Here is a 127,586-nt window from a genome sequence, read left to right as displayed (position 1 = left end):
TTTTAGGGATTTGAAGTATTTATTTTTTAAAGTGTTTGCGCTAAGGATATAAATAATGACTCAAATTATGTGCCGTGATGTATTATTGAGCCATGCTATTATGTTTTCTAAGTAAACAGACTTTAATTTTTTGTCTGACACATGATAAAATTGCCTAAAGTTCCACAAACTTGCATTTAAGAGTTGCATTTGAAGGTAAGCAATGTAATAACGCTGCTCCGATCACCTTAATGGCTGCATAGCAAACACCCAGTACAGCTTTCCAAACTTTTGCACAGGTAAAAACAGATATTTTCTTTGGAAAATCGATATTTAATCTTTAGCACGGTTGTTTCGGTTTGCACCATTGATTGGCGACTTGCCCCCTCTCGCATTCTGTGAAAGAGCTGAAAGGGGCACATCAAAGAAACTTTTAATCATTTCGATTTGGCTGGATATTTAAGATCAGATCTCGATCATGAATATTTTACTTCCATGTGTCACAAAGCTAGCCACCCTACTTGACAGGCTAAGCTAGCTTCAAGCTTAGCCAGGCTAGTAAAAATTCCTGGGTGCAGGTGTGCGGCAATAAAGTAAAAGGGCAAAGACTGTTTTCCACCACTGCTTTTCCACTACGGCAAACCCAGCCGTCACTCTCACCAGTAACCATGACTCACACGACGTTCGCAGACAACACTGTAACTTTTCAGCGTTGAGTTGCAGAAACAGGTGTCATAGTAGCCGATGATAAATGGCGTATGTAATTCCAATCGCTAACCACAATGATTGCAACATACTGTGACAAAATAATAGTAGCTCGTGGCAAGATATCCAGGCTGTTTGCCCACCAAACACCTGATAGCCATTTCTGAAGAAAAACATTTTTCCAAACAGGGTTTCATAGACTTCGGGGTTTATAGAGAAGCCTAAAGTGTACTAAACAAATCAAATTGAACTAAAACAGTTGGTGTGTGGATTTAGCCTGAATAGAAATTAGCAAATACTACCATGGAGCGCTGGTAGCCATGTTTTGATTACGGAAACGTTGATCGTTGTTGTTGTAGGCATGCCGTTTGGAGCAACAGGCGCCAAGTAATTGTAACGTGCTTTGTCTCTGTGCCATGCTCAGTAAAAGCTGCTTTTGTGCTTCTGATTTCTCACAATCAATATTTGTCTTTTTAGCACTCTGATAAGACCACCGCTGGAATTCCCAACACTGATAAAGTGTTACAGGCACAAACGTGACTCTTAGCAGCTCGCTAATGAACAGATTTCAAAGTTCATTGCTGGTGTTTTAATTATAATCACTCTCTTGTTGAAAACCCTCGTGTATACACATTTCACTGTGACGCCTTTTTGTAAACGCTCTTTAATGGATACCACAACGTCTTCCTCGTGCTCTATTTCCGAACAAAAACATTTGTGGTGCCATTTGATGAAAAGACATGCTAATTTGGTCAACAAAGTGAGCGGAAGTAGTGTTAGCAAAAACTATTCATCTTATCAAGGGCTAAACAGTGCATACTAGCACCTCAAGGATAAATATTGCACCTAGACCACATATTAGTACCTTAGGATATGTATTAGTACCTTAAGGTAGGAATATGCATCTTTAGAGGCAGGTACAACAATGCAGTGTTTTCCAGACATGTACAATTTCTGTACATTTTACAAATGGTATAACAGTAGTACAGTACATAATTTGCTTGAGATCTCGAGAGAAGACAGTCAGCAAAAATGTGAAAATCTTTACCTGACTAGGGTAGTACCCTCAAAAGTACCCTTGTGTAGCTTATTAACTCTTAACGGGTGCATATGAGTACCCATTATGTACGTTTAAGGTACTAATATACCCCTTTGTTTTACAAGGGGATGCCACTGGGGAGTACTGCCCCAGTGACATGATAATGTTTTTCATACAGGTGCAAATATTGTATATTTCTTCAGCTCAAGAGAAGGCTGTCGGCAAAAAAGGTGTAAAATCTTTACTTGACTGGGGAAGTACACCCTTTTGTACCATATCTGCTGCTAAAGGGTGCATTTTAGTACCTTAAGGATATGTATTAGTAACTAGAGTGCACATTGGTACCTCAAGGACACATATTAGTACCTATTATGTCCCCTTAAGTCACTAATATACACCTTTTAGGGATAGATAAGGTACAGTCTTGCATTTTTGAGGCAACTACCCCAGTGACACTATGGCGTTTCCAGTAAAGGGTACAACTTTTGTATTTTTTTGGATGGTGTACTAGTAGTACATCTCTTGCATGAGATCTTGAGAGAGGACTGTGACCAAAAATGTGTACAAACTTTGCCTGACTGGGGCTGTACGCTCAAAATACCCTTGCATTGCTATTCTACCCTAAAGGGGATAATGTAATATCTTTTAGGATAGTTATTAGTACCTAGAGTACATATTGGATAGTGCCTACTATGCATATTAGTAGCATATTAATATATATTATGTGTCCTTAAGGTACTAATATACACTATTTAGAAGTATATAGAGTACAGTCTTGCGGCTTTGAGGCTGCTGCCTCAGTGACACTATGGTGTTTCCCATAAAGGTACACATTTTTTCACAAGCAGTAATCCTCTACATTTTTTTTGCTTTTTTTTTGATGAGAAAAGCCCATATTTAGCAAGCAAGTCATGAGCAATGAAAGGTCTTGGGCAACAGTAACGATATGACTGATTTGTGGCCTGTAAGCTTTCAAAAAAATCCCTTTGCATTACTCAGTTCCCAGTTCACTAGGAAACCTCTACTACCAACTACCTCATCCATGCTCTGGCGCTCGGCCTTTTCCCGAGTCCGCTTATATAGCCTCTCCCAAAATAGCTGCGCTCTCATTGGTTGAAAAAGCAGTTCTCACTGAATCACTTTGGGCCAATTAGAGAGTAGCACTTCCTGTTCTGCGAAAGATGTTTCCTGTTGATAGCCAGTCGCTGAGGGAAAAGATATTGCGAAGCTGGCCATGTTTTGCTGACCTTTGTGAGGTCTGTAGAAACACTGTTGGTGATAGCGGTGTGCCGTGTGCAGGAACACATGGCCCCGTCAGCTGCGTGAGAGCCAATGTTTTGGTCCGGGTGTAAACACGTGCTGATGAGGTGCCTTGACTGTAAGCACATGTGTCTACGCTGGCTTCCCGGTGGCTCGCTATGACACTAATGATACATCAAGGGCTTTTCTGTTTGAGCTAGTAATGCATTAGCAAAGAATTAAAAGGACTAAACAGTGTGTGGTTGTATACAGTGGAGCGTTTGGTCAAATTATTTGTCTTTAACAGCGTTGAGTCTTGATTCCCAAACTTGCTCAAATTTTCCAAAGAGTCTCCTTTTGACTACACAAGGCTGTAACCGTAAAAACTGATGCTTTTACACATGTTGTTTATGTAAAGTTGATTTCTTAACATTCTCAATTTATTACCAAGAAACTAAGAAGTGTTTAGAAGCCTAGGCTTGTTGATCAAAAACGAATGGGATCTTCAAAAATGGATCGATTTCGAAATGAGTTTTCCAGTCCGACAGCACCAGACCCCTGGCGTCCCCCTGGGTCGCGGTTTGCACTCAGCTGTTTTGTTTAAAGTTTAAATATGAAAGATATTTCAGTGTGAGCCAGAGCCAAGCTCAAGACGTGCAGGATTCAGGAAACAGCGTTGTATCCTGAGATCTCTCAGGCAAAGGCCTGTGTTCTCCGTTGTGTAAACAGTGCATTTCCTTGTTCCTAAAAAAGACAAATGAATGGCTAAAGCTAACAATGCAACTTTCGCAGCACGTTTAAAGGGGAACTGCTACTTACAAACTGTACATTGAGGTATTACGCAAATTAGTGCATTTATAGGCCTGGAACAAGCCTGCTGATGTGATTACTGAACCTATCTTTTTTATTTTTTACTTTTTACTTATTTAAATCTAAACATAGGTTGGCATGTCCAGTTCCTTTCCATATAATATTTTTTAATTACTTCTGAGCTGCATTTAGTTTTTAGTGTAAAGCATGTCAGTTTCAGCATCTGTTGACTGTTAAAATATGATTTTCGGTATCTTAGCACTATACACCACATCGTACCCTGACTGGTCCTGCAGAGTTTTATTGATAGTAATAACATGTGTTCATGCCATGACATTGTTTAGTTTTTTATTTCTTATTGACTGACAAACAATGCAATGTGTTGATTAATCTCCAATTTTGCATTATAGTTCCTTATTATTTTCTGTGGTGAATATTGTGCTCATGAAACCAAACAAAAACTTGTTTATTCTTGCTATGTTGGGGAAAAAATGCTGTTGTTATTGTTATGAAATATTAGTAAGGAATCATTTATTTGTGGGGCTATTTAATTCACTAACCTCACATTCTTTTCATGTTTACTCATGACTTTCTTTAAATTATGTTTCCAAAACCTCACACTGACACACATATGCACGTAGCTGCACACTAAACTTTCACTTATATTCTAAGCATGCATGCAATGTGCTTGTGGCTTTAACTTACATTTCTAATGTGAGAACATGAATGCTTTAATAACGTTGTCTTGTATTTTGGATTGCAAAATTACAAACTATGTTGGGAACTGTTTTTCTTACGTTAAGAAGTGTTTTTGTTGCAATATCTATCAATTTCCATCCATCCATTCCAAACTGAATTGTGATCTATCTATTAGATTGCACTGTCATGAATGTACAAGGTCAGTGCAAATGTTTAGTTTTTGCTTTTATTTATGGCATTAAGTATTAAGACAATTCTTTCCATGTGGCTTTCTGGTTGGTTTACCTCCAAATGAGGGGAACATGACTGAAACGGTCTCCTTTTTATTTTCACGCCGCAGGTTGACGTGGGTTTGTGGGATGATGACCTTTCTTTGTGTGCCAAGAACTGTTAGGATATAAAGCCAAACTAGTGTTAGTCAATAAAGAAGGCAAAGTAATCACAAAAATGTTACGGGAAGCACAATGGGCCTTCCTTTTTTTTTTATTTTTTTATCATGTTCACAGGAATTACACACAGAGGCCTTTTCTTTTTTCTCAAACAATGGCTGATTACTACCATGGCCTTGGCTTGACGTTCTCACATTGTGTCGATGTTTGAGTGTGTATTGAACTCTGGCGGTGAGGTAATATCCTCAGCACAGCAGCACGTTTGATGTTTGTCGCACTGAAACCGAGAATGAACCTTGACATCATGGACAACTTTGGCTTGCGGTACAGGGCTTCTTGGTTTTCTAGAGAGGTTTTGTGCTGTAATATCAGATTCTTGGCAGTAACGGTGGCATCCCTGTGCAAATTAACCTTTGATGGTGCTAACAAATGACTGTACACAAACCCACAGCACTATTAAAAGTGACAGATGGTAAGTGCAGTATCAAGTAGGCCTTTGAGAGGGAAGGATTGCTGTATTGTAAACATACCTGTACTGTTGACCCACACTACATAAAGGCACTTTGGACGAGTACATTTGTCATAAAAGAGTCCTTTGTGTCAAAAACAAAAGCTTTTACACCTTTCTTGCACCTTTACCTACAGCTGCACAGTTATTTTGTAAGATTAATGACTTAAGAAATAAAGGGTTGTGTTTACTCTAGTTGTGTCCTGCTAAATGGCAGAGATAAAGAAAATGCACACTACCAGTCAAAAGTTTGGGGTTGGTAAGATTTTTGACAGTCCTATGTATCTACAGTACAGACCAAAGGTTTGGACACACCTTCTCATTCAAAGAGTTTTCTTTATTGTCATGACTATGAAAATTGTAGATTCACACTGAAGGCATCAAGGCTATGAATTAACACATGTGGAATTATATACATAACAAAAAAGTGTGAAACAACTGAAAATATGTCATATTGTAGGTTCTTCAGAGTAGCCACCTTTTGCTTTGATTACTGCTTTGCACACTCTTGGCATTCTCTTGATGAGCTTCAAGAGCTAGTCACCTGAAATGGTCTTCAACAGTCTTGAAGGAGTTCCCAGAGAGACGCTTAGCACTTGTTGGCCCTTTTGCCTTCTGTCTGCGGTCCAGCTTACCCCTAAACCATCTCGACTGGGTTCAGGTCCGGTGACTGTGGAGGCCAGGTCATCTGCAGCACCCCATCACTCTCCTTCTTGGTCAAATAGCCCTTGATGCCTTCAGTGTGACTCTACAATTTTGCATCCAAACTTTTGGTCTGTACTGTATGTAACCTGTATGTAGCCTAGTGCCACTTAAACGCCTGAGCGATGGATTGGAATATTTGTCCTGGTTCTCTGAAATGGACGTTAGAAGCATGCTCTTTTTATATATATATATATATTTGCATTGGTATATTTGCAGGTTTGGCGTGGTTTCAGACATTCCAGGTTATCACAGAGTACAGGATCAGAAAGTGTCTGTGCTTTGGCACTCTTGCAGTACAGTTGTGTTTGTTAAAATGTTGATGTTTTTATAGACGGTTTCATCGGGCGCACGCGCCTGGACCTAAGTTAACTTCCGGTCTGTGTTATATCGGTCTGGCTGCAGTGCCTTCTACAAACGCAGTTAAAGTTAAGGTGATGAGTAGACTGAAGTTGGGCTCAGGTGGTTGTGCTGCGGGATGTGTTTCCCATACATTTATTTATTTTTGGAGACTCGCCACAATTTTAAAACTGATCGATTTTCAAAAAGGCTTCGTTAAATAAACACGAGTAACGTAACATTACGTAACGTACTGCACGTTTAATAATAATAATAATAATTCCTTACATTTATGTTTAAATATCAAAACGAGGCACAGTTGTTTTTATATCGCTGTATTTCTGAAGGAGGACTTGCATGTTATATGCCTGATAAAGCAGCTTGTGAGCGTAGCTCTGCTTTATTTACAGCTGTTACTGGGGAAACCTCTATTTCTTGCGCTTTATGTCTATGCTTTAAAACATCTCCTGCTGGCAAAGATTGAATTTGCATTTTCATTAAGTCCGCCTGATCCACGCAGCTAACATATTTTGTTTGTTATCAAAAAATATCTACTCTAGAGGGATTTGACTGTTGTTATTGATTCTATTTGGAGTCTACCGGAAGTTAAGTTAGGTCCACAAAAGCGCTCACGCGCATTAACGTTTGTTTATGTTGATGCCGTTGAAACCGTTTATAGAATTGTCAGTCCAACGGAATCCAAACTCACGCCCCAAACTCAATGCCACTGGTTGGTCTGCTTCCTCAAACACTTGTACATTTATGCTTTAAAAATGGCTTAAACCAGTCTTAAATGTTTTATTGCATAAAAAAATCTCTAAAACCAGTAATTAATACCAGAATGCAAGATAAACTAAGACCTGAAAACTGTCTTAGCTCATGCTTGGAACTTTATGGCCAGTACATTTAGCTTGTGCTTGTCACCATGTTACTATCTTGTGTCTTTCAACCTTAAATAACCGGAATACATACTGTTCTGTACATAACACCAGGTTTGGCATGGTTCCAGGAATAGCAGGCAATCACAGGGTACAGGATCAGCAAGTGTTCGTGCTTTGGCTCATCTTTTGCTGAAATTACCTTGCAGGACGATTGTTGTGTGGACATTTGTTCTCAAAATCTTAATGCTTTCGGAGTATTGTAAATCCAGCAGATTGTCTTGCCCCAAATTCATTAATTACTCCTCTTCTGCTAATGTGTGTCAGCTATGCTAAACAACAAACCAAACCAGACCAGACTGCAAGATCAACCAGACCAGAAAACTATATTCTAGCAGGTTGCAAGCTTTTTTTTGGACCTTTCTTCTTTAAATAATGTACATTGCATGTTGTCTCTCATGCATCTTTCAACTTCAACAACCTAAAGACATACAGTCCTGTATATTGGAACAGGGTTTTGCATGGAATTGCAGGTAATCACAGAGGACAGGATCAGAATATATACATCCTTTGAGCTACAGCACGTCAGTGGACCAAATTCATGAATTATTCCACTTCCACTAATGTGTGTGTGCTATGCTAAAAATTCAGACTGTCTTCTGTCTTTCAACCTTAAATAACCTAAAGACATACTGTTCTGTACATTACAACAGGTTTGGTGGATGCAGTTCCAGGCATTTCAGGTACTTGCATGAGTACAGGATCAGAATGTATCTGTACTATGGCTCGGCTGTGTTACTGTGAGCTAAGACCATCTTGTACTTTTTGAAACAGATTTTTCCCCTGCAGGACAATTATTTTGTGGCATAAATATAAACAATATATCACAAATATTCTCCAAGACGCTTAATAGCACTGTCAGTCCAACAGTCAAAAACAAACCAGACCAGACTGCAGAGTCAACTAAGACCAGAAATCCATCTCAAGCTCTGTTCAGACTACACAATTTTAGCCCCGATTTTGACACGATTGGCTTGTTTTGGGGATTAGTAAATGACAATGGGCGTTGGGACGCATGATTCAATCGTTTCATCGCGTGTAGTGTGTCATAGTGCACAATAACCAATGCCATGTTTGCGATGCTTCATAACGTCAACACAGAAAGCCTAGCATATTTAACTTTTTCCCCATTGTTCACGACAAGTCAATGACACAGGCCAAAAGTAACAGTGAAGTGCCTTCATACATGCTTTCAATCATGCCGAAATAAAATCGAGACAACAGTATTGGTCCTGCTAGGTGTACTTTTACAATGGAGGAAATGTTCGTTGAGCTATGAAGTACTCTTGTATTGATGATGTAATCTTAAAAACATCGAAAGTGAAAAAGGTCAGTTAAAAACTATTTTGATTAAGTTATCTTTGACAGTCCTCTTCATGCAATCCAGATTTGTTTACACTGTCAGGTTTTCTTTCTTTTTGGGCTTTTCTAATGACAAGAGAGCAAAACTCACTGTTTGCTAGCCATTGTTTGTTTATGCTCATGTCACCACCTGACTAGTCCCGCGCTATCGATGACAGTACGCACGTCGTTAAAGACAGCGAGCGAAGAATGTTTAAGTAGAAACGTGTAGTCTGACACGTTTGTTTCTTGTTCAAGACACGACAAGATTTTAGGAGTCAGAATTGTTTAATCTGGCACAGTTACTCTCAAACCGACAAAAACAAACAAAAGAGTAGTCTGAACTGGGCTTTAGGCAATTTTAAGCTACTTTTTGGACCTTTATTTTCACGAATGCTGACATTTTGCACATGCACATGCCTATGCACATTAAATTGTGTCTTTAGTTCTTAAATACCAAACCAGACCAGGTTGCAAGATCAGCGAAGACCAAAAAATTCGTCCCTTTTTTCTTAGTTCAGTTAGTTAGCTCTTTTGGGATGTGTATTTTGCAAAACACTGAAATTTCCCTGCATTGTCAACCTGTGCACATTGTCTGTGTTGTCTTTAGACCTCAGATAACCTCACCTAAATAAGACACATTGTATTGTACGATGTGAAGATTTGGTAAATGCGGTTTCAGGTATTCTAGGTCATGACAACCTACAGGATCAGAGTGTATCCGTGCTTTGAACTGTTTGTTCTAATAATGTATAATTGGCTGATTTGTGTTACGCGCCCCGGGCGCTGGCTGCTTCTGCTATGTGTGAAGATACTTTGATGAGAGTCCCTGAACATGAAATGTTATGTTCTACGACTGCAGTATGACTTCATTATTATTAAAAAAACACATCTGTCAATAAAACGATCAAAACTCAATCAGTGCCGCCAAAGCCATATCAAGTTTTTAATATCTAACTTGTTTCTTGGCGACCGTGTGTTTGTTTGGGGTTTGATCTAAAGCACAATCAATAAGGGAAAAAAAAGAGCAATGAACTGCGAGCTTTGAGCTTGGAAATGTATTTCACCATCCCTGCCACATTCCTTCAGATCGTTTGATGAGAAGCATTCACTGGGAGAAAAAAACGCTCTTACTTGCGAGTGTTTGCTGAATGAGTCATTTGCGGTGTGGGTACATATTTGTAAAAGGCCTCATAATGAGAGTGCGAGTGACAGGCTGAACAGGAAGTCCAGCAGGAACCTTTGCACGTTGGGAGCTCTGACACAAACCGCTGACCTTTATATGTTGACATGAAGCTAGGTGGGAAGTAAACAGTTTTTGTTCATTTTTAAATGTAAAAATTGTGGTGAAACGTTATAGGTCATGCTGTGAAATACGTTAGACATATTTAAGATGTTGTACTATTTCTAGGTCAGATTGCGAAATTAGATCACTGATTTGAATGCTATTTTTTTTCAACATTTTTAATTAATTTATCTTAATGTTTACCCTCTCTGGAAAAATACAACATGATGTATCTGGATTTTTGATCTTAGAATTTATCTGTTTATTTATTTATTTTAGCATTTTTCATAGGTTTATATTAGATGTAGATTAGATGCCTTTGTTTTATTGTTCCACTTTAGCTATTAAAAAATATCCAAGTGTGTAAATGGGAATTAAAAAATAACTCTTACTTCATTTGCGACAGCATTGTAGTATGGCTAGATTTGTAAATCAATAAGTTGCTTAAGTTGATGTTTTCCCAATTTTATTTAAATTAATTTAATTTATGTATTTAAATATATGAATTATATTAAAATTTCTTTAATTAAAGGGTTGTGGTACACAATTGCCTTATGGCAGTTTCTACCAAAATTATACAAATAAATGTATTAATTATTAAATATATTTATTCATGACTAAATCTACATTTTCATTGGAGCTATTTTGTGTAAAAAAATTTTTTATATATATATAAAAAAAAAAATAGGGATACTATTACATTATATTCCAGAACATTTTCACTACCATATTTTCAATTCGAATACAATTTTTTTTTATTAGATGCAGATAAATAAATATGTATGTAAAATAATGATAATAATATCAATAATGGCAGAAGAGCTAAATAGAAGTGTTTCCACTTGTTCTCAGATATTCACCTCCCAGTACAAGCTAGCATGTAAAGACAAAGTTGTATTCACTCATGTCTTCAAGTGAAGAACAACATTCCTTGCTGTCAAATGTCCTTCAAACGTCCAATTCACCTCGAGGCTAGGAGCCTGGTGGGCCACATGCGCTTACCTTCTCATCAACAACAAAAGGCGACCGTTTCGAGCTTAACCAAGCATGCTAGTTTAATGAAGTATGCGAAGGATACACTTTTGTCTGGCTACAGCCGTCATCAACTGTAAACGCTGTTTTCGCCCTAAATTACAGTGGTAGGCCTGTGCCAAGTCAACAATTTTCGAGACGGTCGCCACGCAGAGCCTTTGAGGTATAGTTATAGGCCATAAAACAAAAGACCCAGCGAGGTTTATTGTGTTGGAGCCGAAATGCTTATTCCTTTTGCGCATTAACATGAAACTAGGGTGTGTTCGGACTGAATTTGTTCCTCAAGTGAAACCTGCATCTTAGTTTATCTGATCCCCCATCCCCCGCCGCTGTTTTCGTAGGTGGTTATATTTATAAGCACCGGGGAAAGCCTTCTAAAAGCACTAATGGAATGAACATGTTTACGTTGTCATAATACATCAGTAAATGGGCCATTCATGTGCGCTTTGCCCACGTCTAGTGTGAGTTACCTGTTTTGTCTCAGATAAAGTGATAGTAGATCAACTGAATGGATGACGTAGGAGGTCTTATCACCTCGATGCACGTCAAGGGCACAAAGTCAATGAATATTTATGGACGAAGCCTCTGCAACTTGTCTTTTGAGTGTCTACGGAGCAGTTAATCTTTGTTCAAACCCCTCAGACTGAGTTTCAACCATCTACTTATAAAAACTAACTTTGCCCCGGCAGTTTATTAGCACTTTTGGGTGCTGTGGAAAATCTGTGATGTACCTGTAAATTTGATAGCCCACAGGATGAAAAGAATTTATTGGAAATTAGCCTAAAGTTAAAGTTAGTTTTACCATAAAAGACTACTCTTAAGTGTTTTATGGTTTTACGCTGTAAAATATGGCTCTCGGTTCTTCCAGGAGTCCGTTGTGCGCTTGTATTTGCTGTGTAAATAACTGAATGCTCTGTGAAACATTTTTAGATCCTCGAATGAGGGATTGAGCTGGAACTGGACTATGGCCGTGGATATATACGACACGCCGATGCAGTTGCAATTGCATCTAACAAGGTTTGCATGGTGCGTAAATCCAAAAGGAATGGCTGTACTGCTTCAGATTGAAACCTATTCGATTACAAGGTCCTCGCGCCAACGCTTTCAGACGCTTCAGACCACCAGGACTTTACTAGATTCCCCCTTCAGACACACATGACAAGTCTTCACGTTCTGGTAAACCCCTTTGCTTTAATCATCCTACTACGCTTAACCGCACTTAAGGATTTAACGTTCTGTAGAAAATCTCAAGAGCAGCTTTGGATGTTGCATTTGGTGTTTTGATCTCAAGTATTGCTTCGCGAGAGGAAACCCAACTCACAAAGACGATTGATTTTCTTCTGTCTGCTTGTTCTCATTGAGTTTTGATAACAGAAGCTTTTTTCGCACTCCGTCCATCGTGCAGCCGAGGTAGAGTAAACATGAAAATGTGTTAGAGGCCGTGTGAGTAAACAAGATTATTCTAATGTCAAAAAAGGTCCAACACCCTGTTAGATAGTGAGCTCTGTTAGTTTACCCTCCTTTGTTTGCGTTTTAAGAAAGATATCGCATTGAGCAAATACAGCTCAGCTAATTACAGTTTCACGACCACTTGATGAAAACTGTCAAAAAGAGTTCACCGAGTTGAATTACTTTTAGTATTCAGCTAAATATTTGTGCAAGCTGCCTGTTACTTGTTACTTCATGTCATTCTAAACCTGTATGACTTTCTTTCTTTTGTGGAACAGTAAAGAAGATATTTTGAAGAATGTTCTGGCTGCTCTTTTCCATGCAATTATACGATGGATGAAGACTGGGAGAAGTGTTTGCACACAGTCCGAAATTTTCATCCGAAATGTATAAATATGACCTCACATTGTGTCAATCATGTTTACACACTGCCTCAGAAACTTTCGTCCGTCATAAAAAAATTCAGGTCAGGTTAGATTTTCTGCGTTTTTGCATCCGTAGCATGCATTTTGATAGGAAAGGATGGTAAATATGAGAAAGAAAAAACAATTGAAAAACGCTAGTGAAAATTTTCGGACTCAGTTCTGTGGCCAAACAATAGCTTTGCACGAGAGACAGACATAAAATGAAGTTGTTTTCATCAAAAATATTAACATTCTCTTTACACTGCTAAATTATTTTCATCGTATTTTTGACTTGTTTTCTTAAGTATCTTATGCCATTTTGGGTTTCAAGATAATTTATTTGGATATAATTTTAGATTTTATATTTTTACTGGAAAACTAGACAAAAATACTAAGGAAGAAAATTCTTTATTTACTTGTTTATTTTGCAGTTTAGAAATACTAGGTGTGTTCATGAGAGAAGTAATGATTTATGAATGAATTGTTCATTTAAGTTGAATCATTTGATCCATGTCTCAAATGATTCATCAAACTAATTTGGTTCAATTGACTGAATCAGTGATGCACAGTGGAAAATAATGACTCACAAATTAATTGTTCTTTTGAGTCTTTAGTCTTTTGAATCTTTTCAATGTGTGTGTGTGTTAGACTCGGTTCACAAACCATTCTAAACGATTGACTTCTAATCTAATTGCAGCAGTGGGAAAGATTATAAGTGACAAATGACTTAAATTAGATCTGTTCATCACACAAAGCTGATCATCACACAAAGTAATATGGATCACTTTTGTGGTGATTTTGTATCATTTTGATGCTTGAAATCTTCATGTAGTTTTTTTTTATTCTTATTTAATTCTGTTAAACAAGTACAATTCTTTACAATTATTTCCTTTGTCTTTCACAAAATAAAACAAGTCCTACAGGTTTAGTATGACATGAGTGTGAGTAAAAGACAGAATTTTCCTTTTTGGGTGAACTATCCTTTTTAAAACCAACTAAAATGGCAATCCACGAGAGTCAAAAGAAGCGCAAAGCGAGATGTAGGTATTTGTTGAGTTAATGTTTGTCATTCTGTTGTTTTCAGGCCTTCCTTTTCACATTCTTGAACCTCTAATTTGTGAAGGTTAAGTTCAAAAGATCACCTAGAGCATAATTACATCTGTTATGTCTAACTGGAAGGTGTTTTGTTCTCAAAATTGAGCGCTGAGCAAACAGTTCCATTCAATTGATCTGTTGCGGTGAATTCTCTGTCAGTTCGTCTTGTTGCTTTCAGACACAACTTTGGTGGGCTCTTGAAGCACACGCATGCATGCAAACACTCACACACCATCCTCTGTTTCTCTTTCAAGTCAGGTGTAGACACATAATTATGTGCTTCATTCAGGCCTTTAATACAGGCCCAATTTTCTGAGTTGAAATGAACGTTCAGAAGCTGTTAGTGCTTTTACTGTTTGCATTGGTGAAGGGTTAAAAAGCAACTTGACCTGAGGTAAAACAGACTGTGAAATGATGGTCATCTCACAAGAACAAAGACCAGGTAGACAATATGCCATGATTGGATGATCTCTGACAGTCTATTTGAACAGCTTGCAATCTTTCATCAAATTCACAGTTTGGTCAAATTAATGCGCTAATGCATTAATGCTCTAAAATCATCACAAAATGGTGCAAATCTGTCATTCAGCAGAAAAAAAAGTAACTACGACTTTTCATCTCATGATTTTGCATTATAAAGTCATATTTATGTATTTTTTAGAATGGCAAGTTTATATCGTTTAAATTAGATTTTATAGCTTGCAATTGTGAGTTTATATCTCCAATTCTGTGAAAAAAAAGTCAGAATTGCAAGATACAAACTAACATGTGTGAGAAAAAAGATCAAGTGTGAGTTTTTATCTCGCAATTCTGACTTTATATCTCACAATTACGAGTTAATATCATGCAATTCGGCAAAAAAGAAAAAGACAATTGCGAGATAAAATGATGCAATTACCTTTTTAATTATCCATCCGGTGTCAGAAATTGGCTTTTATAATACAATAGCTTAACAACATAAAAATATTAATTCTATTGTTTATCTTAACTTTTGCCTTGAGGGAACCATTTAAATTAAATGGAAATGAAAAAATACATATATCATTCATTACCTATCTTGATTTTCTTTCTCTCTCTCTCTATTTTTCTCTCAGCGGTTTCTTGACAGTGCAAGACATATGACTAATAAGTATTTGTTGGGAGTTTTTCTGCTCATGTAGCAGTAAAAGAGAACTGCATGATTATGAATGTGACAGAAACACTGCTGGAAGGTATTGAGTTTCATGGGAATGAGGACAGCCAAGCCGGCTGACCCAGTACACAATATCAGTGCAACATATTGGCTTAATCATTTGGTTTAACCATTTTTCCACAACCATGCATAAACTCAAATGGCATTTTGACCTAATTATTGTTTCTTTGAATGCATAATCATAAATCATTTGAGTTCGACATGACTATAAACACATGCTACCACCTTCAGAAACTTAGTAGTAGAAGTAAAACAAGCTAATGCACAACAGCTTGTTTTGATGCTAATAACCAAATAACTTATATTTTCAGCACGTTGAACGCCAGCCCAGATGCAGAGATCCTGTAAAAATCATATTGACTGAAAAAGTTGACCCTGAGGGGAAGTTTAGTTGCATGGGAACACAGTGATGCCACGTACAGCGTGTCCCTGGTTTTGTCTTGAATGAACATCAAAGAAAGCACACTGCAGCTGTTAAGAATAAAGAACAAACTCACAAGGCACACTAAGGTTAAAGCAATTAGCAATTACAGTTGGGGAAGTGGGCTCTAAAACACATGCAGAGGCATCGAGGACGTCTCAGCGATTGCCAAAATTCAGACACCTGCCTTTGAGCACTTGTGCAAGGGTGTACATGTAGTAAAATAGCTTATGGCTATTATCAGATGTAATCATACATAAAAGAGCAGTAGGGTTGCGATATCAGTAAAGCATGGCAGAGGGTGTAAAAGCTAAAAGTTGGACTCTTTTCATGTGGCCAGCAGTGGTTGTTTTAGCATGTAAGTGCCTTGCTAACTGTGGGAACAAGTTGAGATGAAACCGATGTTAGCTAGCGCGTGAGAACCTCTTTTCCTCCAGTCCCCACAATCCGCGCCAACTACATTTGCATATACATGAGCAACTTCCTTTGGCATAGCATCCGCATCTCCTGATCGATCTCAAGGCCACCCCGTTTGCTCCCATAAGGCAATGTGGTTACGATTAGCAAGATCAGCGACAGCACCTAGTGGTCGGTTTCTACCTTGGAGCGCCTCCCGACGCCCACCTGCACTCACAAGACGATGTTTTGCTGATGGGGAAGAAAAATTCCCCAAGCTTCTCCATTTCTGCTCCTGTAGATCTTGGCCCGTCGGTGGCGCAGGATTTGAATGCTAATGCTAAGGCCTGGGGAGAACAGAGAGGGAGATGGGTTATTGTTGCATGTTCAGGTTAAGACAATAAACTGAAGAAAGACGAGAGAGCAGGCAGTGCATTCCTGCTGCTGTAAGCTCCGGCAGTTTCCCACAGGCTCCCACTGAAAACCTGCGGAGGGGAAAATATTTAGCTTGGAGGTTCTCACAGCAGTGAGAGCGGGCCAAGCTAAACCGCACGTATGATGACTACGGTTGGGAAGGTGGAGGCAGAGACGCCGGCAGACGGTTGCTACGGTACGCGAGAGGGTCTGGAGTCTGACCCCAAATTCCGGCCGCACTGTCAGCATGTAGACTGGAGTAACTTAATAAGGTACGGTGGATCTCTAGTAAGTCGGTTTTGCACACAAAAATGCTAAGAAAGTTGACCAGAATTGAGCTGTTACAGGGAAATGGAGGTCAGGAGGGTTAATCGCAGGAGTTTGGGTATTCCCACACAATTTTGCTGTACACTTTGACAGCTGTTTATACAGGTTTTAGCTACTGTGCAATCTCAGAGGCTTTTAAGGGCACAACATCATTTCAGCGAAGGTGCAGCAAATTTAACCCTAAAAGGTTTATAATAGTACCCTAAGGGTACATTTTATTACTTCAAGGTATCAATTTGCACCTTTTAGGGGTACGGCAGCTTGGGACAGTACCCTTAATTTACTACATAAGGTACATGTTAGTACCTTACGGGTATATATACTCCTCACATGTACTAATATGCACCTTTTAGGGGCCCAAAAGCATGTCACTGGGGCAGTACAGAAATATCTTTGTACCTTATTTACCCCTAAAAGGTTTATAGTAGTACCCTAAGGGTACATTTTAGTACTCCAAGGTACCAAATATGCACCTTTTGAGGCCTAACAGTTTGTCACTGGGGAAGTACCCTAACTTATTTACCTTTGTGGTTAAAAAGACCCCTTATTTAGCATAAAATGTTTATAGAAGAACCCTAAGTATACATTTTACTACTCTAAGGTGCTAATATGCACCTTATAGGGGTACAACATTTTAGGGACATAATTCTACCTTATATACTCCGAAAAGTTGCATATAAGTACACTAGGAATCTATTAATTACCCTTACTATTACTAAATACGTACATTTTAGGGGCCCAACAACGTGTCACTGGGGCAGTTCCCTCTGAAGGACATCTTTGTACCCTATTTACTTCAAAAGGTTTATATTGGAGTGGTACATCTTACTTCTCTAAGGTAGTGATTGGAACCTTTTAGGAGTAGACAATGTACCAAGTGACGAACTGTTTTACTCCTAAAGGCAAAGTTTAGCACATTTTTCTGAGAATGTACGAGGGCCGAAAATAGCTTGCTGAGTCGGTTATTAATTCTTTCATGGAGTCAACCAGTTCAAACCAGGTACACTGTTTTTGAAGAAAACCATTTACTAGTAGATGTAGTAAACGTTGTCATCAGTCTCCTTCAAATTTGTAAAAATGGTGAGCTGTAAAACATTGCAAAACCTGACAAAGTTGTGGGGTCACCAGAGTCTACGATCCATGACAACCTCGGCAGATAAACCAGGTTTATGTGGATCCAGGGTTCTTCAAAGAGTCCTAATGGAGATTAGCAAGCAAGAGTTTGACCTGGTTAATTACCCCTGCAACTACTGCAGGTATAAATGCAATCCCCCTTTTCTTTTTGTCCACCCCCGATTCATTGATAACATCTCCCTCTGCCAGGCACCTTTAGACTACTTCAGAGCTTCAACATTGTGCTGCTTCTCTAAAGAAGGCATTCAGACAGGCTGGAGACAGCACTCACTAAAAATGCCTCCGCAGAGCTGAAGCCTTTTTTATTAAGCTAATTAGACCTGGTGGAATAAGGAGGCTGGTGGAAAGTGCACCCAGCTGCTAATAAAATCAGCACCCTGACATCTTTAAACAGAGCTGTGCTATGTGTTTATCCCGTTTCTTTAATAAATACACCAAAGGAAGTGATGCAAAAAAGAATTTCGCATTTGAAAATAAGTCAAACGTAGACTGATTTTCTCTGGAAGTGCTTTATTTGGAACATTTATTTGGCCATTTTGGAATATATATATATATATATATATATATATATATATATATATATATATATATATAAACCCAGAGTGTAGTTTTGGTTTGAACATTAGGGGGTTTGAAGTGTGAACTGTTTTAGTAGAGTCCCAGGCCATGCACACTCATAAGGTTTATTTACTTGTATGTTTGCTTATATAGGCCTATTTATATAGGCTCTCTCCATAGCATTTTAAAGTGGCTGTTTCTCGAAATAATTCAAATAGATCACATATTTTACCATCAGCTTTGCGATAGGAATAGCTAGCGCATATGTCATCACACTTCGCTTGTGAACTGCGCTAAATTCATATTGTGCTGAGAACTGCTCTATTGTAAGTTAAAGTTAGCAGCCTGATTCTGTGGTTTCCATTAACCATGGTATAACTATAGGTGGGTTGTACTTGCTAGTTTTGGTTATTGGGGAGGCTATACCACCCTCTGCACCCCCCCCACCCCCAGATCCTGATCCAAATTATCATCAGAACTGGACTGTTAGCAGTTAAAATTAATAATTCTTTTTGTTCTTCCCAGACTAGTTTTTCACTGACCGTTTTCTAGTTTCCCTGTTCCATTCGTAAGATTCACTCTTCCAAGAAGAAGAACTACAGAAATGCACGGTCTGTATTCTTTATCATCCTTCTTATTTTCCCCTGTCAGTGTCGGGGAAAAACATTTGGGAATGTTTGAGACCGTTCATTTAAGAGTGTAACTGAGGACTCTTCTTAAATCTGTCAGCATCTAATTTCAGCCATAAGACCCCATTTAAACCCTGTGCAAAAACATTTAGCGCATATGGCGTGAGCACCTGCTGATTATTCATGTGTCCAGTTGTATATCAGAGGATGCGTGCATGAGGAATTCATTCCCCGTGGACCTCAGGAGCGGACAGGTGCTTCACAGCTGCTACAATGGAATTCCAGCGGCTCAGAACCTATTTCAATCACAGACACTTCTTTAAGTTCTGACCTACTCCGCTTAGAATTTACACCCCATGATTCCCATGTAGCTCTACAGGAATCCCATTGTTTTCTGCCGTAAGAGATTTGAATAGACCTTTCTTCAAGACCAAGCTCTTGGCCGTTTTCCAAATCCATTGTTGTGTGTTTTATATTTAATGTTTCTTCGTGTCAATTACAATTTGGAGCAGAAGCTATGTTGCTGGAAAAACTTCGAAATAAATGAAATATTCCAGTAATTTCTATTAACCTCCATTGATAGGACCTGAAGCGTGACTGGTGTGTAGACCAAATCCATTACGACAGCTTTCCTGCTGTTGACGCTTGTTTGCTGGCAGTCAACACTGAAGTGTTTTGGCAGTCTGATGCTCTCAGGTTGCACTTCTCTTCTGTGTGAGGTCTACAGATGGTTTTGAAACGCTGCCCGAATCCTCCCCAGATGAAAAGCGGCGATATTATTGCGGAGCAACACGATTCATCCCATTCCTTGCGTCTGGAGATGTTGCATCAGTGTCTCTAGGGGATTGTCTAGCTTTACAACCCTCATTGCAAAAGATTTATTAAGAAGGATTTAGTCAACCTCAAGTGACTGAGTCGAATTTTCCTATACTGTTTGTGGAAAACAATTGTCTTCACGTATCTGAGTCATCCAAGTGATATACACAAGATTGTATTGTTGTTTCACTACAAGAGTTGTTTTGCAAGTAATGCCTTGAATTTAAGCAACTAGTTGTGGTTGAAAAATCTAATGTGTGAGTCATGTGAGGATATATATATTTAAACCAGATTTTGTTTTATTGAGTGCAGCTATTAGTCCGAGTGCCCTAGGACTTTGAGCTCATCTATTATATAAGTCTGTTTTGCAAGGGTACATTAACAAGAGTAAAAATTATCCGGTTTTGATGTAACGGTTGGATTTTGTGCAAATGCATAAGGCCAAAAATACATGCATTTTATTACAAAGTAAATTAAATATTAATGTGTTGTATATCTGTATTTGATGTATAAATGTTGGCTGCAAATTAATTATTAAAGTCATGTTTGCATGTATTTATTTATTTATTTATTTGTAAAGTTATGTACAGTATAACAGCAATGTGTTTGTGGTTTAATTGTATGCTTCGATTAAGCTTAATTTGGATGTGCCGTATTTGATCTTTATATTTGACCTCATATGTGTCTTTACAGGTATTTTTGGTTTTTCTTTTGAGTCCATTTATGTTGAATGATGTAAATAAATGATAAAAGAACCATAGCTTGTATCTTTGTCTGTAGCACAGGTGGTTTAAAGTAAAAAAGACTCTGCACGTTAATGTTAATGGTATTCTATTTCATGATTTGTTAATGTGTAATTATGTCATGACTTTACTTTGAGGGGCCCGTAATTACTAACTCATTATTAACTACCCATAAACTAACATCAACTAATAGCTTGTTAATGCATTATTTTGGCATCACTTTACTTGAGGGGGCCCAATCATAATTAATTAAAGAGATCATATGATGTTGCTTAAAATAAAATTATTTTATGTATTTGGTGTAATTCAATGCGTTTATGTGGTTTAAGGTAAAAAACAAACAAACAAAAAACTATTTTCCACATACTGTACATTATTGTTGTTCCTCTATGCCCCGCCTTTCAGAAATGTGAAAATTTTCACAAAGCTCATCGTTCTGAAAAGCGAGGTGTGCTCTGATTGGCCAGATATCCAGTGTGTTGTGATTGGACGAATACCTCAAGCATGTGACAGAAATGTTACGCCCCTTAACATACTGTGATGACGTGTCCCGGTGTGATGAGACAAAACCAATAAAATTCATTACAAACTAGCCATTTGTTGTATCCAGTGGGGACATCATTTCTGATTATAATGACTTATATTGTCTTTTTACTCAATGCGTTGCATATCGCACTGTGTAAACATAAAACCATGCCTGGACAAACAAAAAACAACAAGTGCTACTCTACATTGCTCAAAACTTGCATTTAAATCATCAGTGGCAAAATACTTTAAATGAAAATGTACTTACAGACTGTGAGTCAGAAGCGCCAGACTGTTGTTGCAAAGTTCGAATTTCATCGTTTTATAGAAACAACCTTTGTGCACAGCCTTCCCAGGTTCAGGAAACAGTCCTCGTCCTCCTTTTAAAATGTGCTGCACACATCTGAATATTTGGGTTGAACTGTTCTGGAACAGTGTTGTAAATAAAACTTAACCACTGATTTCTAGTTGTGTCCTCATTCGGAAGACCAAACAAAGTAGTTTCGCTTTCACAACAAAATAACAATACTACAGTGAGAACCAAATTCTTTCTTTGTGTGAACATTTGGGTGGCGTTATGCAAATCTTCCCACATTGGCCTGCGTCTGGATGAAGAGTGAACTGTACTGACACCCAACAAACATTCAGACCCTACCTGCATGTTTCTAGTTTGGCTATTTCTTTTGGAAAAGTTTTGAGTTTCAATTTATTTATTTAGCTGCATATAAGTCACAGTGAGGTGAATTTAAAGGGAAAGAGAATAACACAAAACAGACAAGATTAGTTATTAGTGTATTTAGTATTTTCTACGCTTGATGATGAGGATCAAATAATCCTTTGCCAACCAGTAATGATTATGACAATGCTGAAGATGTCAAAAGCTCAAATTATGATATTAAATTATTTAAACTAATTTAAATGTCTGATTATTTCTTATTCCTTCTTAAAGAGGCTGTTTGGTTTAGTTTACCCATAAATGTTAAAGGTCCCCTTCTTCGTGATCCCATGTTTTAAACTTTAGTTAGTGTGTAATGTTGTTGTTAGAGGATAAATAATATCTGTCAAATTCTAAAGCTCAAAGTTCAATGCCAAGCGAGATATTTGATTTAACAGAATTCGCCTACAAAAAAACGACCTGTTTGGACTACAGCCCTCTAGTTCCTGCAGTAATGACATCACTAAAACAGTTTTTTGACTAACCTCCGCCCACTGAATTCACAAAAAGGGGGCGTGGTCTTGTTGCACTCCGACGGAGAAGGAAGAGCTGTGTTTGTGTTTGTCACCATGTCGTCGAAACGCTGTTATTTTCATCTCAGAGTTCAATCATCTTTGTTTGGGCTTCCCAGGGACGCTGTACTTGGAGATTAATGGTTACAATTTATGTTTAACTCGGTTCCTGAAAATTATAATCCACATGTAAAACTATGTGCAGCACATTTTGCTCAGGAAATTTGCTGAGGACAACTTCCTCAATCTCAATCAGTTTAATGCCGGATTCGCACAAAGATAATTCTTGAAAGATGGAGCAGTTCCCTCTTTGTCTGGAGAAGGCGTTGTTTATGGACCACAACCGGTAAGTCTATTTTATTATTTAAGTTGGTGCGTTTAACAGTTTCTGTAACTAATTACACAAAGGGCAACGCTGTTTAGTTTTGTTAACTAGATGTTAGGGCTGTGCAAAAAAACATGCGCATCTCATCAGTAAAAACGCTGCTGTGATTATAAATACGTCTCCAGCACATGCTCCTGCCCACTTGCTTCTCAAAACTACTCCAATCGCGCTCTCCAATCGCGTTACCAGGAGGTCAGCCTGCTCTAAACTGGTGTCGAATCACAACACAGGAACCGCTGGTCCAATCAGAACTCGTTACGTATTTCTGAAGGAGGGACTTCATAGAACAAGGAAGTTATCAACCCGTTTTTGTGACAGTGAAAACAGCAGTATACAGATAGGTGAATTGTGTGAAAAATGCAGTGTTTTTTTACACGCGAAACATGAACACATGTTATGTTGCACACTGTAAACACAATCAAAGTTTCAAAAAAGCGCTAAAAATGGGACCTTTAATTAATGCATTAACTATCAAACATGTACTAACATGTAGATACTGTAAGGCTGCTGTTGTTCATGACTGAAACTATATGACTGCAGTTGTAGTTCTTCACCATTTCATAATTAGTTAACACCTTTAATATTCATTATTATATGATGAATTTAGTATTCATTTCAGCATTAGTACTATTATTCATCTACCCTTAATGTAAAATGTTAACATAAATAATTAATAATTATTTTGCATTTTTTTATTTAATAATTATTATTTCATTACAAAAACTAATTGTATTATTATTATTGTATTTTATTAATTAAATGATGACACAATTTAAGCTGATGACATTTGTTTATATTTCACATTGTATAGCATTTAAACAATGTTTTTAACATTAGGAGTAATTCACATCAACAAATTCCTTATTTGGATAAATTGCATCGTCAACTTTAAGTTCATTAAAGTTTCCATGTACCTTCTCACAGCTGTAGGATTGCGTGTCTAGTCGTGAGTCATCTCTTGACGTGATTCTGATTTCCTGGTTATCATGGTCTACAGGAACTTCAGTCTCTGCTCAGTCCATAGTAAGTGGATGTCACATCCCATGGTAAGTAGGGAATGGCACGTCACCACAGGATATGTGTAATCAGCTGATAGGGCAACTATCAGAAGATCTGGGCATGAAGGGTAGATGGCACCCTCTGTCCCTGGCACCCTCTAACCCAAACAAAAGTAACCAGAAATGAACACGCAATAGGGAGGTGAAAGCTTTACAGTAGCTCATGCAGCAGTTCAAGGTGAGCCAATGAGTGATTTTTCCTACTTTCATAAAGAAATTCTAGGTTAAGCTCATTCAACAGCACTAGTGGCACAGTTGGCAAAAAATAATTTCAATTTGTCTCTCCTTTTCTAGAGAAAGGGCGAATCTGAACACATACAATGTTAGTGAATGGGAGTGATTTTTAAATGTTTAACTACTCACTCTTTCAATAGTATATCCACAAGATGTAAACAAAATGATAAGTATAACAATAATGATAATTAGGGAGAATCAATAAATTATGGATAACGTATTGGTATTGCATAAATAATATGTCATCATGTAATTTATTAAAGGAGTCATATGAAGTTGCTAAAATAAAACATTATTTTGTGTATTTGGTGAAATGAAATGTGTTTATGCAGTTTAAGGTTCAAAAAACACATTATTTTCCACATAATGTTCATTATTGTTGTTCCTCTATGCCCTGCTTTTCTGAAACGTGTAAATTTTCACAAAGCTCATCGTTCTGAAAAGCGAGGTGTGCTCTGATTGGATAGATATCCATTGGGTTGTGATTGGCCGAATACCTCAAGCATGTGACGGATATGTTACGGCCGTTAACATACTGTGATGACGTGTCCCAGCGCAACGAGACAAGCCATTTGTTGTATCCAGTGGGGTGATTATTACTGATTATAATGACTTATACTGTGTTTTATATCTTGCATCGCATCACGCCGCGTAAACATTAAACCATTAAACCATGTCTGCATTTGTGGTCGGAGAAATGACTAAATACAAGCACTACTCTACACTCCTCAAAACTCGCGTTTGAATCATCAGTGGCTAATTCTTTAAATATGAAAACGTACTTACAGACTGTGAGTCAGAATTTTTGTTGTTACCAAAATTTTGTAAACAAAATTGATTATTGGAGTACATTTTATAAGAAAATACTCTTTCATTCTTTCCACTTCAAATTTAACATGTTTCTTGCCGTTTCCGTGTAATTATTTGTGAAATTTACTAGCAACTTCTGCGTGAAGCTTGTTTCAGTGTAAATCCTATACTGATTTTCTTTCAGTCAACATGCTATCAATTACCCTCAGGAAACATATAGCACACGTTTCCCCTTCAGCTCCTTTCTTATAATCTCAGTGCTTTTGTCGGATGGGAAAACAGGCTTGTTTCATGGTTGCCACGGAGAGAGGGGCCCAAACAGAGGAGATGTGATTCGATACACGTTTATTTTCTCCAGCTCGCATCTCCCTCCTCAACAGGGGCGCGCTTTCAAGCGGACGTCTTGAGAAGGACAGGCGTGTCTGTGACTCTCTTCCAGGGTATTTTCCAGCCGCCATGTTGACTTGGCCCGACGACAGTGGAGTTGACAGCAAATGAATTTAAAGCTTGTTACGGGCCAGCAATAATCACTGGCATGTTCGGATTTCTGTCTCCTGAACCACAGAGAAAACACTCCGGCTGATCAAGAAAGAAAATAGGGAGAGGATTCCCGCCTGACGGACGTCAGCAATGGCGTAACCTTGGCGTGCATCTTTGTGCGTGCAGAGTGTCGTCAAAATGACTGAGGCTCCTTTGGAGATGCTCCAGGCCTGACGCAGAGCTCTGAACCGGGGGCATAAAAGCTGGTGGAGAACGCAGGCATGTGTTTCAATCATGACCACACCAGAGAGTGGTCAGAGTCTACCTGCAGATTGCCCTTGTGGTCTTAAGGCCGCTGCAGGACTGCAGGCAGATTACCCCCCTGTCAGTGAGGAAACGCCAATATAGACCACTGGGGGTTACCAAAGGCAGCCAAATGCTGTAATGAAGCCCATATGTGGACGCCACAAGCATCTTGATCAAATTGGCAGCTATCCCCATATTCTTTCTTGCTGGCTCTCTCTTCCCCTTTTTGTCAGCCTGCTGAGAGCAATTATCTTTCCCCCACCTCTCCAATGCAGCAATGAGACCTCTCAGAAGAGACATCACTGCCTGTTTCACCTCCCTCAGGTCTTCAAGTCCCTTCATGGCACAAAGAGACAAGCACCAATGATGAATAAGCGTACACCAAGTGGACCGATAGCTATAACGATAACAATTAAAGGGATAGTTCTTTTTAGGTTAGTTTTTTTTATTAACTGCTCACCCTCATGTCGTTCCAAACCTTCAAGTCCTTTGTTCATCTTCGGGAACACAAATTAATATATAATTGATTAAATCCAAGCATACCAGCATCATGGTACTCTCATGAATGCATATCAAAGTCTGACACGGAAGTGAAGAATTTTTTTAATTTAGTCGTTATTTTTGTCTTTACGCGCTAAAATTATTATTGTAGCTTTGTCAATTTACGGTTGATCCACTGATGTCACATGGACTATTTTAACGATGAACTTACTAAATTTCGAGGCCTTGAACGTGGTAGTTGCGTCGTTGCCCATGCAAGATCAGAAAGCTCTTGGATTTAATAAAAAATATCTTATCGTATTTTCCGGACTATAAGTCGCACTTTTTTCATAGTTTGGCTGGTCCTGCGACTTATAGTCAGGTGCGACTTATTTATCAAAATTTATTTGACATGAACCGAGAGAAATTAACCGAGAAAAAACATTACCGTCTACAGCCACGAGAGGGCGCTCTAATGCTGCTCAGTGCTCCTGTAGTATACACTGAAGACGTAGAGCGCCCTCTCACGGCTGTAGACTGTAATGTTTTCTCTTGGATCTTGGATCTAAATAAATGCGACTTATAGTCCAGTGTGACTTATATATGTTTTTTTCCTCATCATGACGTATTTTTGGACTGATGCGACTTATACTCAGGTGCGACTTATAGTCTGAAAAATACGGTAATTTATGCTCCAAAGATGAACGAAGGTCTTACAGGTTTGGAACAACATAAGGGAGAGTAATTAATGACAGAATTTCATTTTTGGGTGAACTATTCCTTTAAGATATATGTGAAATTGCGTTCCAAAGACCAATAAAGCTTTTACGGATTTGGAACGACATGGGGGTATGTGATTAATGACAAATTTTAATTTGGGGGTGGAGTAACCCTTTATTTCAAATATATTATGAAGTTTTGAAGAGTCGCACACTTGAAATGTTTCTCTTTCTCTCTGTATATTATCAATATTTTTATATATTATAAAATGTACATATTTGCACATATTTTTTTAGTGAAAAAAAAAAGATATAATATGGGTAAAATAGTGCAATTCTCCCAACAACCTGACAGATACAATGGGAACTGCAACTGGAACTACAACTGTTAGTCATTATATCTGTCCGTGACCTTCAATAGCTTCAAATCCCAATCCAACCTCAACTCGTTCACCTCCAATCTGAAGTCGTGAGGAATGAAATCTGTAAACAGAACCTGTGCACCTAAAAGTGTCCAAAAGTCAACAATGAATATCATTGTGAATGCTTCTCCAACTCATGCGACCAACTTTGCAGAGTAAGTCGGTACAGCTCGTTCATTTTGTAATTGACGTTAACTACCCTCGTCTCTTACCAGGCTCTCTTCCAGGAATACAATCATAAGTCCTGCTGGAGGAATCGCTCCTTTTCTTCCTCTGGAATGTATCGTTCCTGAATATGGGTCCTGGGGGAGTAATGGAAAAATATGGGTATATTTCAATAAACAATTGCAGCAGATGCTGAGTGCTGGGCCAGCTATATTCCAGCCCCTTGTTTCATGGATGACGTGAGACATTAATAAAAGACAGAAACACTTGATGAGCCACCATTCAGAATTGTTTTCAGGTGGTCTGTTTGGGCACTTAACCTTTATTGCACTGTTCTATCCGTTGCTCAGCAATTGCTATCGCTATACAAGACAGCGAAATCCCCTTACTATATCCGCGGTAATAAAACTTTCTGACTAAAGTGACGTGATGTGCATGATATTGTTTTAGAGGCTGTCGTGAAAGTCCCGTCATTTCACTGTAAGAGATTATTTCAACCGGACTCCTAATTCCAAACCTTCTTTTCCATCTCTAACAAGAGATGTGCATTTTCAGAGAGTGTTGCGTGCCAAAACTTTGGATATGTTTCCTAATACCCCTTTTAAAATAATCCCTGTTGGCTGCCCTTTGCTTCAGTTGGATCACAGTAAATGAGCTTCAGGCTGCTATCAGGTAATAACAAGCTTTAACCTCTAATAAGCACCTCATGGAGAGCCTTAGCTCACTGTTCATGCTGTTCTTGCGGGGCAGTTATTAATGATTTCATATCATAACAGCTATTATTATATTTCAGAGAGATCATAACACCATGATCTGCTAAAAGAGCCATTTTCAAATGTTTAGATTGAGGGAAAACCATTTTTTTTCAAAAAAAAAATTTTCATCTAGTTCACCTAAACTTGATATTTGCTGAAAATGTGCTCACCCTCAGGCCATCCATGAGTTTGTTTCTTCATCAGAATAGATTAAGATAAGATCATAACATCACATGATCACCATTGGATTCTCTGCAGTGAATGGGTGCCGTCAGAATGAGAGTCCAAAAACCTGATAAAAACATCACAATAATCCACAACACAACTTCAGTTCATTTAATGTCTTGTGAAGTGAAAAGGGGCATGTTTGTAATAATAAAATTAATCATTAAGATGCTTTAACTATAAACCAACACTTCGGACCAAAACATCAGTGCATAATCCATTATAATGATTCCTCTAGTAAAAAAAATCCATCCACTGCTGTCCTCACACATCAAAATGCACCACCATATTGGTTTTGAACTGTTTTCACTTGTAAACAGTGCTTGATCAGTGCATATTTCTCTCCTGATTCAGTCAACTTTTTAAAAGGATTTATGGCTAGAAGACTAGTATTTTAGCTGAAAGTATGTTGTGTGTTTGTGTTGTATTTGTTTTGCATTTCAGATGTGTGTTTCAGAAGCCACAAGATGCTAAAAAGGTGTGGCGGTGGTTCAGGATGTGGGCTTAACGCTCGAAGATTGTAGATTCAAACTCCGCTACAGATGACTCATAAACAAGAGAAATACAGAGATTTAACATTTTTTAACTACATGTACTTTGCTGTTCCCAAACCTAGTATACAAACTCCATACGAATCGCGATTACGTGGTAGATGCATGTCGCTAAGCTAATGCAGTATTAGCATGATTAGCATTATAAACTAAACTAAAATAGTTTATTGTATAGACTAGCTATTTTGTTCTCAGTAGTTTTCAGTGCTGATTGAAATAAGTTATTGATAGTCCATCCTTGTTTTGTTCTTTATCAGGGCTTCTTAGTTAGTCTCCGTAGGCATCTCACTACAATTTACTTTTGTTTGACTAGCTGTCTATTATTCAACTGTCCCTAACTGCTACCAGATTGTTTACATTTAAGCAATTAAGTCTTGAATTGTATTGACACATGTGTCCCGGCACATATATATCATGATGCATGCATATAAAAAAAACTATCAAAACACATTTGTTATGTTATATATTTATTCCAAAAGACCCAGAAATGTTCTTATTGAATCCAAGTCTCCAAGTTGATCTAATTTCCATGGCAACATCACAAAGTATTTCAAACAAGGTTCGACCGGATGGACATATGCACTCTATTTTAAAGTTTACCACAAAGTAAACAGTCAGTAATCTTCATTGTACAGACTGGTAGGCATCGCCCATTTGTTGCTAATGTGTCTCAATGCAGGTAAGCATGCAGCCAGAATGTTTGGAGTGACAGCTGAATGTTTCCTCAAGCAGCTGTATGATCTTTAGCATGTTATCATGTTGAATACATATCCTCTTCGTGCATTTTAGCAAACAGATGTGAGAAAGGTCCTGCTTGGAGGAGTGTACTGCATTTACAGCTCGCCGAGTGCCAAAATCTGCATTCGGCATAAGGTTCTCGTGAGTCTTTGCATGCAAGTGCTTACATAGCTGTAGCTTATTCTGCTTTAGTCCTTTTTAAAGTCCGGCATGAAAGTAACTCAAATGTACTTTGTTCTGACACACTGATTTGATTTTCATTGCCTGCAAGTATTTGTGCATGCGAGCCATGCTAAAAAAATACAATTTGACTGAGTTGTTTTAGAAAGAAGATGGAAACAATGTCACATCTAAGTTAATGTATAATTTTAAAACTAAAGCAGGGGAAAATCTGGGTAAATTCATTGTAACGCACACAACCTGAAGTGGATTATTGCTGTTTAAAATGGCGACAACAGCCAGGAAATTTTATCTGAATTTCTGAGTGCATCCACCTTATTTTTATGGCAATAGCTGTATTTTATAACTTTGTCTTGTCACGTTTACATTGTTAGTATTTGCAGTTGAGCGAACTGATAGTAGATCTGTCTTTAAAAGATGGTTAGAGAAATGGTATAGATAGATAGATAGATAGATAGATAGATAGATAGATAGATAGATAGATATTTATATATAATATAAACCAAAAAATCCAGAACAAACTCATTATATAAAGGTTAGATATTGATTTGCATTTCAGTGAGTGAAATAAGTATTTGATCCCAAAGCAAAACATGACTTAGTACTCGGTGCAGAAACCCTTGTTGGCAAGCACAGAGGTAAGACGTGTTCTGTAGTTGGTCTCCAGGTTTACACACATCTCAGGATCCACTCCTCTTTACAGATCCTCTCTAAATTCTTAAGGTTTCTTGGCTGTCGTTTGGCAACTCAAAGTTTGAGCTCCCTCTACAGATTTTCTATAGGACTGAGGTCTGGAGACTGGCTATACCCCTCCATGACCTTCATGTGCTTCTTCTTGAGCAGTGTTGGGTATAGTTACTTTGGAAAGTAGTTAGTTAGGTTACAACGTTACCATCAATTAAAAGTAATCAGTTATGATACAGCGTTACCTATTCATAAAAGTAACGCGTTAGAGTACTCATGCGTTACCAAAAATTAAAAGCCGTTTGCAGCGGCTCACACATGACAGACACAGCCCACGGCCCCTTTAAATGCACCTAGAAGTCGTGACTTCCGACAATGAATAACGTCAGTCATCCGACTAAATTAACACTGCAGGATAACAATAACAGGAAAGACAGTCAGCAATAGACTATTCCACATTGCGCTTTATTTATTTATTATCACAGAACATATTATTAATCAAAATTCGCACCTAACATTACCCAGCCCAAGTAGCGTAGGCTACTGTATATTATGAGCACCACAAGATAACTCCTGATTTTTCTTTAACTTTAAATAATGCAGTTATCAAAGTACAAGTATGCTTACTTGTAAACACAACCTTAAACAGGCTTGCAGATTTAAATCCATTTAGAAATGATGAACAACCAGCCAGCCAATGATCTAACAGAAATTAACAGCTGCCTGTCAAACAAAAATGATAACAAACCGAATTAAATCCTTCACTGCCACACAGGCAAATGACAAATCGCTTAATAGCCGAACTAATTATTATTAAAGTGTCACTCACAGTCACAAGCCTAAATTCGCTTTAACACAGTCCTCTTACATTTACTCTTCAAAGTAGTGATTAAAACGTAGCGTTAAATTTGAGGTACAATTTTTGGCGGTCGACAGAAGCTTTTCACCAAAGCAGAGTGTGCATTTTACCGTTATGTTCTTTTCTTTTTCGTTGACAAATTGAAAATAATGTGCGTACTTCCATAAACGCTGTCCTCTCTGCTATCTTGCCGGGAGTTCGAAAAAAAAAAAAAAAAAACCCACACACACAGCGGAGCTTCGGCTCCGCTGATACTGTACGTCCGCAGGTGGCACAGTAGACCTAGGACTACTGTCTGACAAAAAGCAGGCTGCAGTCGGGATTTTCCTTTCCTTAAAATAACGGATTACTTTTTTTAAAAAAATAACGAAGTTACTGATTACTTACGCACGAAACTAACGCGTTAAGTTACACATTTCAGGAAAAAAGTAATTAGAGTACTCTACCCACAACACTGTTCTTGAGACACTCCTTCATTGCCTTGCTGGTATGTTTTGGGTCATTGTTATGCTGGAAGACCCATCCATGACCCATCCTTCTGGCTGAGGGAAGGAGGTTCTCATCCAAGATTTTACAGTACATGGCCCGTCCATTTGCCCCTCAGTGTGGTGAAATCGTCCTGTACCCTTAGCACCCACAAAGTATAATGTGTCCACCTCCGTGCTTGACTGTAGAGATGGTGTTCTTGGGGTCATAGTTTGCATTTCTCTCCCTCCAAACACGGCGAGTCGAGTTAATGCCAAAGAGCTCAATTTTGGTCTCATCTGACCACAGCACTTTCTCCCAAGCCTTCTCTCAATCATTTAGGTGTTCTTTAGCGAAGTTTAAATGGGTCTGTACATGTGACTTCTTGAGCAGGGGAACCCTGCAGGCGCAGCAGGATTCAGTCCATTGTGGCGTAGTGTGTTACCAATGGTTTGCTTGGTGACTCTGGTCCCAACTGCCTTAAAGGGGTCATATGATGCAATTTTTCCTCATATAATGTTACAAGCTCTTGGTGCATGAAGAAGTTCTGTGAAGTTGCAAAGACTAAAGTTTCAAATCCAAAGAGATATTCTTTATCAAAGTTAAAACACTGCCACGCCCCCCTAAAACGGCTCATTCAAACACGCCCCACATGTCTACGTCACAATGTGGAAATATTAGCGTAAAGCCATCCAAATGTTCAGGCAAAACAAAGAAGGCGTGGTTTCAGTAACCATACACAGTTAGTGTCGAAGCAGTCATGTCAGGGAGATGCTGTGTGTTTCTAGGCGAAAGCAAAAGCACTTTATTTGTCCTTCCGAAAGTAGATGCATTTAGGAATCTTTAAGATTACTCACAACACAACAGCAACACATTTTATGGACGACCATTTCGTGAACCTAGGAGAGGAGGTCATTCTGACTTTCCTACGACAATCTGGCGCTTCTGAATCAGCTACTGTCAGTATGTTTTGTTATTAGTTTAAGTATTTGTTATTGAATGTTCATATGCGTAGTTTTGTGCATTGTGTGTGTTTATCTGTGTGTGAAAGAGAGATGGTCACACAGTGGAGTCAGCTGTCTTAAATGTCTGTGACGTTTGTACTGAAACATATAGGAGCTTTATCGCTGTGTCTGTCACGCCACTCTGTTCCTCTTTTGGTCTTGAACTGATGGCAAAACTAAGGACATTATTAACTGTCTTTACATTTATTTTGAAAGACGAATCTCACGATTATGGAAAGGGGCATTACATTTACGACAAGTGCTTGCGGTGTTCGGCCAATCACAATGCACTGGGTCAGTTGGCCAATCAGAGCAGACTGCACTCATCAGAAGGCGGGCCTTTGTAGAAAACGATGCATTTGAGAGAGGTGGGGCATATAGTACCTACAATAATGTATTTGAAAAATAATGTGTTTTTTGAACATTAAAGCACGTCAATATATTCTGTTACACCAAATAATGGTCTTTAAAAAAGCATCATATGACCCCTTTAAGATCATTAACAATCTCCTCCCATGTAGTCCGGGGCTGATCCCTCACCTTTCTCATGATCATCCTCACCCTATGAGGCGAGATCTTGCACGGAGATCCAGTCCAAATCCAATTGATGGTTGTTTTGTACCAACAGTTGTCTCCTTCTCACCAAGCTTCCAGCTGATGTTCTTGTAGCCCATTCCAGCCTTGTGCAGATCTACAATCTTGTCTCTGACATCCTTTGACAGCTCTTTGGTCTCGCCCACTGTGGTGGGAGAGAATGGCATGGAAGATACAGACTGTGTGGACAGGTGTCTTATACAGTAACTTCTTAAAGTGGCAGGACTTATATAATATATTATGTTCCACATGGGCACAAAACCAACCTGTGGGAGCCAGAATTGTTGCTGGCTTGTAGGGGATCAAATACTTATGCAAAACCATCTCTAACCTTTATATAATGTGTATTTATTTCTGGATTTTTTGGTTGGTATTCTGTATAGATAGATAGATTGACATGGATACATTGATGCATGGATAAACAAATAAGGTGATAGTAGATCTGTCTATGATGGACTGATAGAGAAATAGGTAGATGGATAGATATGCTGGTAGATAGATGGGTAGCAAATGTGTAGATATATATGGATGATGTATAGAGACATGGGAAGATAGACAAATGGATAGATAAATGGGTAGACAGACAAAAAGCTACAGATTTGCTATATAATGTGTATAATTGTGTCATCTGTCAGGGTGTGAAGATGTGATGTTGACAGATGTTATTGGTATTTAGACGCATGAGTTGTGCTCATTATGGAAGATTTGTTGCTCTGCAGGCGATGTATTTCACTTATCACATTATTAACACTCAATTAAACCGCTGTCAAGAGCTGCACCCGATCGTTCAAAGTCGTACAAACGAGCAAAAAAACCTTTTTGTGTCGCGCCAAACCACCACAGAGATGAAAGGCGAATGTTTATTTCTGAATTCATCCATCAAAGCACTCGCTGAAAGCTATCTGTCACACTCACGTCACTGATTTTCTCACGGTAACCGAGCAAAGCGCTTTTGCTGCAGCTTTTATTCCGCTGAGTCACAGACAGAGGGACTTACAGCTACTAACACAACAAACCTGTTGCTCTGCTGACCCCTACATAAATCTCTCCTACTGCCAGCAACAGGGGGCCGCCAAGGTGTATTCAGGTGCGTCTAGGCCTTACTGAGGATAATAGATGTGGGACGAATGATTAGGACTCCCACTATCTCCTGCGGAGTGCCTGTCTCAGGTGTGTGTTTGGGGATAAACAAACACTCTCTTTGTTTCCCAGCAAATGTTTATCAGGCCAAATCAAAGTCCGGACTTACATAACAATACTACTATTCTGAAACAAATCTGCAATTATTTATTATTATTATTATTATTATTATTCATTATTTTATCAGTTAAAGTTTGTTGAAAAGTCTGAATTACATTATTATAATTTTATTTTTATTTTAGTTCTTTTTTATTTTATTCTTTTAGCATAATGTAGAAACATCTTTCTCTAAAGCATCCACTGAATCTGCTAGTTTATTTATTCATTTATTCATTCAAGTTATTCATTTTTTTTCTGTTTTATATACATTAATTGGCACTAACTTTTTTGTGTGTAATCTATTATAGCCCATTTCTCCAGTCCTTTATTTCATTTATTAATGTACATATTCGGTTGACATTTATTTATTTATTTCATTATTTTTACACGCCTTTCTCTAAAGCAATTCCTGATTATTTTTCTTCAGAACATTCTCTTTTGTTATAGATTTGTTTTCTTTTTATTAACAATTATTTTACATTAATCCAGAAGTCTCTTTCTCAAACACAATCACTGAATCTCTTATTCAAGTCTAACTTGTGATTAAGCCTCTTTCTCTAAAGCAATCACTGAATGTAATATTAAGATATCTAATTAAAAAAAAATATCCTATTTTTAATGATACATTATTTTAAATATTTTTCTAAGAAGTTTATTTCTCCAAAGAAACCACTATTTTATTTATTCATTTTCAATCTTTATTATATTAACATTTTTTTTTTGTATTGTTAGTCTAACTGAGAAGCCTCTTTCTCGCTGAATCTAATATTAAGATTTTTGTTAAAAAAGGATATTTATTATCAATTATGCAATTTATAGACTTTTTTAAATTACACATTAATTGTATTTATTATAAGAAGTGTCTTTCTCTAAAGAAACAACTGAATTTTATGTTTTAATTATTCTTAATTTGTTATTATATTATATTATATATATATACACACACTGCTTTTAATTATTGTTATTTATTTTTTTTATGTAACCCAGAAGCTTCTTTCTAAATTAATTGCTTTGTCTCAGTGATGATCGAAAATAAACCAAAACTCATTTGATTGAAACGTTTGGACCACCACCGTTTCAGATTTACCTCCAGAGTCATCCACTGGGCTGTAAATCTCACTGAACCCCTTCATAAGTTCCCGATGTATTAAGCAGTTACTGCTAACCTTTGCAAAATGGATCGTTTCAATGTTTCAGCTTGATTTACTCCTTTGTGATGCAATGTTTTGCAATCGCGAAAGGTTAAAGACTTCGCAAATCATGTACAAGGTAACTGCTCATCGGAGACTGGCTCGTCTTAAAAAAATACTCATGTGACAAAGACGGTTGGCAAGGCAAGCTGAGTTATAACAGCATTTATCCTCTGCAAATGTTGCACAAGGCTCATGTAAAATCATTTTAGTAATGAAAAGCCTGCGGTTTCTTGGCACCAGGTACTTTTCGATCTCCGTATAAGATCGAAAGACTTCATCTAACATTTGTAAAACCATCTCTTGAAGAATTACATGCAGTTAAAGAGCCATCCTTTTCATCTCCACTCCTGACCTGCTTTAAACTCGTCCTTTTCAAGAATGAGTTTTCAGAGCCACAACTCAGGCCAGCTTTTCATTTCTTCCTTCAGCTCGCGACTGTGAGGTCAGCTAGCCTTTTCATTTTAGCCTAGCGCAGCACGGCCTAAATGCACCGGCAGCAGCACTCGTATGTGATTTTCCCTCAAATTGCAGACTCCGTCAACGCTTCAATGGCGAGTTACTAACCTGAAATGACATGCTTGTCCCAAATAGTGTAATTAGATGATTGGGGGGTTTGCGTGTGTTGTTTAATGTGTGGCCTATGAGTGTGACAGGACGGAGGGGGATGCTGGGGGGGGGGGGGGGGGTTTGCAGTCGGCTGATGTTGACATGTGGCGCACCAGTGAAGAGCGCGACTATCTGTCATGGCCTGTCGGAGATAAAGCACTCGTGTTGAAGCTCTGATTCACTCCCACGTGTCTTGCTCTGCAGCGACCTTAAGCCGGCTGGGATGAGTCGCTCTGGGAGGAATGCAGGTATGGCACCTTCGTCTAGACACAAGGTTCTGCTGATCCCATGTCTGCTGCTTTCCCAGATCTCGTGCAAGACTTTCATTCTCGAGTCAAGCTCCATCTTCCGAGGGCTCACAGACAGGTGTCTTACAGCCAAGCTAAGATTGGAGCCCACTAGCAGGCCTCAGTAAACATACAAGAAGGGTGCAAAATGTCTTTAAAGTTACATAAAAATACAAATAAAAATTAAAGTTCTTTTTTATTTTATATACATTTTTTTTTAAACTTACATAAACTAAAATGCCAACATGTTTCGTATTCCTTACATTGGAACTTTACGAAGGACCTCAATATATAAAAAAATAATAATAATTATATTAAAAAGTTAACAAAAAGTTCAACTTTTAAAAAAGGTATACAAAGCTAACATGTGAAGTATATTTTTTAATTTGAAACTTTACAAGAGTGGCCCAATAGCTTAAGTTAAAACTGTTATTAATTAATTACCTCCAGCAGCTACAGCAAGAGAACAGTAATGGCGGACCGCTGCTACTCATTCAGGGCTGTGTATATGCTAATAGGGCAGAGAGCGTCACAAATGGGCGGGACTTTGACCAAGTATGTCGTCACAGTAGTGAGAAACCTGGAACTGCTGTTTATGATTTATTAGGATTATAAAACAATAAGTGGTGAATTTTTACCATTATAGGCTGGTTGTTTTCACACACTGTGGCCACACAACTGTGTTCAGACACATTCTAAGAGTGACTTTTGCATTCTATGGTACCTTTAATAATAAAAAATAATAATTTCTGTTATTTCCACAGACATATGAGAGATCATGCATAGTGGGACCTTGGAAAAAATTGCCCAAAATTTGACCTGCATAAATAAATGGTTCACCGTGGTACAGTGTTGGATTGCGTGTGTGAACCACAGAACATGCACAAATTGTTTGCTTGGAAAGTCTGTGATGTTCAAGGTCAGGCACACATGCACTGAAATGCAGCTTAAAAATCTGTGCTCATCTTCAAGATCAGCTGTTCTGGTGCTCTTTGGTGCTTTCGTGAGACATTCTCAGTCTTGACGTAGGCCTACGCTTTCATTCCCACTGCATATTTTCACTTTCAACCGGAAACACATGTGGATCATTACACTTCACTGAAAGATTGCTGATGTGTGCTACACAATCTTGAATCGAGGCATTTGTGTAAAAATTCTTTGCGGATCACTTGTTGATTTGCTAACACGCCTGGAGCATTTCCAGACCAGGTGTTTGACGTACCGAGAAATTCTGTAGACTAATAGCGTGACAAAAGTCAACAGAATGATAAAACAGTCCAAATGCTATGAACATGTGTAAGTGTATTCTTTGGTCGGTGGCCCATGTGATTAATATAGACTTCCACTGGAAGAACCAGAACGAGAACAAACAAACGTAACAGTTTCTCGTGGGAATCTTCAACACGGCGGCCGCACGTCTGTTCTCTCACTCAGCCTATTGTGTAAAACAAGTTGATAATTGCACTAATATGGTTATTGGTTTGTGCTGAGGGAATAATATTAGTTTTTGGCTCAATAAAAATCAGTTTGTTATTTCAGTGATGTAAGGTGAGGTGGTCTCAGTCAGATTTTGTCCCTCTCGTCGTACAGCGTTCCTTTGAAGAGTGCAGTTTTCTGAGGGAAAATCAAACACGAGGAGAATTTTCCTCACCGCTCGGTGTTATTTTTCGATGTTGTTAGCGAGAGCTCATGTGTAGATCAAACTCAAGCTAGTTCTCGGCTTCAGATCGTAGCAGAGTTTGGAAAAACAAACAAAACGTGTTGGAGCCCCCTCATACCTACTGTTTTATTCCTGGTAGCAGGTCAAATGCCCACCGAGAGCCGCTGGACGTCGAGGGCTTTGTGCTGTTGCTGTAACTGAAGAACTAACGGGTCTCCGACATACAGGTGCAAGATGTGTCCATCTTTAATATACATTTATTTTCAGCAGCCTTGCAGCACGTTGGGCTGGTTTCTACTTGACAGGCAAAAAAGAAAAACCCAGAACACAGCTATTACAGGACAGACGGAAAACATGCTAACTGGATTACTCAACGTCAACATGATTTTATCTTTTTTGATGTCTGAGATTGATTATGGCGTATAAAAAGAAGACGACATTCCAAGCTGACTCGCAGACATCTGGTAAACAATACATGCAGTGCTAATCCGAGACAAAGCTCCACGGGGAACATCGATTTGCAATATTTAAAAGTTCGCCTTCTCTGATTTTGCAAACCCAGCTGTGTGTATGAACTTCATAATTAACCATGTTGCCAACCACAAAAACATGAGTTTTCATGACGATGGGCCGCCTTCTCTATGATACTCACTGGACTTCTTAATTAGCCTATGTTTTGATTTTACATTATGATTATTGACCATTGATTATTTTATAGGCTATGTTTTACATGTGTTATGAAATCCATTTTATATATTGCACACACACATATATAGGCTATATGTATATTATATATTAAATCTATAAACAAAATTAATTTACATGAATATATGCATACATAAAAAATATAGTATAATGTTTGTATATTTGTTTTTTTACAGGACATAAATTGTGTGTATATATATATATATATACATACATACATATATATATATATACAGTATTGTTCAAAATAATAGCAGTACAATGTGACTAACCAGAATAATCAAGGTTTTTCGTGTATTTTTTTATTGCTACGTGGCAAACAAGTTACCAGTAGGTTCAGTAGATTCTCAGAAAACAAACGAGACCCAGCATTCATGATATGCACGCTCTTAAGGCTGTGCAATTGGGCAATTAGTTGAATTAGTTGAAAGGGGTGTGTTCAAAAAAATAGCAGTGTGGCATTCAATCACTGAGGTCATCAATTTTGTGAAGAAACAGGTGTGAATCAGGTGGCCCCTATTTAAGGATGAAGCCAACACTTGTTGAACATGCATTTGAAAGCTGAGGAAAATGGGTCGTTCAAGACAGAAGAACAGCGTACTTTGATTAAAAAGTTGATTAGAGAGGGGAAAACCTATAAAGAGGTGCAAAAAATGATAGGCTGTTCAGCTAAAATGATCTCCAATGCCTTAAAATGGAGAGCAAAACCAGAGAGACGTGGAAGAAAACGGAAGACAACCATCAAAATGGATAGAAGAATAACCAGAATGGCAAAGGCTCAGCCAATGATCACCTCCAGGATGATCAAAGACAGTCTGGAGTTACCTGTAAGTACTGTGACAGTTAGAAGACGTCTGTGTGAAGCTAATCTATTTTCAAGAATCCCCCGCAAAGTCCCTCTGTTAAAAAAAAGGCATGTGCAGAAGAGGTTACAATTTGCCAAAGAACACATCAACTGGCCTAAAGAGAAATGGAGGAACATTTTGTGGACTGATGAGAGTAAAATTGTTCTTTTTGGGTCCAAGGGACACAGGCAGTTTGTGAGACGACCCCCAAACTCTGAATTCAAGCCACAGTACACAGTGAAGACAGTGAAGCATGGAGGTGCAAGCATCATGATATGGGCATGTTTCTCCTACTATGGTGTTGGGCCTATTTATCGCATACCAGGGATCATGGATCAGTTTGCATATGTTAAAATACTTGAAGAGGTCATTTTGCCCTATGCTGAAGAGGACATGCCCTTGAAATGGTTGTTTCAACAAGACAATGACCCAAAACACACTAGTAAACGGGCAAAGTCTTGGTTCCAAACCAACAAAATTAATGTTATGGAGTGGCCAGCCCAATCTCCAGACCTTAATCCAATTGAGAACTTGTGGGGTGATATCAAAAATGCTGTTTCTGAAGCAAAACCAAGAAATGTGAATGAATTGTGGAATGTTGTTAAAGAATCATGGAGTGGAATAACAGCTGAGAGGTGCCACAAGTTGGCTGACTCCATGCCACACAGATGTCAAGCAGTTTTAAAAAACTGTGGTCATACAGCTAAATATTAGTTTAGTGATTCACAGGATTGCTAAATCCCAGAAAAAAAAAAAATGTTTGTACAAAATAGTTTTGAGTTTGTACAGTCAAAGGTAGACACTGCTATTTTTTTGAACACACCCCTTTCAACTAATTGCCCAATTGCACAGCCTTAAGAGCGTGCATATCATGAATGCTGGGTCTTGTTTGTTTTCTGACAATCTACTGAACCTACTGGTAACTTGTTTGCCACGTAGCAATAAAAACTATACTAAAAACCTTGATTATTCTGGTTAGTCACATTGTACTGCTATTATTTTGAACAATACTGTATATATATATATATATATATATATATATATATATATATATATATATATATATATATATATATATATATTAGTTTTTTAATGTTTAATTTGGATGTTTAAAATGTATTTAAATAAATATTTGTAGGGCAATGTATTAAAATTAAATTACATTTTATAAGTTTATAATTATCTAATCTTTTTTATTTGTACACACAAAGAAATAATCTACATTTTGAGAGAGATCGATAGATTGCTAAATCTTTGTTTTACAGCCCTGCTACACAAAAAGCTGAAAACATTAATGCACCACTATAAAGACTTGTTAGAAATGCTGTAAAGACTTTTTTGTGCTTTGCATTTTTCAGAGTCATCATTTCCAGACAACCATCTCTGCAGTGAACTGTGAAAGTGTTGTCGGATGAATTCAGGTCGATATTGTTTTGTACACCTTACGGCTTTGACAGCTGCTCACTTAGAGGGAGGGAAAGACCTGCTTTCATCCTTGGATGTTCACCTGACCCTTTTCGTAATGAAATAAAGTCCCGTAATGTTTACAGTATTGGTTTTGCTTCAGAGAATCTTAGAAATTTGTCTTCTTAGCAGGAGGTTGTACTTTTGACCTCATATAAGGTAATATGCCTTGATTAGTTTCACATGTGCTGCTTTTTTCTCCCCTTCTTTTGGGGAACAAAATAATTGAAGAATTTTAGAGTTTTTTTAATTCGGAGACTATTAAAAACAGTCTGTATTTTCTAACAGGTGTTTTTTTTTATGCCAATAACTCTGCTGCTATTTATAATAACATAACTATCTGGTTTATTTTGTCATTTCTTAGTTATACAGGACCAGAGGTTTTCCTAAAGGCTGTGCAAGCAAAACATATGGACCACAAGGGCAAATTTAACAGTGAACACTGGTTTGGCTTTTAAACCCATGGTGTCTGTTAAATAGCCGAGGAGTCCCATTTCTCCCTTTCTCGGGATATTTTGAAACAGACATTCCCTTAATGTTATCAGGCTGTTTGACTTTCTTTAACACAGCAGGTTTGGATTAAATCAAGCCTTAGTTCTAATCTGTTTTGGTCGAGATGCGGCCCACATCACAGTTTATCACATCCAATCTGAAACTCGTATTCAAATGGGGGATTTAAAACTAAATTTGGGCCTGTGGGAAGATGCTCTTGTTCTCAGCTGTCCCAGTTTAGTGGGAAAACAGTGTAAAAATGCAAGCCGTTAATCCTTGCCAAGGGCTGATTTGTAGCTGGAATTCACCTGTTCTCAAACTAGCAGCTCTTTAGGGGACAGTTAACCCCAAAAAAAAGACTAGAGAAGTAGTAAGTAGAAAAAAGTAGAGGCTTGGAACAGCGTCGGTAAATAAATGAAGAAATATAGTCATAATGTGAGAAATAAAGTTGCAATTTGGAAATAAAACATTGCATATAAAGTAGCAATTTCGAGAAACTAAGTTTATGTTATCCGTAATGTCAAAGTGTATAAGAAAAACAGTTACAGGTTAAGCGGTTACAATAAAATATTTAATTACATATATAAAATTACACACACACACACACACCTTTATATCTTTTTTATCCCCTCCCTTTTGGAGACATTGTATTGAAATAAGCAGCTAGAACAACTTCACAATATTTCCTTTTGTTTTCCACAGAGAAAAGAAAGTCATTTGGGGTTTGGAACCACATGAAGGTGCGTAATTGATGACCATTTTCATTTTGGAGTAAACTGACCCTTTAATAGCACATGTTTGATCTTAGCTACAATAAGGCAACTGGACTGGTTGTCCAAGCCGGACAGTGTTTCCACTCAATAGCAACGGGTATGGATCACTGAAAAGCTGCGCCCTCAGTGAACCGCATACACGGTCTTTTGATTGTTCCCAGCCTCTTAGAACTTGTTTGGTGAGAGAATGAGTTGAGATTAGAACAGGAATTGGCAAACACAGCAACCACAATTACCTACCTCAGGTAAGAACTGTCTGTACGCAGATTCCACAATGGCCCGCGGCATCCGTGGCACGACCTTGCATGATCAAAAACGAATGCAACCTGATGTCCCTGTCTTCTTTGAGCTGAATACATGAATGAACATGTCGGGTATTATGCGAAAACAAATCCTGATTTTCTGTAGTCTGCATATTTGAGAGTTTCCATGCCAAATGTCCAATGCAAATTTGCTATTGGATGCTAGGATTTTAAATTAATTGTATTTATTTTAAATGCATTTGTGTAGTAGAGTGGTTTAACAAACAAACTTCATTCCGGATCATCCTGCCCTAATTTAACCCTTGCCATATGTCTGACCACAGCATTTTTGAGAGGTTATGTTTACACATCATTTGTTGAATGGCAATCACATTTATTGTCGCACATCAGATGGGAAACAGCGTCTTCCCCTTAAAATACCATAAAGATTAATCATTAGTAGTTAGGTGGAATCTGCTATCACTATGACATCTTAAATATTATCTCTAAATCTTCTAGTTGGCGTACAGCTTAAATGTAAGGCATGTTCCCTCCTTAGTGCAAGATATTGATTAAACACTTAGTTTCTTTATTTGAACAGTGAGTCACTTGCAGCCAAGATAAATGTTTAAAGCAACTATGTCAATATGCACTGCAGCATTTGACTTGAACATGAGATAACAGTGTTTTGGAAGATGAATCGATTAGCAATCCCTAATGGCATTTTGTAGAATCGTATCATAAGTGGTGCTTACTAATGCACTAATAATGTTTTTGAAACCTAGAATGTTGAACTTTGTTGGGTAACTCAGAATTATGATTTTTGTCAAGATGCTCTTGTAAATATCAAAAACATCCTTCACATAACAAAGTGATAAAACACCCAGAATTTCTTAGCAGCCATTTTGCAATCATCCAGAAAACACACCATAGAAAATCTTTAAAAAAACCCTGAACACACTTAGCATAGCCACATGCTACAATGTTCTAGAAACCACTCTAGCAAATATCAAGAATTTCTTAGCAACCACTTAGCATTAGCTTAGAAAACCAAAGCAAAATCTAACAAACCACTGAACAAACTTAGCATAGCTACAAATCACGCAGAATGTTTTAGAAACCACCTAGCAATCATTAAAACACATGCTAGCATAACTGTAGCAAATATCAAGAACCGTTGCACAGTATTGTGCTAAAAACATTCAAAACTTCTTATTAGCCACCTAGTAGCACTCTACCAAATATTAAGAACGTGTCAGCAAAAAAAAACAAAAAACAAATTCTTAGCAAACTCCTAGCATTAGCTCAAAACACCCTAGCAAAACTTTGGCAAACAACTGAATACCACTTATGAAAACTAACCAGGGTTTTCTTAGCAAACACCTGGGGGCTGTTTCCTAAAAGACGTTAAGAAAAGCGGGGGTTGAAGTCTTAAACCTGACCTGAAATAACTTAACAAAGCAATCAGTACTAAAGCAGTTTCATAAATTACAATTTAAGTTCATGCAATCTCACTAATTCGATCCAGGTTCAGTGAGTCGGGATAATTTGATGTGCACGCTTATTCTTAAGCAGCCCTTAAAGGGATACTCCGTCCCAGAATGAAAATTTTGTCATTAATCACTTACCCCACCATGTTGTTCCAAACCCTTAAAGCTTAGTTCGTCTTCGGAACACAATTTAAAATATTTTGAATGAAAACTTGAGACTGGCCCTTTGACTGACAAATAAAATACACCGTCAAGGACAGTGTATGAAAAGCATCATCAGAATAGTCCATCTGCCTTCAGTGATACAATCGTAGTGATATGAAGCGACAAGAATACTTTTTGTACATTGAGAAAACACAATTTTGAGCTGTATGCAGATGGCGTACACTCTTCTATATCAGCTGCTCCACAACGGTACGTTTTTTGTGTATTTACGCTTTGGTTTGAAAGCAAACAACACATCAGAGCAGCGCAGCGTGTACGCTATCTGCGTAGAGCGCAGATTTGCCAAAATGGCGCTACGCTGATTTGGAGAGACACAGAGGAGAGGAATTGCTGAATAAAGTCGTTATTTTTGTGTTCTTCTTGTTCAAAAAGTATTCTCTTCACTTCATAATGGTTTTTATCCAGAATAACTTAAACTGTGTTCTGAAGACGATCAAAGCTTTTACGGTTTTTGAAAGATATGGGGGTAAGAGATTAATGACAAAAATTTTCATTTTTGGGTGGAGTAACCCTTTAATGACAATCATTAATCAAATCAGCAAACAGTGAATATTTGTGCTGTTTAATGCATTTGGGACGTTGTGTTTTCCTCAATGTCACAGGTATATACTTCATCTCTAAATGTCAGAAAGTCATGCAGATATATCCATTTTGCTGTCAGCAGTGGGCGAGGTTTATGTGAGTTAATTAATGAGCGCAGACTGAACACAATAGAATAATAGTGCAATAATTCTGAATACAAAAGGCATTCTGCTAAAGTATTTGTTGTTGGACATTAAATGTGACATGTAGAATTTTAATCCTACATATAAGTGTATTTCTTTGATAACAGCAACTGTAAATCAGATGTAAGCTAGCTAATACAGCCCTAACTACTAACTCAAGTGAGTTGACAATGTGTATTCCTCTAATCATATAAAATATAGTCTTAGTTTTATATTATTCATTTAAATTTTTAATGTAGTGATTTGAACTTTTAATTTTGTGTTTTTAATGCTTTTTAAATGTAAAGTACAGCTGTAGAAACTGCTAGAAACTTTTGATCAACTATGCGCATGTAGCAGCATGTTAAATATTTTTCAAATATCTTAAAGCAAAGTCATTAAATCTGGGGCGCAATACATTAAATACAGTCCAGGTAGGTTTCCCAGCATAGGTTGCCACATTGACTGAGCTTGAGATATGGTAATTTTGCAGTGAAAATAAGTCAGACTAACTGAAATAAGCCTGGCTTATTTGGTAAACTTGTTTTATGAAACAGCCCCCTGAACACACTAGCAAAGCCATATCCTAAAAACACTCAGAACGTTCCAGACACCACCTAGCAATCAGAATCACAGAATCAGAGCACATTAGCAACAGTCCCACAAATATCAAGAATGCTCTTAGCACAGCAATGCGTTAAAACTTCTTAGGAACCACAGAGCAAACACGCTGGCAACTCTCTAGCAAAGAAATGTATCACAAACACAGTATTAGCATGTGTTAAAAAACCCTTAGCACTGATCTAGAAATTACTCACAGAACAGCAACACTCTACAAACATTATTAGCATAGCAACATGCTAAAAACTCAGAAACAGAAGATTGTGGTAGATTATTTCTTCTGAAAATAAAAAATTATTTGTAAAAATGTAATAATATTCGTTATTATCTTTATTCACTACATTCATTAATTATTCAATATATATTTAATTTTTATATATATTTGTAAACAGTGTATAACATTTTATTTGTAAAAAACTATGCATAATACTTTCTGTACTTATGGTTATATTCCATATTGTGTGTTTTTGATATTTATAGGAATGCAAAGATGGTGCGTTTCAATTAGCATGTCATTGCAGTCTTTTGACAGAAGCTAAACATATGTACGCTTTCCATCTGATGTGCTATACCATTGGTTTATGGTATATATAGGCTATTTTGGGCTATCTTTATGTGGCATATGTTATATTTATCTTTTCTTTCATTGGAAAAAAACCCTCTCCCTCCTCATTCGCTCAGCTCAGGCCCTTTCTTGTGTCGAGCGTACCCTCTTATTTAAAGGGAATAATCTGTAAATTGCATGCTGGTTTAGACTTAATCATAACAACTCAAAGTAAATAGGTCACAATGAGTGCTTCTTTCTTTCTTTACCTCCCCCCCCTTACCTCCTCCTTTGAGCTAAATGGAAAGCACATGTGTCTCCAGGGTTTATTTTTACTCCCCTTTAAAGCAGTTAGTGGGCCTAGAAACCACTTCATGGCTTTAAAGGAGAGTGGTCGCTACGCAGAGGGGACGAAATTACGGGACGGAGCGCACATGTCACCCTGGCGGTTTTCCTGCATTCCACCGAGGGAAGTATTAAAGAAGGCAGATGGGGACGTGGAGCTGCAAATGCTTGAGGGATGTTGACAGTGGTTAGCATTAGCATTAGTGACAGCCCTCAGGTGTGCACCTGGCTTTTTATTTGAGCTAATCTCTGATAACTGCAGTTACAAAGAACACACTAGAAACCTTTATGGCTACTTAGGAATAGACTATAAAGATTGTCCAATTAAAATATTTGCTGATTAGCTTCGCTAAACATTCCTAGCATGCAATGACATTTAGCTATTTGTGCTAAATAATGTATGCTGCCATACCTTTCAGGTCTCAAAATCATGCCATATATCCGTTAACAAAACAGCAGTTGCTTGAGGGCTTTGTACATGTTATGATTATGCAACGTCAGAGTGATATACCGCATAATAATGCTGAGCTTCAGCACGTGAGACACATTTCCAAAACTTCAAAGCTCAATTGTATGTACCTTGAAAGGTTCTCATCTAAAGGACCCACTGTTTACCAGCAATTAAAAGCAGGCTGTAGGCTGTACAAGCTGTACAAGCTGTAATTGCTTTAGCTTTGATCAGAATCTCATAAAATGCAGATTATATTATTTTAGTTTGGTGGTAATGATCCTCAATATTTAAGATGGTAATAGACTTATTATAAAATGTCTTGTGTTTGCTAGGCTATTCTGGGTAATTGTTAGGTTGATGAGTGTTTTGTACTTGGACTCCAATGGCTTTCATAAATGCCACCTTTCAAACTGATGTCATAGGTTCCCATGTTTGAGACCAGCAAGGTTCTGGGGCCAGTTCAGAACCAGAATCTGGCACAGTCCAGTTCCCAATGTCAGGTTTAGGCAAGGGAGGAACTCAGGTGCAGACAGGGATTCTCAAACAAAGGGTTTATTACAAAAAGGGGAAAACAAAACCCACGAGGGGGAAAACAACAGCTAGGGCAGGAACTAAACAACTTAACAGGGCAGGATTGATAAGACAAACTCTTGACACTAACTACAAACACTCACGGTAATACAAGGACTTCAGAGGGTACAGCACAATCTCACACACGATCACATAAGTAGAACACATCTGAGAAACACAATGAACCGACGCAGGACAGAGCACACTAGGAGATCTAAATAGGGGGAACAATTAAGACACGACAGGTGTTACAGATAGGACAATCACGACACGACTAGGATAACAAGGGGGGCGGGGCAAGGGAACGAGACAACACAAGCACATGGCCCAAAGACAAGGCCATGCGCTTGTACACAAAACACGGGTCTGTCATGATCCTGCCTCAAGACTAGGAAAAATCAAGGACACGAGGGCAGAATCATGACAGAACCCCTCCCTTAAGGAGCGGCTTCCAGACGCTCCTCAAGGGAACATCAAACACGGGACACGACTGACATGACAGACTGGGACACAGACACAAACCAACAGGACATGACAAATAACAACAAAGGCAAACATGAGTACACAACGGCAGGGTTGGGGTGACAAATCAAAAAAAACAAACAGGGAAGGGGAGGGGGCGGGACCACAAAGTTCATGGGGGACAGACCAGGGCGGGTGGGTGGGGTAGGAATCCTAGGAGGACAGGACGAAGGCTGACGACGGGGGGTACGGGCAGGTCTGGGTGGTGAGGGGCGGGGAGGGTTCTCGGGATAACTGACAGGAGCAGACACGGGACGCGGGGCAACATCAACAGGACGAGGGGCGACTACATCAACAGGACGAGGGGCGACTACATCAACAGGACGAGGGGCGACTACATCAACAGGACGAGGGGCGACTACATCTACAGGGCACGGGGAGACAACATCTACAGGGCACGGGGAGACAACATCTACTGGGCACGGGGAGACGACAGGACACGGGGATACAACATCTACTGGACACGGGGGCACATCAACGGGACACGGGGCCACATCAACAGGACACGGGGCCACATCAACAGGACACGGGGAGACAACGGCTGGACACTTAGGACTTCTGGGGACAGGGTCAGGGGACAAAACAGGACTGACGGGGACTTCTAAAATTTGGACAAGACGGGACAAATAATCAGAAAAAGCTTTAGCAGCTAGGATAATAGGCAGCTCCTTATGGGATGAGACCGACTGTACAAGAGTCTTTGCTGCAGAGTCGGCCGCGGCTCTCTCCTCCGCTCTCACGACTGCAGCTCTCTTCTTTGCCGGCTCGGGCATGCTCACTGTTGCTGGCTCGGGCACGCCCACCGCTGCTGGCTCGGGCACGCTCACCGCTGCTGGCTCGGGCACGCCAGCTCTCTCCGCTGCTGGCACGGGCACGCCAGCGCTCACCGCTGCTGGCACGGGCACGCCAGCTCGCTCCGCTGCTGGCACGGGCACGCCAGCGCTCACCGGTGATGGCACGGGCACGCCAGCGCTCACCGCTGCTGGCTCAGGCACGCTCACCGCTGCTGACTCGGGAGGAGACAGGGTCACAGGACCGGCAGGCCCCTTCTTCTTCCTCTTCCTCCTCGGGCGCGGTGCAGAGGCTACAGCTGGGTCAGAGGCGGGTTGGGGGAGTTTGGTCTCGGACAGGGCAGACTCGGACGCCGAAGACTCTGAAGCCGACTCCCATGAAAACCGTCTCCCTCGTTTCATGGGGAGACTGCTGGCTGAGGAGGGCACCTCAGGACTCTGGGAGGGGCTTGCCTGACCCCCCAGGGTTGCCACGGCCAGGACACGACCCTCCGGGATCGCCGGCAGCTGGGTAGGTGGGGACCTCTGGGGCTCCTCCTCTCGCCCGCTCACTCCGGAACGACCTCCCCTGGTCCCCCGGAACACCACAAGGCGAGAGCCCTCAAAACAATCTCGCTGGCTGGCTGATGCCATCCAGCATTGCCTCCTGTCTGCTGAGTTCCTTGGTGGTCGGTTCATTCTGTCAGGTTTAGGCAAGGGAGGAACTCAGGTGCAGACAGGGATTCTCAAACAAAGGGTTTATTACAAAAAGGGGAAAACAAAACCCACGAGGGGGAAAACAACAGCTAGGGCAGGAACTAAACAACTTAACAGGGCAGGATTGATAAGACAAACAAACTCTTGACACTAACTACAAACACTCACGGTAATACAAGGACTTCAGAGGGTACAGCACAATCTCACACACGATCACATAAGTAGAACACATCTGAGAAACACAATGAACCGACGCAGGACAGAGCACACTAGGAGATCTAAATAGGGGGAACAATTAAGACACGACAGGTGTTACAGATAGGACAATCACGACACGACTAGGATAACAAGGGGGGCGGGGCAAGGGAACGAGACAACACAAGCACATGGCCCAAAGACAAGGCCATGCGCTTGTACACAAAACACGGGTCTGTCATGATCCTGCCTCAAGACTAGGAAAAATCAAGGACACGAGGGCAGAATCATGACACCCAATTGACCCTTAGCGAAAGTCTTTATTGACAGGCGATCGGACAAATCATAACATGAATACACCATTTGTCTGACATATCAGACAGCAGAGTAGATTAGCATCGGTTAATCTTGAAAAAATACTGTCGTCTTTCCACAGTTGAAATAAAGTACATTCTGGTGTTTATGTTGCGCTTTAAGTAAATATGAAAAGATGTTCGGTTGTTGCTTTCGCACCAGAAAAAACATTTTCATAGTTCTTTTAACAATTTTTGCCGTGTTTGCACCTCAGGGACTGGGAATAATTTGAGTTATAGGAATGTCCTTTGGGGGCACTAAATTAGCTCCTACTTCAGAGTAGGGTCTAACTCAATAGGAACTACCAGTGATGTAAGTGTACGTTGATTGGCCGAACGCATGCACACTGCCATTTTTAAAAACTCATGTACTGTAAACACACATACTTATTCCACAAAAAACTATAGATGGACCGACACCAAAATTCAGGCACTTCTCTGTCTTCCATCCTCTAGTTGACGTTGTTGAATGGTGCGCTTAAATGACATTGCTGTCGGCTGGCTTACGTCACTTCATAGTTCCTACTAGCAATGTGAATGCTAAAAAAATGGCCTTAGGGAATTTTGTTCTTGGGGGACCACCCTAGGGGCTAGCTCCTATAACTAACTAGTGCAAATGTCTCTCATGCTAAGGGTGTTTTTTAGCGTTTGCTAAAATGTTCAGGGTCCTCGCTAGCTAGAGTCTAAGGGTTTTCTTGGTGTTTGCAAGTGTGTTCTGAATGGTTTTTACCAGGGTGTACTTAATGTTTACTAGAGCGTTGGTATGGTGTTCTGGGTGATTGCTATATTTCCTTCATACTGTTGCTATAATTAGTTGACTTAATATTACCAGTAGCAACATCGCTTTCTGAATTGTTGACATTTCTCAACGACAGATAAGATCAAGCTTGCATAGGTAAAAGCATTTGTCGTCACATATTTGCATACAGTGTGTTTCAGGCATAAAATGCACTCAGAAATTATTTTTAAAATATTATAAAACTGCATTTATTGAATGTTTCTCTTGAAGTATTTTCTTTGCACAAGTGCATATCTGTTGCAGTCATCTGAAGTGAAACGTTCAATGACTGAAACATACCCTGTGTCTGAGAATGCATCATAAGTACTGTGACACATCGGATGCAGTTTATAAGATCATAGAGCCATCGTCTCACTGTCACGCTACCAGTAAGTAAACGTACATCAGTTTAAATCCTGAAAGCACATCAAGCTTGGGACATGCAGGGATATTTCCCAGCAAAGAGCTCCAGGCTGAAGTCCTAATTCAGACTGAAGCGAAGTCTTTGACATGTTCCTTTACAATACTGTACCTTGTAAAGTCGTACACATCTATGTCATGGATGAAGTATTCAAATTGGGTCTGTATAAAATCTTTTCGCCAACCCTGCACTCCATAAACTCAAGCCTCTATGCTTATTACTTATATATGTTTGTGGCTGGCATCCAATGGTCCCACATCAGTCAATAGCACTGCACTGCTCTTGCTGAGGAATGACTGGCTGCTTGCGTCATAAAACCAGGTGTGCTCACACGCAAGGATTTCCCTAAAAAAAACCTGGGTTGCTTGGTAACAGCGTCTGAGAATAATAAACAGCAGGACTTCCAAGCACGCAACACACCTATAGAGAGCCAAAAGGTACTCGATGTCCTGTGCAACTCAATACGCAAGGAACTGTATCACGTCGAAAGCAAACAAGGGGCCATGAGAAATACCAGCATGTTCATAATTGGTGTTTTATTACATTTTTTGGGTTTCTAAAACAGACTAATATTTTCTGCAGGGCTGGGTTACATCAGCTAGCCAAAATTATACATGCTATAAAAACTGATACCTGCAAAAGTTGATGACTTTGTACAGTTACCTCAAAGGTAAAGAAACAAGGAACAAAATATTTTATGCCGACTTTAACCATGAAATTCTTTTGTAAACATCCAATGTAGCAATTAGCTCAAGGGCTCATCCGATGCGAACATGCTAGTGTTGTAGCATCATAAGTGTCATGCTTAGCATGTGTGCTTCAGTACACTACAATCCAGTGTAAATTAAGAAGTAAGAAAACTACTTTAGCTTCTTTAGCTCATTCATTTGTTTCAAGCTAATTTATTGTGTTTGGACTACACTAGGAAAGTCGTAATTTAGGCTTGAATGTTTAATGTTTTCAGTCATTCACATAAACATTTTTTCTTGAGGTCTAATGTGCATTTTCTTAAAAGGTTAATCTTGCCGCCAGCTGCTTGTCACCGAATTGGAGGGAGATTTAATGTACCGTGTGGGGTAGACTGACCTCTACAGGACTGTTTTGGTAATGGCATGTTAATCCAAAGGCTTTTTTTGCGTTTTTTTTTCACAGATATTGGACATTAGGTGTGCAGACTTCTTACACTTTGTTTACTACTAAAAATAGGAAAAATGCTATTGACTTATGTGTGGGCAACCTGGAGTTGGGAAACTAAATGTGTCTCACTGTAATCCCCTCATTACTCTGAAGTATCAGACGAGGCATATGCCAAAAGCTCTTCATCCTGTCTTCCTTGTAAATAAACACGGCTATCTGTGCATGTGTGCTACAGCCACATTGACCACAAACACCTTACATACCGAAGTGAGCCACTGAGATTAGATAACAACACAATACCTGGGGGAAACGTCTGCTTGACAAAGTTGTGCTCAAACAATCATAATGCCAGTATCAGACAGGCAAACACTGGATCCTGTCTCCTGAGATTTCTTCAGTGGTGCTCCTTGGGGAATATTTTCACAAGTTCAAAGTGTCAAGTGTAACTTCAACTGCTTGCAAGGAAGAGTTCACTCAGTTTTCAATATTGGATATTTAATTGCAAAATTATTTTGCCTTTTTTTACATTTAGGTTGGCTCTAATGCTCACTCAAAGCAAATGTCTAAGTGAATATCCATTTTTTATGCTTTACCTAATAATCTTGTGATGCCTAAATTCGCTTGTATTATTTGAAACTAGTACTTAAAACAATTTTCGTAGTATTTATTTAGGTTTTAGAGTGACTGAATAAATATGTGACCCTGCACCTCAAAACCAGTCATAAGGGGTCAGTTTTTATTTATATAAATTTATATTTAATAAATTAGTTTTTTTGTTTTTTGCTTGCTTGTTGCTAATCTGTTTTTAGTGTTTTGCAGATACCTTTGCTTTTTAAATTTAATTTATGAATTCACAGCTCTCACGTCTAAAGCAAATGTGAAAATTAATATTAATTATATAGTTATAGTGATTTACAAATTCACTTACATTCATTTTACAATGAATATTAATAATGTTTTATAAATTGTAACGTTTCAACTGACTGGTTATTGGCCATAACATTTATTTGGCATTTTTCCTCTACTTTTTGGTACTCTGCAGTTTTTAGATGAAGATTTTAGTTGTAAAGGTTTTATTTCTATATATTTAGATTTTAGGATATATAAATAAATGCATTTTAATACATTATATGGTTTATTGGTTAATGGTTATAACATGATTGTGCCATTTTGCTCTCCTTTTTAGTGCTCCACGACTGTTGTACAGGAAATAGCTATGTGCTGTAGAAGGACATGCAGTTTGTTAGCAATAGCATAGAAGATAAATCAAGTGAATTGGCACAGAAACGTTCTAATTTTGACCCCTTTGTGTCTGGACAGTAGCACTCTCCCATTCATTGTGTCCTGTCCTTATTTGTGTCCAGAGAAGAGCCTGGCAGACAGTAACTCCAAGCCACTTCCTCAACCACATTGCAGCACTGCTAAATACGCTGCTTCAAACGCAGGAGGCGACTTCAACTGAACGCAGGCTGCTGACCTCAGCTCCTGAAATAGATCTCCATGGTAAGCAGGAAGGAAAGGCACTTGTTGGTCATTTCCCCACAATTCATCCTTACATATTTCAGTCTGGATTCTTTGTGACCAAAGCAAACCCCTTAGCTGTTGGACAGCTAGGGATGTGCTAACCAATTTGCACATACAGAAAATATCTTTATTGGGGAAAAATAATGTGCGTTATGCAATATCCACAGATTAGATCTTGCTTATGATTTCTTTGTTGTGTATTAGATCTTGGCGTAGCCACGGCTGGCTGGCTAATGCTTTTGGACACAATGTAAATTGCAGTGGAAGGATAGATTGGGGAGAATCGGGACATTATTTTGGATCCAAACATATGTAAATAAGAAATTAGCATTGTACGGCACCTCCTCGGAGCCCAAGCTACAATCAGTCTCTCAGCAATCAAGCCAAAATGAAACAAGGCCCAGATGGAGCTCGGCACAGGCTATTCATCATGTAGTTAAAATCCAAACATGTCATTAGCAAAGACAATAGCTGGAAGTGTCAGAACCAAGGCAACTTGTATACTTTTAAAATATACTGAAATGCAACATTTATTGAACCAAATGGAGGTTAGCTGATCTTCTGCCAAGCCGGCTAGGCTTGTCTAGTTTAATGGCTGTGAAGGGGATTTTAGGGCCTTTCTTCTTATTGTTTGTTTACTTATTTTAGTCCAACCAAAACACTGGCTAGCTAAAATAGTTAAGACCATCATACCATGTCTGTCTACCTGAAGAACTGGAAATGCATGCCTCTACCTACAACTTAGCAAAACTTGAAAAACATACCTACACATACAATTTGCTGCATTATCGGAAACGAACACTATAGTGACAGCAAAAGACTGAAAACTTTTATTCCTTTTCATTTAAATGATGACTTTGAGTAACTTATTATGTTATGTTATGATCTCAACAATATTATGTTATGATCTCAAAACTTATTATAGTGCATGATTTGTAAAGTAACTCACACCCAGCTCCATATGTTTAGTGTGGTAAACTTGCTTGGTAGCCCACCTGGTACAGCACTGCACAAGAAATGAAATCATGAAATATGTATGAAGCAATTTTTTTCATTGGGGCTGGGTATCATGTTTTATAAAGGATAAAAATGGGACTTTCCGTTTTTTCGAAGCAAGCCTGTCCAGATGTTCTCGCGCTCGCTAGCAAGCTAATTAGTCTAGTAGATACAGCATCCATATTTTAGCATAAACCTACATGACTAACTGTAAGCCACTTCTGGAGATTTTTTTAAGACACATAGGGCTATTATTCTGTATCATCTTGTAATCATACTTGAGCCAGATCTGCTGGTGAGAGCTGGGAGGGAACAGCTGTGCTGAGTTTCAGGCTTTACTTTTGAGCCAAGTTGTTAGCGTTATCTGCACTGGGATCTGGAGACCAGCAGTGGAGGTGAACCTGATGTCCGGCCCAGGCTTAAACAATGGGCCGCGTGCGCATGGATTTGTCACAGCGAGAACAAACCAGCTGTTGGAGGAAAGCATGTGGGGAAGGTTATAATTGATCAAGTGTGCAGTGTTTGCTGTGTAACAATAACAGTGAACGTTTGCCATTAGGTTTTATTAGCGTTGTAGTGTGAAGGATTTTGTGTTGACAGTTAGCCATTCCCTTATAGGCTTAAGGATATCTGGCTCTCATTAACTTATAAAATATGTGTTTGAGAACAATTAAGGGCATGTGTGTACGCTAATGCTATGGAGATTTTTAGAAACGACTTCATTTTATTCTCATGTCTGTTGAATTACATCAGTTATTGCGTACATTTCTTATAGATGAATTTAAACTAGCATTTCTCCTCATACTGTGTCTAGACAATAGGTCTAAATTGCTGTTTCCTCTTACCCAAAGGATCCTGTAAAATGACTGTCTGCTGAGCCATCAAACAATCCGGCTTCCTGGAGGGGTTGTGAGACTAGGACATTAAAAAGGGTGAAATGGGATGGTTTAGCATTCAGGGGGGTTGTAGCCATAATTGGTAGGTAGAGTTTAGGAGCCTCAACTAGGCCTAGATGACGGAGGAAGGTTTGTAATTTGGCCCTGTACCACAATCCAACCCCCAACCCAGTAAAAAGCTTTTATGTCAGAAAATGCACATGCAAGATGACATTTTGTGTTTTCGCTATACATTCAAGCTTTATATATAGTCAAAACTTGTATATACTTATTTCTTGTTCTTCTCAGAACACTGTTGAAAAAGAAAAAAGAAAAAAGAAATGGCATAAACATAGTCCATATGATCTGTGTGTTATGTTTCAAATCTTTTGAAGATGTATAGTTGTGCGAGAAACAGACAGTCAATTAAGTCATTATTCACTGATAAATCCACTCAACTTTGGGGAAACTTTGTTAACAAATCAGTTCAATTTGTGAATGAGTCATTCAGATTTGTGAATGGGATCAAGTGTTCACTCAAAAGTACGATTTGTTGTTGATCTGGTTCTTGACTCATTAAATAAATGATTTGTTTGCATTGGTAAGTTAACAGTGAATAAACTGATCAAATTTGAATATTCAGATTCTATAAAGTGCACGAGTCATATGAAGTGTGTTTTTGTTGTTGTTATTTTCGGAGCTTAACAGTTTGCGGAAAAGATCTCCAATTCTTACCTCAAGATGGTTGCAGTGGTTAGTAAACAGCAAATGAATTTGAATTTTTGGGTGACTTGATATTTTTACCATGGGTGCAGTAGGCGCAGTGATATTACAAACCACCTGAAAATAGTCCCAAGGAACTCTGCTATTGCTGCGACTACACAAACTAGCTGTAGACTATTTTCAGGCGGTTTGTAATATCATTGCGCCTGCTGTACCCGTGGTACAGCAGGAAAGCTCCTTGATTATTACGCCAGAATGAGAGTATAGCTCCTAGCCATATCAGCCTAGAAAAACACAACTTTTCAGTTTCCGTCAATCTTAGTACACAATGTAACTACAGAAGAGTCAAGTTTTAAATAGGAAAAATATAGAATCTCTTTGGTCATTTTTGAGTGAGATGCTAATGGTCTAATCAGATTCAATGGTCTATGCTAAGCTAAGCTAAAAGTGCTACCGCCAGACCCAGAGATCGGCTGATATTTTCTAAATATTTAATAGCAACAACCTACAACTCTTCAAGAAGACGTGGCTCAGGAAAACCTTTTAGTTTTTGCACCAGACTGCCACAAAATCAACACAGCGCAGCTGACTAACGTTACAGTGTTAAATCAAGTTCTGTCCGCCTCAAGCTCCTCTAGGTCTGTGAAAGATTTGAGAACATGTGGCGGTTGTCCTCGTTTTATTGAATTAGTGCCGATAGTAAATTAAAAACAATTTGAGCCATACACTGTTATTTGATTAGTGCTTGTATGCCATAAATCGAAGAACGATAACTTTAATTGCTTTGCTTTCATGCCTGCCAATGTAAAATAACTTTTCACTGGAGCATTTTCTCATATGTGCATTATCATATCACAGTTTCAGCAATACTGAGGTATGAAACTGGAACATAAACATTGAGTCGTGTGTTTGGAGTCCCACAGGGCAGTGCAACGTTCGTCATCAATGACCCTTAATTCGTAAAGTTCAATACTATTGGCAGGCAACTCCATCTGCCCGAAAAGGCTCACAATATCACTCACCTTATCTCCTCCAAGCTTTCTGCATTTTCTCTCCATTGTGTTCTTCACATGATGGTTATTGCAAGAGATAACATGGAAATCTGCTTTTTGAGCGTTTTCTTTATCTGCATCCATTTGGTCTGTTCGATACAGTCCTGACCTCTCACTCAATGTCACAGGGTGTACGTCGAGTCTGGTTATGAATCATGTCGGTAAATTTCCCTCTCCGGTCACTTAAATCAACTTTTATCAAGGTTGGACATTGACAGGAATTCCACTGGGATTAGTTTTTCGCAAAAAAAAAAAAAAAAAAGAACTTTGAGGTGTGAGCTGTCCATCTGTGTGCTGTCCAAGCAAAGGCCTAACTGAAATAAAAGCAATGTTGTATAAAATTTTATTTATAAATAAATAATAATTGTATTATTGTAATAATATATTAATTGGTTATCAGTTAATAATACATTTATAAATAAATGTACTTTTAATAAAGCAGATTTATTCATTTAAAAAAAACTAAATTTATTGTTTTTAATAATTATTTTATAATAACTTAGAAATGTATTTATGGAGTAAATAAAACTTTTATAAATGGATTTAGATTTTTTTTAAATACAAAATTACATTATTTTTTTTAATCATATATTGCTTTATTTTGATAAATTAATATATAAACACACACGTATGCATATATGTTTCTCAGGAAAATATGTTTTTTTATATGTTAAATATATTGATAATAGAAATTATATGAATATAAATATAGACTTGCAATGGACATTAAATACATTTTCTAAATGTATACAGTATGTTTGTATTTATACATACATTATAAATATACACAGGACACACATATATTATGCAGACAAAACTTGCAAACTTTTTTGTTTTATGCAATTTATTTTTTGACCGCACTTATAAAACTGCATTTATTACTTATTAGTAAACTTTATTATTATTATAATAATTAATGTACTTTTATTTAATAATCAAAAATGGAATGTGTTTCTTTGCAAGGATGAGGTCAGAAATAGTTGTTATAGTCCTGCCCTGAAGCCCTTCTGTTTTTCATTGAGGCTCATATCTCAGTTAAAGCACTTTCATTATGTCTGTGGGTTGGAGCTCTGTGTTTAGCCCATGTGGCCCGTAACAGGCAGCACGCTCATGATTACAGACCATCTTGGGTGATGACTTTTGTGGGCTCATCAGGGGTTAAGTTTGATCCTTGATTTGCAGTAGTGGGAGAGGACAAGTCACCAGGAGAATAGCATGCTAAATGTCAGTAATACTTAATGTATAACAGTATGCTATTGATTTTTACAGCAGTTGTGAAAGTACCAACCAGCTTGGGTTGTACAAATTAAAGCACTTATGCACTTCCCTCTACTCTTTAACTGCTAAAAAAAGGTGAAAACAATTATTGTATGCTAAAATTAAAACTGACAACTTCAAATGGGAATTTCCATTGTGACATTCTAGACGGTTATAATTTCGCCAGCTGCATAATTTAGTAATAGCTGAAATAATTGCATCCCTCCCAAGCTGCGCTCAGGTCTTTGATGTGTTTAATTGAATTAAAAAGCCACAAACTGTACTAGCCAAAAGCTAACCTGTGTATTAAATCTTAAAAGATAAGACAAGCACAATATAAGATAAAAAAAAAAAAAAGAAGAGTTACATCAGCATTGCAGCTGAACCCTGTGTTAGATAACATCAAGACGTTCTCATCAGAACCATATGTGACATCATTCCAGTGTCACAGACCCAGAGAACCCAGCCTGCTTGCCACGGCTAGCTAATTTATGACTAGCGTAAAATTAAGGTGCAGCGTCTGGGGTTTTGTGGATATTGGCTCAGGGGAGGTTTAGTGCATGGAAAAACCTCAAATAGACAACACTAAAATAAAGCATCACAAATTATGCAATTAATACATATTTATATACTACAACAGTAATTTATGACTAGAATCTAATGAAGGTGCGGTTTCTGGGGGTTTTCTAAAAACTGACTGAAAAGATATGCATCAAAATAGCCTAGTAAGTAAATATTCAAAAAGAAGTCCATCAAAATAAATAAGTCAATAAAATAGGGATTATAATGAAGTGTATATATTGTAAATATTGTTTGGTAATAGTAACCTTTATCTATCTATCTATTTATTTAGTAATTATCTGGCCATCTGTCTGTCTATATTACAATATATACTAAATAACATTTTATGAAAATATATTATACTGTAATAAAGTAATTGTATAATATAAACAGTAATAGAGAGAGAGACCATATATATATATATATATATATATATATATACACACATATACATATTATAATGTAGTTAATGTAACAATATAATTATATATTGCACATTGTAATATTCTCGCCTAAAAAAAAAAAAACTACATTCTGTGACACAAAAACGAACTTACAAAAATGATGGATGTCTCGCTGTGAGAAATACCATAAGCGGAGTGATAAAAAAGGTGAAACAGCTGGAGTTCTGTTATTACTAGAATATCACACTCCTTTCATTCATATTCATATATCAGAATATCATCAAAAAAAAAAAGTTTATTTCACTAATTCCATTCAAAAAGTTTAAAAAACTTGTCTATTATATTCATTCATTACACACAAACTGATATATTTCATGTTTGTTTCTTTTAATTTTGATGATTATAACTGACAACCAAGTTAAATCCCAAATTCATTATCTCAGAAAATTAGAATATTACTTAAGACCAATACAAAGAAAAGATTTTTAGAAATCTTGCCCAAGTGAAAAGTATGAACATGAAAAGTATAAGCATGTACAGAACTAAATACTTAGTTGGGGCTCCTTTTGTCTGAATTACTGCAGCAATGCGGCGTGGCATGGAGTCGATCAGTCTGTGGCACTGATGAGGCGTTACTGAAGCCCAGGTTGCTCTGATAGTGACCTTCAGCTCTTCTGCATTCTCGGGTCTGACATATTGCATCTTCCTCTTTACAATACCCCATAGATTTTCTATGGGGTTAAGGTCAGGCGAGTTTGTTGGCCAATTAAGAACAGGGATGCCATGGTCCTTAAACTAGGTACTGGTAGCTTTGGCACTGTGTGCAGGTGCAAAGTCCTGTTGGAAAATGAAATCTGCATCTCCAGCAGGAAGCATGAAGTGCTCTAAAACTTCCTGGTATACGGCTGCATTGACCTTGGACCTCAGAAAACACAGTGGACAAACACCAGCAAATGATGTTTATGTTTTTGTCTTGCCCTCCTTGTGCAAGGTGTCAATGGTTCTCTTTTGGACAACTGTCAAGTCAGCAGTCTTCCCCATGAATTGTGTAGCCTACAGAACTAGACTGAGAGACCATTTAAAGGCCTTTGCAGGTGTTTTGAACCTTTTCACAATATTCTAATTTTCTGAGATACTGAATTTGGGATTCTCCTTAGTTGTCAGTTATTATCATCAAAATTAGAAGAAATGAACATTTGAAATGTATCAGTCTGTGTGTAATAGATGAAAATAATATACAAGTTTCACTTTCTGAATGGAATTAGTGAAATCAACTTTTTGATTATATTCTTATATGACCAGCACCTGTATGTATGCGCGTGTGTATATTATATACACACACACACACACACACACAAAAAGCAATTATTACTATTGTTTATTTTTATGTAGTGTAGTCATTGGTCTATAATAGAGTCATTTTAGTGTGTTTGTAGTGTTATGGAATTTTAAGGTTTTAAGTTGCCATGGTAACAGACAGTGAATATATATATTAAATGCCACAAATGATCATGACCTTTATCCAGAGCAATTTAATTGTGTTCAGTTTAAAAACACTTTTTAAAAACGTTTAATTCCAAACTTAAAATAACTTATTCATGTAACTTATTAAATATTTGTTTTATGCTTTAGGCACGTCATGCTGATCTGTGATTACCCTGTAGTGCAGTTTTGATACACTCGGTTTATTAAGCTGTAATTAACAAGGTGATTATGTGGTTTTCGGTGTTTCATGTTTGTTCATATCGTGTGTGTTCGGAGAGCTCGTCCACGCGTTAATTACGAGACTTGTGCGCGTGGACGTGCTCTACCAGCCATATGTATATGGCTGGTAGAAGTTGCTTATGACATGCGATTTCACTGACTGTACATACATAATGATCAAGGCTTAAACAAATGGCAGCAAGGAAGACAAGTCACTGACCACGGGTGAATAAAAGACTAAAATGTCAAACACGTGATTGCATGAGAAGTCACCCCTTGGGTTTAGTCACAGCTGATCCAAAAGCCAACATCGCCTCCAGCTGGTATTGATCTGTGTTGCATGATTTTAGGGCCATAAATAAAACAGCATCGGTATTTCTGTGCCATTATACTTTGATTGTACGTCAAATAACAATTATTACAAAAACGTTTACGATTGAAATTAAATAACAACATGAATTCTATAAATACATATCATATATTATTTGCCTGTGTTAATAATATCAATTCTATTTACGTTAATGTATGAAAAATTACTTAGGATTCTTTCATTATTTTTAAGGCATCAACATATTTTGCTTCATTTATACTCAATATATATTCTTCTTGATCTAACTTCAGTATTCGACACCATTCCCCATAAAATTCTATTGTATAGATTGCAGTACATTGGAATCAAATGCACTTCTCCAGCTTGGTTCACGTTATCCCTCAATACATACTCAGTTTGTTCAAGTAGGTCACTTTAAAACTAAGTCATCACATATTACTTCGGGTGTCCCACAGGGTTCAGTTTTGGGACCTTTATTATTTATCTACTGCCCCTTGGAAACATTTTCAGGTAATACAGTATACATTTTCATTGTTACGCCGATGACAACCAGCTCTATCTGTCCTCAAGACCTACTTCTAAACTTCCTCTTTCTAACTCTTTGTCTGAATTTAATGTATGGTTTTCAAGCAATTTTCTTAAACTTAACTGTAATAAAAAAAATATATCTGAATATATCAGAAATACATCTTGTTGGTACAAAAAAAGTAGTTGGTCAAATACCAGTGATTTTTCTATGTGTATTGATGGTTCTACAATCACTTCCTCAGCACAGGTAAACAGCTTTGGATCTTTTGAAGCACATAATGATTTACAAATAAACTTGAATTGAATTACTCAAATGGCTTATTACATACGCAATATTAATGGCCTCCACCCAGCCTTCTCAATGAGGAGCACTGCAATAAAGGTCCATGCGCTTGTCACTTTTCGAATTGACTATTGTAATGCGATTTTCTTTTGGTCTTCCTGTTAAAACATCTTCTTTGGTGCATTTGAGAGTAAAAAAAAAAAAAAAAGATTTACTTGGAAGTCTTTAATAAGAAGGAATTTCATTTATGAAGCTTTTCATTAAACAACATTTGACATTATGAGACATTCTAGCTAATTTAATGATCTAGTTGTGACCTAATGACTAGAGAGTCAGACTTGTAACCTGAAGGTCATGGGTTCGAGTCGCAGTACTGGCAGAAAATGTAGATTAGTGAATGAACAGCGCTCTCTTTCATCCTCACTACCCTTAACTGAGTAGCCCTTAAGCAAGGCACGTAACCCCACGGGCCCCACAACAAAAATGGCTGCCCACTGCTCTGGGTGTGTGTACTCTACTTTGAGATGGTAATTATAAGGAATAGGAGTATTCACAACAATGAACACCTTTTTCCTGTTGCATCATAGCAAATTAATTTTGTACCCAGACAAATGCAAATTTGTATACCAAAAATTTAAAAACAACAACAAAAGTACTAATACTAATATATGAATCGGTTTACGCTGTTTTTCTACCACAAGTGGGAGAAATGTCTAACAAATGTAATTGATGAGATCACTAAATTACTCAATATCATACTTGTCCACTGGTTCATTAGGAGCTACAGGGAAATAACGAGAAGAATAAAGTGCAGTAAACGGTTTCCATACAAGCCAGTTTGTTCATAATTAAGATAATGGACTAAAATAACATGGAAGCAAAACAAGCGGTTCTGTACAGCTAAAAATAGCTGGAAGCATATGAGACCGGTGTTGTGCCCAATTTTGACCCCCTGTTGCCTAATCCCAACCCCACCCCTAATCCTAACCCCTCCCCCAAACCTACTCCTAAACCTACCAATACTAGGGGGGTAATAATTTGGCAGGGGGTCAGAATTGGGCACAACACCGGAAGCAAGACAAAAAAAAAAAAAAAAAAAAAGCATATGCTGGGGTTAGGTATGTTTTGAAGCTGGGATGCTGGTTTAAGATGGTACTTTGCTGGTTTATGATGGTCTTAATGACCAAGTTTAAACCAGCATCTGCTCAACAGGGTTAAAATTTACAAATTTAATTTTTATGTAAAGAATAAGGTGGATAGGATGAAAATTCTGTCATCATTTACTCACCCAATGTCCTTTCCAACCTGCATAACTTACTTTCTTCTGTGAAACACAGGTATTCACACCTGTCTTGTTTGGTTCTATTCAATCAAAATCAAGTTCGTTTCCCTCCTTGGTGCGGATCTTTTGGGCATCTTTTACAGCAATTGCATTCTGGTAAGGACCAAACAACCATACCAAGACCCAGCTGAAGAGGTGGTCTTGGTCCGCTTGCAAACGACCTCTGGTACGGTTGAATGGAGGAACCAGTGAATGGATGACCTTGGTTTTTGTTTACAGTTTCTGATTCACTTACAAAAAGGGCAGTGTAAAGGCAAACGGCACCAAACCCCAAAAATTAAAAATCAACACTGTATTTGTGTCACAGAATCACCTGCCTCACCAGCCTCCTACACCTGTTCACGATCACCTGATTAATAATCTGCACCCACACCATTCAAAAACACACTCACTTGTCAAGGTTACATGCTTCTCGTGCGGAGCCACATCACATCAACTTTACTTTTAAATACAATGTTTACATTTTTGTAAATCAAGGATACTAATTGTTAAAGTTTTGCAAGCAAAACTGCTTGATCACTGTGGTGATCATTACCTGATTGTCCTTTTCATGATGGGTCATACATGCTGTTGTAGCACACATGCACAATGAGACCTAGCGTTGTCTTGATCTAATAACCATGGACTTCTCATTCGTCATCTCTGTACAATGCCAAAATAATCTCACGTCACTGGTACCATCACACATGCCATGCTGTTTGCTCTGATAAACCCCCATACAATGCATAATTTTTGCTTTTGCATGTCTCTGGTGAACTTAAGTCATTTTTAAAACGAGTCTAACTCTAAATGTTAAAATAGATAACTTTGTTATGTTGTAATGTTGAATGGCTATAGTCAATGGTTAAATATTAGCGGGGGAGAGGACTATTTTATAGACATCTAGTATTGGTATCAGTCTTACTGGCCTTCAGTCTTAAAAAAAAAAAGATGCCATTAAACAAATATTAAAAATAAATAGTCTTTATGTTGTTTGTACATTTATTCAAATATTTAATATGAAATTATTGCAATGTAAAAGTTTATTTAAAATGTAAAAACTAGGGGTATTAATCCTGATTAATTTCAGAAATTTTTTTGTTTTGATAATTTATTTAATCGTTTGGCAGCACTAATTAATTGCAATAATCCAATCTTGATGTAATAACTGGATGAATTTCCCCTTTCATTATTTTTACAAGACATACATTATTTTACTTTGGCTAACGATCTCAAACGGACGAAACTAGACTTAACCAGACCATTAACTGGTTTATCAAGCTTTATTTCACAGGCAAGACAAGAACCAGGTTATTTACACTTGATTCACATAGGGGCAGGAGAATTTAAAGTTATCATAGGTGTTGAATACAAAATAAAAATAAAACTAAATTAACAAGACATCCATGACTTCAGATGGTCAAGCAAAAAGAGAGAATCTAAATTCTTGAGCTGTTTTAGGGCAAATAAAATAAAGTACTGAGGCCAGAGGAAGCATATGAAACAAGTTACATCTAAACCAGCAGTCTACTGTTACAATATTTCAAAACATGTTTTCAGGCCAAGACTACATGTACCAAATAAAAGACTTGACTCTTTATTTGGGGGTCAAGCCTGACAATAAACAAAACCCAATCAAAATCTAAAATAGACGATTTAAAAAACAAAATTCCAATGTACATGGAATATTTTTTACTACATCCCAAAGGGGAAATTAAAATGGGGGAGAAAAAAAAGAAAGAAATCGCTCTGGACTCTAAAAGCACCCAGTTGAAAATCCATTGATATTTATTTGGTCCAGCTGACTTTGGGAATGTCGTAATGCTCTGTCAATGCGTCCAGGTGTCTGTTGAAATCCTGTAACACACAAAAAATATGGTTATTCACCCACACACACACACAAAAACCACAGGCTACCTAAAATATGAAGGTGGACATTAGTAGTGACAGCCTCACCTCAACTCTTCTCTTATGTGTTTTGGAGGCCTTCTTTAAGATTCTTTCCATTTGCTGTTAAAAGGATACAAAGAGAGAATATAAACAGCAAGTCAAACCACAATTTCTGTCAGTGAAAAGGCTTAAATGAGAAAAAATTACGTAATTCCATTGCTCAGCATTTTGAAATGATCATAAAACAAATCAATTAACTACTTGTCTCATATAATATAAAATAATGAATCATACACACCCTTTTCTCTTGTAATTTGTCGAATGCCATCTGTGCTGGGGTCCTTTTGTCAACATAAACTTTCGGCGTACCTTCTTCGTCTTGAGTGGCCAAAACCTGCTCCTCTAAACGTTTCCGTTCCTTTTCCTTCTTCTTTTTCCTATGGAAAAAAACAACAATCGTAAATTCTAGTCATACACATAACGTACACACAACACGCACAACAACACAAAGCTAGCATAACAGCTGACGGCTATCGTGAAGGCACAACAGAGCTGAAAATATACAGCTAGGTAAGCATTAAGGGTAACAAATACATACTTTTTACTTGCTAAAGAGACCCCTTTAAGTTTTAAAGAGCCTTTTTGAACCGATTTGTACTCCGACATGTTAGCTAGCTCCTCTCTAGCAACTAGCAGCTTCGTACGAACAGACGATGTTTCTTCCGGTTGCGAACTAACTTCATATGAACATACCGCCACCTACTGTGATGAAGTGTGAAGAGACTGTACCGTATCCCATCTAAATCTTATATTCTGTTCATTATTCCACAATTCTTAAGAAATCTCATGCTTGCACTTATTTGTTTCCCTCCATGTGGACCACCGTTCAGAATACTGCTTAAAGAAAATTATTTAACTCCTAAGGATTGTGATTCATCTTTAAGTTGATGCGTTTCTCTTTCATATGCTGATCATCATATCATCATAACATGCTCCAATGATTCTAGTGTTCGCCTATAATGTAGTGTTTGGGTAAGATTTGAACGTCCTGTTCGTATATGTGTTAAAATTACTTGTTCCCTTACGTATGTTATGAATGACATAAATGTCTGGTAATATGTTTTGGATAATGAAAATTTGAACCCCCTTCTAAAGACAGTCTTTCTACTATCCCTGTTGCTTTTTGAATTCTATCCAAATTAAAAGATACATGTCTTCCTCTTTTCCACATTATCCCATAATCAGCATACAAAGCCGTATTAATTCCTGGAAGCGATTCTTCAAATAGATCATTAGCTAATCATAATATTAAATAATAAAGGGCTTAGAACACTCCTAGATGATATTTATTAAATAGCCTCGGTTTTACTGCCCTCTAGAGAACACGAGTGGCCGGTTAAGCTCAATAATGTGGTTTTACTTCTATTTCTTTTATATTTTAGAGTTCTGCTTGATAAAGAGCGCTATTAGAAACAATGAGGGTTGTCAACATGTGCGTAAAGTGCGCATGCGCGTTGCAGCTTCACGTCCATGCTCTATGAAATGATGGTTACTTAATTGAGATGAGAATAAAGCAGAACAGCGCAGATGCTGTATTAATGTGGATTCGTGCACATAAATGAATAATGGGAAATGAGAGAGTTGACAGATTAACCAAACTCCCCATTAAATTAAAAGGTAACTATAGACACAAACATAAAGCTGTCGAGACAAGCCAATGAAGAGTATTGTTTGGGAAAGAGGACAAAAGGACATATTACAATGTGGTGGAAAAAGTCAAGGAAGGAAGAAAATATCTGTTCTGCTTCCTTAAAAATAAAGAGGATTTGAGGTTTTCATCGGTGTAGGAGTGATATAATTCCAGAAGATGGCAGTAATGCAACTTTTAGGATGCAAACTGCCCTTAAAACCTGAAGAAGAAGTAGTTGAGACAAGCATGGTGGAAGGTCCGAGGAGGCACGATGGCTTACAGTGTACTTCATTGTTTTAAGAGGATAAACTTGCCTGTTTTTAATTATTATAATGAGCTTTCAGTTAACACTCTACGGATTCAGTCCCGTAATTATGCTAGTAAGAAACCAGGTAAGGTGTGCCGTGTATGAATTTTGTATTTGTGTACATACAGTGTCTACATTACCCTGCAGCTTCTGACCTTGTAGGTCCAACTTTCAAAACATTACGATTATTTGTGTTTTTGTATTATATAATATATTTCACATTATAAAATATTTGAATGGTTATTTTATTTTGTCAAATATTATTCTTGCCTTTCTTAGTCACCAAAGGCAAAGGCAAAGGAATGGTGAAGGAAGTTTTTAAGGGTCCAGAAGTCTGTAAGGATCCAGTGAGACTTTGTACACATGCAGTTGGAGTCAACATCTTCAAACAAGGCGAGGACCCGCTTATTAAACCCAGGGAGGAATATCCAGAATGGTATGATCAATGGTGTATTTTACTTTGTGCTAGGGCTGCACAATTCATCTCTAAATTTCTAATCACAATTAAAATTATGGATAGACGGTTATTCTGCATGCTTAAGATATGTTTTTTTTTTCTTTCTACATGTTATTTTAAGGGTTTTTCCATTGCTTTAGTATAACATTATAATGCCATTCAAATCTGACTTTTTTATTTTTTATATATAACTTAAAGAAGAAACCAATCTGATGTATATTTGACATTTGAGGCTTAATACACTTAAAAGCACTTAAGGTTTTTCAGTTTATTTATTTTCCTATAAAAGTACAGCATGCGGTTCCATCAAACAATGGTATACACATCATTCAATTGTGATAATCGTAATTAATAACCACAATAACAATTTCAAGGGAATAAACGACAATTATGATTTTTGTCATTGTCGTGCAGCCCTAGTTGGTTCTTGTATATATGCATTGATTTATGGAAGCATGTTTCCTCCACGGAAAAAAAAATATCTTAAAATTCTTAGCTTTTTTCCTCTGAATTCTGAGTTTACATTTAGCTATTTTCACTTTATTTTCCTGTAAATTCTGAGTGAACATCTTAAATTTGTTAATTAAATTAATTTAATTTAATTTTTTTGGGGGGGGGGGCATTTTATTTTACAGTTACATCTATTAGTTGTTTATTACGAATTACTATGATTTTTCTCAATAAATCTTTAATTTTCTGCTAATTTAATAGTTAGTAAGGTAGTTGTTAAGTTTAGGTATTGGGTAAGATTAGGCATGTAGAATAAGGCATTAATATGTGCTTAATTAGCACTAATACATGGTTAATATTATAGTAATATACATGCTAATAATCAACTTATAGATGTAACGGTGAAATAAAGTGTTACCAAAAAAAAAAAAAAAATCACAATTACATTTTTCATGCTACCTTATTTATTTGTTGTTGTCACAAATCAGATTTCCCCATCACAATTGCAAGTGTATATCTAATCAATTCAGATGATTTTCTTCTCTTGTTGTTTCAGGTTGTTTCAGTTGGACCTCGGTCCCCCCAAAAAACTCAACGAATTGGAACCAGACAGTCGGGAATACTGGAAGCTTTTAAGGAAGGAGCATATTTGGAGACATAATAAACTGCATAAAGGCAAAAAGATGTAGAGGGTTTGGACAGAATCATGCGTCTTGGAGAGCCTTTGCTTTCCCAGCATTCACAGCGGACATCACCTGAGGCACAGCTTGAGATACGTTTCTCTTCAGAGGGGACTCTTCCAGTGTAACGAACAAATCCGTGCTGACAAAAACAAGTGAACTTTTTCAGTTTTGCTGGTTGTGTTGGATCTACTGTGTCTGAGGATCAAGTGCTTGTATTTTTGTTATCATTCTTTGCATTACTGTTAACCTCGTTGTGTTTCTGTTCTCAATTCTGCCGCGTGAAAAATAAAATTTCTAATGCAAAATATCAAAAAAAGGCATTTTTTTATAGTCATGATAAACTTGGAAATGGCAAAGAGAAATTGTTAAAGAGTCTAATTGTTAACTAGATGAATGTATCTGTGTATGTATATTTTGTGGAAGTTATGTGAGGTGACCGGTCACATCCCTTCAGCAGGAGCTTCTCATGTATATGATGATGGTTTGCTGCTATAGGTCGAGAGAAGATGAAAGTAAAAAGCTCGTGCTGCTCGCTATGTGGGGTGTGCATGCAAATACATCACAGAAAGAGGAACTACTGACTGAACGAGAGCTGCTACGGATGTTTACCATACTGATTTTGTTAATCGTTGTTCGCAGTAACTGATAAAAAATAAGTTAAACTGATATTTAGCGTCTTTCCGATTGATTTGATTTATTGTTGAATGCGTGCTGTCTGCAGTGAGCGATTCTTTTTAAAAAACAGTATTTGTGCTGCGGTCGCTTGACAGTCTTAAGTGTTAAAAAACCGGGGTAAACTCACTTCCTGGTGTTTAAATTACTGTATAACAGGTAAGTGTGCTTTTGTGTACCGTTTGTCGATTAAATATTTAGGAGCCTTTTATTGTATGTATTTCGTTTTATGAAATGAAATCGGACCTAGATCTAGGATCTAAAGTCAATAATTTATATCGAGATTTTTTAATCGTGATGTCTATGATGTGATGGAGAACTAAAACTTTTAATAAATTACCCGCGTGGTTGGTTATTTAAAATTACATTTGTTATAGCATTGACAAATGTGTCGTATATAGAAAAATAAAGGGTGCATTCGGTTCCTCATTTTCATTTTACTACAGCCTATGTTGGGTTCTTTTAATACAGGCACAAGTTAGCGTTAATATAAAACACGTATTGAGATTTTTTGGTGTTAATGTGTTTTTTAAATATAATTTTAAAATGTACGCGTGTGTGTATATAAATATATATATATATATATATATATATATATATGTGTGTGTGTGTGTGTGTGTTGTTAAAATAATTCTTAGATTATAGAAAAGAGAAGCATTTCACAAATCTAGATTGAAACCCCATGTTCATATGTACATGTAATTTTTATATTCGTGCTAAAAAAAATTACATTGAAGTAAAACATTTTAATAGCATTGTCTTTCAAATTTGGATTACTCCAAGAATGTCGAGATTAAGATCTAATTTTTATTATTATTGCCAATTTTTTATTTGATGGACAAAACATTCAAGAATTGTAGCATTTAAATGGGATTTTTTCTTTTTGGACAATTATAGCCTACCACCTACACATTTCCCTATTTAAGTCCTCACCAAAAAATACCAGTATGGAGTAGGTTTTTTTTTTTTTTTTTTTAGTTCTTGTTTTGATATTATGTGATATTGTTTGAGAGGCTAGACATTAATCATGTCTTCCCCTTTTGTGATAGGGTTTGGGCAAAAACATATTTGTAAGGAAATTCATAGTTTTGTAAACGTTTAGTTTTGGAAGTTAATTTCTAGTTTATTTTGAAAAATCGTGAACACTGATACCTATCGTAGAAATTACATCAATGCTTAAAACTAAATCCTAAAAACTGAAAAACATTCACGTCTGAAGAAAAATTTGAATAAACCTCTTCTCATTTATTTCTCAGATAATCATTTACCAAGTAATGGAGGACAAGAATTTGGGTGTAGAAACCCTGAGCGAGGCAGTGCTAAACAGACTTGGTTACATGTTAGACAATCCAGAGGGTGGTTGGAAACGGCTAGCAAAGGCAGTGGCCGAGCATCCACAGTTCTGCTATAGGTAGGTCTGTTACAGCCTGAATTATGTGGAATAACTAACCAATATTGTGCATGGTTATGACCAGTTCACAGTGATATAACCTACTTCTTTGTAGTGAGAAAGAGCTGACTGACGTCTCACTCAAAGTGCTAAGCCCAAATGGCAGTCCTGGCCGATCCCTGCTTGCCCTTCTATCAGACAGAGGGTGTACCTTGGCTTTCCTGCTTCAGTGCTTGAAGAAAATCGACCACAGAGAGGCTGCTGGATATCTCACTACACATGGTAGCTAATCTCCAACTGTTCTTCCATCCTCACTGTTGTGTGCCTTTGTGGTTAATGATTTAGTCTGGTAAGCCAAAGGCCGAAGAGGTTAAGTCATATCACCCTGGTGTTGTTTGTGTTGTTGGGTAGTGATGGAGCAGATTGATTTCACAAAGCAACCACAGAGTCAACGGGTACCCGAGGGAAGTCCCGTGGTTCTGAGTTGCAGAGCAGTTGGACCCGTGGAGCTCACCTACCAGTGGTTCAAAGGCAAAGATGAGGTCTGGTGCACTCAATTTGCAACTGAACCTGCTGATTTGAAATATTATCCTTAGTCTGGTTCTTTATGTTCTCGGTAGGTGCCAGGAGGCAATGGGCCAGAGTTGGTGCTGAATTCTGTTAGTTCAGCTCAACAGGGCCACTACATCTGCCGTGTAAGTTCTGGGGACAAGTACGTCTTCTCCAACTGGGTCCATGTACGTCTAGCAAAGTCTGGAGGCGCAAGTGCAGGCATGTGAAGATTTCACTTTAAGCTGAGTCTGAAATGAATCCGATTTCCTTTATTACTGATCAATTACGTCAATTGCAGGTTCCAATAGTGGCTACTTCCCTTCGTCGGGTAGTGGGTTGTATATAACTCAGCAACCTAGGCCTCAAGAGTTGGTGGAGGGAGACGCTCTCTATCTCGAATGTGCTGCTCGGGCCAACCCGCCTCCCCAGTTCCAATGGTATTTAAACAAACAGCCAATGCCAAACTGTACTAGAAGCATCTTAGAGGTACTCACGAAAGGCTCACAGTTGAATGCATAGAGTAATTCACTTGAATTTACTTACTTAAGCATCTGTATGGGCTTGTCCACAGATTCCATGCATAACCACAGCGGATAGAGGTATATATTCTTGCAAGGTTTACAACCTCTATCATGAAGCATGGAGTGATCAGGTTCAAGTAAACATCGGTAAGGTGTTTGAGACAAAATGATTCATAACTGTTTCATAAAAGTTTGTATTTATTTATATAGCACATTTAAAAACCGTAAGCAGGGATTTCATGACATGATATCACAATGAATTGAAAGCTTAAGAAAAAAGTAGGTTTTAAGAGAAGATTTAAAAACCTGAAAAAAAGTGAAACAAATCGAACAAAGATTTTTTGTTATAGCATGGTCTGTTTTCACTCAGGTCCTGGTTCCTTCCCTGATGTTTCATGGGAAGCACCAAAACTAGGTCAGCAAGATGTGTTTAACCGTATGATTTCAACACATCTGCTGATAATTTCTTGTCACTCACATTCATCTTATATTTTACAGGTGCGTCTGATGCGGGTCCAAGGCAAATGGGTGATTGTTTTGGTAAGTGATAAGCAGAAGTGTGTTGGTGACTCTCGGCATTTCTTGTAAAGGATCTGAAATCTTAATCTTGTTGTTTCACAAATGTACAGCCACTGATAAGGTAGCATTGCTTATTGGGAACATGAACTACCTGCATCACCAGCAACTGAGAGCTCCTATGGCGGATGTGCACGAGTTGACAAACCTTCTACGCCAATTAGACTTTAAAGTCGTCTCTCTGCTAAACCTCAACTGGCAGGAGATGCAAAGTGCTGTTACTGAGTTCCTGCTTCTGTTGGATCGAGGCGTTTATGGTTAGTTCCTTGATGCACCATTTGGATTTTTGAAACTATGGAAGATTGGGCCAGTTACTAAGTTCTACACTTCTTGATTGTTTGTTTATGAAATACATTTGGATCATTTCATCCATGTCCACCATTTCAAGGGCTGTTGTACTTTGCTGGCCATGGCTATGAGAACTATGGGAACAGTTTCATGGTACCTATCGATGCTCCAGCCTCTTATACCTTCAAGCACTGCCTCTGGGTGCAGGACGTGTTACATCGCATGCAAGAGCGCCAGACGGGACTTAACGTCTTTCTATTGGACATGTGTCGGAAACGGTGTGGTTGATTGATAACTGTATCAGTTCTGCAATATTGTGCATAAGAATTTACTTGAAACTGACTTCTGTCGTGTTCATTCAGAAACCCAAATGATGAGAGCATCCCACAACCTGGCCCCTTGAGAGTGACCGCAAACATAGTGTTCGGTTATGCAACGTAAGTCTAAAGCAATGACAATAATAGTATTGACTTCTAGAAATTGCGCTTTTAATTGTCACATTCTGGATTCAGGTGTGTTGATGCCGAAGCATTTGAAGTAAATAAAGACGATCTCTCCAATGGAATCTTCATGAGCTTCCTTAAGAAAAGACTGATGGAGCCAGAGAAGGTCTCGGTCATACTTGACAAAGTAGCAGAAGGTTTGGGGTTAAAGATGTTCAAATCTTCGTTGGTATTTAGTTTGAACTACTTTTCAGACAACATTTTTTACAAAATGTGCTATGACTGTTAAGCCACATCTTTGCCATAGGCTTCTTAGCAAAAAACTGATGACACTAAGCATGACCACACAGTTTTACAGAGTCACTGTCCATTTCAGACATGGGAAGGTGTGAAATCACTCGTGGTCGGCAGGCTCTAGAGCTGCGCAGTAATCTCTCGGAGCGTCGTGCCCTGACAGACAGCATTCAGGCTCCAGCATGCCAAGTCACAGCGTCAACGCGAAACTTACAGTGGGCCATCGCACATGGTGAGAGCTGTTTAAAATAAAACCCCTTTAGTTTAGATCCTTATGCAAATAACTTTGGCTGTAGATAAAATGATGATAAACATGATGATTTTGTGTAAATTGTTCCAGTCATCCCAGAGAGCCGCTGTCTTCGGTTTGAATGTGGTGTCAGGGTACAGCTAGGTTTCGCTGCAGAGTACTCCAACATCATGATAATCTACACTCGGATATTGGAGACACCTAAAGACATTGTGTCTTGTTCTGCTCAGCTCTCTGACTTTACAGAGGTAAACTGACTTTCTTGTAGACCGGCAAAGAATGTGTTGAGTCAGTCCTTAGATGCATCAATAATTGCTGTCCTATGAATGAATTTCCATGGTCTACTACTCTGCTTCAATTGCTTCAGATTGGTGTATCTTTGGTTGATTGTCAAACCTGTAGGCAAAGAAGCTTTGTTTACAATTTTCACAATGATATAATTTTAGGGTCCTGAAGTAGACCTGAAGCACAGCAATCAGGAGAGTCTTCGCGAGGCTGGCAGCTTACTACTGTCCATGGATGATCTACTGCCTCCGGAACAACCTCGGCTCTTTACTCGTATTAGTGCCCTGCAAAGGCTCAAGGTACAATATGCACACAATATAATACAGGGATTGGTCAAAATAAGGGAACACCAGGGACATTTTATTTCCTTTAGGTCTTTTACCACCATTAACCTTTGATACAGTTTCCAACCTACTTAAAATGGATTGGTAAAACTTCTGAATATTCTCTTCAGAAAAGTTAAAGAAGGGAATCTGCTTTTCACCAATATTCATGTCAGGTGATTTGTCTGGCCGGAGCGTATGTTATAGTTCATCTTGGTGCTCCAACTTTCCAGGTTTAATACCATCATTTTGACATTTTAAAATTGGTGTCTCTGATTATAACTTTAACAGTTGCAGCGATATCATGGATGTTGGCTTTGTGAAGTTCTGTGTGGTTGGTTTTTGTGGAAACTTACTTTAAGGTTGTAACAGTAGTTATGTGTTGTGTGGGCACAGTTCTTCTTAGTGTTCAACGACCCTTATTAGTCACCCTCAGTTTGTCCACTGCTCTAATTTAGCTGAAGATGTCATGCCATACTTTGTGTTCGCAGTCATAGTCATAAAAAATGAGCTTTTAAGGTTATAGATGCTAATGTTCAACAAGCGTCCATGATTTGTTCTCTTTGGAAGTCTGACATGTCATCCGCTTCACAAGCACTGGTACTTAACATTGCTGAGCACAACTTAACACGACCTGTAAACTGATTTACAAAATAGAGAATATAGAAGATGAAAAGTTAAATACAGGATAATGACAATCTTTGTTTGTTTGGTTAATAATTATTAAATTTGATTAATAATGGGTGTTCACACTATTTTGTCAAACCCCTGTATATCTAATGTTTTATATGTGTATGATAAGGCATATCTTTCTGATTTTCCCCTCACAGAAAGAGCTCTCATTTACTGTGTGTCTACACTACAAGTACACTAATCTGGATGAGGAGCTCTTGGAAGAGCAAAGGGTTAGTGTAGGCAAACCTTTAGTGTCCAAACTCAACCTCCACGAGCCACGACTCTCTCAGGGTCCTACAAATCTCTCAGGGTCCTCCTGTGACCTTCAAATGTCCAGTATAATGGAGTCTCCATCCTTCAGTGAAAGCTTCAGAGCTAGCCTACCCGACTCAAGCCCTTCCTCCATCGGATCTGCATCTACATGCTGGTCCTACTATCAGGGATCCATGGAATCACCCACACTCTCTAGTTTTAAGAATGAACCAGAGGAAACCATATGTCCTGAGTTCTTTGAATCCGAAGAGCCTCCCGCCATCAAGAGTTTGCCTAGTGCCTCTTCTCAGGAACTTCAATTTCAATTTAGCAACTTACCAAATTCCCTTTAGCAAGAAAGTGTTCAAAGCTGTGCGTCTTGTATGTTACAGTGTATATGTTACAGTATGGTTTTGTTATATTCCACCCGACCTGCCATGTTACAGAAGCTTGTGAATGTAATGTAACTGATCCTTCGCAAAGACCCGCCTCCTTCATCACTGTTGCAAGACTGCTCTCATGCCACAAGTGTTCTCACTCAGTGAAAAATATATTGCAGAGCAAATAGGAAACTGACAACATGCCGACAGACAAGACAGAGCAAGTTACTTTGGGTATGAAACAAAGTCTTCACTTTCAAATTTTGTACATTTTTAAGCAATTCAAACAATAAATATTTTTTGTGGCTCTTTAATGTATCGTGACAGATCGCTGTAGCTCCTCAGTTCAAGCAGCATGTGAACTGATCATCTCTTCCTCTTTACAAGTTATAGCATGAAATAAACATGAATGAACATCAGAAGGTACCTTGTATCAAATTCTGGAAGACGTCAATACATGTTTTTCAAGTTCACAAACGCTAATCTACTTTCAAGTCTGGTTTGTTTGTGATAAACCTAACCTTCTCCTAACCCTTAACCAAACCCTACCCATAATTTATCTCTAAAATCAGAGGGAAATGATAGTTGCATAACAAGGGTGTACAAAGCACCTAACTCTGCGGCTAAAACTGACATTTCCTGTAATCTTATCTCTCAATTCTGATTGGTTGCATGGAATATTGTTTCAAGATCAACAGGGTTGTTGATCCATGCAGTGCCTGGAGGTGATATGTTCGGTTCACTTAGTTTTTCATGGCCACAACATAATTTGTGAGAATGTAATAATATGTATTGTTTTATATATATATATATATATATATATATATATATATATATATATATATATATATATATATATATATATATATATATATATACACGAGCAGTCAAAAGTTTTTGAACAGTAAGATCTTTCATGTTTTTTAAAGAAGTCTCTTCTGCTCACCAAACCTGCATTATCTTGATCCAAAATACAGCAAACCAGCAATATTGTGAAATATTTGTACTATTTAAAAATAACTGTTTTCAATTTGAATATATTTTAAAATGTTATTTATTCCTGTGATTTCAAAGCGTTTTTTTTAGCATCATTATTTAAGTCTTCAGTGTCAATGATCCTTCATAAATTATTCTAATATGCTGATTTGCTGCTCAAAAAACATTTATTATTATTATGAAAATGCAGTCCTGACATGGGCATATATATACAGTCATAAACTCAAAACTGTATGGTCAGGTGTTTATTTGCAAAATATAGCAAATGCTTGCATAATTATAAAAATATTTAACTCTTGGCCACAAGAAATATATGTCATTTCAGATTACTTTATCCAAAGGGACTTACAAATAAGGACAATGGAAGCAATCAAAATCAGCAAAAGAGCAAAGATATGCAAGTGCTAAAACAAGTGCTATTATTTTATAAATAAAAAGAAAACATATATAATAGAAAAAATAGAGCTAGTGGAAGAGGCCTTTTTTGCTTTTGTTAATTGTATAATAAGTAAAAATAAATCAAATAGACTGCATAAAGATTAGAAACCCTAGTGTTAGTTTACTTTTTAAAGAAAACAAGCAGTTAGTAAATAGAGTGCCAGGATTTTTTTTAAGATAGTAGAATTGGAGGTAGAGGGTCAAAAAAGATGGAAGAGATTAGAGGTGTGCGATACCGCTAGATTTGGTATCGATCCGATACCAAGTAAATACAGGGCCAGTATCGCCGATACCGATACCAATATCGATACTTTTTAATAATTAAGGTGGATGCGTCTTCAACCTAAATCTAAATGAATTTTCATGACTTTTAATTTGTTTTTGTGATTTGCATTTTGGGTTATTAATCAGTACTACGAAAGCTTTTGTTCAGAAACAACTTTTGGTTACTTCTGATATATTTAAATAAACAAAGTTACAAAATGATTACTTCACAAATATAAAAAATGTAAAAACAAATTCTCTTTTCAAGTAGCATGTTAATAAAAAAATGTTTCTCCTCTTGTGCACTTCTTTTCAGGATTGTTTTCTTAAAGTCACAACGTTTTACTTCACAATGTAAAACAAATTCTCCTTATACAAAATTCCTGAAGCCGACATCTTCCACTATGGAAAGAGGCTGCAGGTCCTTCACAATCATTTCTGATAGGCGCCTTGTAATATCCACTGCTCTTGGAGAATCAGTTATTGATAAAATAATAAAAAATAATTAATTCTGGTGCACATCTAGGTGAAGTTTAAATATAGAAACTAGTATCCCTTTCACAGCTAACACAAAAAGGGTAGATCGGCCTGAAAATACAGCCATACAACGCTCTTCTTTCTCTCCGCCTCTGACTGACTGCTGTTAGAAATGCGCGGCTGAGCGGTGCGCGCGCCTGACTGCTGGTGGTAGCGCTAGTGGTGAGTCACGTGACGGTACAACACAGGAGAGGGGGCGGAGAGCAGTGTCGAGCACGAGCAGCACTCTTAGAGCTTGCTCTGCTCTGTGACAGCAGCAGCATTTTGACAAACACGGCCAGGTGGCAAAACGAGAGAAACTGAAACTTAAGTATCGATATTTTCCCGTTGGTATCGATCAATACCGATACCAACGTTGGTATCGATATTATCGATATTAGTATCGATCTGCCCACCTCTAGAAGAGATGTGTTTTAGCCGATTCTTGAAGATGGCCAAGGACTCAGCTGTTGGGACTGAGTCATTCCACCAGATATTAAACCATTTCATAAGAAAAAAATCGTTTAAGCATAAATTACGCCACAATATCGTTCCCGCGCTCATGTCAAATCGGTGACGTTTGCGCGCATGCGCCTAAAATTCCCAAGGCAGGCGCATGCGTGGGGCTGCAGCGGACTGCGCCATTTTGCTTCGAGTGAGAAACGCTGTTTATCGCGCTTTATCTAAAATTCGGTGAGTGCGCGGGATAGAGATTGACTTCTGCTTCCACCGTAACGTTCTCACAACCAGAAAAAATGTCAGACTCCTCGACAGCAGATGTGGGGCCCGTGGAGGCGGGGGTGCGTAAATTATCGGAGCTGAGAGTGATCGATTTGAAGGCCGAGCTGAAGCGCAGAAACCTCGACATCACGGGCAATAAGAGCCTGCTTTCAGAAAGACTCAAAAAGGCAAGTGGAACACCAGATATAGACATATCAAATCATTTTGAAGCAGTTTGTGGTATAAACATGCTTTGCATGCACACGTTACTGGTACTGCAGTAACATCACGTGCTGTTATAGGTGATTTCTGCTTCTTTTTTGTCTTTTGCTAATGAGATGTATTCTGTGTGTTTATTATTTTTGTATTTATTTATATATTTATTTATTTGTAGGTTGTATTGGGTTATTACTGGTAATTTGTCAACCGGTAAAATGCATACGCTTTCATAACACTTTCTGTTACGCACAGCTGTCTGGCTGGTACAGACATCAAACTAGATCTGCAGGATGTTCTGAATTCAGTGCTTTTGTAAAATGCAATGAATGAATGAAGCGTAGGGTGTCGTTTTAGAATAATGATTGATTGTTTTGAAGCTGCAAAGAATGGGGAAATGGATGACCTTTATGCTTGTATTTGACTGTATAAATCATACTTTCGTTTTCAGGCCATTGAAGAAGAGGGTGGAAATCCTGATGAGATCATTGTACACCTTGAGATAACGCCTAAAAAAACACCTCGGCGAACTCCAAAAGGTAAAAATGTGTTTTGATGTGTAATTTATTTCAAGCTATTATATTTTTTTAACTACTACATCATTGTGTTTCGAAAATGTACATAAAACAAAAATTTGTATATATATATATATATATATATATATATATATATATATAATGTATATGCACGCAAGCATGCATTTATTCATTCTCTCTCTACAGGAAAGAGACAAGGTGAACCTGATGAGCCTGAAGATTACACCCTTGAGGAGGACTCTGTTGATGGCCAGGTGCTTCGTCATTATAAAGTTGTTGATGGAGATGATTTAAGTAACTGGGTTTGGGTTATTTTGCATAAGTTCATCTTAACTTAACAGTCTCCTTCACTTCCTTTAGGAGGACTCGGATGCTATTCCAGAGAACATTCATGAGATGGATATTATGGACATGAATGTCCTGGATGAAGCTGATATGGGCAATGGAGAGGAGCCTGAGGGTGACGAATATGACGAGGAGGTCCTAGACACGCTATCGAACGAAGAGAACAACGCCGAGCTGAGGGAAGATGACGCAAGTAACCACGACGCAGAGGATGTCACTGATGTTGTCCCGAGTAAATCTGAGGTAGGGGAGGTGAGGTTTTAAAATCACCAAGTCATACCGTTGTTTTGTTCTTGTTGCACATTGTGTGACGCTTTCTTTGGCTTTCAGGAAATGGAGACTAATGACGCAGAGGGGAATAAGAACCAGGAAGTGCCTTGTCAGGTATTCAAGCAAGTTAATATTTTAACATTTTTTTTCTCTCTCTCTCTCTCTGATTTCATTGGGTTTATTTTGTTGATCTTTATCCATTTTCCACCTTTAGCGGGAAGATGATGGTGAGCATGGATGCGAGGACCCAAAGGGTGAAAAAGGTACTGTATGGGGTTGTCCGGAAATTGCTCTTGCAAAGTCAGGGTGAAGCCATAAGGTCCTTATAGAATAAATGTATCAGGTTACTCAGGAAAAAGAGACTGGAAATCCAAAGTTGATTACTGGCTTTCTGCATAGCTGACTATACATCTAGACATTTTTAAATATTTATCTAGAACCATGTTATAGTCATTCATATGCTCTTTTTGGTAGGTGCAGAAATGCAAAGAGCCAGCAATCGGTTTCAGTTAGCACATAGTTCGGTTTAAATGGTTGTTGCAGATGCAATTTAGTGTTTCTAGGTTGCTTAAAGAAGACCACGAAGAGAAGATGAGAAGAATTGGATCGCGCTGAAGCGAAATCGCTGTAGGACTCAAAAGTTTGTTAATTGGAGATTTCACTAATGGACCATTTGCTTGTTTCAAAAGAAACCCAATTCCTGTAAAGATCGCTCAAGCTGCTTCTTCTATATCACGGACACTTCAAGTACTAAAGTCGACGATTCGATGGACACTCGGATGTGGTGCAGGTCTTGTGGCTTTCCCTAGTCAACAGCTTGCCCTCTGCTTTGGGGTGCAGGTGAACTGAAACGAAATGGCCTGTTGTCTGGAAGCTTGTTGCTTGTTCTCGCTTTGGTTTTTCCAGTCTCTTCATAGGGTAGCTTGCCTTTGCTTGTGTATGAGACAGCAGAGGGCCACGTCCTAGTCCAGTTCCACGATAACCATTGCAATGTCTCAGAAGTGATTAAACTCTGTGCCATTCTATTCCTGTTAAATCCGTAGAAAGTGAGAAAGTAGCCGGGTCTTGTATATCAGAGCCACTTAAGGAAGACACCACTGAAGACGAGAAATCTTCAGTCTGGGATTCTCACAAAGAGGAAGACAATGTGCAGGACCTCGCTAACGCCGAGGAGGCCGCCAATTTGGAAGCCGAATCATCTGCCTTCGAAATGGACCTTGGTGCGTCAAAGCAAAGTGAAATTGAATCGACAAGCCAGGACCAAGAAAATATTCCGGACAATTTGGTGGATGCCGAGAGCACTTCTGCTCAGGCCACTAATGCTAACGAAACAGATTTGCGTGATATCGAAAGCGCAGTTGATTCGGAAAGGGCATCTAAAGGAGAAGCGGTCGAGGAATGCAAGAAGACTGAACCTGCTGAGTCTTCAGAAGTCAAAGAATCCTCTGTAGAGGGTGATGATCAGAAAAAGAGGTTTGTTGTTTTCTGTCTACTAGAACAATGGCTTTCTCTGTTTCATTGGCTCCTTTGTTAACAAGTATGGGTGCTCTTGGGAGGTATAATCGACTGCGCATTTCGTGTACCATTTTATTTTTATTTTCTACCTTCAAAAAGTAATGTACCACAAATATGGTTTGCCAGTCCAAGGTATGTTTAACGTAATTGGGCTTCACATGACTATTCAAGTTGTAGTATCCAAATCTTTGTTCATTGCCTGAGGTTGTTTGTCCTCACTAGGTGGGTATTTGTCAACACTGGTGATCCGGTTTAAACTGCCCATTCAATCTCTCATTATGCCGTTTTATTTTTCTCTAGCGGTGATGAGGATTCATCAAGCAAGCCTGACTCAACAGATGATAAAGGTGGGTGTGCACTCAAAATTTTTAAAGGCCATGTTGCAGGTTAACCAACACTTTCGATCAATGGGTACATAAATCACTCAAGATATGTATATCATTTTTAAAATGTCTCAAAAATGGTCTTAAAGACCAGTTTTTTACGTTTTTGGTATTAACGGTTCTTTTACGCAACTCGTTGAAGACGTCACATTGGGGAGAAGTAGAGGAAAGGTAGCCTCAGTCTAGTATGATGCCGCGTTTCAGGCAACCTGTAACCCGTGTTTTTCCAACCTTAAACCCGTGAAAGTGCACTGGAATGGCAGCCAAACCCGTGACTTCCCACCCGTGAACTCGTATCTTGTACTAGATCGATGTACTCCAGGTTCCGAGGTCACACAACATGCGAAACAATGATGGCAGCCCCTACGAATAATACTGCCTACGGATGCAGTGTTTATGCAAGTGGTACATGTTTAAAAAAACGATTTTAGGTCAATGTAACGTTGCAATAAAATAAATAATCTAGCTACAATTCCTTGTGCTCAGAAAGTTTGGCGTAACTGTACAAAGTCATTAGTCATGGTATGAAATAGTGATTATGAGCTCAAAAACCTGCTTGGAACCTGACTGGGATGAAGAAGAGGTGGCAAGAACCAACATGTATGATGTTCCCGCAGCCGTGTAATTTCAAATCAGCCAGACGTGAGAGAGCAAATGAGGAATTGCCAAAAACTGATGTCCGTCAAAGCTAATTAAATGCATGGTCCGAGGAGAATGAGTGGAGAGTTGAAGTATCCTGGTGAGTTGCTATCATTTAGCATCGCAGCAATGAGCACTGGAGCTAGTCTACGAGCAGGAGTGCACAATAACGACACATATATTCTTTACTGTCATTGAATAGCACAGAGTGAAAAATCAACATTTTCTTTATATCTAGTGGCCGTGATCATGACGTTAGTTAAGTACCGGTAACCTTTGTCATATTGTTGTAGAACTGGTAAACTTTATCTTCTAGAAGCATTGGGGGAAGTCGTGGCCTAATGGTTAGAGAGTCGGTCTCGCAATCGAAGGGTTGTGAGTTTGAGTCTTGGGCTGGCAGGAATTGTGGGTGGGGGGAGTGCATGTACAGTGCTATCTCCACCCTCAATACCACGACTTAGGTGCCCTTGAGCAACTGCTCCCCCAACTGCTCCCCCAGCTGCTCCCCGGGCGCCGCAGCATTAATGGCTGTCCACTGCTCCGGGTGTGTGCTCACAGTGTGTGTGTGTGTGTTCACTGCTCTGTGTGTGTGCATTTCGGATGGGTTAAATGCAGAGCACGAATTCTGAGTATGGGTCACCATACTTGTCCGAATGTTATGTCACTTTCACTTTAGAAATAGAAGGCATCATGCTAGCTATATGGACGTTTCTAAGCGTTTATCTCTTCCTCCGGTGAAAATGTTGTTGCAATCGTAGCCGTGTGTCTGTCGCTGTGTTTGGCAGGTGCTTGTGTGGGTGCTGTCCCATGGAAACTGCGCTGAAAAGCTTGTGCTGTAGGGAAGTGAGTGTTTGGGTAGCTGTTGGTCGATGTCTGTCTGTCTGTCTGTCTATCTATCTATATATATCTAGTCTATCTATATATATCTTATGAATTTATCTATTTATCTATAATCTGCGCTATTTGAATACTCTTGTATACTACTCGTCACTCTCAATGCTCAAGGCGGTCTCTGGTAAATTCTCCCCCAAACGTGACCTGATTCAATGCATTGTGGGGGAAAGGAGACCGCTGTAAGATAGTACCTACTTCATATTATTTTCCGTTTTGTGACCCAACAACATAAAATACAATGGATAACAGTTTAAATGTTTATAACCAACAAGCAAATTGCACAAATTCGTAAAAAAAATTAACCCTGCAACACGGCCTTTAAACGAGAAAAAGGCTTTTGTTTCTGGGCTTTTCTACATTGATTTTTGTGGCCTATCAGGTAGCGCAGCTGCTAGCGGAAGGAACCTTTGGGTCAGTGGACTGTCTTCAACCACGAGAGCGACTGATCTAAAAACTCTGTTCAGCAAATATGGCAAGGTCAGCATGTTCTAGAAGACTTAACTAAACAAATAGGTTGCTCTTAGGTGGGATGGTGCTCTCATATGTATATATCACTGCTTGCAGGTTGTTGGCGCTAAAGTAGTAACAAATGCCCGAAGCCCTGGTGCTCGCTGCTATGGCTTTGTTACGATGTGCTCTACTGAGGAGGCCACAAAGTGCATCAGCCATCTGCACAGAACCGAGCTGCATGGACGGATGATTTCAGTTGAAAGGGTAAATGGTTTAGTTTATTATTAAGGCTTTAACACCGTTTCTGTATTAGGACTCGCTTTATTCCTGTTTTATTTCAAACTGACTTTACTCAGACTTTCCAAAAGCTTTCTCTAGTGTGTAAGGGCCTTTATTTCTAAACGTTTTATTATAGATTGCACCAGTGCATGAAGTATTGCTTCAGAGTTGGGTGGCTGTCAATATGATTGACACAAGGTGTGTAGTCAAAGCCTTGATTTGTATCTGTATTTAGGCTAAGAACGAGCCTGCCGGAAAGAAGCCTGCTGACAAAAACGATACCAAAAAGCCTGGCAGTGACAGAAGACACTCCACAGACTCGAAGACCGAAAAGTAAGTGTAGATCAATAGTATATGGAGACATCTCTGCATGCCAAATAACTGTAATATTCTCATCATACGGTTTCATCCGTACAGATCTGAGAGCAAAGACGAGAAGCCTGAAAACTCTGAGGGAAAAGGTAAAAACAAAATGGCTTGCATTCATGTTTGTTACTGCCTTAATATCCTAAGGTATCCAGATGTTAATGGTTAAATCTTGCCATTCCAGAGCCAGGAGGAGAGAGGACTGTTGTGATGGACAAGTCGAAAGGAGAGCCGGTCATCAGTGTGAAAACAAAAAGCAAAGAACGTGTAGGTTTCATAATTGGAACAGTTTTAAATCTAAGTGCCTTGTTGTTTGGGAGGTGGTGTTGAAATGTACCAATTTTTGTTTTTTAGAGCACTAAGAGCCGTGACCGTAAGTCCTCCAGCAAAGACAGGAAGGACATTTTGTCATTTGACCAGATCAAAGAGCAGAGAGAGAGGGAGCGCCAAAGGCAGAGGGAACGAGAGATAAGAGAGGTGGAGAGACGCAGACACTCTGGGTAACTACTGCCTCCCCTCAACCCGATCTAAAGTTGATCAAAAACCAATTTAGCAGTTTTCCCTCAGATTTGATTTTAAACCTGTTTTATTACGTTCTAGTGAGCGAGACCGCGACAGCCATTCGGAGCGAGAGCGTATCCGCCTCTTCCGGGAGCGGGAGGAGAAGGAGAGGTTGATGAGGAAGCGCAACTGGCTGGAAGTGGAGAAGAAGAGGCTGAATGCGGATCGCATGGAGCGTGAGTTTTTGGAGCGCGAGCGTCTCCGGATAGAGTTTGAGCGGCGGCGTGAGCAGGAGCGCATTCATCGTGAGAGGGAGGCGCTGAGGCGACAACAAGAACAGCTAAGATTTGAACAGGATCGACGTTCGCTTAAGAGGCCTTACGACATGGATGGCAGGTATGCATAGGGTAGGGTTGCCCAAGTCCCAAATTCTCTTAGGGTCACAGGTTGTGGAAAAACCAGTAAAAGACAAGGATTCCACAACCGACTTATTACTCGACCGGATTCTTTTATCGGAAATTTCTGTGACTAGGAGCATGTTGATTTGTCAGTTCCGACCATGCAGTCATATGTCTAGATTTATGCAATTTTTCTGTTTCCTCTTTCAAATGTACAGAAAAGATGACTGGCAGATGAAGAGAATGACCATGGATGACCGCTTTGGACGCCAAGACCGCTACCAAGACTTTGACCACAGAGACCGCAGCCGCTTTCAGGATGACCTTATGATGGACAGGTAAACATCAGCAATATCTTAACAGCACCCTTGATCTATAGATTTTGCTACTATACGGTAATAATTTACTTGCATTGAATTTATCTTTTATAGGAGAGGCGGGATGCAAGGAGACCGAGACAGCCAGGTAAGAAAAGTCCTTCACGGCTCTTAATTAATTTGGTATTTGGGATTTGGATGGCATCTCATCCTATTTTCTCCATCCACAGCACTTATCTGATCGGGACAGACATGGCAGGGACAATTGGTCTGGCGGATACGACAAGCGTGGAATGAATCCTTCGAGGCCAGTGCCAGGCGGGTAAGTTGTTTTCCCTCCTCTTGTCTGATGTGCTGTGGTCTTAGACCTCTCTTCGTTCAACTGTTTGTGCTGCTGCTTTTGTTTTAACAGTCGTGACAACAGGGACTGGGAGCCTGGACGTAAAATGGACGGTGACAGAAACTGGCAAGGTTTGTCCAATAAACACCTGTTAAGCTTAGAAAAGGTTGCATGTTCTCCTCCTTTCTGATTTATTACCTCGCTGTCTTTTTAGGAGCAGACCGGGGTGTCCCGGGACAGGGTCCCATGGCACGGGGTGGAATGGCAAGGTAGTGAGATTTAGGCTTTCATTGTCTTGTTTGGAGTATAGTGAGTATCATTGGGGTTTTCTTTTGTTGTGCATGAAACTAATATATTTGTCTCTGTAGCCGAGGTGGATTCATACAGACAGGGACATCCCAGTCGATCCCTGGGGCCTTAAACCGACCGAATCAGATCATGCAAGGCAGCGGGATACAGGGAGGTGGAGCCTTTGGTCGACGCTATTAACTTGCATCCTCTTCCTTTGTGAACGTGTTGTGTGTAAAGAGACTTTGCAGCTTGTATATTGCCATTCAAGCATTGTATTTTTTTTTTAAGTCCACTTTTCTTTTCATGGTGTAAAGACTAATAGACAATTGGTTACATTGTGTAGAGATTTTATTTCAACCTTTTTTTTTTTTCTCTCCATTCCACGTCTCTTTAGATTTTAGTCCTTTCTGTTGGTGAATGCTCAGGACTGTTTTGCTAAAATGAAACCGGTCTTTTACACCATGAACTTGATGTCCACTTGTTTTTGATGTGTTTCAATAAATTTATTGTGCGGTTTTCTTTAAAGGAGTGCTCTTGTTTTCTGAAGATGCCACTAGGTGGCACTTTTAGTCTAAGCATTAGTAGAGGAACTGGAGAATGCAAGTACATATCATTTTCTGAAATATAACACTAAATATTAACAATTGCATATCATTCCAATCATTTGCAATTGCATATCATTCAATGTTAAATTCATATTTCAGGTTTATTTAGTAAAAGTGAACTGTCGTGTCATCAAGCACAGCTAATAATGTGGCATCTCTCTAGTCTTGGTTACAGTTTAAGATGTCTTTCCATTACTAATTTGAGAAAACAGATGACATTACCATCACGTCCACCAGCCAGTTGCTCAAAACGTCTTGATTATTCATGGTGTAGGAGGATTATGGTTTTTAATAGACCAATATAAATAAATGCACATCCTACATGACATTTAAATGTCAAAAGTGCAAAAGATTGCATATTGTGGAAGTCTTATCACTGGAGTATTAGATCACTAATAAATCTAATAATAACCCTCAAGTTCCCATGTTGAAAGCAAAACCATTTTATTTTGGTGTATATATCCTGAATCACACTGCTAGTTCCTTATTGTTTAGCTGTTCCTCAGAATCTTATAAGTTAGGGGGCGATGCTGTCCCAACTTTGAACCTCTGAGTACAGTCGTGAATCTGTTTTCAGTTAATCATTGTGATGACAAACCTTGGGGGTATTGAGCATTGCTGGCTTGAAATTTGCCATGGTAATGTTACGGTCTGTCGTTTAATATTTCAATACAAATCACTGCAGTACAACTTTTGGTGTGGGTGGGAATTTGTAATGGTCATCAATATGATAGGGTTTTTATTTGAAAAATATATAAGTAAAGATGAATGAAACCTATAAAAATCAGTAAAACTTTGGTTTGACTCCAGTGATGTGTAACAATGTCCTGAAGTAACCTCTGCCTTCTTGGGAGGCATCTTGAATGATGTCATCAACTTAGATCAGGTCGTGCTTGAGTGGCCAATCGCGTCCAAGCTGAAGGTTTTGGAGGTGGAGTCAGATTTTCATTCCTAGAAAAGCCTGGAGGCCGTAAAACTTTCATGATATATCATGATGTTGAAATGTGCCAAGAAATTGTTCATAAATTTATGCGCCTTACAATCCTCCCGACTGAACTATTATCCAAGAACTGCTGGTTGCCTTCAGTCCTAATGATACTCCTCATTGTCTCAGGTCTGAATGATGTTCGTCTGTTTGAATTGGCACATGTTCTCCTCTGAAAATATGCTAGTATTTAGACCAAGCCATTTGGAGCCAAACATGAGCAAGGCTGGAAATTCAATTACTGTACCATAAACCCATGAGAATTTGTGTTCTCCCCTGCAGAAAGCTATACAATGAGGTTACTGGACGTTTCCCAAAAGAGAGAGAAAAAAAAAAAAACATCCTCATGAATGTGGGGGACCCTTTTCCTCAGAAGATGTCTTTGGCGTTTCTCATGTTTCCCTGAGCCAAACTGATTTAAAATCCCCATTATAGTCTAAGAACTGAATTCAAATTGTGGTCCTCCTTCAAAACAAGTCTGTATATGCCTAGTTAGTGTAGTTCGGGCATGTGAAACCAAAAACATTCCTCTCTGAATAGATTTCAAGCACCTAGTCTGCTAAGAAAACATGATAGCCATACTTTTGAGTGCTTCCAAGATTTATCTGCTGATTTATATTTTATCTAGAGGACATTTCACAGGTAAGATATGCCTTTATGCTTTGACTTGCAGGTGGGGGGTTTATCTGAGGTAATGAAGGGAAATTTGAATGGATTATTGAAGTTTTTTGGCCCCTTCCATTGGCCTGCTTACCCCAACTTGCCTGCAGCAATATGATTTTCTTCCTTACTCAGATTAGAGAAAACTTTAATCGTAATTAGTGGTCTTGCTTAGGTAAGGTAAGCAACACTATTTTGTTCATACTTAAGGTTAGTGATTTGAATGAACTGCAAAATATTATGCTTTGGTCTAAACGTAAACTGCACCGTTTGTGCATATACAGCCATGAAACTTGTGGAGGACAGGTATGCTATTGCTATTATAAGCAAAACGATTAACCATTTAAACCATTATAGTATAGTAGTATGAGCATCAGGTGCTGTTCACAAAGAATTGTATTTAAAAATATAAAAACAGCACAGAATAGGGGCAGCGAAGTAAAAGCAAGCAAGAAATGGCTGACAACTGTCATTTAAGTCCGTGTAAAGGCGATATTTAATATGTGTTCTGGGTTTGTCACACCACATAAAGACGTATTAGGCTATTAACCACTCTGGCCCAGTTTGAATTATGCAAAAATCCGCCAAGTAAATAAAATAATTGATCAAAATCTTGAAAAAATAAATGGGCGGAATCCTCTGCACTCAAACGCTGTGGGCTACTAGGCTTGTGTTCTTTTTGCGCTGAAACCACGCCTACTTGCGGGAAAGGAGTAGCCTCAAAATAGTAAATAATAATAATAATGTAAAATACCACTACAGACTGAATGGATGCTGCAAGTACAGGGGTGTCAAACTCATTGGTGTTCCTGTGGCTCAGTGGTAGAGCATTGCGTTAGCAGCGCAAGAGGTTGTGGGATTGATTTCCAGGGAACGCATGTGAGGTAAAAAATGTTAGTCTGAATGCACTGCAAGTCGCTTTGAATAAAAGCATATGCATTAATTAAATTTAATTTGAGACTGAGGGCCAGATCGGAGAAAATCACCCCTTTCGCAGGCTGAATTACATTTTGTTAAAACCTAGTTTGCTCATAATTACATTAATATTAACCGTACAAACTACAATATAATTTATTTTTTAAAATATTTTTTAAAAAGATGAAACTAGGTTCTTTTAGGGGTTTGCAATACTAACACAAAATGTTTGTTTTAAGCACGTCATTGATAAATAAATATAACTCTAAAACTGGAAGTATGTGGCAGCAAGTTTCCTTCTTAATGAGTAATCAATCCATTGACCCATTCATTAAAAATGGCTGATTCGTTTAGAAACGAAGCTAGTGATTGTCTTTATGAATAGGCCACTGAATCATTGACTCAAATGATTTGTTCAAAAACACAGATTCATTCAATAACAAAATACACAGTGCTGCTCGGAGACACAGAATTGGTCCTACTTTGGCTCTGTTAAAAACTTTTTCTTGCTGAAAAAGAGATAAGCAGACAGCACTGTGACTTATATAACACACTTAATACTAGGATCTTGTTTGTTGAGCTATTGTATAAAATCAATTCATTTGCGATCGAGCTGACATTCGGGAAAGCAGCTCTCTTATAGTTAGACATTACTTAACTATCATGACATAAATTTTAAAAACAAAATTTCTTTCAGGTCATATACTGAATTATATTGTAATCTGATAGCCTTCATCTGGCACTGAAAAACTTCCATGATGTGTTAGTTTTTTTTTGTGCAAAATTTTAAGTTACAAATAAATTCCCGAGGCGTAATATTAATGTAAATAAATGAGCAATTTGTTCTACTTTAAATTAAAAATAAAATATTGTAGCGAATATACTATTCCGTTTTTAAAATTATGTTTTTTTTATATCATTGTTTAAATCATCCTGCGGCCAGGTTGGACACCCCTGTGGGCCGTGTTTGGCCTGTGGGTCATATGTTTGACACCCCTGTCTTAGTTTGTTACTAATGGTACTGACAACTTGCGATAAAGCAGTTAACTGATGGGAATGTGCTCTAGCTATAGTGTTAGGGCAAGGGCCATGGCTCAGGGGCTCCAGTGCATCATCGAACCCCCTGAAAAAATCCTGAACACAGAATTGGTGAAAAACTGTTTAACGGCTAACTCCACTATTCAGTACTACATAGATCACAGTCTTTGAAATGTGTTTCAGCAATATATTTGTAACATTTACAATGCATTCAGAAACAATTCTCAGAATTGACTTTACAGGGACTTGGATTTAAACCAGCTTAAGTTCGTTCTCTAGACTTAGCTTACAGCTCCCAGGCAGTCCAAGCTGGTTTCCAACTTGGGGTGAGGTGATCTCCCAGCTTGAACAGCTAAAAATGAACAACAACCTCAATAAAACCAACCAATACCAGCAGCACACAATGCGTTTGTCCGAATTACCTTATATTTAAAAAAAAACCTATCTCACTGTCACTGCTTTGTGTTAAACAAATGTATATTTGAACTTGACTCCAATTTAACCAAGTATCCTTTGTTTTTTAAATATTTCAGAAGCTTTACAAGATATTAGCAAGTACATAAAACACTATGAAGGCCTGTCTTATGACCGAGAGCTCATAAAACAACAGCACCAGCGCGTCAGACGTGAGACACATACAAACAAACAAGAGCTTCATCTAAACTTCAACGCCTTTCAAAGGTACTAAAACAGCCACCATACTTAAATATGTACTTTTTATTAAGCACTGATTTTTTATCTAATTTTTGGGGGGTAGGGAATTCCACCTACGTCTCAAGCCAGATGCGAATGGCTTCACAGAAGATTTCAAGGTCCAGTCAGCAGATGAATCTCAGACGGTGGATCTCTCTCACATATTCTCAGGAGTAGTAGAAGGTAGGATATTCTGAAACACGTTCCTTGTTTTGAATGCCACACAATTCAGATCTATAATTAAATGTCACTAAGATGAAACTGTTCTTGTCTCGAGATGAGAGTGCATCCTCATGTCAAGGGTCTGTCCTCGAGGGTCAGTTTGAAGGCTCCATCACAACAGCTAACGGGACGTTCTACGTCGAGCCCATTGACAGATACACCACCTCCAACACTGACCACCATTCCATCATTTATCATGAGGACGATGTGGGTAAGTCATTATAATGTTTTTCTTTCTTCGCTGAGGTAAAGCTGTGAATTAGTCCTAACATAATTGTGTGTGTTTACTGCAAAAATAATTTTCTTATTCAGGATTTTTCCAATAAAGACGAAAAAGCCGTAAACCATGATACATTCAGGCCTTTTGCAAGCAGAGCTGTTCAATATAGCTAGTAGTTTAATACAATAGTACTTTCTCAACGCGATCTCATGAGATGTTTTATGAGTAGACAATTTTGTATGAATTTGTACAATGTGATTTTATTTTAAAAAACCTTCATGAAGGCTCACCCCTATAACTGTACTTGCATGAATTTGTACGATCTCAAATTGTTTTATTTGGAAAATAAGTAAAAAACGAGTGTTTAACAAACTACTTTTTTTGTAGTCCGCTTTTGGAGAAAAACAATTTTATTTACTTGGAAAGTTACGGTTTTAAAAGTGAGATTTGTATTTCAAGTGGTGTTGCTATTGTATTTAATTTCGTTTGTTCAAACATTCTTTGAACTGTGTGGGGTACTTTTTTTTTATTTGTTTTTTTACTGCAGTTCAATGTCGTGCTAATATGAGTGGTGTATAAGTTGCATGCAGGAGAGCAACATGTGTTACGCATTATTTTGATTGTTTAAAGAACATAAATATATTAGAGATATCACAAATGAGTCTATTTATACCAAAACCTACAATGATGAATGTAATAGAGAAGGTTGATAATGGCCGTAATTCATTTATTGTTCAGCCACGCAATTTTTAAACCCTAATAATTTTTTTTTTTTTTTTGTCAAACGACATGGAAATAATTGTTTTAAATAGCCTGTCAAGAGAGGATTAGAGATCTGCCATGCACTGTAAAGTAACATGATGAGATTTTCTCAACGGTGTAATGAATATATCATCTGAGACCACATAAAAAATATGATCATTTTGTTTCTTTTAAGGATGTATTAGCCATGGAGCATCCAAAATCTTTTGTACAAAACTTTGAATTTGTTTCAGATGAAGCTCCAAATGCTCGATAGTAGATTTTACAAGAATGCAAAGCAAGTGCATTTCGAACTAGTGGTTCGACTTTTGTACCCTGAATTGTTTTGATGCAATTTCTGGGATTTACATTTGCGTCTGTGCGCCTCTTTCACTGGGGTCATAAAAAGACACGTGTTCCTGTCTTTGTATAGCAGGAGGTAAACATTGGGAGAGAGACAAGTGTATGTATAGTCTGTGGATATTGGTGGTCATGTGATCTTGTGGTCACACCATGCGCATGTGGTTTCAAGGTTACTGTAGAATATTTCCCATGGATTCCCATGGATGTGTATATATATATACAGCGGGTAAAATAAGCACTGAACACCATTTTTCCAAAGGTGCTTTTGACATGAAATTTTCACCAGATGTCGGTAACAACCCAAGTAATCCATAAAAAATAAATACGTTCAGAAATTAAGTTCTATGTTATAAAGTGGAATGGCATAGAAAAAATATTGAACATGCTTACTGAAATTTATTTAACACTTTGTACAAATGCATTTCAAGATGCCTTCTGTATGGAGAAACTAGTCGCATGCATTGCTCAGGTGTGATTTTGGTGTGAAAACTGATGGAACCATGAATTCTGCGCTCTGTCAGAAAATCCTGAAGAAGAACGTCCGGCCGTCAGTTTGTGACCTCAAGCTCAAGGGCACTTGGGTTATGCAGCAGGACAATGATTTGAAGCACACCAGCAAGTCCACCTCTGAATGGCTCAAGAAAAACAAAATTAAGGTTTTGGGGTGGCCAAGTCAAAGTTCAGACTTAAATCCGATTAAGATGCTGTGGCATGACCTTAAACAGTCCATTCATGCTCGAAAAACCCAGTTATCACAAACGCTCGATTGCAGTTGTTGCTGCAAAGGGTGGCACAACAAGTTATTAGATTTAGGGGCAATTACTTTTTCACGTAGGGCCAGACAGGTTTGTACAGCTTTTCCTTAATAAATGAAATCATTATTTCAAAACTGGATTTTGTATTTACTCGGGTTATCTTTGTGTAATATTAAAATTAGTTTGATGATCTAAATCTGTACGGAGCCCCGCACATGACATGCAAGAAAAAATAAATAAATTGTGCGCATGATTTACTAATTCGTTCCCTCACTGTACTAAAACATGCACAAGATTACTATTGCATTCCCTCGATTTATAAATCAAGTGAATTAAATAGTAACCGTGTGCACGCTTTAGTACATTGAGGGAATTAATTTTTTATTCGTGCACACGATTTAGCCTAATATTTATATATAAATATACATATATTTTTATTTTATTTATTAAATTGGCATCCAGAAATATTTAAAATGGTGGCCATGATTTATGCTGAGTTGTTTGTTGTTTAAACAGTATACTAATTTGCAGCAATTAAAAGTAAGTGATTTCCTGTTTGAGTCACTTGAAGACTAAACATATTTGTCCCAGTCAGATCTGTTATTTATACTCAGGCCATTTTTGGACAATGCCATGGTTTGTCTGCCATCTGGAAGTTAAAACTAACAGGAAGAGGAGCAGCTTTGATTAGGCTTCATTGCAGCTGGCTTTGTAAAGGAAACAACCAATCAGGGTTGACCACATGAAAATCATAGATATGAACACAGAAACAGGAGAGTTTAGCAAGTTTGTATTTCATCATGAGCTCACTGCCATATCTAAATGCTTGGGTTCGATTTCCATACTGTATACTTCAATGACGTCAATGTAAATGGTGCTGGATGGATTTATAAAATAAAAAAATACAACATCTATTCCAGGTTAGTCTTTGATTCTGCAAGTGTACTTGGATAAACATTCATTTTAATTTCCGCTCCCCCCTAGTGTGGATTGTTTCTCAACAAATTAATGCATATTTTTCTTCAAACAACTCCTGAAACCTTTCTGCCCTGGTCTCCACATGCACAACTACTTGAAAGAGACGCACGCAGGATGAAGCCAAAGTCTGGAAGTAATTCCATCAATGGGTCAATGCACATTTACCCTTTCTTCTCACGTGCTCCATTTCTCTCAAACTCACTGATCCAGGAACGACTCTGCTAGCCTTTTTGTTTATAGAAACTGAGCTCATGTTCCAAAGAATGATCTGAAACCAGTGGTGGAACATTGCTGTCCACCTTATTTACATTTTCGGATTCTTATTGGTCGATTCTTCCACACCAGGATGGTGTGATCCAATCACGTTGCTTCTCTAGTTAGAGTCAACTTGACATTTATTCCCAGCTAAACTCCCAGTCATTTTACAGTGTAGGTAAAATTTAACCAGGCTGTTGAGGATGTCAATCACATGACTTTGCATGAGCTTGTTTTTTTTGCTTCAAATTAATGGTTAATCTAATTTGTGTCAATCTTGAGACCTTCCTGAATTTGAAGCCATAGTGAAAAACCTTCTCATTGAAGTCTGAGAGTCAGTTACCTTGAGTTTTAAGGTCATATCACCCAGCTATGTTATGTCTGGTTTGGGTCACGATGCACCACTATCAAAAACAATCAGTGTAGCTGTTTTTAATAGTTGATTGAAGTTTCCATGAGAATGTTTTTAAGTTATTCTTTAAGAATCATAATAAAACAACATGACCTATGTGTTTTTATTTGTTGAAAGGCTTCTGGAACACTTTAATCTTTGTAAGTGATTTTTTTTTAACAACAACAATGTAACTATGAGGAAGGTTCAACTTTCAATATCGGATCTTAAAGACTTTAAATATAATGTAATACCACTTTTTTTGTGGCGTGCGAGATTTAAACTTGTTGCCTGCGATTACTACAGCTAATGCTTGGGGTTAAAGCCAAGAGGGATAACTGTAACGCTAACTATATTAGCATCCACACCAATGCCCTACAATGTTGTGTAAATTCTCGAGCTTAATCAAATGGATTCTCTTTGACTGTCAATGTTTTTGATCGTTAGCTGGAAAAAATATTTTTCTGAAAGTGGTGATATTTTTTCCCTGTGCCATTATCATTATAGCTGTAGTGTGGATTTCCCTGCAACAATTATTAAAACCTTACAGTGTTAGTTATCATCCATGGTGTGAACCATCTTAAGTCATGGGCATAGTAGATATTGTACACCTGTTTGATTTTTATATTTCTAGGTTTTCATACTTTTATCTTTCTTGCAAGATGATAAAATTTGGCAAAAAAACAAACAAACATAATTTATATGTCTTATTGTAGAATAGATTTGGGACTGCACTTTTAAAAGTGAAGGCTCCACAAGGCGGTTGTTTTCGCTGGGATGCAATAGAAGAACCATTTTTGGAAGAACCTTTCAGCGAAAAGTTCTCAAAAGAAAAGCTATCTTCTAAGTGTAAAGAACATTTTAATAATCTAAAGAAACTTTTACCACTATAAAGAACTTTTTTGTGTAACGCAAAGGTTCCATTGATGTTAAAGGTTTTAACGGAACCATAAATAACTAGAAACATTCATTTTAAAGAATGTGGGCACTTTTGATTTGGGCCAGTTAGCAACCAACAAAAACTCCCTAACAACCAGCAATACACAAAAACCACATTAGCAGACCTTTACAACCACCCACTACACTTCGCACTGTGGCAGTGACTCATTTAAAATTTCTGTTCTTCATTTCAAATTAACACAATAATTAAAATCCGGCTAATTACAGAAATAAAATAACAAAATATTGTGCTATTTATACAATGTACTCTCTTTTTATTTACGATGTACAAAGAATCAAGTCTAGCAAAGTTTAGTACAGTTAGAAATGATGTTACAATGAGGCTTTTCAACAGAGGTCAGAAAAGATTACAATCGCCCAAGTCCCACTTGAGCAAGCATGTTGGTTTTGCAATGAATTTTCAAGTTTCAAGACTGTACAAAGGGCTCCAAAGTTTTTGCAATCTATTTTTGTCAGCACGTCTGTGTCATCTAGTCTTTTATTTCACAGGACATTAATAAGAATGTATTTGGCCTCATTCGTGAATCGTGAATCACAAACAACAGTTTTTATTGTGCAAGCTGTTCATAAAAAACATTCTTACATAAATCTTGCAGTATCTTTCGTGAGAGATTTACATGTTTTATTTGTTCTGTGTTTCCTGAATGAGGCCCAAATAATTATCTATGAACATTTATGAAATAAGATATTTATAGAAAAAAAAAGTTGAAAAAAAAAACTGAAGGATGGTAAAACCACTTAAATCCCACTGAAATTAATTTGGATGCTTCTCTTTTCATATCAAAGCAACAATCTGATTAATTACCAGTTTTTTATGTTTTCTATGTATATATATATATATTGTTATTATATATGTTATTATATATATATATCATTATTTATTAACATTCTAAAATAGTTTTTTTTTTCATTTTAATTTAAGTGTCTCGTAAGTTTTACAAATTTTATGTGCTATTTTTTTTTTTTAATCTTTATGTTTAGATTTTTTTTTAATTTTAGTAATTTCAATACTTAAACCTATTGCAGTTAGTTGCTAATGCTTAGGTTTAGGTTTTTCACAGGTTTTAGGTATAACTTATTTCATCTCATTTATATTTCATCTTATTTCAGATTTATTTCAGGAAATTAAAATGACTTTTAATAGCTTTCATTTCAGCTAACATCAACAACACTGTTAATTACAACATTTTTATCCCTCGTTTACATCTGCTTAGTTGTTGACTCCTATATTATAACCCTTGAATATGTTTTTCCACAGACAGTGCTCCGTTGAAACAGACTCATGTTGGCTTCTGTGGTGCCGAACGTCTGCAGGCCCTTGTCCAAAACCACCAAGAGGTCAGACATGACTTCACCTCATTTCCAGTTTTGTCCTGTACAGCGTTTCCTTACAAACCCAAATAAGTTCTTTAAAAGGAGCTCTAAATGTTGAAATAATTTTGAAATCAGATGTTCAGAGCTTTTTAGAAGATTGCACGTGGAGGTGGCAGACATTACATCAATGCTACCAACTACCACCTTGTCCTGTTTTTAGGAGGCGTCCTGCTGTATGGAAAATATCTGTCCAATCTATGTATTGTTTGAAGCTCCTGGTTGGGTTAAAGCCCAAAATGGGTGCAAGGACAACATGCCGCATCTTTAAATCAGAAACACACTAGCATTATATGTTAAGCTCATATTTACTACAACACATGACTTCCACTTGTTCGTTGGCAGCAATGAAAAACCAGATGTGATCTTATCTCTATAAGTTCTCCCTTGACGCCTTTTCAAGTTTGTGAGATCTTCTCCGTCTTGTGACCCACAACAGATACCAGTGTCCAGGTCAAAGCGGAAGGTCGACCAGTCCAAAACCAGCTGTCTTCTGCACCTCCATGCAGACCACCGTTTCTACAAACGCTTTGGAAGTGTTGAAGCTGTTGTGGCTCAGGTGAGTTCCCAAGACCGAGTGCTCAAAAGATTCTTTCATTGGACATCTACAGGCTGATAAATACAATACTTTTCCTGTTGACGTTTAAGTTTTGCCCCCCTCCTTTCGCTGCCCAATCTCCACAAAGTGGGATTCACAGCATGTTCCTTCCTTGATCCCACTGGAGACTTCTCCGAAATGGTGGGATCGTGTGTCACCAATGGAACAAAGCCAATTTCTTTGCTTCGGATGTGAGAAACTGTAATGTTTATAAGCTGAAGATAAAAGACAGGATTTCCACAAGTTAAGCATTTGTTATCTTTTATCTGACGAGTTTTCCAGATTGGTGTATTTTGGGGGCTGGACCACTGAGATCACTGAGCTTTTACTTTGGGGGTAGTTCCCATTGTCTGCATATCATTTTTGATGTTTACGCAATGTTTTTGTTTTACTTTCCACAGCTGGTGATTTTTATTGTTTTAACAAATCACTGCGTGTACGAAATTCCTGAAAAGCAATGTTTCTGCCAAACGAATAACTGAAACACATGTTTTTAAATGATAATGGGTCTTTTTTATTTTGTTGCTTTTTTATTTAACCGGCATCTTAACTGAAGAAAACGGTTAATAAGTCTTTTGTTTATGGTCCCTATGTTTGTGCCCAGCAAAACTAGTTTTCAAAAGTTTGGGGATTGTTAAGATTTAATGTTTTTAAACAAAGTGACTTGCTGCATATATTTGATCCAAAATACAGTAAAAACAGTAACCTTGTGAAAAATTATTGCAGCTTAAAACTTATTTTCTATTTCAATTTATTTTAAAATGTAATTTATTCCTGTGATGCAAAGCTGAATTTCAGTCAATGTTCAAAACAATTTTGCTGCTTAATGTTTTTGTGGAAACAGTGATGCATCTCCAGATTTTTTTGATGAATAGTAAGTTAAAAAGAACAGCATTTATTTAAAATAGAAATCTTTTGTAAAATTGTAAATATTCTTACAGTAATTTCTGATCAATTTAATGCATTCTTCCAGATTAAAAGAATAAATTTATTTTAAAAATGCCTTTTTCTTAAAAAAGAGAGAAGTTTTGGTAGTGTATATAGTAACATAACACAATGTAAATTTCAATAAAGATACTCTCGAAAGTAAAAAGGGAAGACAACTTTAAAACAAATTTAATAATATAATTTATATCAGTAAAATATTTTTTACTGGTCTCAAAAACTCTTGTTCAATTATTAATTATAAATGTTTATTAATAATATAAATATATATCATAATATTACATATCAATATATGTAATGAGAAACAATATTTATCTATAGCAATTTGTGTAAAAAAAAAAAAAAAAAAAAAAAAATATATATATATATATATATATATAAAATATAATAACAGAATATAAATAAACTGAGCAAATATAAATAAACTAATAAAAATAAATAAATTTTATTGGTGCTAATATTAATGTAAATTTTAAATGATACTAAAAATCATAATATGTATGTACAGTCATTTATATAAAATGTTTAACCGATTCAGAAGTGTGTGTAATTGGGTGGAGGTACTCGGGCTAAGTTATTCCACGTTTCCATATTCACCCAGTGCTGTGTGCTAATATGTTGGTCTTGGCCTGCTCATTGTAAGAATCAGAGGCCAGATTGTCACTCTTATTCCTCACCAGGCACTTTTACCCCAGAAGTGCTTTCATTCCTTCAGAGACGAAATGTGCCTCAATCCACTGACAGTGACTGGGGCAAGAGACTCTCTGGAGGATTCACTGTTGCAAATGAAACTCTGAAGAACAGTGTCTCAATTGATCAAATACTGTGATAAGATTACTGTGGCAAAATTAATCTGTCCGTCTGTCCTCTTGTCTTGTGTCACTATTTCTGTCTAATAAGGTGTCAAAGTGAAGTCACTTATCATAAGCTTAATGCAGTATATGTTTTGCAGGTTGCCTCCTACATGAAAGCAGTAAACGACATTTATGACAAAGCCGAGTTTGACGGCATAGAGCTGGTGAACTTCAAAGTTAAATTTCTCACCGTAAGGTCCTTGTTTTAGTCATGGTTTAAACAAAAGAATTACAGCTGTATTATGTATATTTTGACTGTTTTAATCATCCTGTTTATTTTTAGTATTTATTTATTGCCGTTGTTTTAGTTTTTGTTTATTGTTTTAGATCATTTCATAATATTTATTGATTTTCATGTTGTTGTTTTAGTATTTATGGTCAGCTTTTGATCATATTTTTTGTTTGTTTTACTGTCATTTGTATTTTTGCCTCTTTATTTTAAATAATTTCATACTATTTACATTTATTGAATCTTATTTTGTATTTTTTTATTGCCTTTTAACTTTTTTTTACTTAAATTCCTCATAAGGTTCTCAGTTTTTCACATATCGTTTTACTCTTATGCTTCCTTACTACTTTTTCACCAATGTCAAAGATTTAAACGCACAACCTGGAATGACATAAAACAGGTCGCTAACTATTTCAGGTGATCACCGAAGAAGACCCCAGCAGTCCCTTGGGCCAGACCTACATTGGGCCTGAGAAGCTTTTGAGTCTGTTTTCCGAGACGAACTGGAACGACTACTGCCTGTCTTATCTCCTGACCAACAGAGACTTCAGCGGGGTTCTCGGTCTGGCCTGGGAAGGAAAAACAGGTACTTTCAGTCCATCCGCTCTAGACAAATAGCAACACAAGCTGCCTCAGTGATGGTGTGTTAGGCCTTTGGTATGTGACCTCTATCCACAGCTGTCCTTGAAACAACATGATATTGAAGCGAAGCTATCTGATAACATCACTCAAACCCTAGACACCCTATTGAAGGATTGTGATGTGAATGGTGGAGGTCTGGGCGTGGAGTGGTGGTCTTCCAGGAAAGAATGTGCTTTAATGTAAAATTCAGAGAAACAGCCTTCCTGTAAGTTTTTATGTAATTGCATGTATACTTTGAGAGATTTATGAGATTCAAGTGGACAAGTTTGCTAATAAGAAACTGCAAGACTTACAGTGACTCTAATTGTATGAGTAAACCAGAATACAGAAATGCAAGGACGTTTAGGGCCTTATGAAATTTTTCCCCCAAATTGACATTTGATTTTTCCATAAATAAATTCTTGTTATTATTATTTTTTGCAGATTAGATTTTTCTAAATTCTGTTTAAATGGTTATATATTATGATTATATTTAAGTAATGAAAATTAATTGAAATCATTGATTTTAATTGAATTGAATCCATTTTAATTGAAATTTAAACAATTAAATATCAGTTTATTAAATGTTTAACAAAAATATATTTATTAGGGGACTTTTTTTCTGTGTTTTCTGGTTTATTAATTTGAAATTATCTTAAAGCATGTCTATTCAGTTAAATTCATAAAGCTTTAACAATTTAATAGTTTATTTATTTTGTGACATAATAATAAGACTTTTTTTTTATCAAAGACAGTGTTGTCTTTTGAATTTTTTTTGGACTCTGATCATCAAACAAAGGCATCTTAATTAATATTTTAAACATTGATTTTTTTTTTTTTTTGGTTAACAACTGTTTACAGAATTTTCTTCTGGGAATAGTAATACGAAAACGAAAAAGCAACTGTGCAAATTTAGAACCTACCCCAACCAATCCCGGTCCTGGTAGACTTTAATAATAATAATAATAGTATCTTGTAAACAATTTAATTAATATTTTGAAGTGTAATAAAATTAAAATTGGAAAATTCCTTTTATTTTTTGGCGAACATTGCTAGACAAAATAAATTTACTGTGAAAATTAAAACATGGAAGAAAACGTGTTTAAAACTGCTAATTAGTAAAAAAGTAATTAGTAAATTGAAAAGTACACTATACTGTATTGCTTTGGTCCAAAAAAACCTTCACAGTATTACCCCACTATGTTTTTATTTGTAATTTTTTTTTAACCAAAACAATAAACGTCTTGTTGGTACATTGTAGTACCGCTGCTAAGCTGATCTCATAATTAACATTCCTCTCCGCGACACAATGAATGCTGCGTTCCACATTAGCAGCTCCTCTACATGACAGGACATGACCTTAGCTGTCGCTCCCTTTTAATCTGGACATCTGCAACGTCCTTAATTGTTCTAAATAAGACATCTCCTGCCTTTATTGATCAATTAATTCCTCTACTTGGCTGGTCAGCTTAGACCAGCATGAATCTTCATAGTTCATACTGGTCTAGACCATAGGAATAATATAGTCATGCAGTCAAGCAAAATGGTCCGGGTGTAAGCTAGTTCAGCTCTGCAGACTTTAGCTCCAACCAACTCCAACTCGCACCTGCTTGGAAGTTTCTAGTAATCCCGAAGACCTTGATTAGCTGGAACAGGTGTGTTTGATTAGGATCGGAGCTAAACTGTGCAGAGCTGTGGCCCTCCAGGAATTGAGTTTGAAAACATTGGGTTACGGTATCTGAATGTCACTGGGATCTCCCACGGCCAGCAAACTGAGCAGTCATTGTTTTGATTATTATTGTTGCGGTTGGAGGTGCAGGCCGCCAGCTGAGATCCTAGAATGCTGCCATGGGCTTGACCGCGCTGTGCCGCTGTGATTGGCTGAGAAAGGGGGTGTGAGTCCACAGAGGTGGTGACATGTGACCAGAGAGCTATGCGTGTTAGACCTCTACCCCCACTGCAAAAACTCGGATAACTGCATTCCTTTATCCCCATTTGCCTCCATGGTGAAGCCCTCACGTGAGGAGGCACATAGGTTCCTTCACGCACATTAGCATTTTACCACTATGCAAATCCAGAATCAAGTTGCATGCAGTTCCATCTGTGTTGGGCCTTGTTTGTAAACTTGTTCATTCTGGCCCTTTTTCGACTAACATAAAAGCAGCAGTGACTTTGATGTGAGTTTGTAGTGCTTTAGCACTCAAACATGTCAAGAAATCTGATGGATGCTAACACTAACATCTTAATAATTTGGCCTTGGGAAGTTGAATCAAGACTTCTGCAAGCCCTTATACAGTCTTTTGGCCTTGTTTAGACTGGGCTTGTTCTCACTCATTTATTCCATGATGGAGTGGGGTGAAGGGGTTTGTGGGGGCTTTCTATCAATCATACTAACCTAACATAGACGCATTACTTTAGCAGCTTGGGAGGTTGTAGAGAGGTCAGTGTTTTGTAGGTGGGTGGTAGTTGTTTTATTTCAATGCATTATGATTTGGATATATATTGTCTTTAATGTGTTCTCCAATTATATTTGTTGTATAGTGTTATGCAGGAATGGCGAATTTTTGTAGGCCAAAACCCATAAATGGTTTAGCATTTGAGCACTTTTATACTGAAGTTGGTGGTTTTAAATGGGGTTTGGTAAAATGCCTGAAATAAGGATTTATACACTCTCATAATGTTTTCACATTTGTTGACATAAAATACGTCAGTGAGATGTTTTGAAGCCTTTACTTGTGGTTGTTAACAAGTGGCTGAATGGCTCACATAGAGGTTGTTTTGAGGTATTAAACATCATAATGCTAAAACCCTCAGTTTTACTCGCTAGTCCTTTTGACAGCGTTGTGTTTATGTTTTCTCTCCTAATAAAAATTCTAACTCCAAATTTAGTTAAAATGTTTAAATGAAGATTGAAAGAATTTTCAAAATCTTGGTGACGTTAAAGTCATGCGACTCTGGCGTGGTTTGTTTATATCCTACACTTAACTTTTTACTTCTGGCAGATGTATTTAGGTTTCACAATGCAGAAAAGTTCATTTGTGGGGATTTTAATCTTAATCATGATGAGCAGAATGTGCATGGTGCGTTCACATGAGGGAATTTTTGTCATATAGTGTATGAACATTTATTTAGATGTAACTTCCTATCCAAGCAGCTTTATATTGGTAAACATGGCAAAGTCCAGTATTAACGATTCATTGAATCTGAATCTGGAAATTATTTTGGTCCAGATGTCCCTCAAAATGAAATTGGAGATTGTGTGGATTCCTGTTTTTTTTTTTGTAAAGCAATGAAAATTCATTTAGGTTTTTGTTGAGTAAATCAAGGTGTTACAATCGTCTGGGTTGGCTTCCAAAAATATGTAATTACTTAAAGTATCTATTGGACTAAAAATGTTCCTCTATTGTTAGTCCTGTTTACTTTCCCATCTCTTAAATACTTCCTTAATCTTCGCTATTGTGGTTGGTTTGGACATTTTGCTGATTGTTTTGAACAATCATGATGGCCGTTTTGTAGTGCAAATCAACGGTCTTATGTCCTAAAAAACCTTGTGACAAAAATGGCTCCATGTGAGTCTAGTTTAAAAAGACCCTGATATATCAACTATGAAAGGCACCATCCTGGTCACCTTGCATGTTGTTGAACAAGCTCAACGATCTGTAAAGATGCCTCTGACCTAGAGTACAATGGCGTAAACAGTTCACCTTCATTTCATTTGGCACTCTTCCTAGTCAGTTGGAATGAGTAAGCTCTGCAATGCAATGCATTTATATTCCATTGTCTAATTGAATATAGCTCACATAGTTATTTTAATGTGTTTGTCTGGACAACACCATTGTCCTTCCAGTTGCACTATTGGCAGTTGGACATGGTCTGCAAGACCTTCAAATTTTGAAATATTTCTTAACTGCCATTAAGAATTTTTTGACATTTGCATTTTAAATTTCAATTGTCTATGATTGTTTGGACCACAGTGACAAATGACTCAGCAATTCCAAAAACGAAGACCTATTCCTTGTGTGATGATGAGAGCCCTAAATAAGAGACAGATGACAACCATAAACCCTCTATAAACCCACAGTTCACATACGTTTTATGTGAGCCAGTTTATCCAACCTCAGCGTAAATATCCCAGAGACAGGCATAAAAAAAAAAAACGTGAATGGTTTCTCGATGCTTTGGGCCTGAACACAAATCTCAAAACATCTGAGGAGCCATAAGCCTGACCTTTGATTCTGCCAGACTACGAGTTCACAGCCTGGTTTAAAACAGTCCAGGACTTTGGACTTTGATGTACAGGCTGATCTTGACCAACTACAAGTCTAACCCCTCTTACCACCCACCAGCAGACTTTAGTCAGCAATGATGTAATTGGTTAGTGCTGTGCGAAAAAGACCAGATGTTTGTGATCAGCAGTAAAATCGTCTGTTGGCATTATATGAAGTCTGAAACAAAGGGGAGACCATAAAAATGTAAATTATACAACTCTGCTAGGGGTTCTTCTCAGAATGTAAATCATGACTTGAGATATTTTGGCCAACTGACACATCCATTTCCAGGAGACATGGTACCTTTGCCCTGATCCTATAGCTAAGAGCTCTAAATTAAAACTCAAGTCAATCTAATCTTTGCTTCAACAAATGTGCCTGAAGGTTTTACTGTATATTTTCTGTACTTTTATTTTTTATTCTTAGATAACTGGGGAGGGATCTGCTCTCAGATGGTTTCGAAGGATGGTCACAATTTCAGCCATAACACAGGTCTCATCACCCTTCAGAACTACGGCTACTACCTTTCTCCCAAACAGGTGCACCTGACCTTCGCCCATGAGTTGGGCCATAGTCTTGGAGCCCCTGTAAGTCTGATGCCTTTTACAAACTAACCTCTATAGTTAAAGCCAACAACTGACACATGCATGAATGATTAACACCGGGTTTGGGCAGCAATCTCTATTGGCGTCATTTGTTTTGAAAATGCATGCTGCTACGCTGATGCCAAATTCTGGATTATTTTTGTTTGATTGCAGGCTAGATCGACATAGCATGTGACGCTATAGCGCATGGCTTGTTGCATATCCAATTGCCTTTTAGTGAATTTTTCCATCTGTAGTAGCCATGTTCTTCACACTTCCTACGGCTCTTTGGCAGATTAGTTCTGCCTGTCCATCTCCCTTTAACATGTTAAGTCACATTTGACAGCGAAAGGGCAGAAAAGCATGGCTAGTGGTTTCCAGACTGAATGTGGGATGCAGAGCAGATCGGAGGATCCACATCATCTTTGATTTTTGGGGAGGCCTGGGAGAGGGGCCGGTGGCCTTTGGCCCACTTATCTCATTTAACTTCTGGAGGCTTTAATGTGCTGCAGAGTTTCTGTGTACTAAAAGTAACACCACACTTTAGTGTGCATAATTTTTATACCTGGTACTACTTCCCTTGACAATGAAATATAGAAACGAAGCAAGTAAATTACTTGTATTACTTGGGCAAATAAATATATAGTATTAAAAATGTATGCTTATACTATTGTTGTTGAAACTGTTTAATTGATCCCCGATGGAGGAGAACAACTAACTAGTAGTAGATAATTTAATTTGAGACTCCCAGTCTACATTTTACGTAATGTGTCATATATACATATATATACATATGTGTTCCCGTAGCTCAGTTGGTAGAGCACTGTGCCATCAAGCGTAAGGTTGTGGGTTCGATTCCCTGGGAACACATGATATGTAAAAACTGATAGCCTGAATGCACTGTAAGTCGCTTTGGATAAAAGCGTCTGCTAAATGCATAAATTTATTTTAAATTTACATTTATATACTGTGGCAGCATGATGAGGATTCTGACTGTGGAGGCCTTGAGTTCACCGGTGACAAAGGCAGGTTCTTGATGTTCCCTCAAGCCTCCTACAAGATCGAGGAGAACAACGACAAGTTCTCCCCCTGCAGCCTGCGGCACATGAGTAGCATTCTGAATATCAAGAAGGACAAATGTTTTGTAGGTAAGATGCCTGAAAAGATTCTGGGATGGGTTAGATAAGCTAATGAACTTTAGCTTGTCTCAGTCCTAAATCTCACCTTCAATGGGTTTTATCTCCATGGCTGATCAGGGCTTGAGGTAAACTTAACTGGCTGAAGATTTACCTGTTTTGTCTCGTCAGAGAGTGAGCATCCCATTTGTGGAAACCGTATTGTAGAAGAGGGGGAAGAATGCGACGTGGGCCATGATGAAAGTGATCCATGCTGTTACAGCTCAAAGGAACCTGCAGGCACTGAATGTCGACTGAAGCCCAACAAACAATGCAGGTTTGTATCAGTCCATTTTGTGTCAGAATGACCTGTAGACTTTTTGGACAAATGGAATTTCTTCACTGTAAGGTTCCAAATAGCACCTTTAACACTTGTGGTCCATTGGTGACGTAATGTCAAATCAACTGTTGTATAGTAGAGCACTTTGAAGACTGCAATAGTGCAGGAGGTTACCAAGAAGGTTAGCTCCAACCCTAGATACCTAAACATACTGTAACCACTTAATCAAGGTCAGCAAAATCACTCAAAATGTCACAGCGAGTGCTTTTGGAGAACATTTGAGCTAAAATTTCTTAAGTGTTTCCTCCAGGAACTGGGTTGGACCCCACTTCTGTAAGAGAGGGGTGTCCAGTCCTAAACTCTGGAGGAAGGTGGCCCTCCAGGAGCTGGGTTGGGGCCCTTCTGTAGAGTCTTGTGGACTTCATGGAATTATGTCATAAACCGTACTATTTGGGTTGGGGCCTAATAATGCCTGAACTGATTATGGTAGACTACATCTACCTTCTTGAATATGATCATTGGTAACTGTTTACTTTATATCCATCACAGTCCTAGCCAGGGTCTATGCTGCAGCTCGCATTGTGTCTTCAAGGAATCTGGGCTGACGTGTGAACGCCAATCCGATTGTCGCAACCAAAGTATATGCACTGGTTCCTCCGCTGTATGTCCAGAACCCGCCGCCAAGCCAGACATGACAATATGCAGTGATGGTACACGTGTCTGTTTTAACGGGGTATGTCCAACCTATTTTTTGACTATGTACTATGCTGATGTGGATTGTTATTTTTAGAACTTGCTATCTGCATTTTGTAATTAATAAAATCTGATCTTTGGTTTCTTTCAGTCCAATGTAATCCATATTCAGTCTATCTACATATTTACATTGGGTTCTGATTAGAACATTCAGACTCATCCAGATTTGATACTGGTCTCAAACTGATTTGATGTTTGTCAGAATCAGATTTCATGCATTTTTCTGCTATTCAAAATACAACAAAACAACACATTTGAGTTCTACAAAAGTCAGAACAGCCTTGAGGACATATATTATGTAATACAAATATGTGATTTAATTGAAAACAGACACCTTTTTTTTTCTTGGGCCAAAGTCATAAAACATTATATTGTCGTAAATTTTGTTTGAGGAAGAAATGCAAAGACAAGATAAATCAAAGTAATTGCTTTTCTGGGATGATGTTGTTGGGAACTGAGCACATGGAGTCATTCAGGCTTAATGAGCTTAGTAATCTTGCAAATTGGCTATATTTTGCCTATTATCCTATCACACAATGTGATGTCCTCTATAACCAATGTCTTGTGGCTTGATGTCTCAGGAATGCAGCCTGTCTCTCTGTGCACTGTATAACATGGTGCAATGTGACTGCCTGGGAGAGAACAAGACGGAAAAGTGCCACATGTGCTGCCAGCAGAAAGGTGACCACAATGTTCCGCCATAAAAAGAACGTGTTTACTGCTCCAAATAAATTAGATGCATAAACAGCCATTTGTTTTAATGGACTGTTTGTGCTGACATTACTGCTCCATACATGTGTAAATAAAGTGCATATGTTCTTTTATCTGACTTGAATTTTTCTTCTTTGTTATTTTCTCTCCATAGATAAACCTAATACTTGCGCAAGCACCACTTCTTCCGTTCTTTTGCATTACTTTAGCGGGAAACATGTGGCTTTGGTTCCTGGGTCTCCGTGCTCTGGAAACCGAGGCTACTGCGACAAGTTCAAAGTGTGTCGAATACTAGATGCCGATGGCCCAATTGCAAGACTTAAGAATTCTTTCCTGAAATTGGATGAGTTTGATGACCTGGGCGGTTGGATGAAGGTTTGTTGTTATCATTTGGTCTATTATAGTGTGCTACCATCTTCCCTTTTTGCGTTTACTGCAGAGATGGCATCACTAGTCTTGTGTATAGTAATAGGACTTAGCTTTAACATTTGTCAAAATTTCCAAGGATACTTATTTTGGACACCTAATCCAAATGGACCATTAAAGAACAACCCAGAGAACCAATGCTGCAAAACTGCAAGCTAAAAACACTCTAGTGAATATATGTCTGCTATTATTTGAAACGTCTCTCTTCTCATTTGCAGGCACATTGGTGGGCAATACTTCTCGGTATTCTCGCCATTTCAGCAGTAATGGCCGGAACTATCTGTATTTTTGGACAGCCACTTGAGATTGATGACGACAAGCAAACATCTCTTCACTTGGAGCCTTCCAACTGGTAAAAAACACTCCCTGCAAACAAGAAAACTTGGCTTTTGAGTGGTTAAAACATCTGACTGATCACTAAAGCCTGTCCAGATGCACAGCAGAGAGTCGACTGCATCTGTACAAACATGATTTGAGTTTACTTCACCTCTTCCAGCCATGTGTCTCACAACATTGGTCGTTACAGTTATTTTAACTCCACTGATGATTTGAGAATTGAATACTGTCCAGCTTTTCAACTATAAACCATTGTGCTCTTAATAACTTTGAACACAATGTTGCCTATGTTTATTTGAAAGAAATCCAAGGACATGAGACTCCGATTTTGAGAAAGCCAAGTATCTCAACATCCCTAATGACAACAGATGGCTGTAGATTCATGGAAATTTAAGAAACGCAACATGTTTTTGGGAAAGGTACAATAAAAATACAGTATATGTAAACCTATGAATGGCTTACTTGTGGTTGTCTCTGGTCATGCGTTTCCTCCGGAAATTACAGGTTCAGAACAATATCAGCAAGGTTCAAATTTAGTGTTGCGCAAACTTTTGGCAATGAGTGATTTCACGACACCACATTGTTTAAGCTGCTGGATTTTATCAATTCATGTCGTCCTTGAGAGGGGTTACCATGATAAGCACTAAGTGACATTTAAGCTTGAATGAGGTAAAGAAAATAACAGGACACTATTTAATGTTGTTTTAACATGTTCGATGTTATAAATGTGTAAATAATTACAACAGTTAATATGAGTAAAATGTGTATCTAGAAATTAGGATGAAAAGGCTAAATAGATGTATAAACCATTCAAGTTCCGATTTCAAGACATTAAAACAGGTATATGTTTAGCTCAAATATATAATTTATTATGACTTTATTTTATTTACAGTTATGTACAATTCACTTGATTGATATACAGTACATCACATTATTTTTAATAAATGTGTAAAGTATTGTAGCAGTTTGTACAATCCAGTTTACAGATTAAATGTCAATTACAGTATGCCTAGGTAAATCGATTATCTAATTCAAGTGCAAAAGATACAAAAAATAAAAGGTACCAATTATAATACATAATATTAATAATACATAATTATTTATTTGGAATTTAACAGGTGTTTTCTTGATGCAATTATTCCTTTTGCTTAAACAGCATAAAGCATTCAAGATATTTAAAGTAATCCCTGCTGGAAAAAAAAGAAATCATTATATAATTTGTAATGGTTTTACTGGTTATAATGGTAATTGTATTGGTTTTAATGAAAACTGTAAATGTCCCTTTGGGTCTCTACTGGTTATTGGTCAACTTCTATTGGTGGCTAGTTTAAAAAAAATGCTAATTTTAAAGACTATGTACCAAAACTCACTACAGGAAACCATTATTTAATGGTTAATAGCTGATGATTGCAATGGTATTTCTAGTGGAAATCATTAGAATTTCTTTGATGGTTTCTGTTGTTTTTTGTGTTGTTGTTTTCAGCAGGGATGATATTGTGTTTACATTTTCCTCAGAGAAAAGGAACCCTCAACGTTGTCCTTTTTGACAGATAATTCAGTCAAAATCAAACCACGTTTCTTACCTAATAATATTTTATCCAGACATGCTCAAGACAAACTTAGCAGGCTAAAAGGTCCATTGCTTATAGGGTAGCAATGTTCAAACAGCTGAAACAAATGTAACTTTCAAAGCGAGCAGCTTTAAACACTTGCCAAATAATTTTCAGTGGAAGTTGCTAATGGTAGGTTGATTTGTTGGTAAATGACATTGTGACGTCATTGTGCGATGATGTCATTACGTAATCAAATCGCTAAGTTTTCACTACATAACATTTCAGCTAAAAATATATTTTATAAATGTTTATTTAGATTTGTTCGAAAAATAATATAAATGCATAATATGATATTAGAATTTAAATAACTATTTGTAAATACAATGAATCATTGAAAACGTACACATATTTGAATGATTACAGTTGTTGTTGTTTTTTTTTATTACCCAGTAAACAAAACTACACATTCTGAACAATTATACTTTTAAGCAGTGTATTAGTAGTTAATCAGTATGCTACACTCTAAGAAAAGCCTGTGAAAATAGGGCACAATCTACAATGTTAATATGGAGGAATTTTCCGTATTGATTTCCGTATCGCAAGAACAAGTTACTAACAAGGTGTATCATAAATTAACAATTATTCAGTTTTTCAATATTATCATTAAATTAAACAGTTGCAAATAGCACCTAACAAAATTCAAGTGATATGTGTACCTCTAGGTATTTTGGGTTTCCTCTTTTTATGTAATTTAGATTGAAAATGTGAGCCTTATTATTGTTCGAGTCACTTATAAAAAGTTTCTAAAAGTTGGCAAAAAACATTTTTTAAATAGCTAAATTGGCAAGACTTTTAACATGACGAAGTTGCGAGAGTAACCCATTATGAAATGTCTGTGTGGAAATATTTTGCCTTCACGTGATTTTCTTAATCACATGGATTCCTATTGAAGTGACTCGATTTAACCCGTGAAAATTTGTCAAAACAACGGTAGGATAAATAATGTTAATCTTGTTATTATTTCGTACAAAATGCTTAAATTATTTCGTAAAACAGATAAAAGACAATCTGTTAGCCAGACGCATCATCGTTACAAATGCAATTTCAAACACAAATCCAATATTATTTAATAAAATCAATCACATTTCATTGCTTTTCAAGCCTATGGCTAACCCTAGTGCAAAAGTCCACAATCTATTTGCATGAATCACATTCATAGCAACACATAATATATCCAACAGAGTACAGTCAGTGCAGTTGCAGTCTTAATAAATAACAGCTGTACAAATACATTTGTTGAAGTGCTTTATCAAAATCACTTGTAAATCCTTTCATTGGCTTTTCAATTTGGGCCTGTGTTGGAACAAAAAAAATTGTAATTATGAGAAATATTTAAAATTAAATGTAAAGATATTAGCCAAATTCTATCATAGACAATCATAGCTATTGTTACCTTCTAGATAAAGACCTCCATGGCTCCTTGCATTTCACAAAAACAACGTTCTGAGTTGAACTTCCTGCTTGGGGATCTTTCAAACACAACACAATCCTAAAAAATGAAGAATGAATGCTCTTAAAAATGTGTGAATGTTAATGCATTAGGAAATAAAACATCAAATCAGGTGTCTTTTAATGCGAAAATTATTTAAATTATAAAACAGTAGATATGTTCTACATTATAATGCGTTCAAAAAATGTTATGCTCACTATATCAAGAATAAATCTTAGAAACATACTTCTTTTGTGTCTCTCCAACTCTGACTCTGATTTTATGGACCTGTATGCCAGAATTTGCAGAATCTCCATACCACCACGAGGAGAGCAGAGTGAGTAAAGACGATGTGGACTCCTCCAATTTAAACTTCAGCATCAGAAGATCTCCAATGTACTTCTCGGTTACCACGAGGAATGAATGAGTTTTATTGGGGGTGATCTTCTCCTGTCTGCTTGAAGTTAGTGAAGATCATTAGCAAATGGAATTTGACTCATATGCACACTATATCGTGATCGTTAAGATGTCATTTTTTGATAACTCACATGTTCAACTTGAGATCTTCTGCTTCGCCATTGGTACCATATAGTGAGACTGTCAGTGCTGGCTCCATCGCTAATTGATTTATTTTTCCAAGGAAGTTGATTTTCAGCTGATAATGAAAGACTGAAAATAAAAAAAATTATAAATGTTTTAGCGTCTCACAGACAGGGTTATTATTGTTAGCTAACACTAAAACCATGAATAAAAAGTAAAAAAAAAAAAAAAAAAAACGAAAAAAATCAGCTAACTGCCAAGGCTACATTAAATTTTTTTATTTGAAGTAGCCTACTAAAAATTTTTTTTGAAAAGATTCTCATAAATAAAATTTTTTTTTCAAAATGGTCCTTGTTGACACGGATCCGCGAAAATGACCACACATGCTGTATTTTGTATACCGGCCCAGTAGTTGGCACTGTCACTTTGTAAAGAAACTCGCGCAAGCCTAAAGACAGAACGTGTAACACACAAGTGCATGATGTAACTGTTTTCACAAATTCACATTTTTATAATTTACATGGAGGTCATAATTGTATCATTTTCAAAAAAAACATGCACTTTAAAAGACATTTTCTAAAATGTGCTTTTTAAGCTCCCCAAACGCATAAAAGGGTTTCCATTTTTAGTTGAAAACGGTATTGTCTTAACTCTTAATAAAAACTATACAGAAACAAAAAGGCAACAAAATTATTGTTTAAATGACAATTTCAAAATTCCTCCTCTGAAACTTGACACTTACCTCTGAACGGCATGGAGCCTCGTGTTTTGGTGAACATCTTGATGCTTCTTGCCTTACGAACTTTGCTGACGTCATAGCCCACGGTGTTGCAGCGGTTCTTTCGACACTGGAGGCACATGCCGCGGTCGAACATGTCATTGCTCCCACAGCTGTATGCTCTGCTAGCTTCTTCCTCATTCAGCAGGGAGTCGATGAACAGGTGGACGGACCGCTCATGCTCGCATCTGATGGCATTATTTAAGGCTAAGGGTATTAATGGAACAAAATTTATATGATTTTAAACTTAAATATGATCTTTTAAGTCATATGTGTAAATAATCTGGTTTTAAGTAGTGATGAATGATTTAATTGTAAAAGGGTTGCCAAAACAGATAAAAAAAAAACAGATTATAAAAAATGTGACAACCTATTCGTGATACATAACTAATCTCTATCCATCTTTGGTAAAGTTAACAGGCATTTTAGAATATTTTTGTCAGTGCAGAATGCAGTATTTTTTTATTCATAGCAAAATAATTAAAAATGTAATTCTTAATAAAAATATGCCTACATGTATTAACTTTTTTAATGTGTTCAAAAAATGTAAAATGCTTTTTAGTGTGTTTAAGTTAATATTTTACAATGTAATATATTATTTAGTGTTATTAGGATTTTCAACAAATCAGCATTTTTTATTTAAAAAACATTTATATATTTTAAATGTACGTTGATTTACTTTTTTATTATAATTGATTATATTGTATTATGTTTTAGTGTTGTCCAGATTAATGATGAATCAAAATTAAGTTTTTTAAACAAGAATTTACTTTGCACTTATTGTAAATAAATTAAAATGTATTTTAAATATATTTTATTAAAAAAAACACAATGTTTAAAACATTTACCCCCGGTTTCACAGACAAGGCTTGAGCCTAGTCCTAGATTAAAATGTAAATCTGGGCTTTTTCAAGAAACTTGCACTGACTGATCTTAAAACAACTTATCTTTGTGTTGTGTTAAGATGCATTTTTTCTAAAGAATGTTTATACAAATCACTTAAATATCCTAATTGAACTATGCCCTAATCCTGTTTTAGGCTAAGCCCTGTCTATGAACCGGGACTTAGATTTTCAAATATTACTTCATGTGTGTCAAATTTCTATGATGCTACAATCAACTTTTCATCAATCAACAATTCAACAACCACTCGCATGTATGTGTAATACTTCCCAAGTATTTTGAGGAAAACTGGTGGTAAATAGTGAGCAGACCTGTACTGTAGATTGGAATTTAATTGAATATCCCAGATAAGTGTATTTACCAAATATTCCATAACTGGCAATTTTCTCCAGCGCTCCTCTCATGTTGCAACCAGGCTGGAGGCTTCCTCCATTAGGGTATATATCCACATGGCCAACTGGCTGCTTAATGCCAATACTGAGACCCAGGGAACCTCGGGTGAATGTGTGGAGGACATCTACAAAATGGGCATCATCTGGAGACAACCGTCCATGGGCGTGGACCCCTTCAAAGTCTGGTCCAGCTGGGTCTAGACCTGCAAAAAATCCAATTGTTGTCCCATATGGTGTTTAAGACCTGTTCTAAGATTTATTTCCAAAAGAACACCAATAAACCTACCTGTAATTCGTCCAACTTTATTGGTTGCATGATTTCCTGCAAAACCTGCAACGTGGGCACCAAGACTGTAGCCGATGAGGTGCAACTTCTCCAGAGGAATCCTGGAAGTCTCCTTATGAATTGGGCACAATGATGGCAAATGAAAACCTAGAATAGCAGTATGTGTATTTGATTTGATTTGCTAACACGTACCTCTAACCAGTCTATGAACAGTCCGATCTCTTGTCCCACCATCTTCGTGTTATGTGCTGCAACCACATAATGGTTCTGTGCCGTCTCCAACCAGTCCACAACAATGACATTAGCATCCTTCTCCCTGTTATAAAGTGCGGCAACTAGTTTCTCAACCCAGCTCTCAAACAATCCACTCACCTAGGGGAAAAGAGCTAATTTAACACTAAAATATTGAAAAAGACTCAGCTGAATTTATAGAATCTATGTAACTGTTGCTTTACCGTCCACCCATGAATGACCAAAAAGGTTTTAGAAGTGTTTCTGAATTTGCAACTGTTGAGAGTCTCTGGTTTGCCACGCACAATGTAACACACGTCATCATCTGGTCGGGACGGGTTTCTCAGAGAAAACTTGACGCTGGCTTTGTTGACATCTGACAGGTCTCGTAGATCCTCCAGAAAATTATCTATGTAAAGGTGATAGCCATTGAAAAAGTAATATAGTACAATTAAAACGTACTTTAAATAAAAAAGTCACAGATGAAAATGCAATATCAAATTTAAAAAAGTCAAATATTTGGATAAAGTATACAAAAATTCTATAAGAATTATAAAACTGAGCATGCAAAAATATTAAATCAACATAGATATGACTGAATATCAGTCATAAGTAAAAATTTTATATCAAATATAAAACTATACAATTTTAAATGCAATTAAAAAACACATGAAATACATTGAAAGTGAAATATAACATTTTAATAAAGTACAATTAAAAACCGTCAACTCAAAAAATAAGTAAATGATTTTGTTATTATAAATATTATACAAAGAAATCTGCATTATAATTATTAACTTGTACTCTATGTAAATATATAATATATTAAGTTATACTATTAAAATAAAATGATTCACAATTGTTGTAATTAATTATAATTAAATAGCTCTTAATTCCCTTTAAAATAACATTTGAATGGAAGGCATTAATTGACAATTTCACATGAAAACTGTAATAAAAAAAGTAATATTTAAGTAATATTATTTATTTAAATGTATTGTAATATATAAATTAAATACGGAATAATAAAAAATAGGTTTCAAATTTGACATGGCCACTTGGCATGCCTAAAACAGGTTATGAGAGGACACTAAATATTTTCATAGTTCACCTCAGCCGACATAATAGGTGGGTGAAGGAGCCATAATATGCATAATACACAATTATCACACCTTTAATCGGATTGCATTTAGCTTAGACTAGCTACCTTGTGGTGAGTATGAAATGTAGCCTACATTTAAAAAATCGTCCATAAAAATTAATGCATCTAGGCGACTCTTAAGAATGTTTAGCTAGTAAAAGATCACCGGTGTCTTCAACAGACTAATTCGTGGATTTAAAAGCTCAGACAGATGCCGGATATTAAAATTTTCCCATCATAAATGCAGGATTCGCGGTAGGAATTGAAAACACAGACATCACAAATTAAAGAAAAGCGTCGCGTCCAAACAAAATAACGCCTCAAGGTTATCCGAATGCATTTCTCACGCCGCATCAACACACATCTAATAAACATCTTACCAAAGAGTTCGTTCGAGAAGATTTCTTTCTCCAGAGCAGCGACGAACAGACCAGTGAAGCTTAATACGAGCCACGAAACGCATTGGATTGACAGAATGTTCATGTCTTTTCTGCTTAAACTTTTGGCGCGCTTTTGATCCTCACCTTCCTGTCGCGCTCTCTTATAACATAAACTGAGAAATAAAATATTCGCGAGCTCCCGGTGCTGCTTGAATACTCAACTCTTTAATGAAATCTGAGACTGAGTTCCTAAATAAGAGCCATTGGTCTCAGCCCACAGGCGGGGTAATACAGTCACACAGAGCTGTGGAAGTCTCACGAGGTTCTCTACCAAAATAAAACAAGCCGTTTTCACCTTGAACTGACCTTTTTTACTCAAATATGAAAATTCTGTCATCATATTCGTTCTCGGATCGTTTCAGATTCATGTGATCCATCCTTCAGATCCATCTATCTATCTATATATCGTTCTGGCAAGGTTCTCCCCAAGTTATGAACAAATGTTTTTGCAGCAACATTAATAGAACGTTTGATTGCAGTTATCTGGTATTTAATAATTTTCTAAAAATGTAGCGCATAAATCTATTTTCAGACGTTCTATTGTTCTATCAGTTCTATTTATCATTCTAACTATTGTTCTATTTAAAACAATGTTTTACACTTAATTTCATGTATGTGTCATGCATTTGTCTAACTTAACATAGGCTATAAACTGCACAGAGTTTGAATCTAAAGCTTATAGTTGAATAAGTATGTAAAATGGGTCAGACAGGTTTTAGACCACTTCAAACTGACCTGACCTTGTGGCAACAACATGTTACTGTATGTCATGAAAATTGACATAACACCTTATGTCAGTATTCATGCAATTAATTAATTCAACATGGAGGAAAGAGAGAAGTAATGTCTCTCTAACAGACATTCGATGGAAAAAAGACTTATAACATATGTGCCAATACCCTAAATGCTCTTTGCTCGCTCTAAAAAAATGATGGGTTAAATACAACCCAGCACTGGGTACTATATGGACAAACCCAGCAACTGGGTTCTTTTGTCCCAACATTTGTCCATATTTTACCCAACGCAAAGCTGTATTTAACCCAGCATTTGTCATACCATAACACTCAGACCCTGCCGAAAGTCTCAGTGACACTTGCATTGTGGTCATTCTTTCCATTTGTTATAGCAAGGACCAGGCACCAGAATTGCTGGTTTTATCCAAAATATTCTTAGAGAACAAAAACAACTAATAACCTGTCACATGTTCTTTAGCAGATGGAAACACTTCAAGAAATCATTGTCCACCGTTCAAGAACTCAGTGGGGCTTAAATATGATTTCTAAGAAGAATTAGATAGTGATAAATCAAAGTCTTCATTTAAATCTCTATATCTAACTTTTTTTTTCCTTACTGTGATAAACTGGCAGAAGTAGGGTATTTTCCAAAAATTTAATGCTTGAATTTCACAATAGTCTCTGGCAGAAGGTTCTGATTATTCAAAGTATCGGAATGTTGTATTTTCATTCCAAGAAGTTGTTCTTCCATGAAAAAGTGGAGGGGATCTTGAAGAACAAACTCCTTGTGTTTTGATTTGAGGTTACTGCACATGAGCCGCTCTCCCATAAAACAAGTCGGTGCACTACTGTTTTTTTATTTTTTTCATTTTTTTTTTACAACACATTGTTATTTGAATGTGTAAAGTTTCATTCACATAACATATTATATGAATGAAGCTAATGTGAACAAAACAATGACATGTGGTTGTTTTATTTATTTATTTTTATTACTTTTTATTAGATCAGATTAGCATATTTATATTTAAACAACACATTCTAAAAAGATTAAGGCCCTGCCAAATGTCAAGTCCCAGATTTCTGCTGATGCTGTGAAATTTGCAGCCAATTTCAAAATAGTTTCAATTTGTTAAAGGCCTGAAATATCAAAAACATTCCTAAAGAGGATTTAAGAATGAAATAATACAAATTAAATGCAAAAATTGTCATTTGCACATAAAATGAAGATTTAAATTAAAAATGCAAAGCGCTCACATACAGTAACATAATGTTTATTAAAATGACATCACACAGTGCACGGCATATAGATTCATATTATCACAACTGATCATTTCTTTTCCTTCCAGTGACTTCAATCAGTCAACGTTTGTTTATAAAAATAGAGAGGCTACATAATTCAAAAGAAAAGGCAAGAGCACTTCAGAAACATGGAATACATATATTAGGTGCTTAATATACAAATATATACATTTAATAAATAGGAAAAAGGGATAGTTTTGGTGTATTTGTGACTATTATGTCAACCCTGTCAGGCCTGGACAACTGTCAACATTTCTTAGATCAAATGCATCTTGCTTTTATTCTTGGCTGGCTCATGCATAAACTAGTTTTTTCTTGCCTCATTACTTTTTCAAAATGCAGACGAAACCATCGTTGAGTTGCTTTGAGGGAGACGAAACAAAAGTGGCAGAACTGTTTGTTGATTTTTCTCTTTTACCAAACAAAACTGAATTGAAAGAAGTGACAAAAAACACAACAAAATTGAATCAGCAGAATCGTTTGTTGATTTTGCTCTTTTACCAAACAATACTGAATCAAAGGGTGGTAAAGCCTTTAAAGTGATCTGTGCCAGACACAATAACCCAAGAAATGGAAGAAAAAGGTAGACATTTAAAGAGCTGTTTGTAAGTATATATAATGACAATTACAAATATTTACAGTATTATTTCAACTTGTTTTAGCAGAGAGAGGATTTGGTCCCATTATTGGTTAAAGCAAATCAGACTGATTTTCGGTTGCAACAGACAAATCTAAACGTTTTTGGAAGTGAAGCAAAGAGGATTAGCATAGCTAGAAAACTGTTTTGGTACAACATAATTCACAGTACAACCAAACAAATGGCTACATAACCTAGTTTCTAAGTGGAATTTCAAGAGTTATACTGATAAACAAAATAAACCGTAACATGTTTTCAGGTTGCATCTTTATCCAAAAGAAGAGTCTCTTTGGTGGACAACTAGCCAATCATTTTAACTAAGTGCAAGTCATTTTTAGATAGACTGGAACTGATTACTTGCATAAATATGTTGCACAGAGACTTGATCAATTTTATGGATTAAAGATGCAGGAAAGATTGTCTAGCCAGATCTCAGATGACCTGTAATGTGGTATCCAAAGTGATTGTTTTGTTTTAAAACTGCACAGCAGCAACATTTTTTTTAAGATGTGGTTTCTTGCAGGGTGTGTTTCTGAATTTGCGTGGGGTGAAGGTTACTAGTCTGAAGATTCGGGAGAGGTTTTGTCTCTGCTGTTCCAGTTTTCCCTGGCAGATTCTGTGCCAGATCCCGGCGGAGGTGGATTTTTACGTGTGTTTTTACTCGGTGCTCTGTTTGAACGAACTTCCGTGCATCTTCAACTTGTGCAATCTGCCAGTGTAAAGTGCAAAGGGTTTAGTCAAACAAAACTCACCACAACAAATAAAACAGGAACATAATAACGGAGCAGGGAAGGCCACTTTTATTGAGCTGTGTCAACAGATTGGGGGAGATGGCAGATAGAAATTTACCTCTGGCTTTTGCGGCTCGACTGGGCTTCTTTGTCTTTCACGAAGACGGCGGCCTCCCCTCCACGGGAAAGGTAGGAAAATTCACCTTCTTTGGCACTGAAGATGATCCTAGATTGAAAACAAACACATACATTCTAAATTTTGCACAGGCTTTAAAGGTATAAAAGTACAAAATAAAAGTATTATGCAATAAAAATGCACATCAACAGTATTAAAGATAAAACTGAGTATTCATTATGGCAAAATAATACATACAATTATTTAAAAAATATTTAAGTTGCCAAACTATGTCTCTCTGCTTACTTAGACTGTCTTTCTCCTGATTTAATGCGCAGTTTGCGGACATGGAAGGTATCGGGGTTCCACCATGGCCAGCTGATGAGGGTGTCTTTCTCCCAGAGAAGTTTTACCATCAGCAGATCTCCGATGTCTGTGTCCGTGGTCAGTAGGAAAGACACGGTGGTGTTTGTGTTCAAAGCAGGCCTGTGGAATCAAAAACCATCTCTATCACTTTCTCTGTTATCTCAGTTCAGGACAGAGTTCAATATTAAGCCAAACATGGTTTAAACTAGCTGCACGACCTGATTTTTGGTACCATAAATGATCACTGAAATAAAAAAAAAAGGTCCAAGAGCCTTCTTGGTAAACATCTTAACATTGCATTCGTAGATCATTTAGAACTTGTGTGAACTAAGTCCTGACATATAAATCAGGAAATGCTGCTAACTTACAAAATGAAGGGGATATTTTCCTTCTCGCCATGGATTCCGTACAGTGAGATCTTCATGGGCTGATCAGTGTAGCTTAGGTTTGTCTTGCTGAAGAAGTGGACCTTTACTTGATAATGGAAAACTGTGGAAAGATTTTTTATTTTTAATATAAAATAAAATAAAAAAACTTCTAAAATTCCAAATGTATATAAAAATAAAATGCACCCTTTATTTGTTTTATTAATTACATAAACTTTGGTGCTTCTCACCTTTATATGGCATCACATCTCTGGTCTTCAAGTACATCTTGGTGCTTCTGCGTGTGCGAATTTTGTTGACTCCATAGCCCACCTTGTTGCAACGGTTCTTGCGGCAGCTGAGACACATTCCCTTATTGAAGCTGTCTTTGGAGCTGCAGCGGTAAGCCATGCTTTCTTGCTCCTGGTTCACCAGTGAGTCGATGAACAGGTGAATGGAGCGCTCGTGGGAGCACTTCACGATCTGATCCATGTCTGTGAGAACCAAGGAAAAACGTTAAAGCATGTATTTGTGATTTGAAATCTAAAAACTTCGGAGGAGTACAATGGGAACATACTTCTTAAACCAGAGGTGGCCACCATCAACACAGTGTTCTGGAGGTCACAGCCGGGTTGGAAGGTTCCTCCGTTGGGGTAGATGTCAATGTGCCCCACTGGCCTCTGAATCCCAATGCTGCGATCTGGAGAACCGCGAGTGTTGGTGTGAAGAACGTCCACGAAAAGGGCATCATCGGGGGAAAGAGTGCTTTGGGCATCTGCGTACTCAAAACTAGGGCCAGCAGGATCCATGCCTGAAGATACAATAAAATTGGTCCATTTTAATGGTTGATCAATGCATTTTTACGGGTAAATTAAAAAGGTGACACCCTAGGAAACAAAATCAAGTTACCTGTGATTCTGTTAACTTTATGTTTGGTGAGAAGCCCAGCGATTCCTGCCACATGAGCACCAAGACTGTAGCCCAACAGATGCAGCCTCTCCCAAGGATAGTCAATCTCAGCCTGGATGAAGAAACCAGAAATATGAAGAATACTGCATAAAACGAACTCCATCTTGACGTAGAACAAATCACCTCCGAGCGTTTGACTTACCTGTAACCAGTTGACAAACTTGGCCACATCCCTCCCCACTAGTTTGGTGTAGGCAGCTGATGTAGGGTAGTGTTGTTGCGCACGGGACAACCAGTCCACTACAATCACGTTGGCTGTTGGCTCTCGATCATACAGAGCTGTTACCAGTTTGGGAACCCAGCTTTCAAACATACCCGTGACCTGAGAGGAAATCAATGGCGTCATGCTTTGGACTGCTTTGCACATTTACTCAATGTTGTCAACAAGTGTAGAAGAAACACTCACCGTCCATCCGTGAATAACTATGAAAGTCTTGGTGTCTGGATTGAAGTTGCATTCTTTGATTGTTTCGGGTTGGCCTGGAACTATGTAGCACAGATCATCTTCCGGTTCTTCGGTGGTCCTTAAGGAAAACTTGGACTCGATGTCATTTAAGTCCATCATCCATTCTGTGGCATTTTCCATGATGTTATCTGTCAAAATCAAGATCAACAAGTTTCACTGCTAGCAAGGTAAGTGCTGCTTCCATTAAATGCTTTTTACTTGTAAGCTACTTATAAAAAAAAATTAATTATTGAAGTTGCAAAGAAGCTTATCTTGCATGTGCTTATACTTTTCCCTTATTTTGTATATGAGGAATTATTTCCAAATGGCAAGCTTGGATCCTTTCCCAGTGCTTGACTGACCATACATAAAAAATAGTTTTGCAATAAGTCTTTCAATATGTGTTCATAACCGACTGGTCTGGCATGTCAAATAAAAGTAAACAAAGTCTCAAACAACCGTTTGACATGATAATTACTGTGTAGTATATAGTAAAGTCAAAGTTTACCATTTATTAAGATACTATTAAGTTTTATAGTTATTCTTTACAAATCATCAAGCTTGGAATATATTTTAAAAGTTAAAAGTTAATGAACATAGACTGACCAGAACAAGACAAGGAATTAATAACATTTACAATCGCCATATAATAATAAATGCTTCTTAAAAATACTAATAAAAAGATTCATTAAAAACGTAAATATTTTTTGCACCACCAAACATAGTCTTTTAAGACATAAATAAAATACAAATAACACAGAAGGGCCTATATAAATTAATAATTATATAAATAAGCAATACATTTTTATAACATTTTGCACCATCCAACATTAAATTCTGAGACAAAATTTATAAATATAAAAGTATACATTTATTTAAAGAAAATGCATAAAGTTACAAAATTAAAATTCAGTAAAATGCAGTAAAATAAGGTTTAATAAGCTTTTACTTACCAAGAGTGGTAAATTCACTCGCTGGTTCAATCGTACTTGCAAAACCCGAGGAAACGTAGACCAAATACATCCAAGATATAAAACAAGCGCTGCGTACTCTCCCCATATTAATATGATTATATCGATCACGGATGCAACAACTTCTTAAACAGAGCGTAAAAGCCGTTGAGATCCGGGTAGTTACAGCGTTACAGCACGTTAATGTTCCAGTTGGGGGGTAGCAGCTGCTTCAGATGTCTTGTGTCCAGAGTTTCTCTCGAAGTTTAAATCAGTACCGCTACAAGTGCGTCTTTATCCTCCCGTGCGGGACCGCATGCAAATCAGTGAAATCCTATTGGTCAAGAGAGGCGGGGTAAGGCCTGATATGACCAATAAAACGCCAGGAACCCCCACACTGACTCATCACTTAGAATTACATGTCTATGAAGTTGTGAGGCCCCTGAGAGTCTACAAGCAAACGAGTTTTTTTTTTCTTTTTCTGGTGAAAATCAGTTCCAATTAACTTTTCTGTATCTAAGATATTACAAAATATACAAATACATTGCAAATGCAAATGACAAACGTGCTTTAAAAAATTTAATTGGTTAATGAGTTCTGAAGAATATTTCTAAATTACAGTTTTAATAGTTTACTTTTGCATTTATTGTCATTTTTATTTGAAAGTCTATAACTATAACCGCATATTGTAAAGCTATTAAAAACTTAATTAGCTACATGACTGTAACCAGACATAAACAGAAATCTTAAAAATAATCAGGGACTTCTGTTAAAGTTGTGGGGTAAATTTATTTAATTATACTACTTTTTAGATTTATGTTAAGGAAATCGTTCTTGTTTGGTCATCACAACCAACTGATAAAATCACCCACACTGTTTGATCAGCGCTTCGCAACAAATTAAAATGTTACTTCCAATCCAAACATTGCACACCGTGTCCTGTACAGGCCTACCGCTCAACTAAAACACACCTGTGTGAATATTTGCCAAGTTAAAAACCAACAATATAATGCTTGCCAATCACAGCTTGCTCTTGGCAGCATATGGAAGAAGAGGGTCCCAAATATCAGTGTGATTTCCATTCAGGGAGACGGTCAGTGGGCGTGTTTGGCCACCCTGCGTCTCATTGGCCAGACAGCAGTGAGCTGACAGACAGCCAAGACTTTTTAACATTTCAGCAAAGAAAAATCATGCAAAGCGCTGGCTTTTTGAGAACAAATATACAGAGTACAACTTCTGAGCAATCTTGGAATGTCATATTTTGGCACTTCTCTGGATTTCCTTTGTTTGTTTTCATCTGGATAAAAGTGCTAAATAAATAGATGCAACAGTATTTGGGATTAAGGCTAAAAATAAATGCAAGAAAAACACATGCACATGCCCTTTCATAAACACAGTCCTACGAGTACATGCCTTAGCAAGTATAAACATTTATACTTTTTGACTACACATGTATAATCATTTATACTCAATGAAGGTACACAAGAAAATTTGCTCACAAATATACGAAGTTGGATGCGATTGCTCTGGCACTATGTTTTATGCAAACCACATGTATGAAAGTATATAGCTGAAATTATCATGCTAACATGAATGATATAATAGCGGAAAAATGCAATATTACTGTGCTGTCGATTTGAAACAGTAATTTCAGTTATTGTTTTATAGTTCTAAGTTCCACATTTTTGTATAACGTTGATTTTTGTAATATGTAATATTTAGCACACATCCTGTTTTCTTAGGAACATGAATACAGAGAAATGAACCACTGTTCATTTAAAATATGAGCTTTTCTGTAAAGTTTTCTGTAAAACCATTGCAATGACTGATTCACACATATATAGTTCATCCTCAGGACGTCCAAGATGTAAATGCTTTTGTTTGCCTATCGGAACAGATTTAGAGACAGTTTTATAGAGTTTCATCACTTGCTCACTAGTGGATCCTCTGTAGTGAATGGGTGCCGTCAAAATGAGAGTCCAAACAGCTGATGAAAACATAACAATAATCCACAAGTAATCCACATGACTTCAGTCCATCAATTAGACTTGTAAAGTGAAAAAGATGTGAGTTTGTGAGAAACAAATCCATAGTAAGAAATGGAGCAATTCCAAGAGGGTCCTCGGGCCCTATGGTGTTTTAACTTTACACAGTCGCTTCTGACCAAAATATGAGTCCAAAATCCATAATAATATTTCTTCCAGTGAAAACATATAACCCATGTTGTCCTCTCACATCAAAAACCACCTGCTCAGAAATGCATTGGAACATTTTCGCTAGCAAACAGTGCTTGATTTGTGCATATTTCTCTCAAGATTAAGACAAGACAACTTTTTTCACTGGAAAAAAGCTATATTATGGATGAAGGACTCATATTTTAGCCGAAAGCCACGGTTTGAATTTGAAAACCATCTTATTCATGGATACTTAAAAACATAAAGCTTTTTGCTTTAATGTGAATTGCTTGTGGTTCACTATAATGTTTTTACCAGCTGTTTGGACACGCATTCTAACGGCACCCATTCACTATAGTTGATGCTGAGCAAGTGAAAAAATGCTTAATTTCTCCAAATCTGTTCTGATGAAGAAACAAACTCATCTACTGTACATCTTGGATGGCCTGATGGTGGGTACATTTTCAGCAGTTTTTCATTTTTTGTTGAACTATTGCTTTAATGATGTTAAAAATAGCATTTTGGTTCGGATAAATAACTTTTGCAAAGCTTAGGTAATCCTAAATGACCCAACCCAGAAATTCGAAAGCAGACAACGCCTAACACCCGTTTAGGGTTATGGTTTGTCTCATAGTAATCAGTGTTAAAATTTGGTAGTTTACTGTGCACTGGTAATATTATCTTAATGAAAGACTGCAAATAAGATG

At 37.6% G+C, this 127,586-nt stretch overlaps 7 protein-coding genes across 12 annotated transcripts; 4 read left to right on the top strand and 3 right to left on the bottom strand.

Moving 5' to 3' along the window:
- Window positions 1–65,621: 65,621 nt before the first annotated feature.
- fam32a (family with sequence similarity 32 member A) lies at window positions 65,622–67,015 on the bottom strand. Its single transcript, XM_052589168.1, has 4 exons — window positions 66,846–67,015; window positions 66,546–66,684; window positions 66,314–66,367; window positions 65,622–66,214 (listed from the first exon to the last, which is right to left on the bottom strand). The coding sequence occupies exons 1-4, from the start codon at window positions 66,911–66,913 to the stop codon at window positions 66,146–66,148; spliced, it is 330 nt and encodes a 109-aa protein (XP_052445128.1). The 5' UTR covers window positions 66,914–67,015; the 3' UTR covers window positions 65,622–66,145.
- A 1,140-nt stretch (window positions 67,016–68,155) lies between these two features.
- Window positions 68,156–70,152, top strand: mrpl54 (mitochondrial ribosomal protein L54). The gene is made up of 3 exons (XM_052590857.1): window positions 68,156–68,329; window positions 68,524–68,680; window positions 69,708–70,152. Exons 1-3 carry the CDS (start codon window positions 68,209–68,211, stop codon window positions 69,838–69,840), a joined length of 411 nt encoding a protein of 136 aa, XP_052446817.1. The 5' UTR covers window positions 68,156–68,208; the 3' UTR covers window positions 69,841–70,152.
- A 140-nt stretch (window positions 70,153–70,292) lies between these two features.
- LOC127988226 (mucosa-associated lymphoid tissue lymphoma translocation protein 1 homolog) lies at window positions 70,293–77,049 on the top strand. Of its 3 annotated transcripts, none has more exons than XM_052590855.1 (17): window positions 70,293–70,665; window positions 71,763–71,917; window positions 72,012–72,178; window positions 72,308–72,438; window positions 72,517–72,667; window positions 72,747–72,934; window positions 73,020–73,116; window positions 73,340–73,384; window positions 73,468–73,509; window positions 73,599–73,802; window positions 73,934–74,111; window positions 74,196–74,270; window positions 74,346–74,473; window positions 74,653–74,802; window positions 74,911–75,068; window positions 75,267–75,404; window positions 76,259–77,049. In XM_052590855.1, exons 2-17 carry the CDS (start codon window positions 71,781–71,783, stop codon window positions 76,706–76,708), a joined length of 2,439 nt encoding a protein of 812 aa, XP_052446815.1. In that variant the 5' UTR covers window positions 70,293–70,665; window positions 71,763–71,780; the 3' UTR covers window positions 76,709–77,049. The 3 variants fall into 3 exon arrangements, with proteins under 3 accessions (XP_052446815.1, XP_052446814.1, XP_052446816.1); XM_052590854.1 differs by having other exon boundaries at window positions 73,340–73,393; XM_052590856.1 differs by lacking the exon at window positions 73,340–73,384.
- Window positions 77,050–79,516: 2,467 nt separating this feature from the next.
- LOC127987881 (scaffold attachment factor B2-like) lies at window positions 79,517–87,934 on the top strand. Of its 2 annotated transcripts, none has more exons than XM_052590264.1 (21): window positions 79,517–79,857; window positions 80,337–80,424; window positions 80,608–80,675; window positions 80,782–81,009; window positions 81,097–81,150; window positions 81,251–81,299; window positions 82,080–82,509; window positions 82,852–82,898; window positions 84,847–84,944; window positions 85,032–85,181; window positions 85,432–85,529; window positions 85,614–85,657; window positions 85,747–85,829; window positions 85,917–86,062; window positions 86,163–86,459; window positions 86,680–86,799; window positions 86,893–86,926; window positions 87,009–87,100; window positions 87,191–87,249; window positions 87,333–87,387; window positions 87,487–87,934. In XM_052590264.1, the coding sequence occupies exons 1-21, from the start codon at window positions 79,705–79,707 to the stop codon at window positions 87,605–87,607; spliced, it is 2,514 nt and encodes an 837-aa protein (XP_052446224.1). In that variant the 5' UTR covers window positions 79,517–79,704; the 3' UTR covers window positions 87,608–87,934. The 2 variants fall into 2 exon arrangements, with proteins under 2 accessions (XP_052446224.1, XP_052446223.1); XM_052590263.1 differs by having other exon boundaries at window positions 79,561–79,857; window positions 80,782–81,018.
- A 1,088-nt stretch (window positions 87,935–89,022) lies between these two features.
- Window positions 89,023–110,791, top strand: si:ch1073-396h14.1 (disintegrin and metalloproteinase domain-containing protein 10). Of its 2 annotated transcripts, none has more exons than XM_052589336.1 (15): window positions 89,023–89,128; window positions 92,146–92,293; window positions 92,370–92,488; window positions 92,583–92,738; window positions 98,449–98,528; window positions 99,001–99,120; window positions 101,057–101,149; window positions 101,605–101,773; window positions 106,503–106,663; window positions 107,637–107,808; window positions 107,968–108,112; window positions 108,665–108,848; window positions 109,450–109,549; window positions 109,734–109,954; window positions 110,224–110,791. In XM_052589336.1, the coding sequence occupies exons 1-15, from the start codon at window positions 89,044–89,046 to the stop codon at window positions 110,359–110,361; spliced, it is 2,091 nt and encodes a 696-aa protein (XP_052445296.1). In that variant the 5' UTR covers window positions 89,023–89,043; the 3' UTR covers window positions 110,362–110,791. The 2 variants fall into 2 exon arrangements, with proteins under 2 accessions (XP_052445296.1, XP_052445297.1); XM_052589337.1 differs by lacking the exon at window positions 89,023–89,128 and adding an exon at window positions 89,492–89,641.
- A 1,511-nt stretch (window positions 110,792–112,302) lies between these two features.
- Window positions 112,303–118,320, bottom strand: LOC127988557 (lipoprotein lipase). Of its 2 annotated transcripts, none has more exons than XM_052591337.1 (10): window positions 118,035–118,320; window positions 116,738–116,922; window positions 116,475–116,654; window positions 116,283–116,394; window positions 115,966–116,199; window positions 114,666–114,908; window positions 113,932–114,052; window positions 113,631–113,837; window positions 113,348–113,443; window positions 112,303–113,247 (listed from the first exon to the last, which is right to left on the bottom strand). In XM_052591337.1, the coding sequence occupies exons 1-10, from the start codon at window positions 118,135–118,137 to the stop codon at window positions 113,226–113,228; spliced, it is 1,503 nt and encodes a 500-aa protein (XP_052447297.1). In that variant the 5' UTR covers window positions 118,138–118,320; the 3' UTR covers window positions 112,303–113,225. The 2 variants fall into 2 exon arrangements, with proteins under 2 accessions (XP_052447297.1, XP_052447298.1); XM_052591338.1 differs by having other exon boundaries at window positions 116,283–116,391; window positions 118,035–118,305.
- A 1,763-nt stretch (window positions 118,321–120,083) lies between these two features.
- On the bottom strand, window positions 120,084–124,979 carry lpl (lipoprotein lipase). The gene is made up of 10 exons (XM_052590428.1): window positions 124,709–124,979; window positions 123,717–123,904; window positions 123,453–123,632; window positions 123,251–123,362; window positions 122,919–123,152; window positions 122,593–122,835; window positions 122,345–122,465; window positions 121,917–122,096; window positions 121,614–121,721; window positions 120,084–121,473 (listed from the first exon to the last, which is right to left on the bottom strand). Exons 1-10 carry the CDS (start codon window positions 124,812–124,814, stop codon window positions 121,422–121,424), a joined length of 1,524 nt encoding a protein of 507 aa, XP_052446388.1. The 5' UTR covers window positions 124,815–124,979; the 3' UTR covers window positions 120,084–121,421.
- Between the last annotated feature and the right edge of the window lie 2,607 nt (window positions 124,980–127,586).

The sequence above is a fragment of the Carassius gibelio genome, chromosome B22 (assembly GCF_023724105.1).
Source record: "Carassius gibelio isolate Cgi1373 ecotype wild population from Czech Republic chromosome B22, carGib1.2-hapl.c, whole genome shotgun sequence".
Classification (NCBI taxonomy): domain Eukaryota; kingdom Metazoa; phylum Chordata; class Actinopteri; order Cypriniformes; family Cyprinidae; genus Carassius; species Carassius gibelio.
The sequence above is the reverse complement of the archived record's forward strand: the minus strand, read 5'-3'. Positions and strand labels throughout refer to the sequence as shown.

What these genes read in the sequence shown, in the direction of transcription:
- fam32a (XM_052589168.1), bottom strand. Translation starts at nt 66,913, where the DNA reads ATGTCGGAGTACAAATCGGTTCAAAAAGGCTCTTTAAAACTTAAAGGG. An exon ending in GTCTCTTTAGCAAGTAAAAA is followed by an intron (nt 66,685 to 66,845) that starts GTATGTATTTGT and finishes TTTTTTCCATAG; the next exon opens with GAAAAAGAAGAAGGAAAAGG. An exon ending in ACAAATTACAAGAGAAAAGG is followed by an intron (nt 66,368 to 66,545) that starts GTGTGTATGATT and finishes TCCTTTTAACAG; the next exon opens with CAAATGGAAAGAATCTTAAA.
- mrpl54 (XM_052590857.1), top strand. Translation starts at nt 68,209, where the DNA reads ATGGCTTACAGTGTACTTCATTGTTTTAAGAGGATAAACTTGCCTGTT. An exon ending in TTATGCTAGTAAGAAACCAG is followed by an intron (nt 68,330 to 68,523) that starts GTAAGGTGTGCC and finishes TGCCTTTCTTAG; the next exon opens with TCACCAAAGGCAAAGGCAAA. An exon ending in AGGGAGGAATATCCAGAATG is followed by an intron (nt 68,681 to 69,707) that starts GTATGATCAATG and finishes TTGTTGTTTCAG; the next exon opens with GTTGTTTCAGTTGGACCTCG.
- LOC127988226 (XM_052590854.1), top strand. Translation starts at nt 71,781, where the DNA reads ATGGAGGACAAGAATTTGGGTGTAGAAACCCTGAGCGAGGCAGTGCTA. An exon ending in CATCCACAGTTCTGCTATAG is followed by an intron (nt 71,918 to 72,011) that starts GTAGGTCTGTTA and finishes ACTTCTTTGTAG; the next exon opens with TGAGAAAGAGCTGACTGACG. An exon ending in GTCTGGAGGCGCAAGTGCAG is followed by an intron (nt 72,668 to 72,746) that starts GCATGTGAAGAT and finishes CGTCAATTGCAG; the next exon opens with GTTCCAATAGTGGCTACTTC.
- LOC127987881 (XM_052590263.1), top strand. Translation starts at nt 79,705, where the DNA reads ATGTCAGACTCCTCGACAGCAGATGTGGGGCCCGTGGAGGCGGGGGTG. An exon ending in GAGAGACGCAGACACTCTGG is followed by an intron (nt 86,063 to 86,162) that starts GTAACTACTGCC and finishes ATTACGTTCTAG; the next exon opens with TGAGCGAGACCGCGACAGCC. An exon ending in TCGAGGCCAGTGCCAGGCGG is followed by an intron (nt 87,101 to 87,190) that starts GTAAGTTGTTTT and finishes TTGTTTTAACAG; the next exon opens with TCGTGACAACAGGGACTGGG.
- si:ch1073-396h14.1 (XM_052589336.1), top strand. Translation starts at nt 89,044, where the DNA reads ATGCGCCTTACAATCCTCCCGACTGAACTATTATCCAAGAACTGCTGG. An exon ending in TTGAAGCTGTTGTGGCTCAG is followed by an intron (nt 99,121 to 101,056) that starts GTGAGTTCCCAA and finishes TATGTTTTGCAG; the next exon opens with GTTGCCTCCTACATGAAAGC. An exon ending in TCAAAGTTAAATTTCTCACC is followed by an intron (nt 101,150 to 101,604) that starts GTAAGGTCCTTG and finishes TAACTATTTCAG; the next exon opens with GTGATCACCGAAGAAGACCC.
- LOC127988557 (XM_052591337.1), bottom strand. Translation starts at nt 118,137, where the DNA reads ATGAACATTCTGTCAATCCAATGCGTTTCGTGGCTCGTATTAAGCTTC. An exon ending in TGGTCATTCATGGGTGGACG is followed by an intron (nt 116,655 to 116,737) that starts GTAAAGCAACAG and finishes CTTTTCCCCTAG; the next exon opens with GTGAGTGGATTGTTTGAGAG. An exon ending in TGCCAGTTATGGAATATTTG is followed by an intron (nt 114,909 to 115,965) that starts GTAAATACACTT and finishes TAATACCCTTAG; the next exon opens with CCTTAAATAATGCCATCAGA.
- lpl (XM_052590428.1), bottom strand. Translation starts at nt 124,814, where the DNA reads ATGGGGAGAGTACGCAGCGCTTGTTTTATATCTTGGATGTATTTGGTC. An exon ending in AGTTTGTCAACTGGTTACAG is followed by an intron (nt 123,363 to 123,452) that starts GTAAGTCAAACG and finishes TTCTTCATCCAG; the next exon opens with GCTGAGATTGACTATCCTTG. An exon ending in GGCCACCTCTGGTTTAAGAA is followed by an intron (nt 122,836 to 122,918) that starts GTATGTTCCCAT and finishes TGGTTCTCACAG; the next exon opens with ACATGGATCAGATCGTGAAG.